Here is a 140,493-nt window from a genome sequence, read left to right as displayed (position 1 = left end):
AATCACTTGTTTTTATACATGTAAAAAAAAAACTTCCTACTCATGTTTGAAATCCTTGCTTTTTGAAGGACATTCTTCCATCTTGCTTCCTTCTAATCTAAGGTCATTTAAGGAATAACTGCTTTAAATGTTCGTTGATTACAGTGATGTAAATGCCTCTGGCACAGATGCTGCAGTGAACAAGACTTTCCACACATGAATATGGTTAAGCCAAAGGCCGCAACTTTTATGAACTACATTGCCTAATAAAACAGGGAAGAACCGCTAGCCAGCTGTTCTCCACAAACTACCCAGTAAAACAGGACCAGTGAGGTTCACCAAACACAGGACTGTGGAAGCCAAGCTAAATGTTTAAGAGAAGGCTAACCGCATCCTCCCTCCCACAAAAGTGACCAAGGCTGGTGGTCCCAAGCAAAGTATCTCCTTCTACCTTGTCTGTGCTGGGAAGAGAAGAATAAAGTAAGTAGTAGCTTTTTCCTTTGTGTAAGGTGCTAAATTTTCCCTGCTAACTGACACCTGGCTAGTATTTAAGGCATGAACAGTAATTCTGGCCACAGCCAACATGTAAAACCCACACTGGAAACTTGCTCTCCAGTTGTGTGTACGCACAAACAAGTTCTCTGGTCTTTCCACTAGCCGAATTTACCAGTAAAGCCACACCACATCTTCAGTGTGGTAAACACTTTTTCTCACTGTGGAAGGAAAGCGCTAGCCAGCTCAGAGCAGAAAACCCAGCAACAGTCAGGGTAAATAACAACAGTTAAAGAAAGAGAAGGGGTCAAAGAAATCTTCAGAACAAGAACCAATCTGTAAGAAGGGGGAACTGAAATTCACACAGAATAGGTCTAACTTCTACTGAGAGCATCATGCAAATTTGAGATTTCCTGCCCAAACACAGATGATCACTGGGAACTCCTGTTCCTTGCCTCCAAACCATCATGCTTGCTAGAAGAATGGAGAAAGCTGTCTTTCTCACAGTGTTGACTTGTTACCAGTCCTTATGAAGTTCAACCATGACAAGTGCAAGGTCCTACACCTGGGTCGGAGCAATCCCAGGCACAACTACAGATTGAGCAAAGAAGAGATTCAGAGCGGCCCTGTGGAGGACTTGGGGGTGCTGGTCGATGAGAAAATGAACATGAGCCAGCTGCAGTGTGCGCTCACAGCCCAGAAAGCCAACCGTATCCTGGGCCGCATCAAAAGGAGCGTGACCAGCAGGTCGAAAGACATGATCCTGCCCCTCTACTCTGCTCTTGTGAGACCTCACCTGGAGTACTGTGTGCAGTTCTGGTGCCCTCAACATAAAAAGGACATGGAACTGTTGGAACAAGTGCAGAGGAGGGCCACAAGGATGATCAGGGGACTGGAGCACCTCCCATGTGAAGGTAGGTTGAGGAAGTTGGGGCTGTTCAGCCTGGAGAAGAGAAGGCTGCATGGAGACCTCATAGCAGCCTTCCAGTACCTGAAGGGGGCCTATAGGGATGCTGGGGAGAGTCTCTTCGTCAGGGACTGTAGTGACAGGACAAGGGGTAATGGGTTAAAACTTAAACAGGGGAAGTTTAGATTGGATATAAGGAGGAAATTCTTTCCTGTTAGGGTGGTGAGGCACTGGAATGGGTTGCCCAGGGGGGTTGTGAGTGCTCCATCTGTGGCAGTGTTCAAGGCCAGGTTGGATGAAGCCTTGGGTGGGATGGTTTAGTGTGAGGTGTCCCTGCCCATGGCAGGGGGGTTGGAACTAGATGATCTTTAGGTCCTTTCCAACCCTAACTATTCTATGGGGACAGGCTGAGAGGGTTGGGGTTGTTCAGCCTGGAGAAGGCTCTGGGGAGACCTTAGAGCAGCTTCCAGTATCTAAAAGAGGCTTGCAAGAAATCTGGAGAGGGGCTTTTTATAAGAGCAAGTAGTGATCAGACAAGGGGGAATGGCCTTAAATTGAAAGAAGAGAAATTTAGATTACACGTTAGGATAAATTCTTCACTAAGAGAGTGGTGATACACTAGAACAGGTTGTCCAGAGAACCTGTGGATGTCCTATCCCTGGAAGTGTTCAAAGCCAGGTTGGATGAGGCTTTGAGCAACCTAGTGAAAGGTGTCCCTGCACATGGAACTAGATGATCTTTAAAGTCCCTTCTAACTCAAACCATTCTATGATTCCATAAAATGTGTTATCCCAGAGGTGCTGCCGCCATCACTGATGGGCTCAGCCTTGCCCAGCGGCAGGTCCTTCTTGGAGCCAGCTGACATTGGCTTCATCCGACAAAGGGAAGCTTCTAGCAGCTTCTCACAGAAGCCACCCTGTATTTCCCCCACTACCAAAACCCTGACACACAAATCCAATATGCTACCATATAACCCTTGTCTAAAAATTCTTTCAGCAAAGAAAGCTGTCACGTTAATGACACATGAAGTAAACTTGTGTTGCAATGTGTCCTATTTTCAATTTGCCTGGAGGTAACCATTAATATTCTTTTTCACACTGAACTTTATGCCAAGAGAAGTCCTGTGGAAGAACATCAGTAAATACCTTTATATAATGTATCAGTCTGTGAAGATATCATTTACTTGTGAACAATTCACAAGAAGACAAACTGAATTTTCTGAATAAATTAGTAATTGCACATGATTTTTGAGGCTTCCATAATAGCAAATATATCCCTTTCAGCATTTTTATGATCAGACTCTCCAACAATAATCATTTGCTACTGATCTCCAACAAGGAAGAGCACATACATGAGTTGAATGAATCTTGACATGGGAAACCCACTAAAGTCCCCTTTCTGCTAAGTCTAACTGACCTGCTCATCAGGTGACATAGGTGTCACCTGACATCTGTGATGTCAGCCTCAAAGGTAAGATTAGAGCTCAGGGTTTCCTACCTCAAAAAATACATTTATCTTAAACACTAAACTGCAGATGTTATAGTCATGACTGTTATACCTAAACATGCCATTCTGTGTTCACTGCAGCACATACCAACCATGCTTTCAGTATGTTCAAACCTAATTAGTTCCCCAGACCTCTAAGCTTTATTTTAGTGGTCTCTGAATAGCATAAAGAAATATTCTGGGTTGTGATCCACTTGGCGAAACCTGCATCCCTGTTCCAGGAGCTTTTCTTCCAGAAAGAGATCTCTCTAGATCTTGAATTATTTCAGTTATGCATCTACATAGCTCTTCAAGAAGCTGCCATACTGTATGTGAAAAAAACGTTACCTGTCTGATTGCACAAGGACTCAGATGTGAAGAGACAAGAGACTACTCTACCCCTTCACTGCTCAACTTCATTGTCAGTGCTGGAAGATACTGATGATCCAGTACAGTTGTGTGTTGTACTGAATGAAATTGTCTCATTATTTCTTGGTTCTCCCCTGTGACTGTGACAAGTTTTTGTTTCTTTCTTTATCCCTAGATCGCAATTTGCCATTTTTAAGGAATAGATATGATATATTGACTATACCTGTGTACGTCACCTAGTGAGCTGAGATCCTCATGCTTGACTACAGCTTTTAGATGCTGTGGATATACAGGCAGTACAGTCAGGTGTACACCTCAGTATGGAATTACTCAGCTGGATGCACACTTCCCTGTGAAACTTTCACAGGAGAGATAGGTTTGTACTGACTGCAGACACCAAAGCATGATTTTCTTGAGTAGGCAACTCTTCTAGTCCGAAATGAATTTGAAATGGCTGTAAAGTTGTCATTCAGTAGCCTCCTACTTAGCTATATGCAGCTGTTTAAGTCTATGTAAGATACAGGGCAAGAGAGAAAGAAGCCTCGTTACCCCCACAAACCATCCAGCCATTAATCAGTGGTGCTATTTCAGTGCAGCATGTCAGCAAATGAAGGCAAAGATGACTGAAGCATGAACCACCCCAGTATACTTTGCCAGAAGATGATCCCCGTTTGGATAACTGAATGTAATATGTCATAATCAGCTTTGAGATGTCTAATGTGCCCGACAGGCATTTGTGTCACTACCCAGTGTGGCAGAGGGCTCTGACTCACGTTCAGAGAGCAAACAGCTGCAGCAGTTCAGGATGTTATCATTCCCACACCCTCCGTTGTTTGCTACCACACCTTTGCCTGCAGTTACCACTACAGCAAGAGATTTGGCAGCCACAAACGTGCACCCACACCTCACCCACACCACAGCCTCATGCCTTCATGTGAGCTTACCTTCATCAGTGACTTAAGCCATGACACAAGCAGCAAGGCCAGACACAAATCCCTGCTGCCACGTCAGCTGCTGTGACATCCAGCAAACTGGGGAGCAGATGTCCTGGCTGGTCAGTTGGGCATCACAATCTGATTCAGCAGCTGGCCTGAGATAGCTCTAATAAACATACTCTTTTGGATATTATTGGTATTATTTAGCACAGTAACACAGCTGGAATGACAAAGGGCTAAAATTTCATACTTTTCCCGTCTATCTTTCTTACTGCACATGACAAACTAAAATCAGAACTAACTGCCAACAATCCATAAGTGAATATGACCAGCAGAGTTACAGATCTGGGATAACGGATTTTCAACACCCTGCGTTATATTGATTTTTCTTTTGATGTGGTATCAGAAATTATGACGCACAAAATGCTTTCAGTCACCACTAGCCTATGTCCTCCTAGACTAATTTCCTCCCAGGAAATTTTACATCTTTGAGAGCAGTTCCTTTACCACTGCCAAAACTATAGGTGTTTGAGGGATCTGAAGTAGGTTTATGGCATGATTATCTCAGGTCTATGTTTAGCTAAACTATAGAGATAATAGCAACCCAGTAAATAAAGAAAATAGTAAGGAAGAAATAGTTAGGAGAAGCACACCAGGCAAAAATAAAAATAACACCTGTAACAGTTTATATGTCTAGTTCTGTACTCATGTAGATCAGGATGAAATCTTGCAGTTAAGGTTTTGAGAATAAGGAATATTCAACTATTACTAATCAGGGATTACCTAATAGTAAGGGTATACCACCACATACCCTTTTTAGCATGTAATACTGGATCAGATCCTGTTGGTTTTGCTTCACTCAGGCAAAATTTGTGCTGGTTAATAACAGGCTAAAATTCATGTTCAGTTTGGCAATACGTTAAATAAATTAAGATCTTAGCTTATTGCATGGACATGATGAAATGCTATAAAAAATACACATCTAGAGTACTATGAGAATAGAGATTCAGACTTAGAACCAGATGAATCAAGGTTCAGACTTAAAATTAGGTGTGCTAGCTCTGTAATATTTCTCACCATGCAACACAATTTGTAATGTTTGGAGTAAATTTCTATGGTTAATGCAACTAAAGTACACATTTTTAGAAGAAAACACAGTATTTGAGTAGTGTTCCTTTTAAATGGACAAATGTACACTCACACCCGCAGCCACCCACGCTGATGTATGTATCTGTGACTGCTGAAGCACATCAAGTGAAGGGCCTGGATTTTAGATCCCCACTGGCAAAACCAAGCCTGTTGGATGCTATGCAATTCTGTCACTTCACTGTGGTGCTTCAGTGACAGCTGTAATCTTCTGGAAAAGAAAATTTGGTCTCATAAATGTCTGAGCTGTTTGGCCAAGTTCCTGCGATCCTTTGCCTACACAAAACTGCCTTCTCCTCAGGCTCTGTTATCCATTAAAATGTTACCAGAGATCTCCACTGATCTCACTTTGTCACGCAAAAACTTTTCCAGAATATTTTCTGCTAGATTTCAGCCCTAACCGGTCGGTGTTAGTATGTTTTTGTTTGTCCTGAATCATTCAGTGTCTGTCTCAAATGCAAAACAAGGACCCTTGAACCAGACTCTTGCCATGCACAGGCATAAGAAATTTTTGGGAGATCAAAGGAGAAAGTCTGGCTGGTCTGAAGGGTGATATCACTGCTAACCCTGTTTCATTTTCTGCCTAGTGAGAATGAAGACAAGAAAGCTTTATACAATATACAATGTAAACACAACAGAAGGCATGAGTCTGTCAGCCTATCACTGACATGAGACATGCATACCTGAATCCTGACATGGACATTTTGTGAGCAAAGGCAGTAATGAGGCTTTGAAAAGCACACATTTAAGAATGGTGAATGCTTTAGAGCTGTGCTCCTACAAGTTGTGATTTAAAAGGCTGGAGGCTTCAATCTGAGCCTCTAAAATTTAAAATGACAGAAACTTACAAAATTTTATTGCTCTGCATTTAACAAAATTTACATTTACAAGCTGTCAGTTTGAAACACTGAATAACTCATAGTTTAGAACACTGAACCTGATTGCACCTGAAGTTCGCTGCTTCCTACTTGGAGTCTTTTTCAGATACTTTAGATAATACTTCAATTCACACACTTTTGTTGTCTCTCTTAATTCAGATTTGGCCCCAAAAACATATTGGCTTTGCCGGAAGGTCAGGGAAAGACATGTATCTTGTTACCCTTAAAAATAAAATAATAAATAGGCATAATTAAAAGTTCCATTTCTGCTTGTTTAATGTGCTAATATGAGAACATTAAGGCCAATGTACCATCTACAGCTTGGTTGCTTCAGCTGTCTGGATTTTTATGTTAATTTACAGACTCAATTATGCAGACTCTTAAATCCATAGCATTGGTGGGTGGTAACGTAGACGGTTAATGAAGAAACATGGAGTAGGAAACTCCTTTAATACCTGTTTTATATGTATCTTGGGTAACATTTTTAGGAGAACAAGGATCAAAGATTGTAACTTTAAGAAATTCTCAAGACAGGAATAAATGTACATGGTTTTAAGGCACCCCTAGAAATTATGAGATGGCTAATATCCCCACGATTCTGTGGTCTGTTCTGAAACAAAAATATTAAGCCAAATGTTTGGCTCTTACAATAAAAACAGATTATCTAATGGTTTCCAGTGGGAAATATAAGAAAGACCATTCATAAAGACTCTGTAATAGTTATGAATTATAAAGACTTCCTCATTTTCAGTATGAACTGAGACCCCAATAGAAACTGCTAGATATTTATTCACATGCCCTCAAAGGGACTGCACGTGGACATTTTTAATCAACATTATTTGCAACACCTTAGTCAAGTTGTTCATTATTAATTTGACATGTTTTGAAGTCCTGACCAGAAAGTTTTCATCACTTACTCTAATTACGCCATTCTTATATGACTTTAATACTTTTAAAAGGATACAGTAATTTGCAATCTATACTTATTTTAATTAAGAAAGAAAACCGTGTTTAAGAAATCTAGGTCATAACATGGGGAGGGGGGAAAGGAAACATTAGATAAACTTTGGGTCATTATCTTTAACATGCCACTAGGCCTTCTCTGAGGAAAAAAAAAATAGATCATAAAGACATGATTTGACAGCTATTCTGCATTTCCAGAGACACCTCCTTTGTCCCCATTTTACCCTTCCCTTTACAGCTCCCCAAAAGGTTTTTATGTTTATTAGTGGGTATAAAAGAGGCACAGCACCCTCAGTTCACCTCTGTCTGTCCTCGCTGTCCAGATGTGTGTGCCAGTCAGCTCAGACTGTTAAGCTAGGGTAAAACTTCCTTGTCTTGCCACATTTGAATTATTTTCCTCAGCTTTTTTTCTTTTCATGAAGTTTCACCTCTCATGAAGTTTGCCATTCACCAAAACTTCATGGTGAGTCTGCGGACATTTGTCTGAGGTTACGGTGGTGGCAGCAAAGGCAAATAATATGCAGGAAACTGTTGACAAACCTTCATATTTGTGTCTACAAAGGATAAATTAACTCTACTGGTTTCTTCCTAGCGAATGGTAACCATCACTAGGAGAAAAGTGCCACTGGAGAGACCTCAGAGATGAGCAAAACCTGAGTTGTACCTTGATAGACACAAAAAAACCCTGCTCATCCTTCAAGAAGATCCAGCAGGCTCAGTTAAACTTAAACTTTGCTCTTTAGCTAGAAGCTAAAATGTTGAAATTTAGCGTGTTACATAAAACGGGCACCTGGCACTTTGAAGGCATGTGTTAAACTCTGCAGGCCCAGCTACACCTTTTTCTGTGCAAATTAAACCGGTTTTGTAAATAATAGCTGAAACTCTGGAACACAAGATGGCAGCGTCAGACACCGTGTACCAAGTCAGCGGGGGACTGCAGGCTGGTTCCGCTGGGTCTCTTGGCGGGGGAACAGAAGCAAACAGCACTGGGGGCTTCGTGCTTTCCTTGATACTCCCATGGAACTCTTGCTAGAAATCTAAGAGACCTTTCTGTTCCAAAAATACTTAGAAAATGTCCTGTAGAAGGAATACAGAAACGGTACTCCCTGCGAAGCAAGCATTGCTCCTATACAGATCTCTGAGATCTCCGGGTTTAAGATAGTGTTTTAAGACACAAAATAATTATGTCTTCAAAAGTTATAGCGGAAAATGGACCTTCTGGAACATTGTTTTTCTTCCCCTGGAGTTATCCTAGCAGAGAATGGAAACTTGGGGGGGGGGGGGGGGAGGGCGCGTGGCGGGGAATTGTGTTTGATCATGGTTTGGCAAGTTGTCATCCAAATTCGTGTATCACTAGTCTCTGTAGTGGCTAGAGTGATGCATATAGTAAAAACCTAATCTTTATCAAAGGCATACAGGAAAATGTATTTATTAGTTCTATTTAAGAATGGATTTGTCCTGTTGGTTGTTTTAGGAAGCTCACTGTAATCCGTGGGGGTGAGCATGTGAAGGTCAGAGTGGAGAAGTGTGAACGTGATCTAAAACATTGCAAAAGCTTCAGACCAAACCTGTCAGAAATTGAGCTATCTGCAGTCCAGACACCTGGCAGAGCCTCGGCGGGGAAATGCTCTTTAAAGACCCTTTAATCACACCAGTATGTCCAAACCCAGTGGAGGTCATTAACAATTATTGTTCTGCTGAGTTTGAGGGGTTCTTACTGGGGTGTCCTCGATGACTTTCAGAGAGCCTGAGCCCCGGCCCTGCTGCCTCAGAGGGACGTGGCTCTGTTCCCCTGCACGACGCAGCTCTGGACACCCAAACCTGCCAGGAGCAGCCAAGCAAAACTTCACTGGGTGTCCTTGGACGCTCAAGTCGAGCCCTTCTCCCTTTGACCTCAGACCGGGAAGATCACCTGGAGCGAGAGGAGGGAGGATAACAAGGCGTTTGAGGATCCAGGTGGTGCGGATACAGGTCCCAGAGCTCAGAGGTGCTGGTGGCCCTGCAGAAAGAAAAGGCCGGAGGGATAAAGCACCCGGGGAGGGGGATGGCAAAGACAAGGGGCTGGAGTCCCGTATGCAGGAAGAAAGCGAGGGTACAGGGGAAGGAGTCGGCTCCCAGACTCCCTGCCCATCCCTTCGCTGTCCCTTTTCCCCTGCGGTGTGCTTGGGTCCTCCTGAGGACCGGAGCATTTCGGACCAGTCCTCGCCCTGGTAGTCTGTACAAGGTGACTCGTAGTGCCCCCTCATTTGTAACGTGTGGTGGGCTGGTGTTCTCTTCCGTCGTCTTTACCTCGAACTAGAGGGCTGAGAAAGTAAGTTGTTTAGTTCTTGGGGAAACTGCAAATAACACCTCAAACATACCGTGAAACTTTAACTTGAAATAAACATCCTAATCAAAATACCTGCCAGGAACCGAGAAACCTCAGGCAGGCAATCCCTCTAGTCCTTATTTTAAATCACGTCGATAGAGAAATCCTTCTGCTTTCTCCGTTAGAAAGGCTAGGAGAGACACACGTCCTGCCTCCTAACTGCCCAAAGCGGGGTTCAGTGCCTTTTGCTCTTTACAGGGCCGTTTCACTGTGGTCACAGCAGGGCTGGGCCGGGCCGCGGTCGGTCCAAATTCAGCACTGGCCCGCCAGTGACAGTTCCCTCTCGCCTCCCCGAGCTAGGTCCGGTCCGGCCGCTCCCCCGCCTGCATCCCTGCAGCATCTTCCCTGCCGCGACACGGTATGCTTTCTCTCTGCCGCCAGCGGCAACTTTTTAGCAGGTGCCCAGGGAAGAAACAGCAAGGGAAAAAATGAAAATAAATTAAATTAAATTAAATTAAATTAAATTAAACAAAATTCTAACCGTAGCTGTCGGGTTTGAGTGCGTTTTAAGCATTTGAGATGAAGAGAAACGATATCCAAGGCAGCGGGGAAGGTCTGTGTGAGGAGATCATGAGTGCGTTTTGCAGAGGCTCTCAAGGAGCGCAGTAACGGGATGAGCGCGCTACGAATCCCCGCGTAATGCCGCGACACACTCGGACGTGTGACCCTCACCCTCACTGGTGGTCACCAGCCCAATCTGCCTTTCCCAGCGGAAACTTGCAGGTCTTCGCGTGAACCTGTGCTTGTCAGTCGCTCTCACTACGCCTTGGGCTGCGCCCTGCAGGGAGAGCAGCACGGCGGCAGGACCTTGTTTGCTGCCTGTCTGCCCTTCCTCCCAGCTCTGACTGGGATAGCCACAGTCAGTCATTCCTGCCGAAGGAAATGTTCCATGTAGCTCTTTAAACATTAGTACAGCAGAAATATCTGGGGGGGGGCTAAAAAGCAAGCGATGCCTGCCGGTCTGTGGAAACGGGGGATTTCTCGCCTTGCAGCACTTGGCAGGAACTTTGTGCCGTGGACGTTTCGGCGGCACTTCCGTCATGCGGGAGGTAAACCCAACCGCTGCGGCTTCGTTCCTTCATTCGCTCAAAATTTAAAAGGCATCACCGAGGGTAAATCCACACCCGGTTGCTTTGGCAAAGCGTGTCCCGGTGCGGAGGGGCCGGGGACAACGGGGCGCGTCTGCCCGTGCAGCGGGAGGGAGCCCCGAAGGCCGGGCCGGGTTGGACAAGTGGGGCTGGGGCTGGGACGGTCGGAAGGACTGGTCCTGTGTCTGTCGGATTCATTCAGAGACCTTCCATCGTGTGCACCGGATTTCCAGGGGAAACGCGGAGATAAACGCCCCAGGAAAAACGATGGATGCGATGGAAAGGCACTTTCAACAGCTGAACTTCCCCGCCACCCTTCTCTGTCTCTCCTGTACGGGGTAGTTCAAGGCCATGTGTCCCCACGTCGAGGGGGATCGGAACTTCTCGCCTGCGCTGAAAGCACGAATAAAGGCAGGGGTCCCTGGTCGCGCTGGCAATGAGGCAGCGGGCGGTTTACAGCCCGCAGGACGCCTCTGTCCACCGGCTCAGGCCGCTCTCCCGACCGGGAGAGGGGCTTTCTTCGAGTGTGGCCGCCCCGAGGCCGAGCACAGCGAGCCCGCAGGGCTCGCTTCTGTCCCCGACGGCTCGCCCCACGCGTGCCCGCGGACGCGGAGCTGCCAACTTGCGGTAGCAAACGGCGGCCTCGGGAAGAGCAAGGGCCCGGGGGGTGGTGGGCTGGGTGTCACCCCAGGTGCCCCGCTCTCCGGAGAGGGGCTTGCTGCAAATGTCATCAGGGCCTCGCCGCCGAGCCCGGCGCGTTTCAGCCACATATGGTGGGTGGATTTAGGTGTCAAAAGCCGGCGAATTAGAAATGGTAATTGTCCGTCATTATGGGTGAAACGCGATCTATCACAACAACTGGAACATGTCTGGGCACTAGCAAAAATAATTTGAATGATTAGCGATCATTATGGATGTCAAGCCGCGTCCATTAAGTTGTATGAAGAAATTATCCTTGACGTGCGAAATCAAACTACAAATACACAGGCCTGGCATTGAGGAGACCCTCCCCTCTGGGCCGCGGGAGGCCGGGAGCGGCCCGGGAGAGGCGCCGGAGCGACCGCGCTGCCGAGGCTGGGCTGGGGTGGCCCGGGGCGAGGGCTCTGCCCCGAGCCCGCGAGTCCTGCCCACGGCAGGGAGAGGGGCGAGGCGCTTGGGCGGTCGGAGAATGTGTCGCTGGTAGAGGGAGGCGAGGGACAGGGAGCCGGGCCGGATGCGGTTGTCCCGAGCAGCCAGCAGGCCCCTCGCGGAGGAGAGAAGTGGTGGGGAGTGGTTCTTCCGTAAGGGACAAGTCTGACCCTCCCGTATTGTCCCAGGCTTTGGCAGAAGGGGCCGTTCGGGGACCTGCTCCACCGTTGCTCCCGCGGGGGTGCAGAGCGCCCCGGCCCCGCCGCGCCCGCCTGGCGAACGGACCGTGCCATCGCCTTGAAAATGATGGTGTTCCCGGGGCGAGAGCAGCTCTCCAGCAATTCCCACTTTGGAAAGGTTGCGTATATTTTTTCTAAGATAAAATGTCGGGTTTTCCTCACAAAGTTTCCTCTTACGGTGAGGGCTTGTGGTACGGTTTCTTTTTTTTTTTTTTTCCTGCACCTTCGTTACTGATGCTTCTTCAGTGAAATTGTTCGCAAAAACGAAGCGGATATTTCGGTATCCTGCGGAGGTATTTTTAGTAAAGCTGTGCCATTGTGATACCCCGGGCCACAGCCTCACACGGACATCGAAGCACAGCTTCCCAGGGTCCGCGAATCCGCGGCGCAGACCGCAGGTTTTGAAGCAAAACGTAAAAGCTTTTCCCTGCAGGCGAGGAAAACCGATTGTTCCAGAGACTTTATTGGCTTGTTCCGATAAATTAGTAAAATTTCAGAAAACAAAAGGAGCCTTCAGAGTCATTTGACAAAACGACAGTCAGCACCCCTGCAGAGCGGTGTTTGCAACCAACGAATGAGTGCAGATGTGCTTTTCTTATTGCGCTCTCTGGCAAGGAGTTGTACGTCCGTAGGAGTTTCCCATTTGCGATTAATTTTTATTTTTAACTGAATAAAGGAACCGCGAATAGTTATTTTGTTTTATATATTTTTAATCAGCCAAATAAAAATCCCTTGTTGGCTGTGTTCATTTTGCAGTGCTGTGCCCCTATGCAGGATACAGCGGCCACTCTGCCACATCGATAAATCCGCTCACGGCACCCTAACTCCGCTCACGACACCTCCACGGGGGAAAACGGCTCCGCGGGTCCCAGGCGATGAATTTCCGGCTGTGCCCCCCGCCCGTCGCCCTTTGCCAGGGCACCCAGTGCCAAACAGGCTAAGCCCGGACCCGACCCGTCCCTCGTGTCCCTATTCGGAGCAGAAGAGCTGGCGCAAGCCCGAGCGCTGCCGGCAGCCGGCAGAACTGCCTCCCTCCCGTCCCAGCCAGCTCTGCTTTATGCCTACGGTTTGCAAATCTCTATTATTCCCTCACAAGCCAAAAATAATATTAGTCCTCTCCACGCGCATTTCATCCCTAATTATCACTCGAGTCCTTTGCGACACAAAGGCTTTCCCCGGCCGGTTTAAGCGCAACGCAGCGCAGATCCACGAGCAAAGTGCTTTACCCTTTCCCGGGAGAAAAGCCGGGGGTGGCTTTAACGGGGAACCGAGCCCTGTCACCGGCTCCGAACGGGGTCCTCAAGCCGCCTGAGCCGAAAGTCTGTGGCGGGCTCTGGAGCCCCGAGCAGCGTCCTTCAGAGCTATCCCGGCCGGCCGGCAGGACTTACTTTCCCCACAGAGCAATTTAGGAAACAAAGCAGCTACCAGCGACCTCCGAGCAACGTTCCCGTGTACCCCCCCGGTCCCTCCGCCCCTGCCGCCGGCTCCCCCGGGCTCTCGCCAGTGCCGTCCAGCCCCGGGAGGCAGAAAATGAGCCCCTCCTGTGCCTTTCCGCCCGGTTTATGGGTTTCTGGCCATTCTCTCTCGGAGTGGAAGCACTGTTTTGGTTGTCAGTCGGCCGTGCATGAAAAGGCTGCGTGTGGCCTTTTTGGCTCCCAGGCCTTCTTTTTTTTTTTTTTTTTATAAGAAAGGGGAAAAAAAAAAACCAAGGTTTGAAATACCTATGGGCACTATTACCTAGATTTGTATTTTTATTAACAGCTGTGTCCCTACTCTGGTGGGAGGGACATCAGTCACCAGTCCTGGTGGCACCCTTTTGCAGACAGCAGGTACTCCCTGCAGGTCGTCTTCCGCCGTGTCCAGCAGCCCCGCGGCCGCCCCTCTCCTGCGCTCCCCGAGCAGAGAGGAAGGAAGGAGAAGCCTTCCCCTGTTCACCAGCAGTTATGCCCCAGCGAAGGGTCCGTGCTGGCTGTCAGCAGCGTCTTTGAGGAGCCCGAGCGCTGGCCTGTTTTCTACCGAGTCAGATTTTAGGGAAAAAGCCCCTGTCGCACCTGAAAGCTCTGCAGCCACAGCTCCCCGCTGTTAGTTTTTTTAGCAATACTGGGAGCCAGCCGGTACAGAGCTGGGGAAACAGCCGGGGAAAGAGGTGTGGATTGCTCTTCAGCCGCTCCGAGGCAGAAGAGTCAAAACCCTCAGCCCGCGGCCGGGGCTGTCCCCTCTGGCCTACTGGAGCCGGTCGGGCTCCGGGCAGGCCGATGGCCTCGCTGCCGGGGTTGTGGCAGCATCCGTCGGCCTGCCCCGGGCACTGCGGCATCCCGCTCCAGGGCGGTCCCGGGAGTGAACTCGCCCTCCGGAGGGAGAGGGGTTTGCGTAAGGATTGCCGGGATTCTCTCCTCCTTTAAAGAAAATAACAATGAAAGAAATGAAATACTACTCATACAAACCATAAGTCACAAAAACGACAAGTCCCACCTGCGGGTGAGAGTCCACCCGCTCCCCGGTCCTTCGGCCAGACACCGGCACGGCCTCCGCGCGGGGGAACACCGCAGAGGGGTGCGCGGAGGCGAGCCGGGCCGGGGGTCTCTGGCATGAGCCTCTTCGCCTACCGGCGCCCCCGCTCGAGTCTGGCGTTGGGAGCGCGGCCCCGCCGCAGCTCTGTGCGGGGTGCCCGCGCTGATGGTGTGAGGCTTGGCTGGGACATGTTTCATTTGCTCCCTGGTGTACCTTGCCCCCCGGAAAATCATGTCATTCCCCGAGCAGAAGGAAGGGCCCGCTTTGGGAAGGCTTTCGGACAGGCTGGCAGCGGTGGCATCCCCGCTGGTGCGGCCGGGGCAGAAAGAAAGACCTGCCCTTTATTTTCCCCATCACCTCAGCAAGGGCATGGCCCCGGGCTGCTCGCTGGGGCCACCACTGCCACCGCCTTCAGGCTTCCCTTCAGGCCCCAGCTCTGGGGCTGCCCAGCTCCGGCAGATTCCCAGTGTTCCCCTATGCGCGGGGAGGACCATCCCAGCCGAGGGACGTCCCCGCTCCGGTTGGGTGCTGCAGACCCAGGGGAGCCGCCGGGTTCTCCGTGCCCCGGCCCGGGGGCCGCCCTCGCTCCGCGTCGGCCCCCCACTGACAGGAGAAGCGGAGCGGAAAACTGGTTGCCGAAGCCCCAGGCCTGCCGTGGAGAGGCCCTTAACCTCCGGGCCACCTTTGCCCCCTGCTCTCCGGAGCCCCTGGGAGGCCGGGCAGGTGCTGTGTGCCGGGGAGGGGAGGGGGGTTGCCTGCGCTCCGGCATCTTCTACCGCTTCTCCTCCCCTTCTCCCCGGGAAAGCGTTATGATTCCTACCTGACAAGTGTGTAGGGACGCACACACATCTCTAGCGGTTTCCTGTTTTATTACCCTGCGAGAGAGCGGGAGGTATCTAAATATAGGCAGCTTCCCTGTTGCAGAGTTCGTCTCCGCGCCTGTGCTAGTGTTTAATACACAAACATAAGCGCCTATGGAGACATATGCAAAGATATACACAATTTACATTACATTTCAACAACCGAATTGCTCGTAGCTGCGGCAGTTTCTCTCTCTCTCTCTCCCCCTTTCTACTTTCCTTTTTTAAGTTTTCCCTTTTTTAAGATTTGAGCTTGTCCATGTCCGGATGGAAAGTTATTCCCACGGCTTTTGTATAGATTTGGGTCTTGGGAGAGAGACAGAAATCGGAACATATCGTTAGGGGCATTATTTTCCACGTTGCATCCGTATGTGCCGATGAGCTGAATGCGTGTTCGGGGAGGGGAGTGAGTGAGCATGGGTGGAGAAGGGATTTTAGAGCCCAGGTTTTGCTGATGATTTAAACTTCGAAAATCCAGATTAATTCCTTTGGCCTCGGTACAGTTCCGCGCGGGTTGCGAGGGATTTCGTCATTGAGAAGAGACAAAAAGCCCCAGAGCGTTTGCTTTATATTTGAAATCGTAAAATTGTCAGTAAAAACAGCAATAGAAACGCCTCCAAATTCCGATAGAATCCCATTAAAATATCGATTGAATTTCCCCGATGTAAAATATTGCCGTTTCTCAAATATTGGATTTCGCCAACGGCAAATGAAGACACCCTCGATGCTTAAACATTCGATATTAAACACTCGATGTTAAACACAATCCTAAAATTCCAAGTAGCTTTACTCGGATCAACTTTTCCAGCGATTTCTATCTCGAGTAAAACGCATCATGGTTTTACCGGGTTCAAGGGAAGATAGTCCGAGGCTTTATTCTGCGCCTGTTCTCCTGTGTTACCCCCCGGGGAAGTTCTCATGACAGACGCTTTCTTTTCGTATCAGGCGGTTCCCTACAGCGCTGCATCCGACAGCGAGCACGAGGCAAAATAACAAAACACGGCGACCTACAGGGAAAAGAAGGCTTCGAAACAATCCTCTCTCTCGAACGAGGACCCCGATAGGAAGCATGACCAGCTTCGCCGAAAGCCACCCCACCGCCTTGCCTCCCCATCCCCACCGGGGGCTACACCTCCCCTGGCATGAGTTGTCCCGTCGAAGCTGGGGTGGGAGTCGGTGGCCGGTGTCTGTTGTGGGGTTGCAAACCTCACCGTGGGACACGGGGCTGCGGGCAGAGAAACTTCCCCAAGGACAAAAAAAGGAGCAAACTGAGCTGTCTGCGCGGCAGCAGAGACTCCTCTTCATCTCCCTAAGTGCTCCTGACATCCACACATTTAATTTTACCAGGAGAGAAAGAGGTGGGGAATGATGATATTAAATAGTTAAAGAAAGGGAAAACAAAAAAAAAAAAAAAGGAAAAGAGTCAGTCCTGCGCATCCGCCAAGGTCCTGGCTCTAGCGCACAGGACCTCTACTCCCGGAGTGCTCCTCTCGCCTACCCGCCGGCGGAACAAAACCAAACCTGAAGCGTCCCCGCGGTGCCAAGACGGCTGATGGCTTTAGGAGAGAGTTCTCGCCCCGAGCCACTCCACCCCCGAGGGCTAGAGTCGCCGTCACCCGTCTCCCCACCGCCAAGCGCAGCCAGGGGCATCTCAACCTCTGAGCAGGGGCAGCCCGAGCCTGGGGACGTTTCCCCTGCGGAGGAAGAGAAGCCGGCAGCGGTGGAGGATCGGGGGCGCCGGCAGCGCTGCCGCCTGTGAAAAGGCTCCGTCGTCGTGGAGAAACTACCGCAGCTACCACCGGGTCCCGTCCCCGAGCGCCGTTGCCCACAGCACAGACTGCCCGCCTCGTATGGCCGCGCTGGCCCCGGCGGGGACTGCCGGAGGACAGCGGAGGGCGGCAGGGTGCGCTGCCAGCACCGCGCCGTGGGCCCGGTCTCGCCGCGGGGGCTCGGTCCAAGGGGGAGGCTGCCCCAAGCGGCTATCGCTGTTGTGTCGGGATACAAACGGCCTCAGCCGTTTTCGCCGCAGACTGCGCAGCTCCATCTTTCTGACCCAGCCAGAGCCCCCGGCCTCCAGCAAAGAGAGAACCGCTCTCCGATCCGCACACCTTTACCCGAGCCGCCAGGGTATTTAAACAGACACGGCCCGTGGCAGCGGGCACTGCCCGTTCTGCGCAGCGAGGCCGCCCTCTCCGGGAAAACAGATCCGATGTCCCTTCGGCTCACTGTAACCCCCGCAGCCGCAAACTATACTCGCGGCTCTGCGGCTCCATCCCGGACATGCGTTAAGTAATTCCCCCAGACGCCCGGACCGACCCGGGAGCCGGCTCCTGCGCTGCCCGTGAGCACGGGCAAGGCGACCCTGGGGAGCCGCTGCCAGCCTGCGGGCCAGTGGGAAAGGAGGGATGTGCTCTATGCTACAGCTGAAGTCAGCTGCGGGGAAAAGGTCTCTGGGGAAATCCGTGCCCACTCTCAGAAACGACACAAGTGGCAGAGCCAAGTGTTAAACTAAAGTTTATAAATTAAAAAGGAAAAAAAAAAAAAACACCCCAGAAGTACAGCGGGTAGCTTACAAACATTCACAATTCATTTGAAGTAAATCTCGTTGAGTGCACAGTGCCATTGAAAGAGAAAGGGGGGGAAGAAGGGAAAAAAGTAGAAAGCAATGAGTTACCTTGAAAGAAAGTGAGTGTAATTACATTGCTGAGCAGATCTGAAATCCCCACCCCTGAAGGAGAGAGCTGCAGAAGAACTCTAAAAGGCACTGATGGTATTAGGATTTCTCATTACATCGATTTCTTAAAAAGCCTGACTAGAAATATTCACATTGAATATAAAAATAACGACAACTTTAATACAACTGGAAAGTGCGAAAAACCCATAACTCCTCCCTCCCCGAACACGGAAAGATCTCAGGAAAAAAAAAAGGAAAAGAAGAAGTCTGGCGTTTCAATGTAAATCTCACCCTTTTGTGACATATTTATCCTTTGCCAGGGCTCATGGAGTACAGGAATAACATGGGCAACAAGAGCAGGGGGGATCTGAAAGAGGCTTCCTTACATTCAGCACCATACAAGGCACAATCAGTTTGCAACGAGTTGGAAGACCAAGGACTCAAACGGACGTCAAAAATAATCTTCCTTACAATCCACCGAGGGAGTCCTTGACCTCCTCTTTTGAGCTGCGTTTGGTTTTGCGGGTTGGTTGCTTTTGTTTGAGTTTTTTTTTCTCCTCTACTTTTTTTCCTCCTCTCTCTTTGTCCCACACAAGATCGAGTCTCTACCAATCCGAAGTGAAATAAAACAAACAAGCAAAAAGTCTACACCAAATACACTGACAACATGGATACCATGAACTAGTCGTGCCGAATCGCGCAAGTCCTCGGCTGGCAGGGTGGGGACAGGGTGAGGATGAGGACGGGGTGGCCCGCAAGTCATACGTTGGAAGAGGAGAGAGTGAGGAACCATCCAAATAATATTAATAATAAAAATAACAATAAAATAATAATAAATACTGTCCGAGGCACCGAGAGCTGCAGCTGGGGCTCTGGATCTGGGAAGCTGGATGGATGGATGAACAGGCGGATGGAGGGATAGGAGGTGGCAGAGGGGAGATGGGTTTCCTGGCTGCCAGTGTGTGTGGCGGGGGTGCTGCGGGTTGTTTGCTTGCCCCTCACTGGGTGCCGGCGGCTGCAGCGCAGGTGGACAGCGCCCACCCGGGCAGGCAGTAGTAGGGGTAGTAGTAGGAGGGCTGGAAGGAGAGCAGCGAGGGCGGCCGCAGCACCTCGCCGGGGTGGTACTGTCTCTGGTCGTCGCGCACCAGCACCTTGACGGCCACCTTCTTGGCTGCGGGGGCAGCGGCCAGGAGGTCGGCGGCCATCTGCCGCCGCTTGGTCTTGTACCGCCGGTTCTGGAACCAGATCTTCACCTGCGTCTCGGTGAGCTTCAGCGAGGCGGCCAGGTCGGCCCGCTCGGGCCCCGACAGGTACCGCTGGTGATTGAAGCGCCGCTCCAGCTCGAAGACCTGCGCGTGGGAAAAGGCTGCGCGGGAGCGCTTCTTCCGCGGCTTCGGCGCTGCTGCCTCCTCCTCGCCTGGCAACAGATTCCCGCACTTGCCCGCTCCTTCCTCCTCCTCCGGGGGGCTGCGATCTGCAGGCAGGACGAGAGCGCGGCGGTCAGGGCAGGCGGGCACTGGGACACCCGCATCCCCACGCCTCGGCGGGACCGCACCCGCGCAGCCTGAGGCGACGGGGCGGGCGGGGGGCCAGGGCAGTGGGGGTTCCCCGCTCTTCGATAAGCGCCGGGCGCCCTCTCTGGCTGGGGGCTCGGCCTAGCGAAGGGCTCTCCCCGATCCGCCCTCCCTCGCCCCGCGGGGCACGTTTCGGGCGCTCTCTCCCCCGGCACAGCCCGGCGCACGAGCCCGCGGGCCCGGCGGAAACTGCCGATCATCTCCCGTTCTCAAATCCCCCTCATGCCCCTCCCGGACCCTCCCGCTCCCCTCGCGCGAGTGCGCTGCCGGGGCTGCGCCTACCCGAGACGGCGGCCGACATCTCGCTGTCACTGAGGCCGGCGGCGTCCCGCTCCGCCGCCTCCGGGGGTTGCGCCTCCTCTGCCACCGCCGGCCGCCCACCGCCTGTGACTTCGTCGGGGCGGGCGCTGGCGCCGGCGCTCTCCTCCTCGGAGCGCCGCTCGCCCTCGGGGTCCTCGCTGAGCGCAGAGTCCGAGTCCCAGCCCGCTGGCGTCCGCGGTGCCGGGACGCGGGGTGCGGGCGATGGCAGCGGCGGGCCCTCGGTGGCTCCGCACAGCCTCCAGCCACCGGCCGGCCCGGGTGGCGGCGGCCGCCCCGCGGCGTGGCGGGCGCGCTCCTCCTTCTTGTTGAGGATGGCCTGGATGGAGAAAGGCGTCAGGGCGTTGCCGCCGCGGACGGCCATGGCCCGGCAGCTGGCGGGCGGCCCCCGCGGGCTTGCAGCGGACCGCGCCGCGCCTTCAGCTGGGCGACCGCATCGCCGGCCGCGGCCGAGACGGTGCCGGGCCCTCCTCTGCCGCCGGGAGGGCGGGCGCCAGCGGGGGCAGCCTGTGTGCGCCGCTGCCGGCCCGCCCGCCCATAGGGCCGGGGCCGCCGGGGCCGCCGCTCCGCCGGGGCCGCCGCGGGTCCCTGCCGGCGCGGGGCTGCCTCCGCCCCGCTCTGTCCCGCCCCGCGCCCGCCCTCTCCTTTTTCTGCCGGCGGCGCTGTCATCGCTCACCGCGCCGACAGCGCCGGCCCCGCGCCTTCCCATTGGGCAGCCCCCGCGCGGCCCGCGCGACGATTGGCTCCCCGCAGCTGGGCGATGCGGCTCCGCGGGGCGCGCGGCGGGGCGCGCCGAGTTTTAACCCCTTGAGGCCCGCGGGGCTGCCCCGGTCCCGTACCCGGGCCCGCATCGCCGCGCGGAGGGAGCGCGTCTCTCCCGGGACCAGCGCTGCGTGCGCGGCGGGGGAAGCGCCCGCACCTCCGGCCGCCCGCCCTGCGGGTGTCAGCGCGCAGCGGCCTCGCCTGGTTTCCGAAAACGGGCTTTTCTGCACCCCGCTGGTTTAAAAACGGGGTCGGCCCTGTGTTAGGGACGGTCTCGGGTCCGTGAGTCTCTTAAAAACCTTTTTAAGAGGACAATTTATGGCAGCTTCAAGGAAAGCGGACTTTAATTTGCGAGAAGTTGTGCTTCCCCTGAAAGAGAACGGCCCTAAACAGTACGCTTTTGGAAACCATCACACGCGAGTGAATGATATCGACGCGGCCCGTTGCCAAACCGCCGGGGTCCCCAAGCACCTCGCCTCCCCTTGTTTCAGACACTATCGGCATCCTCGGAGCTAATAGGAAAATCCCGGCCAGGGTATCCAGCAGGTACACGGGAAATGAAACACCAGCTCTTTGCCACCGCGCGGTTTTGGTGCTGGGGTGACGCGGATGCACAACGAGCTGGAGAGTATCAGAACGCTGACCCTCAGCCCCCAAAACTCGGCTTTATTTTCTGGAACCCCATTCCCGGTGCCAACCTGCTGCTTCCCTGGCATGTGTCCACCACCAGCACATCCCTCCTTGTACCAGCAGAGTCTGGTCTCAGCAGACCGCGAAGCCACCACAATTGATTATCAACGAGTGCGGCACCAAATAAATGTTTTCGGTCATTATTCTTACCCGGAAAATAAATTAACGAAATAAATAATCTCGCTTTCATAGCACGGTTGTGTCGGGAAGCCGGAGAGCACCTTTGCGTGACCGAGCGAGAGCAGGCTTCGACCTTACGAACAAATCCAGCCCGTTTTAATAACCCCGCTTGGGCTTACTCGTTATCCCTTTTCCCCACCCAGGTATTTCCCGGGAAAGCCATCGCTTCTGCCACCCAAGACTTCGGTGCCACGATACACTCGGGAAATACCTTCAGTGTATTTCCTGTAAAAGGGGAATCTATTTTAAGAGGTGGAGAAAAGAGATATCTGGGGAAGCTGTGAGAAATCCGCTTGAGCGGAGATGTGCGGGAGGTGTAAGAAGGGTACCCTCTGCGTGCGTTTTAAGGGGTGCTAAAGAGCCGAGAGTTGAAATCTGGGGAATCGGAGGAATTGCGTGAACTTAGACGTGAGGAGAGGAAGGGCTCTAAGCTTCCAAGGGGAAAAGGCTGGAGGTGTGGGTGGTGGGAGCTGTGGTTTGGTCTCCGGGCAAGGATGAGGGTAGGACATCAGCGCAGGGCCGCTTCTGTGCTGGGGCTCTACTCAGGTGCGTAGACCGCCGAGCAGACGGCCCTTTGGGGCAGGGGATGCGGCGGAAGAGGTGCTCTCCCCTGCGCAGCCCCCGCCGAGCTCCGGCACAGGCAGCTTCCAGCCCGCGAAGTCCCCGATTTACAAGGTTTCGCTCCGAAGCCCTTGGAAATACCTGCGGTTACTTTACAATGGCTGTAATTCTTTGCTAATTTACTCAGCTCGCTCCCTGCCACCCCCTTTGCTTTTTCTTGCTCTCTCCCGCCTCCCGGGGCGATCTCTGCTCCCTCTTCCCGATCAGAAAACCACTGTTCAGGGAAGGAAATGCCTGGGGACGAGTCCGGGAGGAGAGCGAGCAGCAGCAGGGGTAAGGCGCAGGGGAGCAGAGAGAGAGGCCGGGCAGGGCCGGCGGCCCCGGGGCTGCGGCGGCCAGGGGCCAGCTGGGTGGTCCCGCCGCGCCCGCCCTCCAGCCCCTCCGGGGGAGAAGGACAGCGGGACGGAGCGGCGGAGGGACGGATGGGGGAGCAGCGGCCCGGCGTTGCTCCCCGCTGCCCGCAAGGAGCGGGGCTCGCAGCCGGCTCCCGGCCGCTCTCAGCTGGGTAAACACCCGAGGACAAGGGCCCCGGACCCTGCGTGCGGCGGGCGCGGCCACCCCTCCTGGGGTGGGGGGGCGGAAACGGGGCAGTGAAAGGCTCGGGGGGCACGGGAGGAGGCGGCAGGGCGGGCAGGGCAGCGCCTGACATTTTGCGGGCGGAGGCACAACTCCCACCTTTCCCGCACCCCTGACAAGGGCTCCGCTCCCGCCATTGCGCGGTTCGGAAGCAGCTGAACCCCTCATACCGCGCCGATCCGCCGTTGTACAGCCGTGTTCACACGGCAGAGCGGAGCACCCACCCCGCCGTGCCCCACAGCCGCAGCCCCTAGAGCCCCGCGGGGAGCCCTGCCGTCAGCCCCACAACCAGCTCCGCTCCCCGCGGGGAGCCCCGTCTGCGCCGGGCGGGCTGCCCCACCTAGAGGTGGCCCCGTCGCACTGCCCGGCCTCGGGGCGCCCGGCGGGTCCGCGGCCACATCGCGGGCCGGGGGAGCACAGCGGTGCCCAGGCACAGCCCCAGTGCCGCGTCCTCTCTGCAGTGACAAACCGTGGTGTGGGCTGGAAGAGAGGGGCCGGAGCCCGTGCGGCTGCAGAGCGAGTGAGGGGGCTTCTTGCAGTCACAGGAGGCGTTTTCTTTCCAGGTGGGGAGAAATTGGCTCACAGAAGCACTGCGTACAGTGCAAAGGGCGATGAAGCGGGGAAGGATGTGTCCTGCTCACGGGCATCTTATGAAAGTAGGAGATAAACGCGAAAGATGGCACACACGCGAAGGTGGCTGCAAAACCTTTAAAAAAGCATTTGTAAAGAGCACACAATTTTTGTACGCTGTATAATGTTATCTAAAAAGACCCAAACGGGCTCCTGGGTGGGAGCAGCTTGCACTGGGAAAAGGGAACGGTGCAGCCTTTCCTTCAGGATAGGATTAACTCAGTGTGGGAAATTACTCAGGGCAGAAGGCTCCATGTGCCAGCTCCCAGGAGCCGGGCCAGCTCAGCCCCACTTCTGTCCCCACTGTCTGTCCCCTGAGCCGTCCCTCCTCAGGCCCCGGGCTACCCCATGCTTTGCTCTCTTGGCAGCACTTCCCAAAGCCTACAGTGGGGGTGGTAGACAAGACCTCTGCCATACCCAGTTAGAGATGGTCTTTTTTTCCTGGACAGAATCTGTCTCACAGACTTGTTCCTAGTTTGCCTCCTGATATACACCGGGGGATGCAAATCATTGCAGTCTCCTGCTGTGTCTTCCAGGGGCTTAGGTGGAAGATGGCAAATGGTACAAACAATGCTTTCTTCCAGGAGGAATTTCAAACCCCTGTGACTGTTGGTGTTGGGGAAGATTTAGTTCATGGCTTTTACCTCGGCTTTGCTCCTCTGGCTGTGAGCAAGGCACACGAATATGTCCTGGACAACTTGCTGGTTTTGCAGGAAAATCTCAGGTCATCTGTTCTTGAGCAGGTTTTCACTCCGTTCCTTAGGTAATAACAATGTATTTCCAAGCAAATGTAACCACAGCTACACAGTAGGTGACAGTTACGCATCTCTAAAACAAGTTACTAGCAGGATTTCTCCCTGCATTTCACAAGGGACCTCGTGTAAGTAACTGCTGTAACAGTCAGCCTTCAAGCTGCTTTTTGCTGTTGACGTCAGGATCCTGCTTTGTTGCTGAGATGTCAACTCCAAGATTCTTCCAGACGTCAGTGGGAGGGGGACACACCACCTACAATTAAGAGAAAAATCGAACGACTTTTAGTACCCAACTGAATATTAAACTCGGAGAATGTGCAGATGTAATACTGACAATGAGAACTTCGATCATATTAACTTGACAGCCTCTTAGCAAATTAGTTCAGTAGGTTTTAATAGCTGGTTTGCACTCCCCTTCTCTGCTCATATTCCTTATTTGGGGAAAAGCCTGTGTCCTTTAAGGCTGTGAGGCTCAAACACAAACATTCCGATAGGAGTTTAGAACCAAACTGAGAGGAACACTTGAATCTTGCTGGTTGCATATATACAGTGACACAGTTTGGCCCAGTTTTATTGCTCAGAGATGCTATTTCCTGGAAAACCAGTCCAACCCACCGTCTTGTTTCTTGGTGGCTACATAAGAAGTGAAGGCTCAGCAAGCAGAGTACCAACCATGAAAACAAAACTGCAAACATCTGACTCACTGCATGGCAGTTTTTCTCCGGAATTATTCCTCCTTGAAAGACCTGAAAAGGAAAGGACATAAGGGCTCTGTAACCATCGCACTCCAGAGAAAGACTGAAGCTGTGCACTTGTTTCTGCTGCATGGTGCTAGGAGGCCATGAGCTGCATTCACACTGAGCCTTGTCCCACAACCACCTTCAGGCCAGACCACCTTTGAAATGGATTTTTCTTTCTGCTTCTTTCCTTATTTTCATGCCTGATTTCCTACTACCCCAGTAAATGGCAATACAGTCCTCATCTTCTGATGTTTTTATCTGTAACACAAAAATACAACCTGGACAAGATTAACTTGATTTACTAATGGAAAGCAAACCAGCATATCCAAATGGCCAGCTGCATTTTATAGTCATTAATTAAAGCTTTTGAATTCTTCTGTGAAAAAATTAGTGTAATGTTTAGCCCCTGTATTTAGCTTTTTATCTGTTACAAGCAATTTTTAAAGGAGGAGGCAGTCTATTTAATTTGCACTTTCTGATAGAAAAATGGAAGTAGAAACAGATTGAATGACTTATGCCAGGGTAATATATGTGTGAGTCATCTGTACAGTATCTGATCTATCAGCTTGTTCTGATTTCCTTATTATTTACTAGAACATTTAAATGAACATTCGCCGTATTACAGTAGGTGCATTTGCCTTATACAAGTCTCTGGGCTTTTAAGAACACTCGTAGCACAGATTAATCATTCCATGTTTATTTGGTACAACATCACATGAAGTCCAGGTTTCCTTTACCATTGCTCGTCAATCTATAAATAGGTAATAACCTTTCCTACTCTCTGTTTGAAATAGTTGAGCTCACTTTTCACGCGTGATGGACTAACTTGGTAATTAAATCAATGGCTACACTGGGGTAATATTTAAATATTTTTATTGCTTCTGACACTTAGGTAAATCAAGTAAGCCTGCCGGCCTCTCAGGATACTGGAGCTGTTTACATTTACAAAGTGACTTCACACGTTTGTCTAAGAGTCACATCTTTACTGATAGGAAGTCAACAGTCTTTTTATATTAATTCTTCTTCTCTGTCTTTATTACTCATACCAGGAGTAGGCACCCACCAAAAGCAATATCTGGGAGTGTTTGGGACTTCCCTGTTATAAACTTACACAGATCACCGATGATTACCCAAAAAATCCAGAATCTGAGATCAAGGACTCATTACTTTCACATCCTCCTCACACTTAATAGGAAGCTTAACCTGAGGAGGTGGGATGTGGCACTTCTGTACATGTCTTTGGTGATCTCCTGTGTGCAGTGTGGGCTGCTCGGAGAAGCAGATCTGACTCAGGAGCTCCAGTGCAGGACTCGGGTTCAGAGATGAGAATCGCGGTACATCCATCCTGTTTTGGCTATGTGATTGACTTCATGTGTTTGAGGAGAAATCAGAGGTGTGAGTTCAGCAGGTAATTGCACAGGGTGGTTGGATGTGTTCCTGAGAGCATCCATCTGTTGAGCCAAGAAGGAACAGGGGCAGCTCATGCTGAGCATCTCGCGCGTGGTAGCTCCATTCTCGGAAAGGACCCCTGCCTCTGTGGGAGCTTTTTGACACCTCTGATGGAAAACAAGGCCCCAGTTCCACATTCTGTGTGACAGGGGACTCCATGCTTGCAGCTGCCTCAATGAGATCCATGCCCCATAACAAGTGGTGGAGCAGCCAAGCCAAGCTGTTTGAGCATGGAGACCTTGGATCCAGCGTTGCATTTATGAAGTTAGGGCAATTAGCAGGTTCACTGTGTGAATTGTTTCCACTGGCAGTGATTTTGTATGCACAGTGACTGTACATTTCATCTGAACACAGCTTTTACATTGAATCATTAGTTCTTTTGGCTTGCTCAGAGAGAACACAAATACTTACATAAACTTCACAAATAAATTAGTGACTCTGCTTTGTTCAGCTCACATGCTAATTTAATTGGCTGCCTGAAAATTAGCAAACATGACACAAGTTGTCTGCAGATAAAGATGTTGTTCACATATTCTGTGTGCATCTTAAAGAACAGAGACCTTGAACATGTCAATTATAGACAACTGCAAAGATGCACCCTGTCTTGTCCTTATGGCACTCAGTCCTCTCTCAGGATTCCTGTCTTGATTAGTATTGTCTTTACCTAAATTTAGGTAAATAAATATATGAGGTAAATATTAGGTAATATATTAGGTAAATAAAATATGAGATAAAGGTTGTCTCCTTCTAAGCATTTTTATGGTGTCGAGGTGAGCAGAGCCTGAGTGTATTCTCAGAATACCCTATGACAGTGTCATAGAAGTAGCTCTCTCCACAATTTATTAGCCAGACACATTTAGCATTTACCTAACAGCAGAAATACATATTAAGGCAGGTAACAGATGACAAAGAATAAATATGTATAATATGACAAAAGCAGTTTGCACCTACTGCTGCTTGAACAGAGTGAAGAAGTCTCCAGTACTAAAGGTCTCCTGTGACTTAGTGGAACACTCTTGCAATGTGAGAGGGACCAGACATGAGGGTAGGCAGAACATCAGTTTCGAATCCCTTGGAAAATTGAGGAAGTCCTTTTATTTCTCCAGGAGGTTTTTTTGCAACAAAGGGATGCAGAAATCTGCCTGCAAGTGAAACGGGAAGGCAGAGGAGTGCTGGCTGGAAGGACATTCTGGTAATACTTTCAAGATGGCAAGTTGTGATTTCCTGCACTACGGATGAGGTTATTTTTGGCAAGAGGAATGAGAACTTTCTGCTCTCCCTGCTTTGGAAAGAGGGTAGTGTGTGGTGTGGCCTTCTGGTGCTTTATAGTATTGTCTGTATTTTATAGCAGTTGATTAAAACACCCACGTTTTTCTCTATGTACTCTCAGTGTTCCAGCCCCTTACAGGACCATGGCAGACTGCTGACTGTAGGGAGCTTTAAAACCCAGTCTTTAGCCAAAAATATTGCTATCAACTGTCCTTCTATATCTCTGGAGGACTTCTGGTGTGGCTGTATTTCTTCCACACAGATTACACTTTGTGCAACACCTCTGTGTCAAAGGAACTCCTTTTGAGAAGGGTTGTGCAGGGCAATGTGTTGTTTCTCATTAGATATGCTCCTTTATCAGGAAATACAGCTCTTAGTAAAACAAAGTGTTACGATTCATAGCTTTAAAATGCTGTGTGCAGTGTGGTCTTCTGCAGAATAGGCAACAAAGCCCTTTTAGTCTAGCATCCATGTACTACCCGATGACTGTCTGGTTGACTGGACACCCCAAACACAAATGGTATATATGCACATCAACCAGTCATACCCATGTTGATATTCATATCTCTGACTCTACACATAGTTATCATGGAGGGGATAAAAATTGTCCAAAGGCTACAGGACCTTCATACATCATTCAGAGTTTAATTTAGCTGCTTTAGTGGCTCCTTAAGAGCTAGCGATGAGAAACCTCTACAGCTGTAAGGTGTGTTGACCCTGAGAACTCTTGGCAGACTCTGGGAAGAGCAGCAGCATGCTGGAGACAAGAGTTGACACCCCTGCAGTCCATGGGGTCTATGGAACAGCGCCTACCATCAAACCCCAAAAGCCTTGCTCTTTGGTCTGCATATGGCCAGGAGCACTACTACAGCTCCTGGAGCTACTTTCTAATACATAGTGACTTCAGAAGCAGGCCTGGGCAGATCACGGAACTGCCTTGGTATAAGGTAACAGCTGCTTTTACAGAGGGAATATTGAATGTCAGAACACCTGGATAATGAGACAGTGAGATCCTTTCAGGGAGGACAATGCAAGACTACCAGCTGTGGAGCTGAAAAGTAGCCTGTCATCTCCAAATCAATGTCTTGACAGGAATCTGTGCATCGCTTCATTTCACTAGCCCTAGCTCTTTGGACATGGTATGTGGTAGTGGTATTTCTCATGAACATCACAGTCCCAAACTCTTGCGTTTAATAAACTCCTTTTCAAGAAGTGTTGGTTCTGAGCCTCGTGGTAAGACCAGCTCATGAAAATACTGGGATGTTATTGGCTGTAGCTAGCTTTGACGAGCATCCCTTACCATGTGCCCTAGCATCTGGGCCCCAGCCTGCACAAAGAAATCCCCTGAGCATTTTCTCCAAGATGCAAGGAGTGTTTGATGATTTCTTTCAAGAGGTGATTTATTTTCCCACCTGCTGGCTCAGCTGGTGTTGGATGTTGACTCTGTCCCAGTTCTTGCTTGCTAGGTCCTGGGAGCCTGATTCCAGTCACATCAGAGTTAATAAGAAACTAAATAGAGGAATAAGAATGTCTTATGAAAAGGGGATTGTAATTGCTCTGCTCAGTATTTTCACAAATTCTCCTATCATCTTTACTCTTACTGACTAGTAAGAGTAAACATGAAGGCCCCTTAGCCCGAGTCTGATGTGTTTGGATGTCAGTCTGTTCATCCACAAGAATTCTTGGTCATTTCAAGAAGTTTGAGAGGAGGCAAAAATAGAGCTGATGGAAAGAATTCCAAAGAAATAAAAGGAAGACAATGGCAGAGGGAGAGCTCAGGTCTGGTCTGATCCAGGAGTATGCAACAAAGTGATGAGTGAAAGAAAAAGGAAAGTGGGAGAGGAAAGGCAGGGAGAACCTGGAGCTGAGACGGACCTTGTGAGGGAACTGTAGTGCATGGGATGGGAACAAATGGGCACTGAGCAGTGAAAGACAGGTCAGATGAGAAGTGAGGGTGGAGGGATTGGTGCTGTTTAATATTTTCATCAATGACCTGGATGAGGGAACTGAGTGCACCCTCAGCAAGTTTGCTGATGACACAAAACTGGGAGGAGTGGCTGACACACCAGAGGACTGTGCTGCCATTCAGCGAGACCTGGACAGGCTGGAGAGTTGGGCGGGGAGAAACTTGATGAAATTTAACAAGGGCAAGTGTAGAGTCTTGCATCTGGGGAAGAACAACCCCATGTACCAGTACAGGTTGGGGGTTGACCTGCTGGAAAGTAGTGAAGGGGAAAGGGACCTGGGGGTCCTGGTGGATAGGAGGATGACCATGAGCCAGCAATGTGCTCTTGTGGCCAAGAAGGCAAATGGCATCTTAGGGTGCATTAGAAAGGGAGTGGTTAGTAGGTCAAGAGAGGTTCTCCTCCCCCTCTACTCAGCCTTGGTGAGGCCGCATCTGGAATATTGTGTCCAGTTCTGGGCCCCTCAATTCAAGAAGGACAGGGAATTGCTTGAAGGAGTCCAGCGCAGAGCCACAAAGATGATTAAGGGAGTGGAACATCTCCCTTATGAGGAGAGGCTGAGGGAGCTGGGTCTCTTTAGCTTGGAGAAGAGGAGACTGAGGGGTGACCTCATCAATGTTTACAAATATGTAAAGGGTAGGTGTCAGGATGATGGAGCTAGGCTTTTTTCAGTGATATCCAGTGATAGGACAAGGGGCAATGGGTGTAAACTGGAGCATAGGAAGTTCCACGTTAACATCAGGAAGAACTTCTTTACTGTAAGAGTGACAGAGCACTGGAACAGGTTGCCCAGGGGGGTTGTGGAGTCTCCTACACTGGAGATATTCAAGGCCCGCCTGGACAAGTTCCTGTGTGATGTACTGTAGGTTACCCTGCTCTTGCAGGGGGGTTGGACTAGATGATCTTTTTAGGTCCCTTCCAACCCTTGGGATTCTGTGATTCTGTGATTCTGTGATTTACACTGGAAAAGTGCTAGGGGCAGGGAGCTGGAAAATGAGAGAAACGAGGAGGTCTGGGGTTGGTCTGGGATCGTATAAACCTCCAAATCTAACTTATTACACTTGAGAAAAAATGTTAAATACATTGCTTCTCAAGCAGTTTGATGTATAAACAGAGACCCACGTTATGTGGAATTTAACATGCATATGTTGTATCTGTAAACATAACACTTGATGGTTTCAGACCTATGTGTGCTGTGCTATAGAGTAGGTACAGAGCTGAACAAAGGTATCCCTGCTGAAGCCGGGGGCATCCTGTCTGTGTTGATGGGTGCCGCACGTTGCCCAGGAGGAGCTGCTGGATGGGCAGGTGAGGATGCCCAGCAGCGGTGGCCCCAAGAGCAAGCATGCCTGCTTGCTCCTCTGCCGAGCCCCTTCGGGTCTGCTCTAACCTCGACCAGGCTCTGGGTCCATCCGTCTCCGGGGTCGTGCGTGTGCCTGTGTGGTGCGGCGCAGAGCTCACGCTGCGCTACCTGGCAGGCACCAGTTGCCATCTAGTGGCTGTTTTAGGACTATCTCTGTGTGGAAAACTCATTTTTCCAATCAAACTGCAGCCCAGCAGTTGCTTTTCTAGAGCAGGTTTGCACGATCTGCCCCAAAGCTTTCTGAGTGACCTGCATGCTGATAGGGCTGCTAATATGCTTGCATAGGGCTGATGCATGTAGTTGAGAATGGGCTTCCCTTTCTGTAGCACGCACAATTTGGCCTTGCTGTGCAGTCAGGCAAGTTACTCACCTGCCTTCTAGGTGCGCATTTTGCTGTGGGAGAAGTATGGGAAGGTCTCAAACCCACCTAAGTGGGACATCAGCCCTGCTGAGAAAAGGCTGGCTCCTTACCGGCAAAGCAGCCACGCTTCCAAGGAGTTCAGCCCCACTAGCATCTTCACCTCTCATTTGTAACAATTCTGGCCCCAACAGAGTATTGGAATAAGCTGAAAGTTTTCTCATTATATTTTAGTATATTCACCCTTGCCAGATCCCAACCAGACCAAGACACAATATTCCAGCTGCTGGGCGAACACAGAGCAAATATTGGTCCAATGGATACACTGCACTTTGGCTTTGCACCATCTCTCTCCCCTGGTTGATGAAAATTGAAGTGCTGGTGCAGATGGACTGTTTCAAGTCTGATGCCCTTGAGTGAAAACAAAAGTAATTTAACTTCTTTCCCTGTTTTAAAAGCTGCCAGTCCTTTCCCCAGTATTTCTAAAGTGATAAAAGCTAAGAAAATTTGGGAAAGGTGTGAAAAGAGGGAGAGGAGCACACACATGAGATCTGGGAAGGATGCCCTTTATTCACTGGTGTCTTTGGACAATCCCATTATCTCAAGAAATCAAATTGGCAAACCCCAAGAGAAGGATTGAATGAACTAAGTGAAATACAACCCCTCAACAAGATTTTGTTGTTTTCTTAAAAGGGAGACTGCTATGAAGGAATGAAAGAATTTTCCTTCTCTGTCTTATGGAGCACCTCAGCACAACACATCCCCACATCCAGTACTGTGGTAGCATTTGCTTCTCTTTGTGTTCACTTGTGAGGGATTATTCCACTTTGGATTATTGCCATTGTAGTATATAATCATAGCAGCAAATATCCAATTGTACTGAAGTACTCAGCACTTACACCCTGAGCCTATCACTGTTTTCAGAAGCAAAACTTCCCCGGTTCTGAAAATGCAATAAAATTGTCTGAGCGTCTGTGAGGGTATAATGGGAACTGGACAGGGTTTTGTTCGTGCCAGAAAAATGAAGCTAGCAACATGTAACAGTAAAGCTCTGTGAATGCGTTATATGGCACAGCTGCCTTTCTCCTTTCTTGGCTACACTTGAAGAGGCTCCTTGGTCTGTTAGCTCCAGGCTATGGCAAACTAATGTATACCTGCAAAGCTTGACAGCAGGGCAAGAATCTGAAGCCTTTGTATGAGAAAAAGTCAGAAAAACAGTCACAGATGTCTTAACAGTGGGGAAAGCAAGCACTGTTTAAATTATTTTATTCTTTCTTTTTTCCAATGCAGCACTTTCCTTGCTCTATGTGTTTATTTCAAAACAGGAGAAAACTTCGCTTTGTGTTCTTTTTAAATTGAGGCTTTCAAGTTCTTCCTTTCCTTCTTCTTTTTTCTTTTTCTTCTTCTTTTTTTTTTTCTTTTTCAGTGAGGAAAGCAAATCCGTGAGACACTGAAAGGTGAGAACAAAACCAGCTTTGAGTTTTGAATACAGAGAAGTAACGAAACTAGATTAAGTAAAATGCCATCTTCGAGGAGGTAGCTCGCTGCTGTAAACACACATGGTCATAGAGGAAACAAAAGGCATGAATTGCAACAGAATTTCAGGTTAGGAAAACTGTTTTAAAACTAAAAGCAACAAGGGAGAGGTGACATGGGGGTGGCCATTAATCCTACAGTACCTGTAGGATCTGGTTAGACATCACGTATTTGGAATGACCTGGAGCAACCTGCCTGCTGTGTCAGCCAGTCCTTACCTCCCGCAGGAGAGTGGCTATCATGCAGCTGACTTCCAGCAGTGCTGGTGCTGGACCTTCATAAAGAAATGAACCAACTCATTACAACCTCCAGCCCCCTCTTTGGCACTCCCATCACTCCTGCCATGTAGGGAACAGGGAAGGAGAAGGGTACAAGCTCTCAGTGCCTGCCCCGGGCTCAGCAGCCCCCAGTGCACATCCCTGGTGACTTCCCTCTTCCACTTTCATGTCCAGTCTCCGTGTCCCAGCCCTCTCTGGTACAGAAAACGAGCTGGCATCTCACTGGAATAGCACCCAGAAGTGCAGAAGTTTTTACTCAAAAATGGCTGTTTCTTGTGCTTGAGGGGTGAATAGAGTTCTAAGTTCAGAATCAGTTGAAATAAGCTTTATGATCAGTTGAATTTTATTTTTATATTACCTATTTACTTAGCCTGAAAGCTCCTAGCTGAATAGAGTTAAATAAGCACTATATTACTGAGCAGTTCTTAGCTCTTGTTTATATAAAAAGAGCAGAGTGAACCTATTATTGTCTGAAAGGAAAGTCACATTCCAGATCTCTGCTTGCTTTGGGCACCGCAGCAGGAATGACTAGTTAGCATTTTTAAATTTATATACTAGAACCGGTGCGGGAGCATCATGCATGTGATCATGGAGCAGTTTTCTCCTATGTATTCCTCTTTATTCATTCACCATAATATATGTTGACTTACATAAACCATTACATGCAATGTGTGACGTTACAATAAAATCTAGAAGAGACATCATTAGAGGGTTAAGTTGTCCAGCTGACAATCGGACTGATACCTTTGATATCCTCTGTTATTCTCAATCACATTCTCAGTACATGCACAGAGGCACAGTCAGTGCCTGTTGCTCTCCGGCTGGCTGATTAGCAAAGGGACCATGTTTAAAATACAGCTGAATTTTAGTCCATTCATGTGGTTTGCCAGTGAGGGAGGGCACAAATGACTCCAAAATATGTGGTAGAGCTTTTTATTCTTTAGCTCTATTCCCAGGAAAGAGCTGCACTTCTTGTGTGGCTTAGTTGGAGCCACATATAAATGCTGTCCCTCCACAAGGAAAAGCCCAAAGCAGAGCTCACCATGCATGCAGGAGGCATGTAATCTGCAAACCAAACTCATGACTGACAGAAAAGGTTGTATTTCCTCAGTGGAAAGCATATTTATTCTCAATGTATTTGGTGACATTAGAGATCACAAACTCTCAGACAGTTTGTTGCACTACCTTAGCTTGCTGATAAGGGATGCTGATGGTGGGGACACAGATGCACAACCACAGTACACCTGCGCCTCACATTCACAGTTAACTCTAAAGCAGAGTTTTGCCAGTGCCTGTGAACACTTGAGAACCAAAAGCTAAGCTAACAGCAGCTCAGGGTGAGTGACATTATGGTCAGCAGTCCCAGCAAAATACTTCCAATAATTTTTCAGTGCTTGTTTTTCATCTCTATTTCTAGTCTAAATTTGTGTCTCTTCAGCTTTCAAAAGCTGCATGAGTTCTCCTTGGGGCATAGTAGACAGCAAGAATCCCTGAGTAGTTGGTAATCCATGCTTCTTGCAAGAAGCCTCCTTGTTTTGTCACTAGGAAGAGATAAAGGTCACAAGTTAGCTCACTGTGCACTTACACACCAGTTACTTGATATAGAGCTACTACAAATGCGTGTGAGGGTTGCTGGAGCTCCTGCATGATGAACTCCAATGTACCCAAATCCATGGTAGAAGGCAGGGGTGATTCCACATTCCCTCTGTGCCGCATGGCAGGCAGTAGTATTTGCACAGCCTCATCAACAGAAAAGTGACCACATTAAAAACTCATCTGCAGTTCTGTTTTGTAGGGGAAATGTCAGGCTCCCTGGTCCAGCAGGGACTGTACAACTCAACACTGTAATGGAGGAAGACACTGGCCAAGGGGCAGAAGAAGAGGGGAAGTGAAAGGTGCCCTTGCAGTTGCAGCCCGATCACAAACCCCTACCCTTGGCTAATTAATTGCACAGTCAGTGCCAAAACCCTATTCCTGCCCTACTAAGTTACGGCCATTTCAAACCATATCTTCCTTCCCTGGTTGTTTGGCAAGAGCGTGATGTTCCTAGCTTTAAATACAGCTATCTAGGGACTCCTAGAGAGACATTTATGTTTATTATGTTTTTTCTTTCTTTTGGACTCTATTCACAAAGCCAGCAAGGATAAGAGCTACAAAGCTGCTATTTGGAAGAGGAAGGGGGGTTTAAATCAGAACTAGCCTTTCAAGGAATTTTGGTGAAACAACAGAATCTGGAAACAAAGACTAGAATGTAGATAGAATTCCCTTGGTGTTTGAACTTCCATGTTTTAGTAGAAAAAACCCACCCTGCTTGAAACAGGCCCAGGATTCTTGAGAAGCTGATGGAAGTAATGGAGTGTGACGTACATAGCTGGGACAAGGAATCTACTGGAAGGAGCAAGCACAGCATCTTTAACAAGTTGCCAAAACCTGCAGATGGCTGACACGGGCAATTTCCTCTGAACTGAAGCTACAAGCAAATGAAATGGATGGAAGGCTGTTGAAATCGTGGAGGTAACAGTCTTCTGAGCTGTTACGTTAAATGACCAAGCAGGCAATGTTGAGAACACCTAAGTTATCAAGAGCTGGGAGTAAGCATATGCCATATGAACGTGCAGTCACCTCTGTTAAGATGTTCACACTAAATCTTAAAACTGAAACGTCTCACATGGAATGACTTCAAACTTTACCAGTCAAATTAACTCTTCGCAATATAACAGGTACAGCTTCAAGGAAACCAAACACTGCTTTGGAAGGATGTGTGGAAGTCACTCTTTGGTATCCCAGCTTCAGGGCAGCAATTCTCTTCACACCAGTGACTCTCAACACCACAGAGGTTCTGCTAACTCTTCTAAAAGCAAGGAATGACAAAAGTTTGTGTTGGCAAACGGTCTTTTTCCATTGCAGAACCTGCTACCAATATCAGACTTTGATCACCTTTAATGTTGACACCTCAGCCTGTACTGGACTTGCATCACAGTGGATGGCTGTTGACTGTCAGGGTGACCAGGAGCTCTTGCTGCTCTTGGTTGCCAGGTTTTATGGTACAAACTTTTACTGGACAGATGAAGGCAGCTCAGGACAGTACACAGCCTCCTAGGGATTGGGGCCAGAGGTTGTTCTGTACATGATGCTCTCAGAAAACAAGTTGAAAGGAGAAACAGTGGACGTGTGCATTTGGGATGGATGTGGCAGACTCAGAACCATCACTGAAACCACCTGAGAGGTAGATGTGTTACTAGAGAAGCTGTTGGAACAGAAAACTGAGGTATTCAGAGATCTGCCAGCATCAGCAAAGACTTTGCCCCAGCTGCTGAGTGCACCTACTGACTTTGGATCAGGTTCTAGAGGGAAGAGTTCACAGCTTGCCAGATCCCATCCAAAATGAAAACTTCAAATGATTTTTCACTGACGACCCATTGGTTGGTTTAAAAGAAAACCCACAACAAAAACCCCATACCAAACAAAATGCATTAATGAGATTTGAAATCAAGATAGTAGATAACCCCAGAGTATTATAGGCTCAAGACAGTGAGGAACTGTAAATAACCTTTAAGTAGAATGCATAAGAATATACGAAGGGATACTGACAACTAGCCAACAGTCAGGTAGGTACAGTTCTTGTTCTGTAAAACTCAGCAGGGGGACTTGAACTCCATCTCCCACCAGGATAGCTCCAGTTCACTCAATATTTCAACATTCAGAGAAGTGAATCCGTTCCAAGAGAAGGAACCGAATTAAAACCAGCCCCTGTAACACAAATAAACCCCAGCCAGGTGGTTTCAAAATTTATTTGGGTGGCAGGGTAGCTGTATTCTTGCACGAATGGTTGCAATAAACTGTTTCAAGCAAATATCTCCATGAAAAATGGAGAAAAAAGGAAAATTAAAGCAAAAGATTCAAGTTATCCAACAACTGCATAAGAAGTGCAGAAACATTAGTGTTATCAATATATAGGTACATATTAGCAGCATGTTAGCAAGGTATGCACTAGTATGGCACCAGAGTTAAGGCAGAAACCAAAAGGAGTTAATTTTCAGAGCAAAGAGGTTTTCCTTAAGACTCAAGTTTGTTTAGGAAAAACATGTGTACACCTGCTTTTTTAGTGTAATAAGCTGGGTAGTTTGGTCCTTTCCTTACTGTTCATATAACCTAGAACACAAGCACCTGTAAACTTTTAAAGACACTAATCAGGTAAAGCTTACAGATATGACTCCATCCAAACACACCTGTAAAACCAAGGTCCACAGCAATACAACGAAAGGATAATAAAACAGGGCAACTCAGAAGGTTTTTTGGCAAACATTTTATAGTTTTTATATAAAAATCTCAGTAAGAAACCAAGCAGAATATGACGGAAACATCTGCCTTACAATTAAAAAAAAAAAAACTCACAAAAAAAAAGTAAAGAAAAAAAAAAGGAAAAAAAAAAAGTAATATCCCAACCCCCCAGAATCCTTTTTAATTATAAACCAGAATATCAACAGAACACTTAAAATAATCTCAGATTGTTTGGCAACTCATCACATCATAACAAGAGACACATTTGATCATAAGAAAAGTTTAACTTTATATACAATTTCACTTGAACATTTGCTCTTACCAGAGTTAATATACATTAAAAAAAGATTCTGGCAATAATACCAGGTTTTTCTTTTTAATACCTGTGTATAAAATGTAACATAAAATGCTGACGCTCTACAGTTAAGAAGTGACATTTGATTTCAATGGGTCCCTCTTTGTTGAAAAAGACAAATACTGAAAGAACAGGTGTTTAGCTGCAAAATAAAATTGTTTCATTTCAGGGTAGTGTTGGCTGACTGGATGAACCTAACCTAATACTATTCAATTTCCTGCAGTTGGCAGTAAATTCACAAGTGAAAATATAATCTAGTTCAGATTACATTTTAAATTTTAGACTTTGTCACAAGTGTGAACAGAAAGGAGCCCGGTCCCTTTCACTATGCTAAACTACACTTTAATGCATGCGAGAGAAATACTTTACCAACTGTCTGAGCAGATTTGAGAGAACTTCAGGTTCTAGACAGCCCTGGGGGAGTGGAGGGGAAGTTTCCTACCGACGTCTGCATAGAATGTAAAATATATAATTAAAAAAACCTAAGGTATATACTAAAGTTTACAGACCAATGTTTTCCATATAATAAATAAAATGTTCATCGTCGATTAGATTCATACACAGAGTAAAATACAACCTATTTTTACAAGTTTATGTACAAAGTGTATTAGTAGGCCCAGGGGTGCCTCATGGGTTGGAAACCTCTGCATTAGCATGTCACATTGGGAAACTCCAACTTTCCAAGTCAGTGATAAAATATATAACTACTTTGTTTTTCATTCAGATACAAAGTAAACTTATTTTTCATCTGAAATAAATGTACATAATATTTTGTATAAACAATAGTTTATAAAGCTGTTTAAAATGTAACTTAAAAGTACTGCATTGATTAAATTAGAGCTCTGAAACAAGCACGTGCAAATCCCTTTGCTTTAAAAAAAATAGAAGCACAGATGTTTTTTCTTTTGACTCTTCCATGAGCAGTACTAGCTGGTAAAGATTATCGTTTTGCTTTCTTCACTGGTGTCTCCTCCGTTTTCTGCTGGCTTTTTCTCCGTACCACTGTTGGGCTGTCTTCCCTTTTACGCTTGTTGGACTGTACCTTTAACCTGAAAAACATATTAATAATTATTTTAACAATGGTAGGACCTGTAAACCAGAAAGGGTGGTTAGGCACAATCGTGTTTGGAGGACAGAACTTAACTGGCCACCTCTGATGAATGATGAGTACATGTTACTTAAAAGTTTACTACTAAGACATTATATACCAGCAGAGACCACAGGGAGACCTTGCACATTCGCATCATACTTTAGCAAGATACTGGTACTAATTCTTTATGTTGGAGAGTGCTCTGGGTGTAGAAGGAGCTCTCCTCCTTCCTCCACTTTCTTTTGGAAAGACTTCTGGATTATAATGGAATATAATGAACTACATTATCTTGTAACCCTGTCTCATAAAGAAAATAGCAATAGTGGCTTAAGTCTTGCATACACAAGGGGGAGTAAAGGGCAAATATCACGTATATATTTAAGCATCCATACATCTCATCTCTATTTGAGCATCCCTATATAAGCCCACCACATTTCAGCTACAAACAGTTGTAAATGTGGCTTAAACTCTTGGCTATCCATAACCATGCAAAGTAACAGGAGGTTAACTGTGACAGTCGATCAGTGACTGCATGATACACATGTTCCTGAGGTTCAGTTTAAAGACACTGTCACACTTCAGAGTGGATGACAGCTAAATGTATTTGGCATATAACCCATTTTACAGGTAAACTACAAGATAAATAGCAACCTTGCATCACATTTATTACTCCCTTGGGATTTTACACTGTGATCTCAACTTTAAAAAGGGGAAAAGAGGGAAAGGGAAATGTTTTCAAAACTTGATATAAAGACTCTCAGAGTCTTTTTATCAGCTGATCATAGAAAGACCTTTGAAGCTAGAATCATGTCATCATATGTTGCTTTAACCTCAATTACAGCTGCTCTTCCTCCCATTCAGGAAAGAATCACAGCTCAAGTTAAAACGCTGCATAACAGCATTTTAAGATTCTCCCAAGAGGTTTCTGAGGATGAAAGAAGAAAAAAAAAAAAAAAAATCTAAGTCTTTTAAATGTTAAAGAAAGCAAGAAAAAGACGTAAACAGAAGAAAATCCTTTAAAAGCTGTTATGTATCCCAAAATAACAGAACAGGGCAAAACTATACCGCTGTTCAGATTTTTGAAGCAGTACATTACATATAAAGAAAGGATCAATGTAGTGGCTTCCAAAATAAGTAATATAAGAGGATTCAACTTTAATACTTACTGTGTCAACAGAGGAGATTTATTCATTTTTGAGTCACTTGGAGATCTTTTCTTTGCTGCTAGGTTCTGTCGGTTTTTCGGAGAAACTGAACTTGGACTGCTGCTTTTAGAAGTTGCACGTGTGGTTGGCTTGCTGGGCTGCTTTCTGTAATACAAAAGAATGATGAATGTATATACAACAAAATACTTTTACTAAGTCACTTTCTTCTTGCATTCCAAGTGCAGAAAATATAGATTGCACAGTATTTGTAACAAGTAAATCAAAGTTGCCAAAAGAAACAGTGAAAAGAAAAACCCAAACCATCTGCAATGCTTTGAGACAACAAACTGCAACACTGAACATGCATTTTCATACCAAATGTAGAATCAAAAGGCTACTTTACAGACAATATTTAACTAAATAAAAAACCTAGCTCCATACGGCAATAATTCTGGTACATAACTGTCCATATTAAAAAAAATAGCTTGCAGTGCCAATAGAAAAACAAAAGCAGCAAAGGCAGCAGCAGCAGCAAAGAGAACCTGCTTATCGAGTGTAAAGGACAAACTCATTAACTTCAGCATCCACCAGTTCAGAAATATGAAGAACTCGTTACTGGAGATCAGCTTCATAGTTAACAAACAGGTTACTTAAGTCAGAAAAACTGATAATCCAGTGATGCTGAAGATGCAGACCCTTCCACAGAATTATTCCCAAATGTTGCTTATAAAATGCAGACTGTTTGCAGCACCTTGAGATGCTTTGTTAGAAAAATAGTATTAGAAATCTGAGGTGAAATCCAAACAAATCTATAAATAAAAAAGTTGATGTTTCCACAAGCAATCAGAATGAAAACACTAATATCTAAACTTTTACGTGAGACTAAAGGAAGCCCCTTTGCCTTTACCAAAACAAGACTGTTGCTTACTAAGTGGCAGCAGTAAACCTTCACAGTTTTACTCAAACGAAGACTACTTGAGTACTTTCTGATTTAGCTCTGAAATCATGAATTCAAGAGCATACTGTGAATAGTGATTCAAATAAGCCCCACATCCAACATATATTACGATATCATTAGGTATGAAGTAAGCCTGGTGAATTTACACTGTGAAAAAAAAAAGCTTGGAGTCCTCTTCTGGAAAGCAGCAATATGAATTAGAACTTCTCAAAGCTGATACTGATCTACACTTCCACAACAAATATCCTAAAGAAAGGCAGAGTTACGCTAGGGGAGATGAACAACAGCTTCTCGTAAACAAAACTCTTGCTACCACACTAATCTTTTGCAGTACAAGGAGCATTCAGGTCACTGTACTAGAAATTAAAACCTCTAGTACTGTAGTTTCATGTTTTTAACTTGGATAATACTTGGAAAAACAAATGGAACTGGATAATTATATTTTCCACCTTGTCCCAACTCCAAAAATGAAATGGTGAATTACAGTCAAGTGAGAAGTCCCCTTTAACCTATCAGAACTAAGTGCCCTCAGGCTCAACTTCCAAGACATCACTAGGATTAAGACTGACAACAGGATCAATTCTTACCTACTAACATGTCCAAGTCTGTCTACTGAGACCCTAACAGTTTTTCCACCTACCCTTTTGGCTCCTCATACCTAGAAGAGCGGTACTAGAAATCTAATCAAAATTATTTGGGAAGCTCTCATCAACTTAAGGAAAACTAAGCAACAAACAAACCCCCTGAACACCCTTACAACAACTGAGAACAACATAGAAAAAGCTTGCTACTTTGGTCTCTACACACAGACAGTTACCTTTGAGCTTCTAATCTTGTGGCTGATCTTGTTGTGGCCCCGGAATGTGCTTCATCATCTTCCTCACCATCTTCTTCCTCTCCTTCCTCCTGCTCTTTAAGTTCATCTTCAGAAGATGTAAATTTCCGACGTTTTCTTTCAGGCTCCAGTGTTTCTGTCCATGTAAAATTTTACACATGTGCTATAATTTTCCAAAAGTCCTCCAAAAGGATATGGACGCTTAGTTTAGAAAAGATATTCTATTCACAAATCCCACTTTAAGTAAGTACTTTTCCATTTCCTTTATGCTTCAGCATTTTTAATTCACACTTGTTTGACTTAATCTTACTAACACATTCACCAGAGTTTACTTATGCAGCTCATAGCCAGAATTCATAGAAAATTCATGAGGCTTTATAGAAGCATCTGGGATGTAGCAATTCTGACATGAAATTACAGCAATTTACACATATTTACATAATATTTACACTAGATGTAACTGACTGATTTTTCCTCAAGAAAGGAAAATTGAGTAAAGCTTATCTTGTTGCTATTAGTAAACAGAAAGGCACAGTAATATTCTCTCATTCTGTTAGGAATAGCACAGTTTTTTTTTTTCCTTTACCAGATTCCTCTGATGGAACCAGAGAACGCCTGGGCTTTCTTCCCCTTTTACGCACAATCATTTCTGCTTTCTCAGCTTCCTCTTCCTGAAAAAATAAAATGAAACATGTAAGGCAAGAACAGCTTAATTTAAATAGAAGACAGACATTTTTCCTTACATGCTGCTTATAAAGTTATAAATTGAGTACACTTACATTTGTTGTTTCTTTCTTATTAGATATGTCTGTACCTAAAAAGGAAGGAAAGAACAAAACTTTGTATAAACATCACAGAACAGTTAATGTTTTTATCTAATTTAGAATATGGCTTTGTTGTATTTTGCTACATAACAAAGACTGGGACAATGATTAATTTTATGGTTTATTTTTTTAGTAGTAAGGCTTTATATGGCTGACATTTATTGCTTTATGGCATATGCTGTTTTGTTTTAATGGAAAAGCAGAAGTTACTTACCCGTTTTAACTACTGTGAGGCACTGGCATAGGTTGCCCAAAGAAGTGGCAAATGTTCCATCCCTGGCAGTGTTCAAGGCCCGATTGGACAGAGCCTTGAGCAACATGGTCTAGTGTGAGGTGTCCCTGCCCATGGCAGGGGGGTTGGAACTAGATGATCTTAAGGTCCTTTCCAACCCTAACCATTCTATGATTGTTATTAATTACAGAATCACAGAAAATTTTAGTTCCGAAGGAGCTCTTGGAGTTCATCTAGTCCAACCTCCTGTTCAAAGCATGGCTAAATTAATAGATGTGATCATACTGCTCAAGATCTTGTTCAACCCAATTCCGAAAGTTTCCAAGAACATGGTCCCTCCAGACAATCTATTCTAGTACTTAACTATGCCTGTAGTGAAGCACCAAGATGCTGTAGCTCAAAAGGACAATATTTAAATCCTGTTTAATACCTCCTATGCAAATTATCAAGTATGACTTTTGCTGCTGAAGTACTTCTTACTTCCAGTTCAGTGCTTCTTTAAGACTGGCCTGTGCATGTTAAAATACAGTTATAACCCCTATGATCCATGTTTCAAACTGATCTCTCTCCATAGTAGATGCTTCCCACTTCTACCTTTACTAACTCTCTGATAACAAAGGGATTATTTTTCAATGCTTTTGAACTTTGTCAAACTGAATTATGTGTAATACTGCAAGGATAAAAATCCTTAGCAATAGAAGGAGAAAAGCAACTTAAACGAAAACAAATTTTATACCTCTTTTCCCTGCCATAAGATTGGTGCCTATTTTTGTTTTCTGAAAGGTACACAAAAGATTACACCAACTCTAAACCCATCACCAATCAGACTGGTAGAATAAATAAAAGAATATCAATGTAATGGATCAAAAGTAGATTTCAAAGAACAGAAAAATATTTCTGAATTCACACATGGTTTTTGGAGTTCCCTTTTTAAGGCCATAGGGAAAAACTTACCTGAAAGCAAATGAAATAAAACACAGATATTTAACTATTCAATACAGAAATGCAATAAAACAGGACTGACAAATATATTAAGTATTTTACACCAACATTTAGTAGTTCCGTTGTGTTCAAAAGACATACTACAAAATTCTAGTGTTTTAGCAAAGTTGCAGCAAAAAGGTTTTTGATTGAAGAATACTCAATGTAACTAGAAGACACACCTTTCTTGATAGACACAACTCTCTCTTTAGTATGTGAAAATGTAGTACCTTTGTTTCAAAATAAATATAATAAAGATAAATAATAAAGATAAATATATAAAGATAAATAATAATAAGCTATAGTATCTAAAAATCTTACTGACTTTCAGTAGTAAAAGCAACCACTGATTAGTGCAAAACAATTGCAGTTTCAAGTCCAGTGTCAATGTTATAGGAGGATGCTGCTTTCTGAAGCCAGATGTCTCTTAACTACAGAAGTTGTACTGACTGAAAAGAAATTCTTTGCTTCCCGCTCTGCATGCAAGTCTGTCACCATAGCAAACAAGGGTTTGCTATGTGGAACATCCAGAAATTACCAGAATAAGTGAACTGCAGAGAGATCCCACTTTGTTTTCTTTTCAATGCCAGGGGTTTTCAACCCCTTTTCTCACATGAATATGAACGTATGATGAAAAGTTTAACAAGACATTTCATCCACTTTATACACTCTACTTAAAATTGCTGTGACATCAGCAGCCTTTTACCTGGAAAATTAAATGTTACGTAACATGCTAAATTAAGCTTTATGTACACAGTCAGGTGTCCATCCTTTTGAAGAAAAAACAAACCAGAATGCACTTTTACACCTTTCTCACATTCTTGTCTGTTCCCTTTGCAGTTGACAGAAACCAAGCATCACACAACCAGCTAACTCTCCCGAGAAAATTCTGAAGCATATGGATTAAAGCTGACATTTTAACAGAAAGTGGGAAATGGTCCATATGTGCAGTGCTGCCAGATTATTTTCTCTGTAGAAACCTGAACTTTTGGAAACTTGCAGAAGATTTGAAGACTTGTTTTTTTTCCAGATTTGTTGCATGAATGCATTTGTTTACAAGCCATTTTTTAACCTGCCTTTCAAGTCTGTCTGCTTCCTGAATGGATTTTCAAGTCTATTTTATGAATGGCTGCAATAAATACAGACACATTTAAATATTCAATCAGTGCAGTTCAGACTCCATGCACACAAAAAACTGACTATGCCACCTAAGATTCACCACAGTTTGACCTCTCACATATCACAGATGTCTGAACAGGAAGAGAAATAGAAAAGTATCTCACATTACTCGATAGCAGTTTGAAGCACTGAAAGTACATTTCTGCCTAAAGTTAAGTGATGATCTGAAGATCTTAGAGCAGCTGTGAAAGGGGAAAGAAATATCCCCTCAAACTACCACTAAGCTCTTCAGATACATAGCTGCAGATAAGCCAATTGAACTGAATTCTAAATTTTGAAGCAGTTAATGTATTAAGTGTGACTGATAGTTGCTGTATGAAAGCAAGCAAGCAGAAATGGGAACCAGCCTGATGCGGCACCTACCTTCTTCTGAAGCTCTGCCATATGCTTATCTGTATAAAATAATTATTTAGTATATTCTGAAATGCATTATTTAGCACTTAACAGCGCAGCTGCATCTTTGAAATTAGTTGTTATCAAGCTGCTCATTTTTACAATTAAAAACTCAGTAGGAATTAGGGACAAGTATTCACTGCTCTGTTTTTCCACATTGATAGTACTGACTGCCAGAGAAGATGTTTATGAAGGACGTGTATGATCTTCTATTTCTTTCACCTTTATTTTATTTGTTCAAGCAGATATCATTTGCTTACCAGTTTGAGGTGTTTTAACTCTGTTTGCCAAGATAGGAAACTGCACCTGAAATAAAAACAAAAAAAGTTTTGGGTTTGTTTTTTTTTAAATTAAAAAAAAAGAAAAAAAAGAAAAATCAGAAACCCCTAAGATTATATTGCCTAAACACAGAAACTTGCTCCCATTCACAGCAGGACATATCTGCATATCTAGAACCCATGATCATTCTAGTAAGCACACAGAAAGTTTGCACTGAGTTTCTTAACAGTAGCATGCATTTTTCCATTTATGATCAAAATTTGCAGTGGGTCAAATCAGCCCATAAACCAAAAAAACCCATAGCAGCTGCAGTAACCTAACTGACACTACAGTCGCTGCAATAAAAGAGAAGGTTCAGAGCAGTTTCAATCATCTACATGTCTGAAAACATAATTATCAGCAATACAAAAATAGTTTAGTGCTGTCACTTTATGTGACGCATACAGACACATACACATTTGCAGAGTTATGTATCACCAGAATATTGCATTTATACAGAATGCAGAAAGAGCTATGTATAATTGCATAACCTCCTATGATGACAGTCCAAAAAATCCAGTTGCTTTCATCACTGAACAACTACACCGGGATGTCTACACTTCCTTTGAAGTAGCAACATGTTCTCAAAGCAGCCTAGGGGAAACTGTCATGCAAAGATAATCTCACCTTACAGAACCACTGTCTCAGATGGAGGGCAGATATTGCTCCTCTTGGAGCCAGCCTGTAACTGACTGACACACCAATCAGTCATCACTGAGAAGTACAAGAGCTTAAGAGAAGTCTAACTAGAACAAGATGATTTTGTTCCAGTACTGAGGATGCCAACGTATATCTGTTTCTGAGGGGGACTTTATTCCATTCTTATTTGGAAGTAACAAAATACCAATCCCAACAAGCCTCCCCTTCCCTGAATAAAACAAAACAAAAACCCCAAACCTCACACCAATCCAAATTACATTTCATTAAATTAATATTGAGGGGAGAGGGATAGGAAGAAGAACTGATTAGGAAAGATTAGGAATTGTGAAACAAAGCTCCACCAGACCCGCAGAAGGGACAGGACTCAAAGGGCTGCCTGAAATGCTGCGGAGACAGAACAAGCAGAGATGAGAGAGAACTCCTGCTATCTATAGCCTAGGTGACTTCCCAAACTTCCAACAGCTATGCCTGGTGCCTCACTGGGCAGGCAGGCAGAAAATTCAAGTTCCATTACAGCTTCATTTTCAAAATCACCTCTTTTCTATGCAATAACATTGATTTTGACACAGAGGAATTCCCAACAGAGAAGCCTTCCACCAGAATAAATCAACTAGTCATACAACGCAAATATAGCTAATCCATTACTACCCTGTGCTGTAATCCAACTGGATTTCAGAAACAATCCCAACAGAGTACCTTCTTAGCAGTGAATGTACTTCACAGGGGTTAAGAAATTAAAGTATTGCTGAGCTTTAAAACAAAGAGGTATGTTTTATGAGCTCTTAAGCTACTATCACTCACATCTCTATCCTTTCAATGAGCTGTACTCATGCTAATATAGGTAATAAAACTGCATTACACAATACTTTATTTTACAGATATTAAGAGCTATTATATGACAGGTTCAGTACAGAAAAACATCTCAAGTTTTTGAAACAAAGTCACCCTTGCCCTTCAGGCCAAAATTAGTCTCAGCACAAATTAAAAGACAATATAATGGTCTATTTTACTTACAAAGTTCAATTATATTAGGAGATACTATTAATAGTCCTTGTTTGCTTAGACTGAACTCAGTTACCAAGTGTTCTGTAAGATACTTCTGAAATACTGTTAACTGTTAAACAAATAAACGTCTCTTGAATTACTGTGTTTAAATGCACTCGAACAAAATAAAGGCACTTACGTTCCCAGTGCTCATATCAGCTTTTGACTCCCCACCTGAGGGAACAAATATGAATTCAGAACTTGAATGTCATTATTTTCCTTGTTCTGACATACAGACATTATGAACTACTTACCACCAGGCTGTACAGCTTCAAGAGGGTATTTACGAGGCCTTCCCCTTTTCCGTTTCACTATCACAGGCTGATTTTCCTATTAAAGATATAGGACAAAAAATGTTCTAGTTACTGTAACTGTCATTTAGCATTTGAGCAATATAATACAAAGATTGCTGCTGACTTCATAATGGAATAATGGCAGAAGTAGTGATTGCCAGTTGAAAAATATAGATGAGGCAGGAAGAGACACTGCCTGTTACGAAATCCACTGATGGAGCTGAAAAGAAACAAAACAGCTCCCAGTTATACCAAATTCTCCATGGCTGGCCTCAGGCACAAAGCATGCCTGGGAAGACAGTGCCTTCTGCTTACTTTCCCCCAACTCTATTACTTGATCTCACAAATACTGCTAGCTTACTCTATATACCCACAACCACATCTTTTCAGTCTTAAAAGAACAGCAAACTTTATACCTTGTGAGACCCTTTAACAAAATAGCATATGGTAGAGGCTACATCTTATAACAGTTGAGCAAGTGCAATTAAACAGCCAGTATCCTAGCTATCCCAATATACAGGTTAGTGACATTCTCTATAAAAACAAGGCTTTAGGTAAAAAAGGCCCCTTACTTTCAAGTTTAAGCTTTGAAAGACAACTTTAAGCACTGAATATGATCAGATGTTCAGGTCACAAAATCCCAAGACTTTCTCTTGTTTGCAAGGAAAGAACATGAAGTCCCTCATTCAGCATTTACTGAAGTCTAGTGATGTCTCCTCCCACAACAGATCTTAGTAACCCAAGCTTTGAAGGAACAAATGTAACAATTTATTCTTTAAGTTTTCTTCCACTTCCAAATTAGAGGCAAAAACCCCCCAAATGACAATCCAACGTCCTTATGAGAACTGTGTCCATTTCTAGGGGTCATCAACAAATTTATCTGTAGGGTTCAGACATTTATTTACAGCCACCACAGTAGAATACCACAAGTATATGCTTAAGAGATAACATGAAGAACTTTAAATTTGTTGAGTGATAATATTTTTGTAAAGCCAGGTCATATCTGCTAGTGCCTAAACTGTCCACATCTTAACTATGGGGTATTCAGAAAACATGATTTAAATACAAGACAGCTCTATAGAATTGCTTTCTATACAATTTATAAGTACTATTAAATGTAGGAAGGGATTTAATTCTACTTCAGTAACCAGACACTGACATCTTACGGTCTATAAGTTTATGCTTTGTGACACAGAATTACATGAGTCTTTGGTACTTTACAGCACCAGACATAAATATTCACAGCTATGCTGGTCTAGTCAAAGTTTTAATATTGCTGTTAACAAAATGCAAAGTATTTATTTTCAGTGTAGACCTGCATTATCTCAGTTTGCTACCATGAACAAGAACTCACCTCTGGAGAATTCTCATTTGATTCTAGATCGTGCTTTTCCTTTTCAGATGTTTCCTGTTCATGGATAAATTCATCTTCACACATACAAAAAAAACAAGAAGAGAGAAATTGTACGCCTTTGGTTTATTATGCAAAGAGGTACAAGCCGCAATCTCTGCACTAAAAGCATTGTTTCATTCTGTAGTCTGAAATCCCCTAAAAACACCCATCAGAAATAAACATTGCACCAACAGTACACTGGTCTGCCAGAATGCTTCCCTAACACTAGATGAGTTACAGGTCTTCTAATTTAAGGCAAAACCAAAAAGCTCAAGAGCATGACCTGCCATGAAATGGTAAGATAAACACAGTCCACTATTCAATTTTCTCCCACATTCCACAAAACAGGAAGCTGATACATGCCCATTGCAGACTGAAGTTATATCAAAGCCAGTATTAACACTGTGGACACAACACATTTTATTATATATTTTAGTGAATTAATAAGTCAAATATAACAGCACAACTTGCTTGCTCTTTCCTGCTTAGTTTCTCTACAGAAACAAACAGGACTGATTTTGAAGGTGAATATGTTTGTATCTATATATATTTATTTGTATATATATATATATATACACAGACATAAACACACATACATATATGTAATATTATAAAATATATATAACATACATATATATCCATCCCCCTTCCCCCAGGTGGAAGGACATATTTGTGGTCAGTTAGGAAAAGTTCTTGTCGCATACCTGAATTTTGCCATTTCCCTATACATTACTTTATCTGCAATTAGCTTTCCTACCCAAGGCACATGCTGAATTAATAATGAAGTGGTGACAGCATAGCATAAACATCAAATCTGCTCTCACTGTTATAGGAACTGGGATTAATGCATTACTGGATAGCAGTACTAGAACAGAAAGCAGCTAGAGAATATCTGCAAGTACTTCCTGGGATCAAGTTCCTAATTTCTCACAGAACCATTCAAATGCAAAGAAATTATCATTCAGTATGGGTTCAGAAAATTGCCCAAAACAGTCAGTTTCATTACCTTTTTCTTCCGTAGTACTTTTAGGAGGTGTATGCATTACATCAATTTCTCTAGACACTTCTGCTGTATCATCTGAAATAACTTCCTAGATTATTTTGAAACATCAAAGAAAAGAGTGTCTTACTACAAATGCTCTGTCAGTTACTTACACTAAAAAAACCCCCAAAACCCGCAAACCAAACCACATCCCAATACATAAGTAATTATCTTATTCATCAAGATTGTGTGATGTCTCTCAAAAATTTTGATGCTGAGAAGCTTCATCAAAATTAGTGGGTTAGAAATATTCCATGTGTGCTCTTAAAAGAAACATCCACTTTGACCTGAATTCCTGTTTTGACTTAGAAGGATCAGTGCAAAGCCAGAATTCAGGTAAACTTCAATGCCCTCTTGCAGATCTCAGGTCAGTATGACTGCTGAACTGACTGAACTGATGCTGAACTGACTGGACAGCCGAGATCTAGCAATGGTCCACACAATCCTAAGCTCCTTAATAATGTGCAAATCTGTCCATCACACCTCAAAGGGATACAGCTGCTGTGCATAGCAAAACAGACCCCTGCCTTTTTTTAATTGTCTTGCCCTTGAAAAGTGTGTTAGTTCTATAATCGGTTATTTTGTATTCAAGAGACAATGCAAAAGTAGTTTATAGTTAATGAAAATATCTCCCAAAATAACCTGCTATAGAAATAAACCTTAAACTTCCATCTTATTTACACTACAATTGTGGAACATTAAGAAAATGTTCTTGAAACTACCTTTATGTTATCAGGTTCTGTTCTGGAACACTGACTTTCTTCATCGTTTTTTCTCACATCCTGAGCAATCAGCTGGTTGCCTGTAAAAAGAAACAACAGTTCAACTGTTAGAGAAGTGCCTTCTGCATTTGTCAGATTTTAATGCAACTTTCATATCAGCTCATTACCGTTATTCAAAAGATTCTGAAAAGTAGCATCTTATTTACAAGAACAGAAAGTTCTGCTAACCCCTCTCCGAAAAGCGAAGGCAAAACAATCACAAAAAAAATTCCATGTTTCTTGTACTTTATGGGTGGGTTTTCTGTTTGTTTTTAAATATAAGATCAAAATTGAAATGTGTCAGGTACCACATCAAGAAATAAAACATCAACCTTAACTTCAACTCACCCAAAGAAAGCAGCTAATGCTATGTGGGACACTATAATGAATACAGCATGGCTTCTAATTATTCACTTAAGCAAATCAAAATTCTTAGAATAAATCTATTACCAAAAAAAGATATTAATTATCCTTTTTTTTTTTTTTAATTATTCTTATCTTGAAAAGACAAAAGCAGTTGAGGGCAGAGCTTGAATAGGCATTACACAGTCAAGCGCATAACTATTATGTCAACAAAATGTCTCATTAGCAATGAGTTAACTTTACCTAACTTTAAGTTAAAAATATTTATGCCATTCAGTGGACTGACTTCCTTCTTACTTTTGGCTTCTAGACAGACAAAATGTTACATTAAAACTTAGTTCTTTCCAATCTAACAGACGGAAGCGTCCAGCCAGAATGGGGTAGATTTTCCTCTGATGATCAGGTCCCCTCAGCTTTATATTCCTTCATTGTGTTTTATTAAAAAATGGTAAAATCAGTAATGATTTCAATGATTAAATAAAAAAAGTTTGTTCACTTAAGAGCAAAAAAGCTACTGTAATATTCTTCTGTGCAGTATAAAACTTGTTATGGTATTTTTTGTCAAATATATTAATTCCAATATTAAAGTTGTTTTGGGAAGAACAATTGTTTTGGTGTTTGGAATTCCTGATATTCCATTACCTCCTCCAAAATATCATTTTATGGCCTAATCGCAACAGAACTTTGCTTTTCAACAGAAAAGCTTTACACAAATTGGTATAGGTCTGCATTACTCACATTTTTCTTCATCCATTGATCCTGAAGATTTACATTGTATTCCTCTAGATCTATGTTCTTCAGTTACCTGGGCATTCAAGTTTTCCACCTACATATAAAACACGATGAAATGTAACTCCTTACCTTCTTTTTTCCCCCACAAAGTTTCTAAACATAGAAGGGAGAAAGCTTTTTCGACTTACTACTTTCAAGCACAACACGCATTAGAATGAAAGTAGCAGTATTATGAAAGCAATTTATTCCTAGAGCTCAATCAATGCTACTACTATAGGATAACACCATGAAAGAACTTCTGACTTTTTATATTTTCAGAATTTCTAATTGATATTTTTAATGAGAAAAGTGAGTTTTAATTAAGCACCCTACTGTGAGCTTTAAAAGCAGTTTATCATCAATTCACACAAAATATTTTTGAATTTAAGACACCCTCCAATATGCAGAAACAGAAGTATCTCACTAGCATCAGTGTCCCATCAGCATTACAACACAGTAATAAATAAATTTCCTACCCAAATTTAAGAAAGCACACATTATCTTAACTTCTTCTCTGTGTTAAATGTCTTGTTTCTGCTCCATGAGAAACACTTCATGTTTGCAACTTTCCCAGTCATCCTTTTATACTTATAAGCTCCAAGTTCTTGTGAAATCACAGTAGACTGCTTTAAAATAACAGATTTATAGTCCTTATCAAAAGCCCCAAGGATAATCCCTATTTTTGTCCTCTATTCTCAAGGAGGACAATCAAGCTTCTCTTTTCCACCAGTAACAGCCTTGAAATAGTCACAGACTGTGGAACAACAATACAAGATTCATATACTGGCAAATTAGACATCAACCCACACAGCTGCACAGCCTCATATACATAAACTCTTAAAACACAAAAATAGTACTTTCCTTTTGAGAATATTTAATGTAAATAGAAGGAAATGTAAGTAAGGAAAAAAAAAATTAGAGAGGAAGTTTAAAACCCGAGAACTTACATGAAAAGTTTCTTTTTCTAAAGCAACATTCCTCTGCAGCAAATCTATTAAAAAATAATTACAAATATAATCAGAAAAGCTGAGCAAGAGCGAAGTGTCATAGTATCCTCTACTTCACCTCTTTGAAAGGATTCCAGAGTACCTGAAACTATATAAAACTTACTTTCAATGTTGGAAGTAAAAGGTAACCAATCTTCTTATTGACAATATTTAAACAAAACCAAAATAAAAATAAAGAACATGGATTTCTAAAATATAGGCTAACCGAGAATCACTTTATGGCTAGAAGACAAGCAGTCATGGGGCTGCCATCTATGAAATATATGGTAAATTCAACATTTCAAATGCAGTTCTAGCATTTGAATGAATCAGAATTTGATCCATCACAACACTAGATGGTGGATCATGGTATGAAGTAAAACACAATGAAATCTATGCCAGAATATTATGTTTCCAGACAACTGAAGTTTGTGTAATTTTAGTGCTGAGACCTGTAGCTGATATAGTGCACACAAGGTAATTGTTCAATTGCTAGACACTACTGTATTTTAACTGTGATGAAGTACAGCCTTTCTCTTCCATATACCAAAAACATGGAAAATAATTATGAATTATGGGAGCTGATGAATACCCTTCACTTCTGAAAGAATCTGACAAACTTTCAAAGCCACTTCAATACATAAAGAGGCACATAAAGAAGCTGCTCCATTGAGTGTTCTACAAACCCCTTAAAGTCTGATTCATAAAGGCTATGAATATTTTGATGAAAAAAGCTGTTAAAACATTCCAAGCACTTTTCAGCTACAGTAAGAACACAAGCCTGTAATTCAAGAAAACCACTCTACATAAAATTTTATATAATTTGCATCTCATTTCTTAAATCTACATGTTTTAGCAACAGTTTTTCCCCAGCTATACTGTTCAGTTGCACAACATCTTTCAATTTTTAAAGCAGTGTCAAATGAAGAGCTAGATCCTACCCACTCAAACAGCAATGATTTGTTTACATTCCAAGGAATCTTGGACTACTCAACTACTGTGTCTGCTGTTTATACTCATGACAGGACACACATTTGTCTTTTAAACAACTTCCTTTTACGTACGTTGAGCTATATGTATATATACATGTATATACATATAAAGAGAGATTATTGTGTGGTGGGGGAGAAAAAGAAAAAGCTCTGTACCAAGAGTTACAAAGCATTATTCTTCAGTGCATGCCATATCCAACATGATTTACACAACAAATGGATTTTTGTTAAACATTTTACATGGAACAAGATTATCACAGCTAGTTCAATCTGCACATTTTAAAGTACCGTCTGTCTGGGTGACTGAGTGATGTGGAGTGATGCGGTTTTTCAGGCACTTCAAAGAAATCTCACAGTACAGAAAAACTAGTTCAAGTTTTGGCTTTACATATTCTTTCTTGTGAGCAGAGCATGTCTCTTATCACTTACATGAATATAAACCACTATTAAACCAGGTATGCGAATCTGACCACCCCAAGAATAAAAAGGAATTCAGAGTCTTATACCAATGCTCATATCTCACCCCTATTTTTGTTTTCTAGTCAATAAACGGTTATTCTGGTATGCACATCTAAAAATTTAGAAGAAACTTAACACTGTGTCCTTTCATAGCATTTCAGCTGCAACTTTCCATAAGAGGAAACGCATCTTTAACCTCTTCGGACTCTATATGCAGCAGTATCCCTGTTACCTCCTGGAATTTGCTTTAGTTTTGCTAGCTACTTCATTAACTGAGGATTAACTCTCATCCGGTAGTGCTGTAAACAACTTTGTAATGCATCTGGAGCACAAAATCCATCAAAATGGAAACAAAGCAGGGGGAGTTGTTTCTGCTTTAATAGGAAAGCCAAATGATTGCAACACATTTTAAAATATGTGGTATGGGGAAATGGGGAATTTTTTTGTCTATTCAAAGACTAATTTCATACATGGAAAAGGAATTAGCACAGATCCAAGTTGACTAACAGAGATTTCTAGCTAGGTGATTACCTACTTAAAAGTGCTCTTCAATTTCAGTGGTCAGAAATATTTTAATCTTCTAGAAAGGCTGAAAGTAAAAAATAAAATACTTTCCCTAAAGTCTCTGTGGCTTTAGTCAGATAGTACTTACTCTTCATATATTCTCATAGGGCCTGTTACAACAGCCAAACTCAGGATGTTCTAAGGTTATAAAGAAGAAAGCCATTCTTTGGGGAAGTTTCTGTATCTTTCCTGGGCAAATGTTCTTCTGTATTTACTGATTTTAAACAGGATGTTAGCAGTCTACTTTTAAAAATCCTAAATGCTGTCTACCTTTCTTTCAGCATATCATATTGGAAGAAAAGGCTGACCCTCCCTTCCTATGAAGCAAATGCAAAGCCACATGAGCTCCTAGAAATACTTCAAGATTTCTGCAGGCTGTGCTTGAGTCCATCTACACACAGTATGTATCAAACCTACAACCCTCCCATCATAAGTAATAGTTAAGCAGGTATGAAAAGTAAGCTGCTATCAAGATAAAAATCACCTTTTTGAAACTCTTTAGTATGAAGATCCGCATATTCCTCTTCACTTCTTGGAATTTCAGGCTGTTGTGGCTAAATACAAAATCAAAAGAAACAAAAACATTGCTGACATCCAAAATAAGTATGCCTTACTCCTCTCATGTCATGATGAACATTGTCTTATCATGATTTATAATAGTCTTAAAAAGCTTTATTAAAAGAGCAGTAAAAATATTAATAAGGAACAACATCTGGGCTAAGCTAAATTACTGTGAACAGTACAGAGCCTAATCTTGACCTTATCGTTAACTCTGGTACCAGGGATCAGTTTAAAAAAAAGAGGTCTCAAGTGAAATCTCAGGAAGCCTACTCTGAGCAGTATTCTAGAAATGTTCACATATAAAGAAAAATATGTACCTGCAATGTATAACAAGGCACTATGAATCTTAAAACTCATGAGTTTTGGGTTTTTTTGGTGTGTTTTTCTTTTTTTTTTATTAAAGTTGCAGATCAGCTATATGCTACTAATGCATAGATAGTGCTGTATGGAGTGAAGTATACTTGGGTCAGATCTGGACATTGTACACTCAGCTACAGTGCCACACATGAACATGCCTATACTGACTCTAGGACCATCTTATGCTGGCAAACAGTACAGCTTTTTGCAGGTGGAACTCAAATCAATACATCCCACCACACTTGGATTTTCTTGAAGTGCATCCCAGGCATCAAAACCATGGTTTAGAACTACTCAGCTGGTCTGCCCGGAGCTGCAGCCAGGAGCTCTGTGCAGATCCACCCCTTCGACAGATGCTTGTGAGTCTGTGGCCCCTGTTCACCACCAAAATGCTTATTATCAGAGTTTGGCAAGATATGAATACACGGATCCTGTCCTGCATCTGAATGAAGAATTAATCCATCTAGAATCCTGGCTATCACAGATCACAGCACAGACACACACAGACAAGCTTATATTTGTTCTTACACAGGCTATAGGTGGTTATGAGCCCCAGTACCCTGGATTATCTAGGATGCCCTACTCCTCTGTTACAGCAGATAACAGGCTAAGAGTTATCTGGTAACAGCAGAGAACAGGAAAAAGTGTTCCTCATTACAGAGAATGAATGGGTGCGTCTGAAGACTGCGAGGAAATGACACAAGGGAATGAACAGCAGTGCACGTTTACTATTTCAAAGAACTAAATTAACAATTGCTAAGTGAAAGAACTAATGCATGTATGACTATTTTACAAGTACTATCACAAGCAACATGCATACAACATGACCAGTTCTAAAAAAAGCAAACTTGGATGTCATGGTCACAGAAGGAGCATGGCTGAAGGAAAGAATTGGTTCTACCACAGAATAACATGGACAGCCCACAATTTAAACGCCAGCTGCTTAGAAAAGCACAGCTGAATAATCTGAAAAGTGACTCTTCCAAAGTTTTGAAGTTCAAATGCCATTTTTGCTGCACAAAAATCAAAAGATATAGTAAGAAACACTAGCAAGACGTATAGTTATACAACAAACAGTATAGTCAAAGTTCTCAAAATATAAATACCTCGTCAGTTCTCAAGTTACTTTCAAATTCTAGTTCTTCTGCCAACTTTGGTAAAGCTGCATTATTGCCTAATGAAATACAAATATATTAAAATTATTAATTACATTATGCTGTATTTATCTCATCTACAGTAGGATGCTGTTTCTCAGTACCACCTTATGAACACAGCACATGAATTTAATCCTTTCGTGTAGACAACAGAAACAATAGCAAGTCTGTCTGTAGCAAAGCAGCTCAAAAAAACCCTAACTTGGCATCTGCAAGAACTCAAGTACTTCTATGTTCCCCTTAATTACAAAAGGATTGGCATTACAAAAGGAATAGGCTCTTTCAGGATTTACTGTGGCTTATTTATGAATTCTGACTTTGGCTTTTCCTTGCCTTTCTTTAAAAAAAAAAGAAAGCAAAAAAACCCCACCAGCAGATTTTCATAGCAAATTCCAAACAGCAAATCACCTCTGTATTAACGAATGCAGAGCTAAGAGTTAAGGAAAAATGTTATCCTTAGTACTGACAATTAGATCCAAATCCATAAGCTCTAGAACCATAACCACTGAAGTTATCCAATTTCTACAGAGACTAAAAGCTCATTAGCTCCTATTAGTGACAATGTAATCTGAGAAAATCTTAAACCCCCATCTATTTCATTCCCCATAGGAAGAGCTGTATGCTTATAACATCCGAAAAACAGGCCATGCAGACATCATCTTCATATGACTTCTACAGCATTTTTGGACACCTATTCCAGAAGCTTGTTTATACAGCTTTTCCTAAACAGAAAGAAATTGCTGTAACATGATAGTTCATCCATGATGCACGTGAAGTGATTAAATTGTGGTCCACAGAATACTATTACCACTGGCACTTAAAGAGGCTACATCAATGGACAACCAAGGACTGAGCAAAGCACCAAGACAGAAGTATCTTAGTGTAGCAGTTTACATTTTCATGGCTCATGTTTGTCTCCTGTATAAATACTGAATAACATTTTTCAAGTTTACTAGATTGGTATCTTTCCCTGACAAATTCCCAAGATCCCCAAAATCTGCAGAGTGAGCTTTTTCACCCCAAGTATCAATAAAACTAGAGAATGGAGTCAATCTCTGAGAAACTAGACCTAATTCACATTCTAAAATATTTTTTTAAATCAACAGCAAAAGACAAGACATGAGAAAGAAAAGGTTTTAAAAGTAGTCCTTGATGAGCATCATTCCACATCCTTCTGTGTAAAGAGAAAGGATCACATTTCTTTACTATTTTTCTACAGTTTAATTACTCCAAATTTATAATGAAGTCAATCTTCACTTCACTATGGCATCTAGAGAATGTATCAATTTTTATCAATACCAATAAATTTGGTACTTCAACTACTTTGGAGGGTCAAAGAGCAGACAGGCTGAAAAGAGCAGGATGTTCACTACACAGTATGTTAGGAACTAGCAACCATGCAAATTCATTTCAAATATTATCTACCAGAAAAATGGATCTGGAAATAAAACAGGATATCCTTCATGTCATACACTATCATAACTTCCATCATAACTATCGTAAGTTTTGTATTTAAAATAAACACCTGTCATTGCTTAAAAATACTAGTTTATTTAGGATGACTGATTCTTTTGTAACAAAAAGGAGGACTGTTTCAAGTATATTCACAACACAAAATTCAGCATATGGGAGTGGATTTGAATATGACCATAAAATAATAATCCATTGAAAATCTGCAGTTATGATTAAGGATGGCTATTCCTAATCTTCAAAATTATTAAGAAGCTGCCTTTTAAAAATGTTTAAAGTATGTCTAAATGAAACACATCCTCTTTCCTATAAGGGCATTTTTGAATTTCAAAACACATTAATAGCAAAACCCATCTGTAGCTCCACAATAACTACCCCTTGCAAGCCACTCCATATACATTGACTTAAAATGAGCTAATTTTAACGGCTTTTTTGTACTCTATTAATAATTAATTTGCATCATACCCCAGATAATTGTGTTCAGTCACTCCTATACTCCCAGAAGCACATGCTTAAATGTTATCAAATATCAAATATTATTTTGCAACCAAAAAAGAAATCCAGTTTATTTGAACAGTGTAAGTTATTTCTAACTACAATAACAGCACAACACATCTATTTATGACAGCTTGTAAACTGAAGAGTTAAACAAAGGAAGAAGAAATCCTCACCTGAATTAAGGGTTGTGTTACTTTTTTGAATAGTAACTTCAATTCCAGTATCATCTATTTTGACCAAGTTCGTTTTGTCATCACTGCTGTATAGCTCATCTACATGCAACGAAGGGAAGTCACTTTTCCCCCCCAATTCTGCTTCTATTGTCACTTCACCATGGTTGGTATTTACAGTCACTTCATTTGCAGAAACTAACGAAAGAGCTTGTGCCCTAGGCAGGGGAGTCCTTATTTCAGAAAAGTCACTTTCTAAAATAGAGTTAAATTTATAATTTACATTCCTTAGAGTTTCACTCTCTCGCTCTGCTTCTGAAATAGTACAAGAGAGTTCTGATGTAACATCCTCATGCAAAACATCTTCAGCTTGCTCATCATCCTCACCTGCCTCTGAGGAAGGACTTGGACTCACAGCAGTCTCTGTACTAATCTCAACGCAAAGGGCTTCATCTACACTCATGAGGTTCACCGAGTTTTCTTCTGTTTCTGTGATTTCACCATCTACTAAAGGCTGAGATGTTGCTGATTCTCCCCTCTCGTCACTCTCATTGGTCTCTTTCTCTCTACCAACCACAAGCAAAGAATTACTGCTTTTTTCTGGGCCTGTAGTTGATAGGATGCATTCAATCTGGTTAGCAGTATTAAAAATTTCTTCACTTTTGTCTTTTACTTCTGTACTCTCATCAGCAAGTTGACTTCCTTCTATGACTGTAAAGGTGAAGAGACTATCACATTCTTCCACTGTGCTCAGAGTGATCACTGCACCCTCCTCCTTATCTCCTATACTTGAAGCAGCTTGTTGATCTTCACTGTCAGTGGCAACCCTCAGCACAGGAGCTCCACATTCTCCCACAAAAATCACAGACCCTTTGCTCTTTGCATCAGCACTGAAAGTGGCTAGTCCAAACTGCTCATCTACAGTTGCAGTGGTCTCCACAATCTTACATTCCTCTGATGCATTTGGAGAGATAATGGCATCTTCATCTCTTTCTGCTACAATGAGCTGACTTTCAGCTTGTGGTGCTGCACTGATCAGGACTATCTCACATTCTTCTGTCATGCTTGTAGTGATCATAGCAGCTTCATACCTTCCTTCTGTTTCTGAAGCAGTGAGTTTGTTTCCATCTTGTATAGATACACTAGACATAGGAGCTTCAAAACACTCTGCTGTACTTGTAGAGATCATTACTGTTTCATTTTTTGACTCTGTGTCTGACACATGTTGAACTGCCTCTTCTGTGACCTCACCTGACATTAGGATTATGTGTTCTTCCACAACACTTGTGGAAATCATAGCACACTCATCTTTTTCTTCCTTACTGCTAGCAGTTGGGTGTCTTTCATCATCATCATCATCTCCTCCTGCACTGGATTCACTGGGCATGGGAACTTCATATATTTCCGTATCTATAGAAACTGCAACATTCTCATTTGTTTCTTCTGTTTTCATGGAGGGGAGCTGATCATCATATTCAACAGCTGCACTTGACATAGGAGCCTCAAATTCTTCCACAATACTGGTGGAAATCATAGTGCACTCATCCTTCTCCTGCTTATTGCTTAGAGTATGCACACACTCTTTAAACTCTGAAGCTGTACTGGGCATAGGCACCTCTGTGTCTCCAGTGTCTACTAAGATCATAGAGCTTTCCCCGCCTTCATTTGTTCTTGCAACAGCAAGTGGACCTTCCTCATCATCCATGGCTGAATGTAAGGGAGCATCACTTTCTTCTACTGTACTGGTAGAGATGACATCACCTTTTACTTTTTCTTCTCTATCGGTAGGAGTAAGAGAAGTCTCATCTTCTTTTGGAACTGCACTACTTATAGAGGTATCAAGTTCTCTGCTGTCAAATGAAGTCATGGCATTCTCATGTTTGTCTCTGGCACCAGAGTGACTCTTCTCTTGCACTGCCACAGCACTAGTCATGGGACCCTCACATTCCTCAGTGTTTAAGGGAATCAAGGTACCTCCGTTCTTTCCTGCATGTGCAGTCAAGGCACCCTCATCCGCAGCACTTGCACTGGTTACACTGCTTTCAACAATCCCTTTATCGTTTCTGCAGTTTGTGCCAGAATTAGCTTCTTTCTCTGCACTCATCATACTGTTGACAGTAAGCTTATTTGTATTTGTGCCAGCCACTCCTGACTCTGCTTCCATTTGCTCAGCAATGATGCAGATAACGGAACTTTCACCTTCCTCTGCACCTATACAAATTAGTGCATTTTCACTTTCCATTCCTGTACAAGTAGAAGCATGCTCATTTTCTTCATTTCCTCTTCCTGTACTGGTCACAATGCCCTCACCCTCTTCATCCTCTTCTTTTGAGCCTGTACTAGTCACAAAACCTTCATCATCACACAGACCTACGCTGACTGTAGCAGTATTGGCTTCTTCCTTTGCCCTTGTACTGTCCATTAGACTCTCACATTTTTCAGCTTCTAAAGAAACTGCAAACCCCTCATTGCTGTCTTCTAGCCCTGTGCATACAACTGAAATTTCAGCATCATCTTCTGGAGTTATGCCTGTGCTGGTCACTGCACTTTCACCATTTACCGTATCCTCAGATTTATCACCACTAGTTCCAGTCATGGCACTGTTGTTTGTGACCACGGCAATACATGCACCAGTTACAGTGCTTTCTCCTTGGGTGTCTGTACCAGTCACTGAGCAGATGACGAAGTTATGGCCTCTTTCTTCTGCACCTGTGCAAGTCACAGTACCTTCATTTTCTTTAACCTGGCTGGCTCTCACACTGCCCCTAAATTCACCTGAACTGTTACCACTTGTCGACCCTTCACCTGTTTCTGTCCCTGCACTAGTTACAGCTCCATCGCTCTCTACTTCACCCAAACAAGATACAGAACTTTCAAACTTGCCTGTATCTACACAAGCTGAGGTATTTCGCTTTTCTTCAGAGCCTGCACTAGTCACAGCATCATCTTTTTCTTCTGCACCAGCACTATTCACACTGTCTTCAATTTCTACTCCGCTTGCATTGACTGAATCCTTACAACTTTCTTCTGCATCAACCATGGTACAGTCACGATTTTCTTCTTCTGTACTTGTTAGGAAACTTTCACTCTCTGCTAATCCTTCGGTGACAACACTGCCACCACCTTCTTCAGCTGCTGCAACAGTACACTCACCAATATCTGCTCCCATGATGAAATTGCTGCCCTCATTTTTTACCCATATGCCTGTTGTGAAACCTTCATCAGCTTCTATGCTTGTGCAGATTACTGTCACCTCACTCTCTTCTTCTGAGCAAGTGGTTGTAGCATCACTGTCCTTTTCAGAATGTGATGCACCTTCAGCTCTTTCTTCCCCTGTACTACTGGCCATTACCGTGCTCTCAATGATCTTTTCCGTGCTAGTTCCTATCACAGTGGCCGGAGTTGTTTGTAGGCTGCTGTACAACAAACTAAGTTTGCTGCTTCCTGCACTGGTATCTACTGCGTTGCTTTCATTTCTATCTTCCATGCCAATCACACTATTCTCTTCTTGCCCAGTGGCTGTAAGAGAGCCTTTGACTGTTTCCTCAGGAACTCTTTCAGGCATTAACACAGAGGAAGATTGTATCACATCATCAATATCATGCATCTCGTCCTTTTCCACATTATCCATCACTGTCCTTCTGTCCTCCTTTGTGGAAGGATTTATATTAAAGCACTCTCTTTCTTTCATTTTTAGAAGTTCTTTTGTTGGTACGCTTCCACAATCTTCAGTTATGTCAGATATTAAGTTCTCATCTTTTATTTTCAACTCACTCCCCTGAGTGCTTTCTAACTTTGCTGCTCCACTGTAATCTTCCTGACTAGGTAGCCCAGCTGTACTGTGTTCCATTGCCTGTTCATCAGGTTGGGGCACCTTGTTATCTTTTTCTATACTGTTTGTCATAGTGGTGTGGTCACCATCTTTCATGAAAGAACTTGGCTCTGCATTATCTTGTTCCATGTGTACAATTGGTGCTGCATCATTCTTCAAAATTAAAGTATCTTCAAATAAAGTCCCATCTGAATTATAGCATTCTTTAGACATACTACTCAAGGAATCTCTAAAATCTGAGATATCCATATCCATAGACTTTGCACCAGCAGCATCTTCTCTGGGAGAATTAACTGCTAAAGGAACATCATCTAAATTGGAATTCATCACAGTTTTTAAATTCTTTGGTCTTCTGCTATCTTCTGAAGCTTGATCCTTACTGGGAACATTCTGTAAGACTCTACCACTTGTTTTGTATGCGATGCTTGTTTTATAAGCCCCTTGTTTATTGAGTCCTTGATCCATGGAAGTTTGCTTGGAAAAAGTGGCTAAGGCACCAACTTGCTTATTAGGGATATCTTCTTGTTTAACATTTTTTTCAGCTGCAGGCAGAAACTGCGATTCACAAGCTTCAGGATCTGCCAAGCTGTGATTTAATTCCTTATTTGAAAGGGAGAGAGATATTTTTTCTTTGGTTGCATTCTCGGCATCTGTGGCTTGGAATGAGTTTTTAATGTTTTTTCCTTCAATATTAGATGCTTCCTGTACTTTTGTTTGTTTCAAATCAAGTTCCATCAGCTCTTCCTCATGACCAGAATGCAAGTCATCACTATTCATACTTGACTTTTCAGGGGCTGGAGCATGGCTGCTTTCAGTTGTGCTTGCTGGTTGCTTTTCCTCTCCAAGTAAATCTTGGTTTGATATGGTGCTTTTTCTATTTTCACTGTGTATCTTCTTACTTTGTTTCTTTTCCATTGCCACTGTGATGCTCAATACTTTTTCAAGACCACTATCCATTTCTTTAGTACCTTTATCTTCCAATTTGATACTCTCTTCCTTCTTCTTTATTTCCTTGTTGCTGTGCTTTACGACTCTGTTTTTGTGACCTTCAGCAGAGAACCTTCTTTCTAGTTTGGAATTGCTTAAATCTTTATCACCTCTGTATTTCTCTTTCATAGATCCTTTTTCTCCAGAATGTAACTTAACCCTGTGACTGAAGTCTTTTTGTGATCCCTGATTTGACTGTGTGCCACTTACAAGCTCAAAATCAGCACTACTCTCTTCAAAAACTTTGTCTTCATTCTTGGATTTGTGTTGCTTATCTGAGTCATTCTCTTCCATTGTCTTATCTTTGTCTAGCTTCTGACCAGTCTCTTGCTTTGTTAAATTTTCCTGTAATTCTGTTTCAGATGCTTTGAATTGTTTACTATGACTCTTTGACTTAGACTTTAACAAAATCTTGTCTTCCACTAAGCTCTTAGATCTTCGTCTATCTTTATGAACACCATCATCTTGTTTCAAGTTACAATCAGAGTTAGTTGATTCTATTTCATGTTTATCTTCTGAGTAGCTTTCACTCCTTCTGTGTGATGCAGAAGCAAGTTGCTTTGAGGCACTTAGGGAATCCTTTTGTGGCCTAGAATCACTCAGGGACCTTTTAGACTTGTATTCTGCTCTTGATTTTTCTGTTGAGAGATGTCTGTCTTTTTTATTTTCCTTACGCAGCAATTCTTCAGCTTTTAAGGTTGACTCAGAAACATTTTTTCCCTCTTTTCCTGTTACTGATACTTTCCGTTCACTTCTGTGTTTACTTTTTCTTTCAGATTTGTCATCTGAGGCAACCTTTATTTGTTGATTATGTTTCTGACCACCATCCTCTCCTTTCAAGCTTTTCTCAAATGAATGGAGTTCAACATCTTCACTTGATTTGTGAACACTATCTCCTTTGTATTTGTGCTTTAAAGAAAGTTTATCTTCTAAAGCAGCTCTTTCCTTGTCATTTTTATCTCTGTAAGACTTGGCTTCTTTTTTGGCAGCATTTCTCATATGCTGAATTTCTATGTCACTATCCTTTTTGGGATGTTTTTCATTTTTAAATATGGATTTCTGCTTCTGTAGTTCTTCACTACTGACTTCTGCTCTATCCACTTGTCTTTTGGAATCCTTTTCACTGTCCTGCTGGACTCCTTCAGCCTGAAGAGAAGTGGAAGTTTTTCTTTTATGTTCTTTTTCTGCTTTAGAATCACTTTTGCTTTCCTCTGTTGAATGCACCGATTCTGAAAGTCTTCTAAGCTGTTTAGCGATTTCACTTTTCCCATGATTATGCTTTAATTCTTTCGAAGAATTTTTTTCACAAGTCTACAAAAGAGAAGTTTTTATATAAACAAATGTTACACAGTTCCTTCACTATGTGACCAAACAGAATTGTTAAAGGCAAGCTCTCTTCAAAAACAATACACCAGAGAGTACACTGTAATAAAAATTCACCTAAAATATGGTCAGCAAGAAAATGAAACTTGCCATTTTAATTTCAGCTATCTGCTATTGTGGGAGAAACCGAAGAAACAGAAGTTAATGTTAAGCAGTCCATTTGAACTTGAGTATCTTTTAATGTGATTTTTCTTTCTAAAATTATTTAAATGGACTTTTAAACGGACAATCACAATTTTGAGTTCTGCATACATTACTAGAAACAGCTACTATGCTGTCTCTTAAAAATTCAACACCACAACTCCCCATCCCCAAACTAAACTGAACAACACCCCCAAACCCACAAAAGATAAATCAAGACTTCCATTTGAATTTCCAACTATCACTGTTTTTTGTTGTTAATAATGTTGTTGGTAAAAATTCCTGCCATAAGAATTCTCTTTCCTTTACTGTTTGGACTACATTCAGTTTTTCTTTAACTTCTCAGTGAGGAGTTTAAATAGATCACGCTCCTTGAGTCTTTGTACATAGGACACACTTGGCTGTTTTTAAAAACCCAACATGCTTCACAGAATAGGGCTTAACTATAGCTCATGTTCCACTGCAACATATATCAGAACTGAATTCATAGATCGTGTATTCTAGCAGCTACTGGAATTCAGAAAACATTCTTACAGCAATGTCAGATCACTAACAACTGAAAGAACTGGCAGGAAAAGAATACTACATACGATCAAATGCAATTTAGTACTGAATTATGAACAAGTACTATTACAATTAAAAAGGAAGATCATAAGCTTTATATTTGAGAGACACATACCTCATTTGTTTTTTGCATTTCTTTAGAATCTTCTTCAGCTGTCTCATATTTCTTTCTGCAGCCATCTTCAGCACGCCTGAAAGAGGTATTCGCACAAATAAAAAAAAAAATCAGTATCAGCCCAACATTAGTTTGTAGACCTTCTACTTTTACAGCTGAAGGAGAGAGAAATGCACGCTAAAAGTCCTGAAACAGAGCATCATCACACAAATTCTGTCTAGCCAATTTGCCCAAGCTTTTTTCTCTTGGAAAATTATGTGGACCATGTCCTCTGGACATCAGTGCTTTAAAGCAGAGAATATTAGTATAACAATATTAGAACTACAGTTGTCCTTGTAAAATGGATATCTTGCCCCATATATACCCGTACGTAGACAGATACAGACACGTGCACCTACCTATCTAAAACATCAATTTGAAGACCAAGTCTTTAATAACCAAGCCTTTAATTTGTGCATCAAATAACTTACATATTAGATGCACAAATATCTAAAAGCTCTCCATTCTCATGCCTTTATTACCATTCTGTCTGCAAAAAGCTGCATAAAGTCTGCTACCACAATCTGAACTGCAATGTATTTAAAGCAGCTATAACTTGATTTTCTGCCTGAACCTCATACTTACTAGTAACACAATTATGTGAATATTTTAAGAGGAAAATGTTACAATGGGTAAGGCTAACTGCAAAGTTGAAGAGAACATTTTCAATCTGCAAAAATTAATATTGAAAAACTTAATTCCTTTTGAGCAAATGCAGGAATACCTTGAATCTCTCTTTCTTTTTCTGCTCAAGGCTACTTTTTTTTCTAAAAATTTCTGTTCCTTAAGCACATCCTTAATGCTGGTACCAGTAGCTTTTGACTCAAGACTTCTTGATGAAGGTTCTTCCAAGTTCAAGCCACTCTTTCCTAAAATAATAAGCAAATAGTGAAATATGCATGCTATTATATTAATGTTTAAACGTGACTGAAAGAAGTACAGAAAGTACTTATGTGTAGCAGAAAATGATAGTGTATACAGGTATTCACTTCAATTAAGCAATGTAATGATACATGAAAGGGTATATGGATATATGGAAAAGTGAAGATCTGAAATTTGTATTAATAATTCACACTATGCACTTTTCCTGTTACATCACTGTTGAGATGTTGTAGTTTTAAGGGAAATGACTAGAGACCTATTACCAAGATTTCAAGTTGATTTGTTTTTTTTTTCCAGAGAGAGGGAAAGCAGGGCAGCAGAGGCTAATGTTATACTTCTCATACCTTTAGCATTTTGATTTCCAGTTTTTAGGGATTTTGTTTTTTCTGCAGCCTTCTGTTTACGTTTTTCTTCAAGTCTCTCCCTGTTAACTTGTCGTCTTAAGAGTCTCTCTTCTTTTTCTTTGGCCTGGAGATATAAAACAAGGAAAATAATTAATTCAGCATTAGGTCAAAGGGTATTCTTCAACTATGAATGTAAGTCTAAAACCCACAAAACCCAGAATATTGAAGCTTGAGAGAAACAAAAAGAAAATATAGCCCTTAGAAATCATCATATGAAAGTTAATGGGATCCTTTAATACTTCTGAGAAGTAAAGTTAGTTGAGTTCCAGAGTTCAAATGCCGCTTCACACTGCAGACCAAGGTTATGAGGCCTTCTCGAAGAATATCTCTTATTTTTTATTCATACATAATGTATACAATATATAGTATACATTTATTATATATATAAAATGCATCTAACTATAAAAACATACATCTAGTCGAAAGAAAAAGATCTAAAATAACTGCTGCTCCCTCTTCTGCATGCTGGTCCTTCTTCCACAGAACACAGTAAATATGCTTAAACCTTTCTTTCCATTCACAATGGCTGCAGATGTGCCACAAACTACTGATTTCTTGGACAGCAAGAACTACATTTGTAAAGAGATGGTGTGATGAAATAGCCTCCAGCAGTCAACAAATCCGAACTACACAAAACCCCATTGAAGACAGACTCCATAGGGCTGTCTTTTTCCACCCAGAATTGCCATGGTATACATTAAATCTGCTGAAGAACTGTGAAGAACTGAAGAACATGTGCAACAGCTCTTACCCTCCCCACTAAATCACTCAGATAAGAATCCACTTATTAGCATGATTCTGTGAAGAAGGTGCATGTAACTAGTAAATCCCCTCTCAACACCCAAAACCTGCTCATCTTAGAGTAGGGGAAAAAAGATTGCATAGAGTGTCATTGCTTTCACCATCAGAAGCCTTCAAACTATATCCAGCAGTAACGGTAAAAGTCTGAAAGAGAGGCAGTTGTTAACACAAGAGGGGAAAAAACAACTTAAAAATGTAATGAGAAAAAGCAAAAGACTCTCCCTCACAAACCACCACCACGTAAGAAGTGGAATTTCTGTGCTGGAAAGTTCAAGGAGCCAGAATGCAAGGAGCAGGAACAAAATCCACACTTACAATGGACTGACGGCGTTGTTCTACAGTTCGTTCATCATCAGAATCACTGAAGTACTTGGAGTACAAGAAAGGCTTGCGAACATAAGCGTGACGAACAGGCTTGGCTTTCCCATCACTCAGCTCATTAGCGTGAGGCTTTGTCTTACTTTGACTGCTTTTTTCCTCTTCATCTGAAGAAAAGTTAGTGAAATGTAGAGATACAGTGACAAATTAGTTGTTTCAATGTAACTTTTGAGGAGGTAAAACTATTAAAAAAGTATTAACAATTACTTACTCTAAAACCGTACACAGTAAAAAAAAAAATAACCCCCTCAACAGCAAAATAGCACTAGATTATGAAAACTTGATGGGTATATTCACGTTTGTGCACACCATTCAGCCAAAAAATTGCAAGATACAAAACCCAGAATAAACTGGAATACAATGACTAGGCCTATCCTCTTGCTTGTAATCACACTGTCTTTCTACATACAGTACTTAGTAATTAACACCACATAAGAGGTCAGAATTGACTTTCTGCTATGTTTAAATAAAGCTTCTTCCCTACGTCAAAAAAATTGTACAATATTTCAGTAAGTACAAAAAAGACAGGCTTACTGAAATATATACACAAAACCATGTCTACACTCACATAAATATTATTCAAGTAAAAATAAATCTACTTCAATTTTATCAGAATGATTAGAAATGGAGCAAAACCACTTGCGCTCCACACTGTGCAAACTATTTGTATCCCTGAAACATACTTCAGGCTTGTTTTCACTTGACGAATATTTAGTTACAACTGAACACAATCTGACATATTTCAAACCAAAGCCAGAGAATATGTGAGTAATTGAGTGCTTCTAAATAATACTCTTCGGGCAAAAAAGATAAGCTCACATCATACTAGAGATAACCAATTCAGGTACTAAGGCACTTTGTACTATGAAGTGCAAAGTCTTATTAACTGCAAAAGCCACATATTTGTAGAAATCAAAGTCTAAGGTCTTTTCTACACAAGGAGAACAGAAAAAGGGAACTCAGTGAAAAGATTTTGTGTTTCTAAACTCTTAAAGCTAGATCCATTCCAGTTCCTTTCACTGTGGCCATGTAGAATCTGGAAATTCATGCAACCCTGAACTTCTAAACCTGACCTGATGTGCAAAGTCAGCTACAACCACTACCTTGGGGGCACAAAGCATTCCAAATATTATACCAAATTCATGGCAGAATGGATGGTAGAAAAAAAAACCAACAAAAACCCAACAGAGAAGAGTGACATATCCATCACCATTAAAAATATTTTTGTTGCCTTTGAAATATCCCAGTACAAATAAGATTTACAATGTTTAGAATATAACAAGCCATTTAAAAAACGGATCCAAGAAGTATGTCCACTACTTGTCTTTCATAACTGCACAAATATTATCCATTCCACACTCAAATTCTTTTGTCATAAATAAATACAAGAAAACATGCTGCAAACCCTCCAATTTATGATATGATACACTCAACAAAAGCATTGTGCATTCTTTCTTGCTACTTAACAATCTAAGTATTTTACCATCTGATGTGATCTCCCCCTCTTCAGTGCTGTCAGAAATTACAGTCTCCTCTTCACTCTCCTCTTCAAAGGAAGAAAGGTCACTGGTGTGGACGGAGCTGACAGTGATGTCACTGAGCACTTCCATATCTGAATCCACTGATGTATTTTCTTGCAAAGGAAAATATACAAAGAAAAGGCTGTAATGCAGCACACTGTATCCGAGAAACTTTTGCCACTGAAAACAAAGTCATCTTCAGAACAAGAAACAGGAGGAAAAAAAAAAAAAAAGTAACACCTTAATGAAATGTGTGTTAGCTTAGTAATGCTTACTCCAAACAAAAACTAAACCTGAGGTACAACGCAAACTTTAAATGCAGACTGGAGCCATTGAGGGAACTTGCCAGAGTAAGGCAAATGACCAATCGTACACTTGAGGAATCAAAACTCATCTGATTCCTAACTTGGGTACCTCAGTTGAAGCAGATGAATCAAGACACACCTGTGGCTAGCTAAACAAATTTGCCAGAACTAGCAGAGAACCTACGTTCCAAATATATTTCCAGTTCAAGTCCTGAATACACTTAACCCAACCTCTTTCCCCCCATTTTAAGGAAGAGCATTGCCCACACCATACCTTCCTTAGCTTCTTTACTGCTTTCACTTGTTTTATGTTTATTGCTATTTTTTTCTGGAACTAACTGTTTCACTGGTTCTGACTCTCTTGCTTGCTTTTCTTCTTTTGACTTTGTAGTATCTTCACTTTTCTTTAAATGGTCAGACTTCTTGTCGAGCTTTTCCTTCTTTTCTTTTCTTCTTTCAACTTTTTCACTGCCGTCTGGTTTCTTGTCACATTTATCTAATAATTTACTCTTCTGATCTTCACTTTCCTGTTGAATTTCTTTACTTGTATCTTTACTTGTAAAAGTCAAATTATTAGTATCCTTTGCTGAATTCTTTATTTCTTCACTTTGGCAGGGAAGCTCATTTAAATCTTCACACTTTGCAAATGTTTCAGTCCCTTCTACAGAAAGATCACAAACTGCTTTCTCTCTGTCTGTCACGTCCTCTGCATTTCTCTCCCTGTCAGTGCTACCATCCACACTCTGCTGAGATGAGAGTCTTTTTGAAACTTTGTCATTGCTTTTGGGATTTGAGTTCTCTGATGAAGCCCTGGCAGCGCTTGCTTCTTGGTTAAGAGAAGTTATTGTTTCCAAAATGGACATTGCATCACTAGCTACATTGCCACTAGGAGTTGTAGCAGAGACACCTTGAAAAGAAAATATTTTTAGTTCACCTTCTCCATTGTAATTCTGGTCAGACAGAATGTTAAGCAAGTGAAAAGAGGAAACAAAATTACTCTATTTTAAAAAGTAAAATCTTCTAAAAGGTTTGAATAATTCTGCATTTAGAAATTTCGTTTTAAAAAAAGGCAAAAAAAACCCCAAACCAAACAACCAAACAAGAAGCTGCATTCCTGAAACAATTATCTGATTACCAGAGATTTATTTTGCTCTGTGACATGCTGCTGTTCCTAAGATCAGCCAAAGAAAGCGGGAGTTGTCAATAGGAAAGCTGCTCTGAACACAAGCCCCGTTCAATTTTATCATCATCCCAAGTAGGATGATGATTCCAAAGAACCACCATACAGAATACTGCAGAGAGTCTCTATGTTATACCTCTGGTATCTCCATAAACAACATGGAAAATGGACTCAGCAGCAGCATACTGATTCTATAACAACAGGACTATCAGAAATACCTTCTCACTTTCCCATCCTCTTAGGAACAGCTCTGAAGACAGATGGGAAAGGGTTAACTGGACTAGCACTAAGAGCTGCAGCTGCCTTGTTAACCCACTTACTTTAAAGGAAGTGGGCCTCACAGGAAAAGGGCTGGGATTTAAATAAAGGGTCTGGTTACAAATAGATGGACTGCTGCGGAGTCTGTTAGGAAGGGAAAGAATGGACAATTACCCACAGGAGTGTTTAGAAGTCAATACCAGGCAACATAAATGAAAACCATACAGCAAAAGTGCCGTGTTTATAAACAAACTAAAGACTGGCTGATTTACAGGAGAACTTAGGCTTCTGAGAGGACCTTAGCCATTCAAATTTTACTGCACACAACTACTGCACTAAGACAGGTAAGTGTCTAATAGGTTATTTTTTTCCAGTCCACCAATGCATAAAAAAAAGAATCACGCTTCTCTTAAATCCATGTCTTATCTGATCCTATAATACTTAGAGGCCAACTTCTTTCCCTACATTAAACTGATCCCTTGTAATGTCAAGCAGAAGTGACAGACATGGTGGTAACATGGTGACATCTCTCTTCTCTTCTACCTTTACACATAGTGAAGTATGCTGCCTGGATACACCTTGTTAATACTGATGCTAACAATTTTGTGCCAGCGGAAAACCTATTCAATGTTTCTGCTCTTTCAAAAACCAAACTTTTGTTAAGACTGCTCAGAGAAACTGCAGAATACCTTGTACTGTAATAGAAGCATCTGTTTTCTCCTCACTCGGAGCTGTACTGGGGCCTGCCTCCTCTTTGTGATTCAATGTGGCTAAAAATTCGTGGACAGCTTTTTCCACCTGAGGTCTGAATGTGTGGTTGATCTTTGGGTCCACAACCTGAGAAATAATTCTGTCAATTCCAGATTCCAACATTCCAGACCTGGAACAAAGTTACATGAATACTTAATATGAAAAATTACTTTTCAAAAACATCTTAATGAAAAAGCTCATTTACATGTGATGCAAACACTCTTAAGAGCCTCCAATGAAGCATTAGCATTTTCTGAGCATCACTGCAGCTACATATTTAGTCAGCTGCCTGAATTTCAACAGCTCTCTCTACACCTCATGAACCAAGAAAAAAAATTCTAGAGAAACAATGCAAATCAGCCACATGAAATTAACACAACAAACAGCCTGTTATACCATTACTGGTTATAGCTACAAATCAAATATTATCTAACCATAAAAGGGAGAGTTGTAAAAAAAAAAAAAGGAACCTGATGCTATCAATCCCATAGCATAAAACAGACAAATTACAGAAGGCAAGAGGGACAACTAGTCAACTAATCATTACTACGTTAAGTGACTTTCAAGACAGGGGACACCTTAGACTTCAGCTGCTTTACAGAACCCCCTTAATCTTCAGTAAAATCAAATAAATGGTAATAGAAAGCTTTCTATGGTTCTCTTTAGACCCTTGTAATCCTTTGGGGGGCATGTACTGCCTCTTGTCCTCATTGCTTCTTTAAAAAGAACTAAATAAATTCCAAACAACAACTGCTACCTTTTCCCCAGACAAAACAGCTCCTCAGTACAAGTTATCAGTGGTTCCATTAGAGCACAGCACAGTAAGTTTGTTCCCAAATCCCTTGTTTGACCCAATTTAATGGCCAAACTCATGCTACTTTGAAGAAATTTTGTAATATTTATTACTCTAAGTTCTGAGATTAAAAACTAAAGGAACCCTCATGAAATGACATAACATCAGACAAGTGTTTGACATCATTTTGACATAACCGTGGTTCTGAAAAACCTCTTCTCTAACTAGATCTGCATCCTTTTACTTTTTTGTTCTGTGAATTCAGCTTTGTACCCCGCAGAGTTTAGTTTATCGAATGCTTTTAATCTTCATTAGCTTAAAGCAACAGTCAACAGACTTTAGCTAGGGTGTCACATCCCAGGTTTGAAACAAGCCAAAGTAGTATTTGCAGTCTGACTAATGCTGATGGTGAGCTGCTGACTGAAATAATACCACGTTTTAAACATAACAAAAAGAAAAGCTACTTCAGAAGTTCCTTTGAAGAAAACTGACACTTTACACTTGACCTAGAACCTCCATCACCTACTCCGGTACATAACAACATTCACTCAAAACATCACTTACTTGAGAACCTGCTGCCTAATGCTATTTCGCAGCTGGTTCTTGTTGAGATGAGGACTCCAGGTATGAGTCGCCAAATGATTGGAAACAAAGTTGTCAACACGCTGTCTCAAATTCTGGTAGGCTGGCTAGAAAGCAACAACAGAGAGGTTGGACAGGAGCGTGTGGATAAGCAGTTATCCTCCCGGAGGCCGGGCTTGAAAAGCCAGCAGCACCGTCGGACCCCCTCAACACACTGAAGGCGCAGCCGCTCCCGCTCCCTCGCGGCAATCGCAGCGTGTTGCATACGCGCGTATCGCTGAGAACACTCCACAAAACCCGCCGTGCCTGCACCGCCAACGAGCCGGCGCTCCCCTCCGAAAACAGCGGCTCCAGCTTTGCCCCCAGAGCCGTCGGGAAGAGTCCCGGGGCCACAGGCCGTGCCGGAGGCCCGCGCGGGCCCAGGCGGCCGCTCCGCACCCCGAGCGCAGAGCGCGCTGCCCCGCAACCCGCTGCCTTCCCTGGGCTGGGCCCCGACGCTCTCGGAGAGGCCCGACCCGCCTCCGGCGTGCCGGAACCCGGGGAGGGTCACCGGCGGGGAACCTGAACACCTCCCTTCCCGAGGCGCCGGCCGCCGGGCCCGCCCGCCCGCACCTTGGTGTCCACGTCGGCCAGACAGTCGCGACGGAACTGGTCGAAGAGCCCCTGGCTCTTGAGGTGGTTGACGATCATGGAGACCAGCTCGGGTTCGGCAGCGCCAGCCCCGACGGCGGCCCCAGCCCCCGGCGGCGGCGGCGGCTGCTGAGGGGGCGGCGGCGGGGGCGGCGGCGGCGGGGGCTGCGGCTGGGGGTTGCTGGCCATGGGGACGGCGAGGCGGCGCGGCCTGCGCGGGGCGCGGCTGCCGGCGGTCCCGGCCGGACCCCAGGACGGGGCTTGTTACCGAGCAGCGGCCGCGGCGGCGCTGACCCCGGAAGCGAAAGGGAACGGAGGGAGGAAGCGGCGCGCGACGGGAAGGGGAACAGGGCGGCCGGGAGCGGCGCCATCGGCACCAGACGAGTACTGGCGGAGGCCGCGCGCAAAGCCGCGGGCCCTTTAAGGGGACGGAGGGGGCGGAGCCGCCCGCGGCCCGCTCCAGAGCGGCCCCCGCTGAGGCGGCGCGGGGGGGTGCGGTGCGGGGGGAGCTAGCGGCCGCAGCGGCCCTGAGCCCTCGCCCGCCTCGCTGGCAGCCCCCCGCGCCGCGCGGCCGCGGATGGGCAGCGCAGGGCCGCCCGCGCCCGCTCCCACCGCTGCCCGGCGCCGCGCCGCTGCCGCGCTCCCCGGCGCTGCCCTCGCGGCTCCACCCTGCGGCCCGCCCCTTCCTGCGCTGGCCGCCATCATGGTGGGGGCAGCGCCGCGCGCTTCCTCCCTGAGGCCCGGGGCGGGGCCTGAGGCCGGGGGCGGGGCCTGCGAGGCGCTGACGGGGTGGTAAGGCCGGCGGGCGCGGAGGGGTTCGTTCCGTGCAGCCGGGTCCGTTACCGGCGGTTGACGGGCAGTTACCCGTCGGACCCGCCTTTCTCTGCCTGAGGGGACGCTGCTCGGCAGCCGCCCCCAGGAGTAACAAGAGGCTGTGATCTTTATATGGCATCCTGTGTCTTAGGCCCTCAGTCTCTCCGTGCCGTGAGGTGAGGCAGCTGGGAGGTGATGCTCGAAATACATGAGTTTAGGCACGTTTCCTTTAGATTTCTGTGCATTCCCACAGAATGCTGAGTTTCTAAGATATTTCCAGGCTGTCTATTGTTTGCCAGTTTGTACACCTTTCGCTTACCTTCCTGTTTTGGTCACAACTATTCAATATGCTTCCCTGAAGTCCTGTCAGTGGCTCTCACCGCTTTTGTCACTTCCCTGAGTGTCCTGTGGTTCCACAGTCTTTGTATTCGGGGGTAATTCCCAGGCTGACCTGTTAAAAACAGGATTCCAGGGGGAATAAACAAAATCTGTAAATAGAGAAGATAATCTCGTTGTACTCGGGACAGTAGCTGAGGGACCATCCTCCTTATGTGTGGTTTGGCCCTCCAACCTCTTCCTGCCTTGGTGGCTGAGCTCCAATCTTATCCTGGGTAAGGATAAAAGGACGTATGAGAATGTACTTAGGGTGACTGGCTTACAGCAAAAGAAAAGGGACTTGGCAGTAATAGTGGGTTGGCTATACAGATTTTGTATACAAATCGAGCTACAAATGTTAGGAATTTCCCTCTGGAATAATCTTTAAAAATCAGCTTGATTGTAAAGGCAAGACTGTCAGGATTGTTTCTTCAGACTTAAAAGCAGGTTAGAAGTGTAAAGCGTACAGCTAGTTCCCTACTATTTGGAGACATTGTGGCTTACTGTAATAGTGAACAAAAAGTTCAGACTTTATTATACGCAGGGTGCCATGGACCATCTGGAATATCTGTGGCCTATGGCACTGTGAAGAATACATACTAGATAGCAGGAATGAGGCTTGGGAACTTAAGGGCAATCAGAGATTTATGCCTAGTGGTCTGAAACTATTGCAACAAATAGTCCATACTCTGATTCAACAGCTGAATGTACAAGATTGTTCTGTATTATGTACCACCCCATGTTTCATGCAACTTACTGAGTGTTGAAGACTCATCAGATATTGATCAAATAAAATATCCTTATCCTAAATGCTGGCTAAAAATGGCTTTTTTGTTATCTTGGCCTAACTGTACATTGTCCTATGGGACGATGCTGTGAAGGAGACTGGAAGTCTCCTGAAAATAAGCAAAACATGAATTTGAATTAAGATGGATTAAGAAAGCAAAAGGAAGGTAAAAATTCTTCACTTTGTGTAGGAGTGAAGTACCAATCTGAACAAGTTTGGTTGTGATAAGAGATGCCCTTCCTCAGCGATGAACTCTGTTGCAAAGTAGTACACTCGCTAAAGATAAAGTAAGTGTTGCTGGCAGCATTAAGCTTACAAGGGTAACATTCCTCTTAAATTTCTGTAGTCTTTTACAAATGAAAGTACACAGAAAGGAGGGCTGTTTAAAATAAATTTCAGTTTTCTAGGAAAATAAAGACTTTTCACCAGGAATGACTGAAATGCCAGAACAGGTTCTTGGATGGTAAAAATGCTATAGCTACCCAAAATCAGCTAGAGATCTGTCCCGGATTGAATTGCTCACTTCTTGCTCTACATATGTGGTAACATGTCTGTGGCCTGCACCATCTGTGTTACCGCTGTTGCTTTTCTTTTGATGTGTAGCTTACACGTTTTTTATCATAGCACAATAAAACCCAGAACTGTTGGTGATGAATCGATTTGTCATATAAATGTGCATCTCCTCATGCATATTTCACATTTGCTTCTTCCTGTGCATAAACAGCATAAGCAGTGTATTTTATGATTATCTCTGTGTAAGTGAAGTCTCAGATTTTCTGATTCTTGCTGATACAGGACTTTTTTCCGAAAAAGGCAAAATTATTCTGCCTAGGAGCAACACCACTGGTCACAATCTAGTTCACCTGGTTTTGAAACAGCAGAGAAATGGTGCCAACACTGCTGAGGTTTTAGGCTTCATTAATAACAGCAAATGTGGCTTCAGGTGAGGTGTGGCATGAAATGATCTAGTTGCGAGACTAAAATGTAGTCAAGATATGGACTGTATCTTCAGCTGTGATATGATCAGAGTGATGTCCATATTCTTACATGGCAATAGTTGCGGTGGGTGAAATTCTCTTGGACTTCTAAGTCGGGGGAATATCATCTTAACGTCTTTTTTTTCAGGTAAATAAAGAACATTTGGGTAAACTCTTTGTTGTTTAATAAAGCATGCTTGGGGTGCTCTTCCTGGCTTTACAGCCATGTTTCTTTCCATGTTTAGCAGTGGTTTTATTTGTTCAAGCCTGTATAAAGATACGTATATTCTTTTTATTTGGCACTTCTAAAGAGATTCCTTGAGCAAAACTAAGCCTGCTGTGGGATCCTGATTCTCACACTGGAGCTGAGCAGTGAGATTGCTGTCAGTGATGCCTTAGTTCAATGGCAAAAGCATGTGGTGGCTCTTCCAAGTGACTAGTCAAATAGATAGACTGAAGTGCTTTTTAAAAATGCTAACGTTTTCATGTTCAGCAGCTAGTACTACTGGTTGTATTTGCTGGTTTTATTTAACCAGACTGTCTGGTTAAAGTTTGAAAACCACTTGTAAAGTCTCGTCTCATTTCAACAAACTGTATTTTTTAGTAAGTTTTCATTGATATGCAGGGAAGTGGACTTGTCTTTTTAATCTAGCTTTAATATGTAAAAGGGTTTAAAGTTACACTTCTGAGTGTAACTTTATCTGAAAGGTTAGGATTAATTTTCCAGTTTCAGAACTTGTGTGACACCCAGTTTGCACATGATGTTTTTAAAGGGCATTATTTTGAAGGAAGGTACAGCTATGCCTCTTTTTTGTTTTATGTCTCTGCCAAGGCCAAGGAATTAGTTCTTCGATCCCCAAGTTTTGTGAGAAAATGAGTAGAGCCTGCTCAGCAGATAGCATTTGAGAACAAAAGAAAATTACTGTCACAAATAACTTTAATACACAGACTTACTTGATTTTTTTTTTCCCCCTGAAACCAGAAAGGAATCTTCAAGGGCAAATGGAACCTTGACTTGCCCGTAAGAGGAAAGCCCATCCATGTGGCCATGGCTGCGACCTGTGGTACCGCTCTTTGTGCTGCACTCTTCCATGATAGTGAGGGAAGTGAGAGAAGCACTAAAGCTTTCTTGCCTCTTCAAAAGCAATCAATGGCTAATTGATGCAATATGGTTGGGATTGTTACTGGTGTCTGAGGGATTGGACATCTAATTCCTACTAACATGATTGATGATCTCAGCATATTTTTTCGTTTTTGAAATGTAGGTTCCTGCCTCCTGAAGAAATAACACTTTATTTCTCCATTCAGATGAAAAATGCTAGAATGAGTGACTGTGCTCTCTTTAATACACTTTTTACTTTGTTCATTCTTTTTGACTGGAAAATACATGTTTTTGCTATTTGTGTACAGGGAAACAGAAAAATCTTAATGGAGGCTTGCTCTCCAGAGAGAGCACATGAGATTAAACACTCTTTCTACACTCTTTCACTTTTGCCTAAATGTAATTTTAATGGTAAGGTAAAATGGTACAGCTTAAACATGAAAGCAAAGTGAGTAGATACATGAAAGCACAACACCATTTATATCAGCATTCTTTGCTGACTACAGCAAGGTGAAATCAAGGTGGAGGCATTGCTTAAATGGGATGCATGAAGCCTAAAGTAGAGGTGATGGACTGAATTTTGCTTTAATTTATACTTAGTACAGTTCCATTGAAGTCAGCAGGGAGACGGATCAAAGCAGGACCTTGCTGCTAAATAATAGGGTGCTCAGAATTGCTCATGCCATAATTTTTGCAACCTTAGTTGTAATCCTTAAGTAAAAATAAGAGTTTCTGTATCTAGTAACATAGGGATCTCTTGCTTAGGAAAATCAAATTTTGAAAGAAAAAAATTAACTTGGGGTTTTGACTTGCTCTTTTGTGTTGGGGGTGCCACACGTTCAGAGGAAGAGGAATGGTGAGTCACCTTTCGATAGCATTCTTTCAGGAGAGGTGGAGTGGAGGGAGGGAAGGAGATGGGTCATTTTGTTGCTGTTGACCTACTTTCTGTGCTTGGTTCCCCTTAGTGCTGGGCAATTAGGCCAATTCTAGCTGAAGTCATTGGTAAGGAGGGAGCATGCAGAGAAAGGACAGGTGTTAAGGAGGCGTAGGTAAAACACACCACCCTGCTGGGTGCTGCTGTGAGTGGAGGCTATGGGTCAGGTACAGCCAAAGTTGTTCCCCTGTTCCCAGTCTGTGCAGATCCCACTGGATACCCCAGCAGCATACCTGGCATCCTTGAATGGCTGTCCATCAATCTGGACTAGAGGAGTGTTGGCCACCTGTGGCTGGTCCCACTGTGAATTCAGGTGCTATGCCTGAATAGGAGCCTGGAGATTTTTGCCTACTCAGAAGACTACCCCAAACTATTGCACTTCAAGGCAACCCTTGGGACTTGTTGTGAAGAAGGTGGAACATGGAATTAAAAAAGATCTTCAGTGAAACAGCAGAAATAATAATGCTTGCTTAGAGTCTTTCCTCCTCACCTGTTGATTTGCAAAAGATGATAGGAATTTAATGTCTTTAAGATTCATGCTTTTCCACCAGATTTCATTAAAGTTGTCCAAGCATTTCAAGTTATAGGGTAGGGGCTGGAGAAAGACTGACAGACTTGTTTCCTGCAGGAAGAAAAAACCCAACCAACCAAGAAGCCTAGATCCACTATGATATATTGCACATGGAGATAGCCTGCTCTGAATATATCCAGAGACCAGATGCTTTCTGAGTAGGAACTGATGTAGGAGTCAGACAAGGGGAAGCAGTCCCAGACTGGTGCACTCATGCTGGGGAGTGTGAGAAATGCAAGGTTTTCTGTGTCATTGGTTTATCTGAAGGACAATCAGGGAAAAGTGTCAATACTATTACTAATGCTAACCCCAAAACATTCAAGCATCCCAAGTTTGATCCTACACCAGGCAAAAGAGCATTTTAAAAATTTATTCTCCGAGAGTAAGAAATCTGAATGGATTGTTGATTTTAGCTTTTATTTCCTCCTAGCAAGGTTTGAAACCATCCTGAAATGGAGAAGGATCATGTTTGCTCCAGCAATGGGATTAGTAAAAAACATTGAACATTTTTTGTGCTTAGTAAAAAGAAGCTATTTAGGCTGTAAAGGAGGACAACAACTTTTCAAGAACCTTTTTCCCCTGATTTTAAAGCATGTTGCCTGGAAGGACGACAGGCTGCTGAAGCGCAGCACTACTGTCACAGAGCCGCTGGATCCAGCCGGCTTGTCTGCAGCCCATTCTGAGCACAGAGGGCAAGACTGCTTTGTCTGCAGCCTCTTCTTTCTGCAGACGTTGCCTCAGGAATCACAAACCTGTCCTTTCTTTGTTTTACCCCGTGGTCTTTGTTGCTGTGTGTTAATGATCATCACCTGACTGGCTTTGTTAATGTCATACAGCTTGTTTTCTAAAAGTAATTATTAAAGAGTGCAACATTGCACTTCAGCGGATTTATTTTGTAGCTGGAAATATCTTAAAGCTATCTCCATTTACCGCAGGCTCTTTTAACCAGCTCTATGGTATGCTTTACATAAAGGCAGTTCTAATTTCTTTCCCATTATACACTGAATTAAAAGGCATATTCTTAACTTTTTATCAGTAAGGCGCTGGGAACATTTTGAGCAAAGCCCTCCTCTACTGTGTGTTGTGACAGTGGATCAATGGAAGGAAACCTGAACCCAAAGTACCTGCCGGCTCAGACTTCTCCAAAATGTCTTAGCAGCTCAAACTTCAGAAAAGGCAGGCTTAAAAAAACAATGAAAGGCTTAGAGAATGAAAATACAAACTGCGTGCCAGTTGCTGTCTGCTTGCTGTCCTCCGCAACCTAAGCTTTACATGCTCCTAAGCTTTATGTGCTCCTCTGCACTAAATGCCTCTTGAGCACTAACCCACTCTCCATCTCTGTCCTTCGCCACTGCAGTAACACCAGTGTTTTCAGCTGGTGCCAGCAGGCTTTTTGTAGAGGGACGGGAATGCTTCTGCATGCTGCAGGGGGACAAGGGGGTTTTTGGCCTGCTGAAAACGTGTATCAGGTTCAGAGGTTGGTAGCCGGGGTGCCTAGCCTGGGAAATGAGGAATACTCCTTGGACCTCAGACTGCTCTGCTGCCCTCAAGTGATGCATGCAGTGAAATGTTTTGCAGTGTTTATCACTGATAACACAATATTCCAGTCCTTCCAAGACTGCTGGCTTCAAAAGAAATGATCTAAAGTGGTTATGGCTTTGTCAGTCAGAATGTCGAGTATAGATGGAAATTTATTTCTTTGACTCTCCATAAGTCGAAGTCCTTTCCCAGGACTGTTAAATGTTTGTTGTGAGAAAACAGAAGTCTGAAGTCTGTCTCCCTCCACTGAGACATAACGAGCAATTGCCCTTCGGTTCCATTGTATTCCCTTCTCTTCCATTTCTTGTGCTCTTTCTCTCCTCCCCCCCCCCCCCCCCCCCCGATATTTTTAGCTCCAGTTTAGCTGCAGTTAGAACTTCCTTCTCACAATCTCATTTTATTGAAATACTGCTCTGTGTAATGGTGGTTCTGTTGGAGATGGTTATTTGCACTATCATATGAGCAAGCTAGGAAAATAGGGTATTAAATTAACAGGGATTTGGGATAATCTAAAAAGACTAATTTTATGGGGTTTTTTGATCATTTTGCTCATGGGCAGAAACTTAAGTTATGGATACTAAAATTATTCTGTATACTTATCTAGGCTTATTCTTCTATTCTTCAAACCAGCTCCCTATGGACATATTTGTATAAACAGAAGCATGCTAATTAAAATTGCCAGGGAGACACAATCTATTTAAAGCCTCAAAGCACAATTTTACTTTTAGGCTTCATATTGTGATAGTGTAAAAGAGCAAAGTTTCTCTTCAAGGTTTAAATATAACGAAGTGGAAATTTTTGTTCATTATGTGCTATTTGGCTGCATGCTGCTCTTATCTCCACTAACATGCACCTGATTTTCTTTTCTATCTTGCCTTTGTTCGTTGTTAAATCTCCAATGGCCTTTCATCTTTCTTAAAGGGCTGCAAAACTCATTAAAACTTTGCAATTATTTATTTCCTTCTGCTTTGTTGTTAACCCCCCTCTTGTAGTTCCCTCACTTTGACATAAAGTAACAAATTTTAAACACTACGGTTATACTATGGCCTGTACCAACAGTCTCTACATGTCTATTTATTGTAAGTCTATCTATTTCTGCTATCTATATCTGTATCTAACACCTAGTCTTATATCTAACCTAGTCTGTTTCTATCTAAAATCTTGATTTTCCAAACAGGGACGATATAATTCCATTTCTTCTGGTCTGTAACAATGGCCATTGTTTTTTTTTTTTTTCCAGGATGATATTTCCGTTATGGTCTTCTCCCAGAAGCTGAGTCAAAGTCTTGTCACTTTTGTAACTAAGAGGAGGAAAGCAGGTCCTCAGGGTCACAGGCATGGGTGGAAAAGCCTGTGACCACCAGGATATGCGTGCAGAGCTGATGACCTTTGAGGTGGAAATTGTCCTGCTGGCTCTGCCTCACTGTGAGTCTGAAAAGCAGCATCTTGACAGCAGCACAACTCTCCAGCCATGGTATGTTGCTGGTAGAGCTGGCCGCTGCCTACTCAAGGCTCACACCAAGCATCACACCAAGTACACACCGGACCAGCAGGAGCAAGCTTCCAGGGGTTGTCTTGATAAAGTGGGCAGAGACTCCCCCAAACTCATAACTCCAATGAAAACAGGGACTGTGGTGGATGTCCCTGAATTACGCAGGGAGGTGCCAGGCTTGGTTTCTGGGCGAGGTGGTTATCAAGTTTGTTAAACAGGACTTGTGCTTAGTGAACCCACGATGACTGTGCCTGATGATTGCAGTATTCAGTAAATGCCTCTCAATAGTACGTGATACAATCTTCTCCGTAACTTTTCCAGTAACTGAGGTTGGACTTACAGGGCTGTAGTTCCCTTGGTCTTCCCTTGTATTAAGAGAGGTGCTGCCTATGTGTGAAGTTCATGGCATTCCAAAGCCTAGTTCACTTCACTTTGGATTTGAGATGTGTATTTTAATGTAACTGATATAAGCTCAATCCAATTTACCTTAAATGCAGTCTAAGAGCATTCTGCTGAAAGAATTTGTTGATAAGCTCTACCTCAGTGCACTCCTAATTGAGGTGCTGGTCAAATCTGTTGCTATTGCTCCAGATTGTTTGTCACCAGCCACAACTTTTTGATCCTGTGGTTCCATGGTGTTCTGACTTGAGCACTGAAGCTGACTTAAAGAATTTAAGGAGTCTGTGCCAGCTCAGACTGCTCATTCCTACATTTGCATCACTGTTTTACCTGCCAGCACATAACTGCTACTGGGTCTTTGGTGTAGGCCAAATCACTGAACTGAGCCAACTTGAAAAATTTTATGTCTTCTCTGCAGAAAAGAAGCCTGGATCAGTTTATTGAATCAGTTTACAGAATGTGTCTGCACCAGGCAAAACTGCATTGTGCTGCAGGCACACAGGGCTGTGTCATACTATAGGAGCCTATGGCTGAGATGTGGGGGAAAGGGAAGGACTCCTTAGGACAGTTAGGAGTTTTGCATAGTTCCTTCAACATGGTTTAACGCAAAGGTTAGGTGCTAATGATCTGGTAATGGTCCACACAAGGAGGTCATTAGGGGCTGTACAAAAGTAATCTCTCTCCTGATGTTCTCTAAGTTTCTTTGTGTGCCTTTGGCTGTGTGCTAGGAGCCAGGTAAACTCATACGGCTGCAGTCCTGCGTCCTCTTGCAATTACCTTTGAGTACATCAGGGTGGATGTTCAGTTTTGTTAAAAACTACCACGTTTTGCCTTTAATTAAACCTAGACTGAAAAATACATTTCCAAAATCTGGGAAAAAAAAACCAAAACCACCCCCTCCCCCCCCAAAAAACCCACCACACTTAAATTTATATATGAGGGTTATATTTTTACATGTCTCTGGTAGTGTTTGCAATGTCTGTCTTGTTGAAACAGACTACTGTGTTGCAGAAAGAAAACAAATATTTCCTTTATTATTTATTCTCTCATGTCAGTATGGAAAGGAAATAGCATAACAAAATGATGCCTTGTCTCCCTGATAAAGTAAGAGGCTCTGCTCAGATATAGTCTGATTTCCTCTAGATTTATCCAAAAGTCATGAGGTTTGGTCTTTAAAAACATGTGAGCACTGGTTTGAAGCTTCTTCTGTTGTTGAGGCATTTTTAAGTTCCCCATTCTATGTGCATGCTCTGGTAGCTCCTGAAGGGTCATAATCTCTTAGAATACAAAGGGGGTCGGTCCCCTTCTCCTCCTTCTTGCCCCCTGTTCATTGGGAAATACAGTGAATTCCAGGCCTTGCATTTCGTGGTGTTACAACCATGCCAGGTGCATTTGCAGCCCTCTTTCTGGTGTGGTGAGGAGCCTCCACACTTGGCTGAGACAGCAGCAACATGCCCCTGCCTGTGATCCAGTGCTGTCTCCTGTCTCCACCAGTCATCTCCTATGGGGCCCTCAGGCTGCTGCAGAGTCGTATTGATCAGATATTCCTCCTCACTTGATCAATTGTCAGATGAAAGACTGGACATGAGCCAGCAATGTGTGCTTGCAGCCCAGACAGCCAAGTATCCTGGGCTGCATCAAAAGAGCATCAAGGGAGTTGGTTTTCCCCTTATCCCTTACTCTTGTGAGACCCCACCTGGAGAACTACATCAAGCTCTGGGGTCCCAGTACAAGACAGACACGGGCCTGTTAAGAGAAGGGCAATGGAAATGGTCAGAGGAACATCTCTTCTTTGAATAAAGGTTGAGCGTGTTGGGGGCCAGCCTGGGTAAGAGAAGGCTCTGGGGAGACCTTAGTACAGCCTTTCAGTATATAAAGGAGGCTTGTAAGAAAGACAGACTTTTTGCCAAGGCCTGTAGCATCAGGAAAAGGGACAATGGCTTTAAACTGAAAGACATGAGACTTAGATTAGACGTAAGGAAGAACTTTTTTACAATGAGGATGGTGAGATACTGGGACCAGTTGCTCAGAGAAGTTGTCGATTCCCCATCCCTGGAGGAGTTCAAGTTGGCCGGGGCTTTGAGCAACCTGTTCTAAGATGTCCCTGTCTGTGGCAGGAGGGTTGGAGTAGGGTGATCCTGAAAAGTCCCTGCCACCCCATACCATTCCATGGTTCTATGATGCTTAGATTCTCTATGATTCTATGATGAGCTCATCAGCTAAAGCCAAAAGAACTAGGGACCTGCTGCCTGAATATGTATCTTGATCTGTCAAGCTCTCTCTTTCTGCACATAAATTAGACAGCTTTGGGGCTTTATGAGTACACGTCTTGGTTTGGCTGGCAAGAAAAATGAAGAGCAAGGGTGGGATGAGGGCTCTGCTGAAAACAGCGCAGAATTCCCGCGGTTTCGGCACAACCTGAATTTCACTGCAAGTGCTTCTTTTTCTCGTCCTCGTTGCTACCCTCCATTTGGTCAGCAGGTGGCAATCTCTACTTTTCGTCTGATCTGAAAAGTTCTTGCACAACGCAAACTCTTTATTCAAAGAGCTGTTTCTGCATTGCTTCGGGTATTCTGACCGGGAGCTGGGTGAGATCTCATTCCAAATCTCTCTTAACATTTAAACGCTTACTTAGTCATCAAAGTATTTTTAAAAGCAGAACTTAGAAAGCCTATTGCTTTACAAGTCATGCTTGTTCCTTTCCCATCCCCAGCTCTCAGAAACTCCCACAACTCAAAACTGAGCCATATAAATGGAGCTGCGTGTATCAGATCTTTTACTATGAGCCATAGACGTTACTTAACATGCCAGTACTCAGACCTCATAAACTAGCATGTTCTAGGATCCCGGCCTAATATCACTTACTAATATTTCAAGTGAATCTTGCAAACAGATGATGGAATAAGAAAAAAATTAAAAATACAGGTATTTCCATGCCTGTTGTTAAGTGTTTGCCTTGCTTATTAAGTCTAAGCAATCTGATGTCCTTTCCTTGTGGAACAATTGGCCAAAAAGCATATCCAGAGTCAGCAAGTCCTTGGGCTCTCTGCTGTGTAACTGCCAGTGTTGCAAAGCAGTTCTGTCTAAGGCTGTTTCAGTATATTTCAGTATTGACATGCTCCCTCCCTGCTCCATTCTGAAACCTCTTTTGCATACCAAAATGTACAGCAGTGCATGTTTTCATATGAAAATGAATGGTGACTTTTTTGCCTAAGCTTTGTGGGAAATTTGAATTTCTCTTTAAAATTGGGAGAGGCATATGTATTTTCACAACAGGTATTTTGATTTTAGCCTTGCTGTCTGAGGTACACAAGCAGGCTAAAATGCCTTGTTGGTTACTTGCCTATTGGCAGTGGCAAGAAAAAAATGTTTCATTGTTTAACTGCCATTTGCTCTGGCCTATTAATACCTGTAATCTGCTATTTCAATACAGTCTGTATTGAGGAAATTTGTTGAGGATTAGTAGGAAATTAGGTAAGTTACAGCTAAGTTAAATAATTACGCTAAGGGCATGCAGTCCCCCAGAACAAATGAACCTGCACAGATTCATTATGTCTGTTGGTAAAAAAAAAAAGAGTATGAAACATTATTTTTGTTCACTTAAAGAAACACAGTGATGGTTGTGTGGAGTTTGTGTAGTCTGAGGAATAAACATAAAAAGTGCGGGTCATTACATCTTCAAGCATAACTTCTCAAAGAGAGCTGCTGTTTTTAAGAACCTCATCTACTTTGTTTATGACCTGCCTCATTGCTCCACCTGCGCCCAGGTGTATTTCTGTTCTGCTGCTCGTAATTTCTGATGGTACCTGTGCATCTGCTGACAGCTTGGGAAGCGCCGTCTGCTTTCACTGCAGGCTGGCAGCTGGAGGTTTCATGCTGGAGTGGAGTCACCCAGGTTTTGGGTGAAATAAGAGCATGCGGTTAGCTCCTGGCAGCCTGCAGACACACTGGGCACTGTGTTGTCCTTGAGTCCTCATAGCTGTGCTGGGAGCTGCCTTGCAATTTCCATATTGTCCCTTAGGCAGTTTTTCCAGGTGCTTCAATGCCATGGTGACGACTTCTGTCAAGACAGATAAGTAGGAACAGTTGCTGACTTAAAACCAGTGGGATATTCAGGCCTGAAAAAACTGCTGTTCTGAGGCAGCACTTGAACAACAGATGTTTTAAAATACACATTTTGGCTGGAGGGTTTCTGCAGTCTCTGTCCTCAGAGGTTTTCAAGACCCAGCTAGAAAAATCCCTGAGCAACCCAGTCTGATCTCACAGCTGACCCAGCTCTGATAAGGAGTTTGGACCAGAGCCCTTTGGAGGTCCCTTCCAGCCTGAGTGGTTGTGGTGTGCACATGGACTGCTGCAGTGCCTTAAGGCTCGAACCTGGTCAACCCCTGTTGTGCCTCTACAAGTCCTGGTCCTAAGAGTTATACCTCTGCACATACTATTAATTTCCAAGGAGTGCTTTGAACAACAGTTAAGCTTCAGTAGCAATGTGAGCTGTTATCTCAAGAGCTATCTCATAGTACTGTTGGGGAAAACATGGAAAAGGTGACCATGGCTGAAGCCCCAGGGAGGAGGCCTTCTTAAGGGCAGAGATTAGGATTTGGTAATGCAGCTGGAGAATGAACTGTTTTCTAACCCCAAATTACTTTCCTGTTTTTGTACTTGAGTGAAACTAGGACATCTCAAAGAAAAGATGAAGACTTTTTTTTCAGAGCCAAGAATAATCAGTAACTGGAAAGGACACTTATGGGACATATAAGAGGTGAGGTTAACATCTCTAGACCAGTGAGGCATACTGCACCTTTCAGTAGTTTGGGGTTGCCTAGACTTTTTCTAGTGGTTACCAGAAGTTTTTACAGCTTCTACAAACTTCTTTGGGTTTCTCCCCCCTCACAATATAGTCCTATTAACTTTTTACCTTGCTGTTAATCTGGTTTATGTATTTGGGAAACCCCAACTCCTAATCATGAGCTGACAACATTAGACAACATAATCTCTTTCAATTGGGAATGGCATTGTTTGAACTAAGAGGCTGATGTAGGTGGAAAACACAGTTCACTTGAACTAGCGCCTCTTGGTTATCAGTGAATGAGATCCAGACACCACAGAATCTAACAGAATTTGCATTCAGTTGAATTAACATCCCTTAAATTCAAGTCTTGCTCTATTTCTGCTTCGCCTGCAGGTATTTAATGCTGTAATGGTTTCCTCTAAGAATAAAAAGACAAAATATCCCTTTTCTTGTTGGAGTGATTTGCCTGTAGTGCAAAGCAGAACAACAGCAGAACAACCACAGAACAACTGCCCTTGTCTTTTACACATTTTTTCCTTTTATTCCCCCCCCCCCTTTTTTTTGTTTTCCTTTTGAATGTATTCCCTGGTGCAAGAATATTCCCTCAAAAAATTAAATAAAACAACAATAATCATCCAGTCATCTTTTTCCCGCATGTTCATGCAGTTATTCTGCCTAAGTAGTAGATCAGATTAAAAATCTAACAGCAGTATGTCACTTTCCAGGCCACGTCAGGGTCTACAAAGGTGTTTCAGGATGTTGTGAGTTCCAATTAAACGTGCAATTAAATGGCCACAGATTTTTTTCTGATGTTCAGACCTAAGAAAGGCAAAGCGGGGTACAACAACACAAGCTTGTGAAGAGTAGATTCTGCTGGACTTCTCTGATGTCACTCCTTGAAACAACAAACTTTAGGTATGGTCCCAAAGTGGAAGCTGCTGGAGTAGAGGCTGCCTGAGGGAACTGGAAAGCAGAGGACATGGGAACAGTCGTCAGTGCTGGGAAAGGAAGTATCAGAGAGAGAATCAAATATTGTTCATGGGGCTTTTTCTATTTTATGTCTTTGTTAGCACTTCCTTTGTAACACAGGGAAGCATGCTGGCTGGCTGGAGTTAGGAGGCACTGTTCATGCAGAAAAAGGCTAGGATATAAGATGGAAATAAGGACTGGAGTAAGAGGACTCGGGTGAAATTCGGTAGTTCAAAATGAAATATATAATTCTTCTGTACTCAATGTAGTTATCATGAGGAAAGACCTGAGGAAGAGAAAGATCTAGGCATACCACCTGAATGCATTCAGTCTTCTAATGTGATGAATCTGAGAGAAAAAAAGTATGTAGTGCATCAAAAGAGGTGCTTCCAGTGGAGACAGGAAATTCTTTAGAAGAATTAAAACCTGGAAGGGAATATGATTGTTCTGTGTAGCTACATGTCCCTAATACTTCTGTGACAGGTTGAAAATACTGCAGCAGTTTTCCTTTGGAAATGGTGCCATTGAGAACTTGAGCCCCATGGTTTTGCAAAGATCTTAATGGAGCCAGTTGCCTGTGAAAAGAGGATAGATTTGCGCCGTGACTTTCTAACTATTTTTTTGGAGCATGTTCAGGAAACTTTGCAAGATGAGCCTTGCAGAGTTTCATGAAAATTTCTGTCCCACAGGAGCAGAGCAGTTTGGCTGAGCATGAGGTTCATTAACTTTTGCGTGACCTTTTCGCAGTAGATACATGGCTGTTGCAGAAGCAGGTAATGAAATGCTGATAATTTTGCAAAACCCAGAAAACATTCCATAAACATGGCTAGAGGCAACAATGCGAAATCTGAAGAAATAGGTTTCCTGCTTCGAAGTTATAGTTAAAAAAATAAAGCTGAATCCAAAGACAAATCAAATTGTGGAAGATTATGAATATGATTTAAAGAGAACCAATGTTGATGGAGGTTTTGTTTTGTTCTTAGTGTAGAGACACAGTATTTTCATTAAATAGATGAATAATAAACGGATTAACCTGTCAGGGAAGAAAATGGCATACTGTGTTCAAATTCTGCAGCTATTCTGGGGAGGGTGACAAATGTGTGTGTAGAGATTAGGCTGGTTTTCTTTTAACCCTTTCTTCCCTCTCCAGAAAATGCCCTGCAAGTAGAGAAGGCAAGGCAGGAGCCTGCAGAAGAGTGGGGGTAACTGCATGTATGTGTTTTCTTTTAGTGGGAGAACTTGGTTGTAAATAGGAGGTGACATACTAAGTAACCTGGGATTCCAGGAGCAGAGGAACAGAGCATGCAGTGCTACATCTGGTTACATCCTCCCTGGGGAAAGCCTCACAGATCTCATCTTTTGGTATGGCTTGACAATGATATGTGTCTAGCAATGCACCCCAATGGTTAGTTTTGTCCAACTCTTAAAAATCTGAAGGAATGTCTGTTAGTTTGTGTGATCTATATGCAACAATACCATCAGCAAAGATGCATTTGCCATCTGAGTTCAGATGAACCAGAAGTCATTAAAATGCACCAAATGTGATACAAGATGTATTTCTCCAGTGCCACTGTTTTAAAGTAGCATGGTTATTACATGTTGAAGAAGTGAGACCTTCAGCCTATCTTTTGTTTGCAATGCAATTAGGAAAGGGTTGAAAAATTCTGGTCTGACTCATGAGTGTTTTTGTACACAGCTTCTTGGGAATTAAGGGAAAGAAATATATTTGTCATCCTCTAGTCCTATAGCAAGAAGTTTTGAAGAGCTATCTTTCATCAGTGAAATTCCATTAAAGGCATGGTAAGTACGTGTAAAGCCTTTGCAGGTTTCAGGTTGTCCCATAGAGTTCAGAGGTCTGCCCTAACATTTGGTAGAGAGATACACACGTCCTTGGGGGATGGATCTTTCTCTATAAATTCCACAGAATTATCATAACAGAAGCTTAGTGTTTCTACTACCGTAAAATGAAACTCTGACAGCCTGATTATAATCAATCAAATGACTATAATGAAAGTACTGATACTTCTGCATTTAGAAGTTAGTCTGAAATATATGGCCAATAAGCAGAGGTGGGTGGAGCCATTGTCCCTGACCTCTGTGGAGAATTGGGCTGAATCTCTTTGGATCAGCCTCCTCAACAGTGTTTTCAAGCATAAAATCTGTATTTAAGATGGTGGAGAGAGGAAAAGGGATTATGAAAATCATAGTGAACTATCCTAGCTTTCACATTAGTTTATTTGGTTTACTTTTCATGAGTGTTTCTGTGGAGAAAACAGCTAAGAAGCATTGCAGGTGTCATCTTTTGTGATCAGAGCATTTCTGGATTTTATCTGTGACTTGAGTTAATTTTAGAATGAGTTAATTTTAGAATGAGTTATTGGTTCTTTATAGTATTTTCCCTGACGTGGTACTCTCCTAGGAACATTTTGGGTTGAATTGGTTACAAAGTGTTAGCAGCCTTACAGAAGGGCGCTTGCAACTTCCGCTATCGCCTTCTCAAGTATTTTTCTTGTTATATTTTAAATTTCATTACCTTCTAATTCAGTTCTAAATTTTCATCTCCGAATATTGAAAACAAACTGAACCACATCCAGTCCCTGTGTAAATGCCCTCAGCCACAATTTAAGTGACTTGAATTTTCTTGAAGTACAGAAAGACAAGTCTATATAGATAAATTCAATAAATCTGGGCCTCTCTGCCCTTACAGGTGTATGTTAGTAGCCTGGATGTTAAGTGCAGTGCTTTAAGCTTTGTCAAGATGCTCTGTAGATCAGAACTAGTTCACACTCACACAACTCAAAGCTTTGCCAGTGAATTTCAGGGACTGTAAGGTAAATATAGGCCAAGTGTTTACTCTGAGCTATGTTTGTACCTTGTGTTAAGTCTTATTTTGGATTGCGGACTTTGGTCTAGCAGCAGTGTTGAAACACTGTTGTTGCATCCTCAGATCCCAGTCTCAGCTGGGAGGAAAGAGGTACCTAATATATATGATGCAGCTGTAGCTTTTAATATGCTAAAAAATTAGCTCTATACGGATTGCTGTTGCACATTCATAGATCTGTTTCTTTTTCCTTCTTTACACAGCCCCCTTTTCCCCTCTAATTCTGCATTGCAGCCAAAGGGAGTATTTAATGAAACTAAACTGAATTCTGACTGTATTTAGCCACTTGCCAGATTAGACCTCATGGCAAGGACATTGTCTCTAGTACAATGATAGATTCTTTCATCAGTGAAAGTTCAGCTTTCTTTTGAATGCCTTGGTTGTTCTATAAAAATAATGCCCAGTTACTACCACAATAAGATCCTTTAGTATCTTATTGTTGTTACTGAAGCCTTTCATTTCAAGCCCACATTGTTAAACTTCTTCCTTAAAAGTTAAGAAAACGATGTACAGGAGATGTAATATAGTGAGTGGTATAAGTGTATTTTATAAATGCTTTGTCGTGAGAGATGCTATTTGTGCATGGTAGTAGGTCATTAAGGTCTCTTCCAACCCCAACCATTCTATGATTCTATGATTTTTAGGATACACCTGGAGATGATCACAACCCCCTTAATATGCCAGAGCAGGGAAGTGGAATTGGACTGGAAGTAGATGAGTGAATGGAGAACAGAAACTTATCAAATGCTGTGAAGTCCTGAAGGACAGGAATTGGAGAAGGCGGACAAAAGCAATGGGTGACTGTAAAAAAATTCATCCTGGTTGGAAAAGGATTGTGGAGCTTCGCTATGTGTAAAGGGTGGGGGGAGGTTTTTACAGGTCTTGATTTATAGCAAAGAATGAGGGGAATTTTCTTTTTACCATCCCATTACTCATGTTAGGAATAGAGAAAGTGAAGTTCATTTTCCTTTTGGAAATTGTCTCTTCACAGCTGAGAATCCACCCTATGGCTCACTGCTTTTTTTCCATGCCCTCTGATTTTCGAGCTCCAGACTGCAGCCTAGTTGCCTGGCTGAAACTGGAATTAGTCCTCTAACCATAAATAATGTCACAGAGAATGAGGTTTAGCAATGTAGTAAACTTACACAGGCGGTGCCAGATGGCTTTTACAGTCCAGTTTGGCCCATGAGCGTTTGCTCGTGTGAGCGCATGTGTGTATTAAAATACCCCACAAAACCAACAACACCCTCCCCCCCCCAGACAAAATCTAGTAGCTTCTGGTAACTGGACCATCTGGTAGCTGCTCCATCCAGTATAATGTAATTTACTTTTTTGCTTTTCAAGCAGGTCTGTTTTTAAATGGCTTATTTTAATCACCAGAAACCACATATGTGCCAGTCAGTCGTCTAGTAGTTCCCAGCACTCTTCTCTCTATGCAGCCTCCTTCTGTCAGCTGGGGTTTTCCCCAAGATGCCACTCACATTGATATCAACTTTGTCTTTTCCCCTAGGCATCTTCCAGTTTTGCATATGTGGTATATTTTTTCCCAGCAGAAAGCAGTTTCTGTCTCTATCATTTCCTCTTTGTAAAGAAGAAGTCTGTTCTTCCTAAATACTCATATCTTTTAGCAACCATTGTTTGGCCTCGTTCTCTCTTAGAATGTAGTCTGATGCCACTAACCTCAATGAATGCTTAAAAAATTTATACAATGAAACCCAAGTTTCCTGTAGCCTTCCCCTGTGCAGCTGAACTGGTTACAGGGCTGTGCAAGTCCCCAAAGCAGGTGCATGAAAACCATGCCTAACTGCCTTAATCAGTGGGGAAAAACATTTCAGTAAGTAAATCAGGAGGAAGTCATAAATGGCTGTTGGCTAGAGAGTTTTTCCTGTATCACCCTTGAACAAGCTGAGCACCTGAGGCTCCAATAAGTGCCATTTTTTAACTGTCTGTGCCTTTACCTAATAGATTGAATGGGATTCAGGGTCATGAAGGGAACAACTACACTCAGTATGCTTTCCTATTATCAAACTGTTTTCTCTCTTCTTCACATGTCGTATGTGGGGTTAGTGTCCATGAGATAGTATTGTGACATGCTTCCTTCTGGTGGAAAATGCTTCCAAAATGGGGCTTCTACTCTAAGCACTTATGTTTGTCTTTTCCATGCACAGGTAGAGAACTCCCAAATAAGCTACCTGCTGTACGTGTGCAGATGCCTTAGCTCTTTCTCCTTTTCTTTAAAAACCACATCACATTCTGCTTATCCTTGAAAAAAAACCACACTGCTGTAGGAAACATCTCTAATATGGCACAGGGTAACAATATTTTCTTTTTCCTTTCTATCTAACAGTAATTTTTATTATCCAAGTACTGTGAAGAGCTTGTAAACAGGGCTGTACCTTTGGTGTGCTCTCACCCTGCAGTATCCCTGCAGTCACGGCACTGGGCTGCGTGATGCAGAGGTTGTAATGCGCAGTGTTGCTCCTAAGATTTGCTCTCTTGATTTAACAGCTCTGCATTACTAGCTCAACCAAAGGCATGTGCAGGCTGTATCTGCCACTCCAGTATAGCTTTCTCAAACTATATGATTTCTAAAAGTGAGCAGGATGGATGGTGGGTTGAAGTAGAAAAACAAGACAGTCTCTGTAGGATAGCAGGTAATAATAATCTGAATTTGATACTCTGCTAATATTTTACCCATTGTAATCTATCTAGTTTCATTTTAATATGTTAAATGAATTCTTTAGCTTAGCCAAGGGGTGAAACTGTGTGCCATTTTGACATCTATTCACATGAAATGCATTTCATAACACATATTTTTAATCTGCTTCCTCTCAAAAGCTAGCATGGCTATGTGTATTCTAGCATTGCAAGAAAAACTAAAATACATGGTTGCAGTTCCATATTTTATTTTAAACTGTACAATATCGTATCTTTTCATGTGAAGACAAAGTTCTTGTTGAATGAATGCATGATTAGATAATTATAACTTGAAAAGCATATCCTAGGATGGAACTGTATGAAGTCAGTTTTATAATGAGGATTCTCATCAACAATCTTCAGTCAGTAAAGTACCATGGCATTACTATGAAATAGAAATGCTTTGTTTTCTTACTACTCACAGCATTGTCCAAGACAGTCAACTGTGATCAAGAAATTGGATTGGCAACAAATTGTATCTATTACACTGTGCCACTATTAGGGCTGAAAATTGTAGCTGATTGATTTAGGGACAGGATTCATACATATTTTGATTTATGAAAAATAGTATAGTAGTAACTCTATAAGAAAAATACACATAGACTGGTGCATTTACTGGCATCTGGAAGAAATCTATGGGCACAGGTCCATTGCTTTGTACAGGTGTGAGCTCTTTTCTAGCAACTGCACATGTACATCCCTTTAATCAGAATTTAGTCCTACGTTCAGAAGAGAAAACCAGTGGTGTGAGAAGCCACCAGTTTAAAAATGTGCTTGTACTGTTTTTGTGGGATCTGTAAGCAAACTACCAGTGGTGTGTGGCCTTAAGGTAATGTCAATAGCAGTTTCAACAGATGAAACCAAACCTCCAACATCCACTTTAATAGGGACAATGATGAGATTTTCATTATTTCTTTTTGCAAAACATGGTTGCATGCAGAAAAAAAGCAGTCAGCAGAGGATCTTAAACACACTCTTACATAAGCTTACAGATCTGAGATGAAATAAATGATCTTTAAGTAATAAATGATCTTAAAGTAATAAATATTGATTCACATAACACAGCTTTTCCCAGAACTCGGAGAAGAAAACAGTGTTTGGCTGATCTATCTGTTTCTTCCTTGGTGCTGATGGTTTTATTTACATACAGGCAATCCAGACAAAATGCAGCATAGTATAGTGGGATGTTATCTCTGAGAAATATATAGGAAGCATTAGAGTGACACCACTTGCCCAAGGGGGATAAGAAACTGTATGTGTTTCAGTTCTCCTTAGAAAACAGCAGAGTGTGAGCATGTATTACATACAGAATCTAACAGTGTAAGCCCTGAGGACTATATCTAGGACCTGTCAGTGTTCTCTGCGAGACTCTTTCACTTGCAGAGGCCTTGCAGGATAAAATCTTTTTTACCCTGCCTTATTTCACTTATATTTTCAAACACTTCGTAAGAGGTTATGCAATAGGCACCTGACTGCCAGTCAGATATGTAGATTTCAAACAAGCTCTTGCACAGTGGTATAGCAGTACGGAATGCTTTCTACCATCTCCAGCCATCCTGAGGACCCTAGGTCCTTCTCAGAAACATCAACCCATTCCCTGTGACTCCATTTTCCTGCAGGCAGTGGCAATCCCCTAAACCTGTATGGAAAGGCTTGGCACTGACCATCCCAGCAAGTTGTGGAAAACAACATATGCCCACACAACCTGTACCTTTTCTATTCCCCAAACCAACCTGCACATCCCCAGGATAAATCCAAGGCTTTGGACCTCATGCTTCAGACCTCTGATAGCTGGGGGTCAGTTTGCATATACTGTTGGCTAAATCTTTGCGATAAAGACTGTGCTCAAGGTTTCTATGTCTCTGGCATAACAGAACTTTCTACAGATAAAGGTCACATTTGACTGTGTTGGGAATAGAGATTTCTTGACAGCCTGTCTAAGATTAGACAGAACACCCACAGTAAATGAGGATAATCCCAAACCTACTATCTTCCTCCTCAAGCACAAGTCTTTGCACTTGTCTAAGTGGCATAATAACATTTAGAGATGATATATAAACTCCTACCAAAACTGAACATGTGTATGTGAGTACAGTCTTTCAGGGTGTGTGTGACTACCGTCTGTCATGTTACCCAGAATTGCTTCTGGTTGGACCTCAGCTAGAAAAGCTAGAGCAATACAGGAGGTATGCAAAGCAATATGGGCCCAGCCCAGCTGGAAGCAGTACTGAGGGTGTTAGCAAAGAACAGTGTCAGTAATAAACAGCATAAGAAGAGAGATACTGCAAGGAATTACCTGTACTTACCTTAGAAACTAGAAAAGACATTAAGAGAATAATGCATTGTCTAGCAAAGAATACAGAGAAAGTGAGGTGGAAAACTCACCTGCATTCCCCAGTGAGCTCTTGTTCCTTTCCCACAACAGATCAAATACCCACCATTTTGATAAATACTGAATGAAATAAGAACAGGGCCAGCAGAATACTCAGAGGTAAGAGTATGAGTGGGGTATGCAAGGCAAATGTGTGGGCAGGTTAATAAAGACTTAGCGGTGCAAAACAGCAGTGAATGTGACACCTGAAACTGCCTCTGTCAGTAATGACATTCGGTATGTATATTTTACTTTATTTTGCAAGCTCCTAATCCCCATTCTGCAGGTGTCCATCAGCATTGCAGTGTGCTGCTGGTGGCTGTATCTGTGCTTTTCTCCTGTACCTGTGGTAGATTCCTTCTCTTTCATCTCACACCTCCTACCCCTCAGATGCTTTGTGCATAACCCCATTTTCCCACTGAACCCCTGTGTTTGCACCGTATTTCCAAACTTGGCTTTCTTTCCCCAGGACCCTGTTCATGCTTCTCTACTGTCATGTTCCTCCCAGTCTGGCTGCCACTCTTCCACTGAGCTTCTGCTTTTCCCCACCCATGCTCTACAATGCCCATTGGCCCTCGTTCTCCTCTATGTCCCCAGACTGGAATTTCTCTGCTTTCCCTGTGCTCTCTCCTTGGGGTGTGCATCACTGCAGAACACGCAGAAATGCAGGGCATTGCTTATAGCAGCAAACGCATGAGAAGAACAATAAGCTGCTGAAAGAAGAAGTAGAAAGCACACATTACCTGCTGCCCAAGAGCTGCCCCGGTGCACGCTCTTGGCACGCCCCCAGGAGAGTGGTGATTTTAAACTATTGTGTATTTACAGCAGGGTTTCTATTGTAACATGGATTGCTAACCTGCTGTTAGCCTTCTTATAGAAGAGGTTTCAATTTCAGATGATAAAAACAGAGGGACAATTTATGATATTTCCATAATGAGGTATCATTCTGCTCCGTGTCCTGAGACAGTTTGAAAGAGGCAGGCTATCAATTGTCATCTGGGAAAATCCTACAGATCCTGGTTCAGGGGTTTGTGTAACCATTTTACGTAGTCCTCTGAGATTTTTTCACTGCTGAATCCCTCCTTGCAGCTTCAAGAACACTGCGCTTTGCCCAGTTTGCTCCTTTCTGTATTTTTTTTCATGAGCACAAAGAAATGAAAAGCACCCCAACCCAACAACAAAATCCGGAGCAAAAGAAATGTGAAAGGAAATTTCCTTTATCCTTTTGTGTATAAAAATGCTGTGCTTTAGAAATGTCTTAGTTTGAATCGTGCAAGAACGAGTTGTTCTACCCCAGCAGTCACATCCCCATTTCATCCATTCTGTGGATGGCTAGAACAAGGGGATCTGAAATCAAGCATTTCTTCCACTGAATTACGAAGAATGTCGGTTCTGAGCCAGCAAGCTATAAAAATGAGCAAAATGATATAAAAACCTATTAGAGGTAGCAAGAGATAATGATGATAATATCCATAATGTACTGTTTCTGCCACTTCAGTCTGAATTAGAGACTATTGTTGAGAATGATCTGCCTCACCAGGTTCCTGTCTGTCCTGCTTCGCGCCTGGCTGCAAAGACTTGCCTGGCTCAGTGTACCGTTCACTGACCAGACACGGTAAATCAGAACTGCTCTAGTGAACCCTCGATGGCACATGCTGTAGGTAGATGGTACAAACCTATTTTTTTCCATATAGCATCTGCCAGACAAAGGTTCAAAGAGATGAACCGATAGCAGGGCCAGTCCAGGTGCAGGCCTGCAGGGCTCTCTTCTATTTGCATCCCCAGAAGAGAGAATGTTCTCTTAAAGCTGTAATGGCAGCATATGCACCTATTTTGCTTCTTTCCTTAAGCTCTAAAACCAGTTGCCTTCCTACCTGATTGTTTCTTAGTATTTTCTAAGGGGCTCAGCTCCACAGAAGCTGGGCTTCTCTTTTTCTCCTGAGCAAACCTATGTGTGTATGGGCCATGCACACAATGTTTATTGCAAGGTTTATCAGCAAGGTTTTACATCTGTTGATGTGTTAAGCATAGCAACACTGTATGTGTGTAACAGGTATGTGTGCCGGATGTCCAGTGCAGCAAAGACAGTGGATATAAGAGCAAAGCCATAAAGTGTTGAGCTTTCTGTGCAGTCCAAATGTGTCATCAGACCCCAAATAATCAGGGAAAGGGCAGGAATAAGGGAGAGAATTTCCTACTGTTGCCCATTTTCCCTCAAAAAGCAAACTTTGGTAGTAACTGAAAACCAAAGATCTTCAAGCTCATTTATTCTTTTGGCTAACCTGGTATGAAACTCCTATAGCTGTTAGACAAAAGGGTGCTAGGGCATTGTTTTGGTGGTACAGACATGGAGGTTATATGAGATAAAGAGCTCAGCGACGGCACTGTACCTGTGAACTGGGCTGGATGAGGGGGCTGCAAAAGTATTTCTGTTCTCTAGGAGTCCACAGAAGCATAGAATGGTCTGGGTTGGAAAGGACCTTAAGATCACCAAGTTCCAACCCCCCTGCCATGGGCAGGGACACCTCACACTAGACCATGTCACCCAAGGCTCTGTCAAGCCTGGCCTTGAACACTGCCAGGGATGGAGCATTTACCACTTGAAGGTCCTGACTTGCTTTACTAAGATAAATTGGGATTACAGAAGACAGTTCTAGGAGACTATTTTTTATTTGCTGAGAATAATTGGTATTCAGCCCATATTTCATTGTTTGTTGTATGTCAGACATTCATTACTTTTATCTTATAAACCAAAACACATTAGCTAAATTCCTGTTTTCCAATAGAATAGCTATTCTAGTACCTTTTGAAGCATTTTATTTAGCAAGCATTTGAAAGTGAAATTAATGGTTTTTGATAGTTTGCATCTCCTCTCTCACCTACCCTATGTTATGCAGATAGCTCCATGTCTAAGCTCATAAATCCTGCAGAAACTTGAGACAATTCAAAAGAAACCTGTAACAACTGGGAATGTGTACTTGGTTAATAGAGCAGTCTTCATGTAGTCTACCTTTTTGTGACGCTCACTAAAGGAAGTAGCATGAAAATACCGATCATTTTATGTAGGATCCACAAAACATTTGGGGTAGCACAGTGTTAAAGACTTAATCGTGGCAAGCAAAGCACTAGTAGAAGTACCTCAACACTGTGATATTAAATGCTACCATGTTAATGTTACGTATGTGCAGGCAGAATGTGTTTAGTTCTAGTTCTGACATAATTTCATATAACATTTCTGAAAAGTAACACCAGTTAAGACCTTGTTTTCAGAAGACAGTAAAACAGAATGGGAAAGAAGCTTCTTTTCATCTCTGATTTGGCCAATTCTAGTTGAAAAAAGAAGAAAAAAGATTGACAAAATATGACCAGCTTTCTTCTTATTTATGCAAAGTTCTCTTTAAGTGACATGTCAATGAATATTTCTTTGCAACATGGTTATTTCAAATCAAGCACCAGATTTGTTATCATCATTAAAACCCATTAGCATGGGTTCAATCTAAAAGACAGTGAGAGAGTGTGTGTCGAAGGTTTATTCTGGTGTCATTTATTTCATAAGTAGCATTAAAAGTGTCATTAATGTATGTATAATTAAATCCTGGATCCATCTCCTCTAATTGCCTGTCTAAAATGGTCCTCACCTAAGCTATGAATTGGGGCTGTGTTTATATTACAATGTATTGTACTACAATGCCCTCAATGGTCTTCATCCTCAGATGAAGCTGTAACCCAACCGCATTTTTGGGTGAAATTGGAGGTTTTGCTGTTCCTCTGCATGCCCTGCCTGTTTCTGCAGGAAAACTTGAGCCTGTGGGCTGGGTGGGGAGCCCCAAGAGCCCCAGTACTTCTCTGGGCTCATTACAGAGTGAGCTGGACTACAGGATTGCAGTGTCCTGCAGTACAGACATACCCCAATCCCTAACAGAAAGAGACACCTCCAGACAGCGAGCTGTCTGATCCTAAGTTCGATGTCTGAGATCCATGGGATAAATTGCTCCCTGCTAGTGTCTCTCTGCGTTGACAATATCCCCTTGAACAGGCACTTAACTTTCAGGCAGCTGAAATTAGACAAGGTGAAACCCACCCCAACTGACTTAACTGTGTTTTTCAGTGGCCTAGTGAAAGCATAAAAGAGACAAGTGTGAAATATGTGACTCTGCTGAGATTTTGCCATTGATTTTTATTACTAGTGGCTCACCTCTTAGTACCCTGGAGCTGGATGCTGGGGTCCTGCTCTGAGAAATGGGTTGTGTAAGTATCAGGGATTTGAGTATGTTTCCCTGACAGCCTCCCTAAATGATCCAAAGGGTACGCTGTCTGCTCTGATTGGGGTACCTATTGCCAGTGTGCATGACCTTGTGGGGCTAAACCATGGAGAGAGACAAGGGACCTCACTGTGCCAGTCCTGCTGGGAATTAAGCATGAGCTCAGTGCTGAGCTCTTCATTTCTGATCATAGTTTTTCACCTAGAAGCAAAATACTAATGCCTTGGGGACTTCACTGTTTGTTAGCAGTTTGAATGCCTCAGGACTAGATAAAAGCTTTGAAAATCTGTGTTTTGAGTGTATACAGCTCTTGAGGGTTGAAGCCCTCAGATGCTTACAGAGAAGCTTCTCCATGGACAGTTATTCTCAGTCTCGTGTTTCTGCTGCACCCCTATGTAACACCTAATGTTACTATCTTCTCTCAAATCAGACCTGTAGAAACTTGTTGGAGTCCTTACAATAACCTCTTTATATCTTTTGTCACCTGAAAATGAGTACTGACATTGCTTTTTACTACTTGCAATCTGAGGCAATAAATCAAGTGCACTGTCACACACACAAATCCTCTTGGTTTTGTCACTGTCTGGCTTTTAATTCAGCTCAGACTGGATACTATTTCTGGTTTTAGACTAAGCAGAGCAATTAGATGCTTGCCACATTGCTAATATTTTAAGGCTGAAAAATATCAATCACTGTTACTCTGTATAAATGTTATCTGGTATGGCCAATGCAAAAATGGCAACCTTCTAGGGTGGGGAGTAGCTCTAAGGCAGAAAATACCATGTTTTATCACAGGAAAGGCAAGCTACTGAAGGACATGCAGCACACATCAGCATCTAAAACTACTATTGGTTAAAGAGGATGATCGGATAAAACATGGATGTTAGAAATGCCCTCAGTTGCTATCCCACTGGCTAAAGGCACTTCAAAAATCAAATCACAGTACCTATGATGTGTCAGGACTGCTGGTACTTTGTTTCTCTGTACTCTTCTCCTAATGCCCAGAAAAGATGGTGAGATAATGCCACGGTGTCTTCAGGTATTCTGGACAACATCCTGCGGGACTGGGAGCCCGTGCTGTTTCCTTCAGCATGGCACTGAACAGTTGCAGTTTTCAACACGTAATATCCTATGGAAGGGAAGCAGCAACTGAAATAAAATGCAGCCTATATACACATGTTTTCTTTGTCTAATTGAATCACAGACCGCATGTGGCAGTGTATCTGTTACAGGCTGGGGGCGCCTTTCATGTGTTCTTTTCTATCAAACTTCTTTGGAACAAGATTAGTATTTCTAGCTGCTCTTATTTTATTTTTGAAGAAATGAATCCTTTCAACATGATTTCTGATAGAATCACATTGCTTAATTTCCCATGTTTGAAGTGACCTTTCTATGCTTCTCTCTAAATGAAATTACTGCAAATTCAGTATTCATAAGCATCAAGGCAGAGACCCAGTTCTAGAAAGTCATGAGGTTACTTTCTTCGAACGTCTTTTGAAATCCTCAAACTTAGCTTAAATATACCAATATCTTAAGATAGTGTTAGCAACATGGTTCTAGAAAAGTAGAGTGTAGGCTCATTTGGGAAGATTGGGGAAGCTATCCATTACGGAAGTAATGTGACTAAGGTGACAACCTTTTCCTCCACCATGGAGGGTGCTTGATTAAAGCTTCTGGAAGCTCTGCACACTGTATAATCAACAAGCATGCAAATCCTTGGCTGCAAAAAATCTTAGCTTGCTGGTGTGTATATAGGTTTTGCAATGACCCCCTTTTTCTGCTGAAAATAGTTCTAGAGGTCAATGCTTGCTTGCTCTGTGTCTGTGAAGTAAATCCAAACAGCGATTTCAGATGATGAATTATCATACCTTTCACCTAGGTATAGATGTATTAATATTCTTTAGGTTTATTGATATTCTTAGGGAGCAGTATTCTTCAGTTTCAAACAAATGTATTCAAAACGGCTTGTTCCATACAGTACACGGATGAAGAAAAGGAAATCTTACAAGTTTCGGGATTTAGCTCAGGAGTTTCATTCAGGTGAACAGCCACAGTCTTTGGATAAGGAACACGCAAGTTTGTCTGCTTTTCATTTGTTTTCCTGTCTTAGGAAATCTTGGGCATGTGAGGTTTTGACTCAGACTAGTGTGCTGTTTCCAGTGTTCTGACTAGATGTGATAAATGGAGAGAAACCGAGTTCCAGTTCCCTAACTTCTTAGAAATTAAAGCTGTATTTGAATGACACATCTACAGCATATATGTAATGCATATATGTCCATATAGATATATGAAGCTTGTGTGAAGCTTTATGTGGAAAGTTTTGATGAAAAGTGAAAGTCCTTTAGATTTTTGTCCAGCTCAGCAAGAAAACGTCTTTATGCATTTTTGCAATTATGAAGTTAAGGCTGTCTCATACATGATTATTTGTTTAGGCTACATCTGTGGGCAGTCTGAATTGCTGAGGTTTTTGTTCATGTGCTATGAGGTTTTATTCACTTTCTAAGAAGAAAAGAAGTCCCTACATCTCTGGCTAACTTGGATTACCCATCCACCCAGATTACCCACCTGGGTGAGCGATCTAACCCTGAGTTAGGTGAAAAAGGGGCACCATGGCATTAGCAATCATTTCTGAAGTCCAGTGTGGTGATTTTCCTGTCTAGAAGGTCTGGGTCAATTTTGCAAATGTTTGGCAATAAATGAATGCAGTTGTTGATGAACTCAGCACTAGCTCGATGTTTTGCTTAGCTCTGTTACACACGTTTAAGTGAAGGTAATAGGATCTTTGCAATTTGTAACAAAAACATCTGATTTTTTTAATTTGTTGCTTAACGTGATGGGTTTATGAGAACTGTTACTCTTCTTGTAACATACACAAAGCCAGTAATATTATAATACAAAAAGAATTAAGTCTGGTTTTGTGTGTGCCAGAGAAGTGACTGCTCATTTTTAATAAGCCATCTGTTTCATTTAGGAATTGGCTGTTTATAAATTTCCTTCAGTCGGTAAAATATTGGCTTCCTCTAGTGATATTTAGAAACCCCCCCAGAATCCAACTCAAAAACTGTATTCTCTTTCCACTGTGAAAAAAACCCCAACAGATGAAGAAAAATTACAGTGTGAGGCATGGTATTAGAGATCTGTGGCCAGGTGAAGCTGCGGAAGGTAGGAGGAGATGGGTGAGGAAGGGAGGGCAGCGCCTGTCCAGCTCCGCAGACAAACCGTCCCTTGGACCATGCTGGTGGGAAGCTGTTATGGTTGGGAAGAGTAACAGAAAGGGAATATAAATAATTAGGGTGATGGGCTGTATTTCTCATGGTACTTCAAGGGGAGATCCAGGGCATGGTATGTCCACAGGTCGGGGTTTAAAACAAATTGATGTGATTTAATTGCTGTAAAAGTTTCTTGTTATTGTAGAAACACAGCAAAAGATCCCATTTCAGTGGTTAACAGGCGAGTTTCAGTGAGAGTTTTGCTGGTTACAGTATACTGATAGGGTGTTTGGGAGGCTCTGGGTTTGTGAAGTTTGCAACACAAATGAGAGAGCATATGCAAGACAGACAGGAATATTATTTAAAGGTCAGGACTGGAAGGGCTATGAAGCACAGAGGGGCTGCAAACAAGATCCAGTGGCTGGACGTGAAGTGTCATGATGTGAGAAGCTGCAAACAGATTGAACTCCTTATCAAAGGGAAAGTTGAGAGATGGCTCGAAGGAAGGATGCTTAATGCATAGCAAAATGCAGAGCGGTTCTTCAGCAAGGCTCTTTACTGAGGATTTTTCAGTCTTGCTGAGAAAAGCATAACAAGATGGCTGCAAATTGAAGTTAGATAAAATGAATCCTGAAAAAAAGATGCAGTTTCTTAGCAGGGAGAAAAGGAATAATTTACCAAGGAATGTGGTAAATTCAGCATCTCTTTATGTGTTTGTGGCAAAAGTAAAGCACATCTTTTAGGAGGTTATTTAATCAAGCACTCAGGAGAAGTTATACAACTTGCTTGTTCAATGGGTTATGCTGGGTAGTTGTGATTATTTTTTCTTGGCTTTGGAACCAGTGAATATATAAAGTTCCCCATTTATTTTCTTCCACAGAAAGCGAACAAAAACCCCTGCATTGTCCCAGCATATTCATTGCTACTGCTGTTCTGCATTAAGAAATGCCTATAACCAAATCTCATTATTTAGAGTTTCTGACAGTTGCCTACAGTAGTCAGACTTTATTCCCTTTCACTACAGATTTGCCTGGAAATATTTTGTCTGGGGCTGGGTGAGGGTGGCAATTATTTGCTCTTGGAAGTTAAAATCATTCTCAGTGGTTGTTTTGTGTACGCTTTCTACATGCTCAGGGTCTGCCTGATGGCCAGTTCTGGGCCCCTGGCTGCACTCAGAAGCATTGCCTCTGGCCCGTAGCGTGGCACGGAGCCTGCCTGCACATCAGTGCGTGCCCATGCTGGGAATCAGCAGGGTTTGTGCTGTGGTTCAGCTGCTTTCTCCCACCATTTGTAGCACAAAGGGTGCTGGTATTGCCTGCCTTTCCCTTGCAAGTCAATGCACTGCTCTTGCAGGGGCACAGAAGAATGTGACCAGCCTGGGGTGACTGGCAGGGCATGACAGCTTAGTCTCTCGCTTACTGAGATGCTTGAGGCCAAATACTGCACAAAGAAAAATGAGTAGAATATTCCAGCTTTGCCATATAGGAATGATCTGCTTGTCTGTTCTGGCCACCATGAAGTCACAAGAAATTCATAGCCTTTTAAGATGTGTAGCGTCTGTGTAACAGAATATATAATTCCAGTCCTCCTATGAAACTACCTAAGATGCAGCAAAACTCAGAGAAAGTAGATTAATCTGTTAACTGTGAACTGAAGTAATTTCAACAAAATCCTGTTGGTTTCATTCTCGTATTAGGATTTTCCCCAAAGAAATGGGTATTTTATTATGATGTTTGTCTTTACTTTAAAGAATTGCAGTTTTAATGTACCCAATTACTTTTGCTATTAAAAAAGTCAGAAAGCAACCTGATTAAGATGTTAGAAATTCTGAGTTTGCTATCCAAATAATTTCACTTGGTTAGCAGAAATATTTGGATCCAAATTTTACTGGCAGCCAGTGCATTTGTAATCGGGTTAAAAATAAGCAGGGAATTGGTTTGAGAAAAAATAAGAGCAAAATAATTTACCCATGTCCCTGTGCATTTTGTGCCTTAATATGTTCTGATTTGAAGGGTTTACTTATTTATTAAGGAAGCTTTTGATAAAACTCGTATGTTAGCTGATCCCTTTGCTGCTGGGAAAAGTGGGAAACCAAGTTCAAAATTCCCCTACTGCAATGCTTCTTTGGAAAGCAAGAAGTCAGGCAGTACCAAATATAAGATTTCGAATGGTACTTTAATTTAGAGGTCCTATTGTTATGGATACATTAATTTAAATACTTTCTACAATTCAACTGATTTCTTTGTTGGATGTAAATCTTAATAAATCATGTCTGTTTGTGTAGCTCATTAAATGAGATACACAATGTGGCCAACTGAATGTTCTCCTAGGAGCACTGGATGGAATCTTGGCCCCATGGAAGTCAATGGGAGTTGTGCCACTGGCTTCAGCAGATCCAGGTTTTTCACATCAGTTTTGAATGTGCGTGAGTAGTGTGCTTGATTTTCAACCTTAATGTTTGGTTTTGCACTTACATTGGAAAAGAACATTTTAAATCCTATCAGGAAGGAAGCCAATGCATGTTCTTAAACCTTTGGTATTATTTCCTTTGGAAGAGCTAGACAGAGAATAATATATATATATATATATTTTATCTGATGGCAATATGCTGTACTGAAATGAAAATCATTTCAACCTGAATTCAATTATATGTTTTCATATGTGTGTGTTTGTGAGTGTGTGTATACTGCTGACGTTATTTCCTACTGACTTAAGATATGGGTGACAGGCACGATAGGACTTTTCTTTGTAAACCTTTGCACATTAGGAATTAAAGGCTGGTAAAAAAAATCTCTCACTCCTTCAGTTGCTTTGTGGTGTCTGGAAATTTACAGCAGATGGCCACAGTTCCCCTCTCATTTACACCATCCTGACTTCACCCATTTAGGTCACTGTAAATCCTGAATACCCAGCTATGGAAGCGGGATCAGGACCAGCCTTTTGGCAACTGGCTCTGGCTATAAAAACAAGCACTCAGTACAAAGGAGCAGTTTGTGGCTCTAATAAAACCTGTGGGATTTTTGCTGCTTACTTCACTGGAATCAGGATGTCACCAAAATATACTGGGGTTCTCCTATAATAGCCTCTGTTCACTTTCTGGTAATGAGCAATGGATGGAATACCCCAGAGAAACTGAAAAAAGACTTCACTTGCCAGTTACGGAGCAATCTGATGTACTTGGTGTCTGCAACCTTTGCAAAAGTGGGCTTTGTTTGTGTGATTTTTCACTGCTACTGCAACTTCTGTGAGAGAGGAGCGGTGAAATCTATGCCCAGTGTACCACAGGCAAAGCCCTGATCTGACAAAATAGAATAGCAGATTTCATTTCCATTTTGTGTAAGATATTTAGCATCTCTGCTAAGCTGTAATATAGCACTGTGCTGAAATCCATAAATGCATAACTTTCCTAAACTGCAAATTTATTTATACTGAATTTGCTAGGTTTCAATAAAATTGCTGTGGAAGCTTTGTGGCACCAGAACTCTACGTAAATGCAATTTGCAGGTTTGTCACTTTTTCAGCTGTATTTTCCATCCTTCTCATCTTTGTGTCGTGGAGAGATACTGACTTTGTGGAATCGCTGCAGAAAATTATAAATGGTGTATGAAATGAGAAATCCCTGCTCAGAGCACAGAACTTAATCTATGCTGTTTGCTGTGAAAGTCAGCTCAACTGCAACCAGAAAACCCCACCAAATCCAGAGGCTAGGGACTAACAAAACCAAAGCCCCCTCTAAGTAGGTTTCTTTCCACTTCGTACCTGGGATAAGCCAGGGCATGGTACTGAGGTACTGTGGGCTGCAGAAGGTCGTGGGGGTGGCAGGCATTCATAGCTGAGATGCTCTGCACAGGCTGCAGGCTGAGGAGATGGTGAGAAGCTTCTTTGCTTGTGCTTAAATGGGAAGGGGGGATACTGGGGAAGCAGCTGTGCTGCAGAAGAGGGAATGGGCTTAATTCAGCCTCATGTATGCCCGTGTACTCAAGTCAGGTAGTTTTGCAGTTGACTGCAGTGGGAGCAGGACTGTACTTTGACTGTGGTAGCTATTTCCATGCTATAAGTCCATTCCTGCAGTTTACTGTGGCATAGCTTTGCCCAGGTGTGGGAAAACCTGATTTTGGAAGAATGCCGCTGCATGGCCGCTAATGAAACAATATTATAACCCCCTCCCAGGATTTAGTGAGTCGAATACTCAGTGTCTTTGTGCATGTAATGGTCACAGCAAGTGTGTGGGACTGCGAGTCAGCACAACAGCTTATCTCACCTTGTCAGGCCAGCAGTGACATTGCAGCATGCACAGAACCACAGTGACTGCTGTCATGCTGCAGGATCCAGCCCTTCGGAGAATTAGGTGCTGGAAGAGCACATAATAATCCTGAAAGGATGCAGTGATTTCCCTCATCACCCGTTACAGATTTTTTTCTGACTCCTGCATAAAAGCTGCATCTTTGGGCTGGGGTCAGGGAGGTCACTGCTCGTCAGTTGTGTCTTTCTACAAAGAAGGTATTTTTTGCAGTTGTTGACTAAAACTCTGTTTTCCATGAAAATCGCTTTGGCAGAAAGGTAAATTATCCCTGCCTATGAATAGGAATAATCAGTCATTTTGTGGTACAAGCAGCTTGCAAATAGCTTCAATGGTTCCTAAGAAACAAACATCTCTGCCAAGCATTTGCAGTGGAGAATGCAATATACAGGTAACAGCAAGCCTTGGCTAACAGCACTATTTATTTCCCTTGTCCTCTCAACCCCGCTGTGGACTCACTGTCCATTGCGGCTAGCTGCCAAGGATGGTAAGGGAAACCTCAGCTCTTGTAATCCCAGGGTCAAACCTGTGCAAGAAGAGAGAGCAGCAATGTCCTGATCTGAGGCAGAAGTGGTCAGATTCTAATCCTGACTTTGGTAATTAACTTCTCCAGGAAGCTGTCTATGCTGATGCCCCCAGTAGTTTACTGCAGGCTGCCTGTGACTGCAGGCTCCTTCTTCTAGCTGCTGTGCATAACGGTGCAGCCCTGAGTCCTCCAGGATGAAGTGTTTAAATGTGCACAGAGAGTGAGCTTGGAAAGACCAGGATTTATTTACAGGACAGTTGGCCTGCAGTCTAGCACACAGAGCTACTGCTTATATCCTACGTAAAATAGATGACTTGGCACTTGGGAAGTGCTACATGTATTGCTAAAGAGGTGTTTCTTGGCTCATCCATCTCTTGCAAGGTGCAGTGGAATTGTGGCAGCTATATAGAGGGTTTGGGGAAAAATAGAGACACATGAGTAATGGAGTAGTAAAACTTGGTTCAGCTCCTCGGCACTTGCAAACTCACAGCCAAGTCCTGCAGCCTTAACTTGGGAAAAAAATATCTGGAGCAATCAAAGGGAGTTTCATCTTTGAAACGCTCTCAACTGCCTGCTTGTCCTAGGGTAGGTGTTTAGCAGTGAAGTTATCTCTGGCTGTACAGGCTGTGACTAGGGGCAAGTATCTCCTCTTAGCATCACAGCTGATACAAAATTAATCAGAAACTTAAACAATTCTAACACCTCGAAAAATCTGCTATATTATTAGGAACAGCTTCTAAGACATTGAAAAAAACCCCATAATCAACTGCTAAAGCACATCTTGGGGAACTGAAGGGGTTTATAAATAATCATTAGAATAAACTGTTCCCTGCCATGAGGCACATCTCTTATTATGTCTGCTGTGTCCCTTCTGGCTTTTTCAGTGCATCATCAAGCATGGATTAAGGTCAAATAAATTTAGGATGAGTGAACACAACAATCTTGACTAAGTTTCCAAAGGACTTAATCTTGTGAGGGAACAAGTGCTATGTATGCAATTCCACCAAAATACTCAGGTTTCAGCACTACTTCAGTAGAAAACAATATTGACAATATCACTATGTGAATAAATACACATATGTTTAGAATAACGTGTATAATGATGTAAATATAATGAGGAATAACTACTGCAGGAGTGAATATGCTTTCTTCCCATTTTTAAAGTAGTTTACTGATCATATGATGTTCATGTCTGAAATTGTTATCGTTTGTATCAGGGCTGAGGACACTAGATTTGAGCAAGCAAGCATTATGTTGCATACTCTTATGTTTATTGACTATTCCTTCAAAAGAAGTTAGACTCCTAAAGCAAACTATCTGTGTGTGTTTGTTTCCAGTATTATGCTGTTTGTTTCCAGTATTATGCTGTTTGTTTCCAGTATTATGCTGTTCATGCCTCCTTTACAACCATTCTAGTGCCAGTACTAACTTCTGGTTTAAACAGATCTTCCTGATGCTTATCCTTAGATGTATTTCCAGAAAGCAGCCAGCTCTCAGTCACTGGATTGCTAAGGCCAGACATTTTCACCTCCTACTCTAAAAGAGACTCTCTTCTGTCCAGATGGGATGATGTGGAGATGGAGGAGAAAGCCTATGGGAGGTGCCTTCACAAGCACCAGAGCTGAAGGAGGGAGGGCTGTAGGTCTCTTTTAGTTCCATCTCTCTGCATTGAAAGAGGATAAGCCAGACAGTTGTGGGTAGAGGAGAATGCTGATCAAACCTAAACAATGAGACTTCATCAGAAGACATAACTCAGTGCAAGGAATGCTGGTGGGAGCATCTGCAAACCTGGGCAGGGAGAAATAAAGCCTCAGAGAGGGAAAGAGTGAAGAATGAAAGTGAATGAAGAAAGAACGTGAGCAGGGAGAGGTGTCTGCTGCAAGCAGAAAGAAAACCCTATTGCAGTATGTGCAATAAAGAAGAATGCAGTCTCCCCAAAGAGCAAGCCTTCAAACAGCTCCCTCGGCTTCCTTAGCATGGGCAGAGGGACACTTCCCTACAGCGGCAAGCTCTCTGTGCTGAGATGAAATCACAGGCTCCCCCAAGGAAGCCTGTTATTACTTGCAGCCTGTCTCTATTCTTTTGCTGAATGTATTCTCCATCCTGTGCTGTTTTTCAGCCTCACTTCTGAGCTTTATCTACCAGACTTTTGTTGACCTCCTATGTATTTTGCCTTATTCTCTGGTTTCTCAACTTATTTATTGATGTACCAGCTTTTCTGAGAACAGAGCCTCTATGTCTTTTGTAGCTCTGCACACCAGTCTTACATTTTACAATGGGTACCGCATTGAACAGTTGTTAACCGGAGCTGCTGTTGTCGGGCAAGTTACAGTAATTTTTTCTTTGGCTTCTAGTAGCCAGAGTGATTAAAGTATGTATCTAAAATCTATCCCATGCTATGGATGAAGACCAATAATATTTCCAGTGTTTGGTTGGACCTCTTCTGTTACATTGGCAAAATCTTCTTTGTCATTCCGAGCACAGAAAGGGAACTGATTGCACTAAAAGCAGAAAAGGATTTATAGTATATTCTTCTTATAAATAAAGCCACGCTGCTTTGCCAAATTATGTGAGACATAGCATGTTGCATTGTTCCATTCCTTTCATAATCTATGGTGCCATATGGACTTAAAAAAATAGGACTATTACATGGATTTCTGCAGTGTAATTGGCGTTGACACTTATATTGATCGAATAAATGAAATAACATGCACAGTTCTGACAATCTTTGCAGATTTGTAAGATTACAGCAGTGATGATTCTATGTCAGCAAAAAAGTCTATAGGAATTTAAAATGAAGCCACGGCCAGTTCATTAATACACATATGTTTGAAATTGCAGCCCTAACAATTGAGTTCTCTGCACTGAACACTATAATATATATTGTCATGAGCTATATGCCCTCAGATCATTTCCGTGAATTACAAGAAAATTATGGAGTGGAGAACATTTTATTATTGTACTTTTCATCCGGAGATGCAGCCTTTCAGTGATGAAAATTGAAAACACTGAAAATTAAAATGTAAATGCATTTATCAAAAGAAGAGGAAAAAATTGAATCCTGAACTTTAACTGCTTTTACATTTTACTTCTTCAAAAAGCAATTTTGATATTTACATCTCAAAAGCACAAGTAGTCAGGCTCTGTAATATCCATTTGGATTCCTTCTAATAAGTGACCGGCTATTTGTTGATGGGGGCCTAAAAATTTGTTTTAGTAAAACAGCATTGAAACCTCTGTGTGTGTGTATTTGTCTGTGTGTGTTCTGAGACAAACAAAATAAATATACATTGATTTAGTGTTTCTCTCCTTTCTGTTAAACATGTTCTTTGTGTTTTTTACAGGTCAGCACCATATTACCTTGGATGTGAATTGCTCATATCTTTGTAAGGAAGGAAGAAAGAAAAGACAAGGAAACAGTGATATACACTAGAAGCGTCTGCACAATGAAATTTAGTGGTTAATAAATGGGATAAAATGCATAATTTAAGTTTCATTGCTGCTGTTTTTTTTTTCCCTTTAGCTTTAGAAAACAAAACAAAACAAAAGAGTCTTGTGTTTTGGTTGGCATCCTGACTTAACTGATGAGATGTTAGCAGCCCCGGAGAAGACGAAGAGCATCCGTATGCTGATGAAGACTGTAAGTTCAAATTCCTATAGAGGAAGAGTGTTGGATGAAGCACGGAAGCAGGTAGGCTACATGGCAAACAGACAACATATCCCTCTGGTTCTGCTGTTGTAAGGAAATAAGAGGTTGATTGTGTTATCTGAATTGAAACTATGCCTGTTTGTGCCATCTGGAGAAAAGCCAATGTCATTGCAGCCTTCAAAAAAGGCAAGGAGGACCAGTCAGCCTCACTTCAGTTCCTGGAAAGGAGATAGGTCCACTCATCCTGGATGTTATCTCTGTGTCAAGAAAAAGAAGGTTATCAGGAGTAATCAACATGCATTCACAAAGGGGAAATCATGCCTGACCAATCTGATAGCCATGTATGATGGAATGACTGGCTGGGTAGATGACAGGAGAACAGTGGATGTTGTCTACTTTGACTTCAGCAAGGCTTTTGACACTGTCTCCCATAAATCCTCATAGGTAAGCTGAGGAAGTGTGCATTAGATGAGTGGACACTTAGATTGAGAATTGGCTGAATGGCAGAGCTCAGAGGGTTGTGATCAGTGGTGCAGAGTCCTGTTGAAGGTGGGTAACTAGTGGTGTTCCCAGGTCAGTACTGCGTCAGGTCTTGCTCAACTTTACTGGCTGATGACCCGGATGAAGGGACAGAGAGTACCCTCAGCACATTTTCTGGTGATGCAAAGCTGGGAGGAGTGGCTGAGACACCAGAAGGCTGTGCTGCCATTCAGTGAGACCTGCACAGCCTGGAGAGCTGCGTGGAGAGGAACTTAATGGAGTTCAACAAAGGTGAGTGCAGGGTCCTGCGCCTGGAAATGAATAAAGCCATGCACCAGTACAGGTCAGGAGTTGACCTGCTGGAAAACAGCTCTGTGGAGAAGGACCTGGGTGTCCTGGTGGACAAGCTAACCATGAGACAGCAACATGCCCTTGTAGCCAAGAAGGCCAGTGGTACGCTGGAGCTCATTTGGAAGTGTGTGGCCAACAGGCAAGGGGAGCTTATCCTTCCCTGTACTCTGCCCTGGCGAGGCTGAAGTTCTGGGCTCCCCATTTGAAGAAAGATGAGGAACTACTGGAGAGGGTCCACGAGAGGGCTACAAAGACGATTAGGGGACTGCAAAGCTGGGAGGAGTGGCTGAGACACCAGAAGGCTGTGCTGCCATTCAGTGAGACCTGCACAGCCTGGAGAGCTGCGTGGAGAGGAACCTAATGGAGTTCATCTCTGCCCTGGTGAGGCCGCACCTGGAGTATATGTCCAGTTCTGGGCTCCCCAGCTGACGAAAGACAAGGAACTACTGGAGAGGGTCCAGCAGAGGGCTGTGAAGATAAGGAAAGTCCTCTTAGGAGAAAAGTCTGAGAGCGCTGGGCCTGTTTATCTTGGAGAAGAGATGACTGAGAGGGGATCTTATTTGTGCATACCGGTATCTCAAGAGTGGGTGTCAAGAGGATGGCGCCAGACTCTTTTCAGTGGTGCCTTGTGACAGGATGAGAGGCAGTGGCCACAAACTGAAGCACAGGAAGTTCCATCTGAATATGAGGATGAACTTCTTTACTTTGAGGGTTACAAAGCACTGGAACAGGCAGCCCTGAGAAGGTGTGTAATCTCCTTCTCTGGAGCTATTCAAAACCCTCCTGAACCTGATCCTGTGCAGACTGCTCTAGGTGAATCTGCTTTGGTGGTGGTGGGGTTTCACTGGATGACCTCTGGAAGTCCATTCTCACCCCAGCGATTCTGTGATGCTGTGATTCTGTGTGACCTTGACCACACGGGGTTGCCAGTGTGTTCAGACAGGTCTGCAAGCTATTGTGTCCTGCTTGTTCCAGCTCTGTGCCTGGAACCTCCTGCCCCAGAAGGGAAGGAAGGGGACCATCACAGGGAAGTAGGAACATGTCCCTGGTTACAACCTCTGACTGCTATTTCAACAGAAATACCTGCACGTGGTTTTACAGAGATTCCTCAATCGGACAGTTTTTACAAGATTGGAGATATTTTGCCCAGTCTTTTATAGCAGCTGGTGGTTCCTCCTGCCATTGGTACTGTAAATTACCCTCTGTCAGGGTGGCGAAGGACAAGTGCCAGCTTTGACTGACTCTCCCACCGCACTGATGGGAAGGGGAAGGCAGCCTCAGTGGGGAACAGCATTGTGAGAGAATTTGTGTATGTTTCCGTAGTTTTCTCCTCAGAGTGTCCTTGGTTAGGCTTTTAATACAGGCCTATTAATTTCAGATCCTCTGTCTTTCCTCTGCTTTGCTTGGAAGAATTCAAACTCACCATCCAAAACAGAGTAGGTGTTTCTGAAGCTTTGGCTTAACTATGTCTGTCTGTTTTAGTGTCCCCTCTTGTGTTTGGAAGACAATTTTTGTGTTTCCTTCATATTGTTAAATGACTTCCAAATTCCAAGGTGATAAGCGAGTCTAAGAAACTCACACAGCAAAATGGCTGTCACAGAGACATTGCCACCAAGCAAAAGTTATTGCCTTTTATGATATCAGATACTGAAATGGTTGAGAAATTTCTGGGTTCATATTTCAAAGAAAATAGCTGTCAAGTAAAGGGATTATAAAAATAATATCTATTTCTGCTAAAAATGCTCACAGCATTTTTTTCTGATTAAAAGAAAATCTGGTTTCATTATCTTCTTTAAAATAAGTTACCCAAGTTCTAGTTTTGTTCTAGTTTGGTTTTTATTTTTTTGTAGAAAAAACTTTTATTGTTAGTTCTATTTATGCATCTGATATTTCTTTTTACTTTGAAAGGAAAATTACTTCAATGCTTCAGATACTTCAGACAGTGGAATATCTTAGGCTATCAAAACAGAACACAACAGTCACGATCAGAAACATTTTGCTTTAGCATGTATGCAATTATTTCTGTAAAATCGTTGCTATTCTTAGGATTTAACAGGCATGTTTGGTTAATTTATTTACATCTTTCCAACGCTTTATGCATTTCTTGTTCCAGTTTCATCTTTGTTATTTCTGTTCCCCTGTCTTTCTTGAATGTGTGATTAATGTTTCTTTAAGCAACAAAACAATACATTCCAGATCACGAGTTATGCAAAGTCATAGCATTTTTTGAGAAATAAAATGAGTCAATATAACATCAGTATTCATAGCAAGTTTCCTCTCCATGCAAGAGGTCTTGTAGGCAAAAGTTATCCATAGACTAAAATAACAACTGCCCAAAGAGGAAAGAAATATGGAACAAGCAATAGGTGTTTATGGAAAATTCCAGTTACTACCTGGGTCTGGATAGAGTTGATAAAGAGGACAAAAGAAGTAATGGCATGGATTTAATGGATCAAGTTTCATTTCTGCAGTTCATCTATTCATTAATGGCCCATGAAAAGCGAAGACCAAGAGATTTGGACCAAAGAGCTGCCAGAGACTAAACCAAGCATTACATCTTGAAAGATTGCATCATTGATGCTTTAAATTAAAACTTTATTGCCATTGTAAAACGTCTGTGAGATACCCAGGGAAAATAAAATATATGGTTTTCAGAGAGTGGTCATTATTTTTTCGGCTAAAGGAGTGTCCTTTCCCCTTAGGAGTGGTGTGAAATGCAGCCCTCCACAGGCCGTCCTCAGCTGAGGTTCCTGGCCGAAGACTATTCTACATTTTCCATTCACATCTGGTTCTTTTTCCCTTTTGGAAGAGATGAATCAAGGTTGGGTCACATCTGCAGGCCCTACTTTAACAGTAAAATACCCCCTGCTTCCCCCCCCCCCATATTTTTAGTGAAGTGAGATAGTAATTTTCCAACCGATCTAGGACAAAGATCTTTCTCCTGCATATAGCACAGTGATGCTGTGGGAGACAACCCCTCTGCCTCAGGCTGCTCTGCACCTACCTGCTCTATGCCTGAAAGATAAATACTCTGAGATCCAAAAAACAGCATGACCCACAGAGGTTTTGGTCAACAGTTTCTGAGCTGCAGTCCACTAATGGGACTCTCAGTGGCTCAGTGACTGGAGGTGGGAGGATACAGGCAGGTATTTGTGGAGGCCACTGACTACTGTTCAACAGGCCAATATTCTTTGTGTGAAACACAAGGCTGTATTTTAACGAAGTCTCAGGGGTTTGGAGCCTCATATGTGACTCAGGAGCATTTCAGGCACAGCTTCAAAGTATAGATATGCAAGGAAAATACCTTAGTAATTGCTGGGCGCAGTGGCACAGCTTAGCTCCAAAGAACTACTTTATGCTGGATAAAATTGCCCTCACAGGCACTAAACCACAAGTGAATAACAGAAATACTCTCAGCTGTAAAATCTGGTCACTGGTAATATCCAGGCAGCTTGAGAAACAGCCACTTCTCTGTCGACAGTGGAGAAAGTACTATCTGTAGCTCTTCTGCTCAGGAACTAATGGGACTGCTTTCCAGGACACAGCAGAAGGATCTCCTACAAAAATGGCATAGATGCCTAAAACTGGCAAAACAGAAGTGCATATACTGAAAACTGTAATTTTTAAGTCATTTTCTCAGCTCTTACTTACATATTGAGGAATCTAAACTCCACAGCTGCCTGATACGTTTTTTGTTTATTTGTCTGCTTTACAATGAAAGCTGGATCACTTGTGAAGAGTCTTAGAGACTCCCTCTCAGCTTCATGCCTTGCTGGGGATGGTTAAAACCCAAATCTCTCACCTCTCCATATGAAAGGCCCAACCACTACGATTCTGGTACAGGAACTGGAGTGGAGCATCCAGGGGCAGAGAGCATCTGTTGTGCCTCTGACTGAAGCTGTTACACTCAAAGAAAAACCTTCATAATTCAGTAGATCAAAGAGGGACCAAGAGGAAATACGACTGTATCACCTCGCAGTTTGTACAGTCACCTGGCAGAAGGAAATCTGCATACCATCCCTGCTCCTACACATATCTTCATGCTTTTATATGGAAAAATCACTGGATAACATAAAAAAAAAAACCCTGACCCTATGTTCTTTGTATCCACTTTTTGTTTAATTGGATTGTGTGCAAGTGCTCTGTGTAGGAGGAAACCTTATCAGAAGTAGGAAGCTTTTCTTGCTAAATGAAAAGATGGAAATGTGATCAGTAAGCTGCTGTATCTGTCTTATGAGCTAAGCTCCAAGCTGACCTGATGATCCCTCAAAACAAAGAGCTGCTTATAAAATATGTCTTAATTGCAGAGAAAGTATGAAATCAAAACCAGTTGTTGCTGGTGATGATAGCTTCCATGGATCCCTGCTGCTGTCTACAGAGAAAGAAAGTGCAGGCAGCCTAAGAGACTAGCTGGGAGCCTGTGCACAGCACGGACTCTTCACAAGGATAAAACCTCATAATGTCCCTTCTCCCTATGCCTGTGTTGTTCTGTGTCTAGCTGAGGCCTGACTGCACAGGCATCCTGGCTTATAAAGCTGAGAAACCCAGGTGTCAGTGCCTTGATGGTTTTGTGCAAAGGTTTTATTCAGGCTCCTAAAGGCTCTGCTTCCTAAATTTGAGCCTTCTGTGCTTTCTGATGTGCATTTACAGCTGGACAATTCCCAGTGTTGGGGCGCAGTATGGGGAACTCTTCATGAGGTTAGAAAATGAATCCAAAACTTAACAAACCATTGTTTATCTCGCTATATGCATCTTCAGAGAGCCAAGAGCAACCTATGCAGTGCCACTGTTCTGTGGATTAATTCACAGCTGGTGGAAACACATTGTTCTTAAAAGCAAAAGTGCTACCATTCGAATGTCCAGTCATGAGTCCTGCTGCCCTCTATTACCCAATGCCTGTAGGAGACACAAAACCTTTGAGGATGTAGCTGCCAATGCAGCTTCAGTGAGCACTGTACCCTTTATGCCTGGTTAACAAATTAACTTAAAGGAGCATTCACTCATTGGCAGGCACTTTTTTTCCCCCATTTATATCAGATGGATGAATGTCATGGCAGCCAAGGACAGATGAAACTTTGAAATATTACAGAAGCAGAAGCCTCTCACTAAGATAATGGAAAACTGATTTCTGCAAACACATCTCTGAGGAGGAAATAGGCCAGAGATCATCATGAGAGCTTGTTTTAGCTGTAAGATTTTTGTAAAGATGCAAGCAAAAGAAAAGAAAACCCACCACCAAAACACCCAGTAAACCGATCAAACTTAGCTCGGTCCTAAACCTTCCGGCTTCCTTAGGACAATGCTGTTTGAAATTGCCACATCATTCAATTTTAAGTGATTTGCATACCAAATGCAAAAAAAAAAAAAAAAGATTAACTGGAAACTTCCCCCCTCCCCCCGTCTGAGACATATGGTGAGACAGCAACAGAAATGATGGATGTAGTGGATGATTGCTTGCTGAACCACTGTGAGAAACTATGCTAGGAATAATTCATGTCAAGATATGGTCTTAACTAAAAGACATATTAAAACCAACATCTTGACAGGTTTAATATCTTACATGATACACATAATCCACGATTTCTAAGGCATGTGATTATCTCAAAACATGGTATTTCAGTAGAACTTCAATTTTATGAAAAGGTCTCAAGAGATGCTTGATCTAATGCTAAATCAACCTTTCACAAAATAAAGGAAACTTGAAGTTATGCTGAGGTATGGTATGGGCTCATCTTTATCTAATAGTGCTTCAAATCAGCAGTGATTCCCTGCAGGAAGTGGAATAACAATGATATAAAATAGGTGAAAGTGACCCAATAAACATGATAATAAGGCATTTTGGATGAAAATACGTTTCATATAAACAAAGGATTTATTGCTTTGCCATGCTGAGAAGCCACTGATGCCAAAAAAAATGTGCTATGGCTGCTAATACAGCAGGCATATATTTCCTATCTATTTCTGCCACCTGTATTTTATCAAAGGGGAAATTTTACAATACTTGAAGGAAGTGACAAAAGATTAAGCTGGATGTTTAGCGACTATGAAAATCAGATGATGCTAGTGGGTAGAATGGTGGCCTTGTTCATCACTGTAATTAGCTTTCATGTGAAGAGAATCAAGTAAATTAGAAAAAGGCCTCATGGTTGTTGTGAGAGATACAAGATCTGTAACCGTGGTTTGTAAGTTGGCCACTTACTTGAACCTCACCATGAGCAGAGATCCTGGGTGACTGACAGAGAACTGAGCTGGGACATAGGGACAGGCTGAGTTAGAGCTGCTACTGACCCAGCATGGAATCCTGGGCACACCAGTTTTCCCATGTCATCTCTTGTTAGTCTCATAAGTTTAAGAAGCTGTCCTTGACCAAAGAAGTCGTTATATATTTTGCACAGTCTCTAGCCAATGAAATAAGCTAATAATAAATAAAGGATATAAAATATATTCTATTCCATACTGGTTTTCATTAAAGGACAGCATCCCTGAGAACTGAAATAAAGAGAGTTTGGATAATCATGTAGAAAGGGTCAAGCAATGAATCTGTATTTAATACAAGAGATGATCAGTACAGGTATCTCTAAGGGCAGGTATAAAGAAAATTCTCTCTCTCTTATTTTCTAAGATGTGCATTGCTTGATTTTGAAATTAAATCACATCAAGTTTAGCAAACACCAGAGGAAAAAGATCTTACACATTCTGTAGTGACATGGAGCTTAACAGATGCTGACCAGATGGAAACAGCCATTTTTTTTTCAAATGATCTAGTATTGTCAATTGAAAAGTATGTAGTTTTGTGGATTTATTGTGTTCCCCTCTGAAAAAGCTGCTGGTTCTAACCAGTGCTGTTTTTATTTTTCCATAAATTAGGCAAAGGCTGCGATTTGCCTAGCGATGAAAGTGTAACATATAGTTCCCCATACTATGAAAGCCATAACATAAGCCTTGCAGTAATATTCAAAATGCTCAGTCTTGTCTTATTGCTATTGTTTATCAGGATACAGGTCTTGAAATAACAGAGTTCAGATAATAAAATGGCAAATAAAAATTATTTCTTATCTGTCTTTCTATTCAGCAAGTAAAATCCCAGCTTCCTCTGTCTTATACAAAAGGGTGATGTTTTCTGCCAATGGCCATCTTGTCAGCAGCTTCTTGTTAATACCTACTACAATCCTTTTTTTGATGCCTTCCGACACCCCATAACTTAAGGAACATATATTTCTATGCACAAGCAGTAGATATAGCAACAGAAGTGAACACAGTTTTAGTGGCTTTGAGGAAGACAGTTTGACGGCCAACAGCCACAGCTTTTGAAGAGTCTGACTTATCTGTAAATCAGCCCTTAAACTTAGCCAATTGGTGGAAAATTATGCCAGATTCCCAAAGAGTAATAGGCAAGGAATAATGGAGAGGCAACAGACAACTCAGAAAAATAAATAAATCAGTATTTGAAGTTAAATAGTAGCAGACTAAGTACAGACTGTTAAAGAAACCTATAGTTTTATCAGAGTCTTTAGCTTGCTCACTGTCATACGAAGGAATAGTTAAATATTTGGCATTATAAACCTTGGTAAATGACTCTCTGCACTCATACAAGAGATGAAAATTAATTCCAATTCTCAGAGGGAACTTAGACATTCAGAAATTGAATGTTGGAATCTGCCTTTGTAAGGATTTATCAATGTACTGTAACATTTGAGAAGCTAATCCAGTCAAACTACTTTTTTGATGTTTCCCTTGGAACCTATTACCCAAGAATCCTGGTGTGCTGCGGAGCCTAGTGCTTGAGAAAAGGCGAAATACAGAGTGCCCATGTTCTCAGCTGGTAGGTGTGTGGCAGCATCTTGGCTTCTTCCAAGTCCACAGAATAAATTGCTTTACATTATCCAAGTGTCTGACCCTAATTAGCCACAGAGCAACTTGGGGAGACAATCAGGTTATGGGCAGAGGCAACACAGAAAAAGGCAAAAGAACTGTGGAGCGTAATGAAGAAAACGTTTGTTAGTTGAAACTCTGCCACTGGGAGGGGGAACCTGACTGGCAAACACACTTTGGTTCATGGGTTGGGGCAATATGTAAAGCTAGGATTAGTCAAAAGTTTGCTTCATCTTTGAATTTCACCTTTGAAATGCTTCAGGTTATTACTTCTTCCATGTGAAATAAATGGAGGGGTATCTGGATCAGTAATTTTTCTATTCCAATGTGTAGATTTTGATAACCTTTATTTATTTATTTTTTCTCCTCCTGCACTGTGCAAAATGACATGCAGGAGGAGATAATTAGATCCCAGCGGTGAATTTTAATTCCTCTCAGGCTACCTTGCTGAGCACATGAGCAAACTTCTTATAAAGCAAAGGCTAATAACCCAGACCAAAAAAGGAAGCTCAGTCCTTCCAGCTGGAACAGGGAGGCTGATACCTTTTTGTTTAGGTGCTTAGTAAGTTGAGACTGTCCATTCTTCCACAGGCACTTAGTGTTTCAAGCAGATTCAACATGTCAATGAATTTATAGGTGAGCTGAATCCAAGCTCAAATGAAATGGAAAACAGAAGCTCAGGCAGCAACATCTAAGCAGTGAGAAAGCAGCTTCCCATTTTCTCCTGTGAGCTTAGAAGCCAGGAACAAACAGAAAGAGGTGAAGAAGTAATAAAAAGTGGTGCGAGAGTAATGAGTTCCCTGTCTGGTGCACTCAGCAGTAGCTTGTAGCTGGAAGATTTCTATGAGTGCAGTGGATGTATTTCTCTGAAATTAGAAAGGTATAAAAACAACCCTTTGGTTTTCTAGCAGTCCCACAGGATGGGATACAGAGCTGAGGTACATCAATAAAAATTGAATTAGATTTACAACCCTGCCCTATTACCTAATTATAGCATGCTTGGAGATATATGGTAATTTATCAATAAAGAGAGACCTATTGAACATGTTAGTCATAGGCTTCACACTGAAGACTGTTTTCATTAATCAAGCAGCTAGAGAGTTACTTTCACCACTTTACTTTTAAAGGAAGGTAAGTTAAGTTTCTTCTATAAAGCCAGTCTCAGTGCCCAACCAGAATACACGAGTTGAGAAAAAAACATTCTTTGTTTATATGCAGACCACGTTTGCAACTTGTGTTACTCTAGTGATTCCAGCGAGTTTACAGCAGACTGGAAGTTAGCTCTGCATGTTATATTCCATTTCATCTATTTGTAATGTGAGCAACACCAATCCTACATATCAAAAGCATTCTGTAGTTTGCAAATAGAACCCCCAGATGCTTAGGGAAGAAAGAGTAAAGATTGCCCAGGCAGCTTTACATAATTATGTGACTATATGTAAAAGAGTGCTAGGTGGAAAATAAGATGCCACCACATATTTATATGCATCAACAGGCAAGAGGATTTTTTTGGTGTTAAACTTCATTGTGTCTTTTTCTGAATGCCCCATTTTTCCATCAGTTTTCTGCTGAAATACTATTGTATTCTTTTGAAGACTTATTTTTCCTGTGAACTGAGGATTGAGAGTACAGCTCATCCAGACACACTGTAGTTGCACATTCTCTCTCTGTCATGTGGCACAGACTGCGATCATGGGCTGGTGCTCCCTTCCCCTATTTATTTTGCCCATAAAATCCCCCACTAGGCAGCCTTTCTTGTCAGCATGCTGTAGGCTGGCCACTACGCACCTGGACACTGCCTCTGGTCCCTCTGCCATGATGCTCCTCCAGAACCATCATTCTACTTTTGACAGTGGCAGTCTCAGAGCTTACGGTCTGTGCCAGGGCCGGAGAACAAGCATGCTATGCCAGCACTGAAAGGTGGTAGTGCATCTGCTGCAAAAAGTGAGTGTAGGGATGATAGTGAAGAGAGTAAATTGTTTGGGACACAAAATTTACAATTGTAATGAGGATTTGTCTGTTGACTGTTGTATCATCCATCAGCTATTTCTGGCTTTAGGCAATGGCCATGCTGTTAGCCTGTTAACAACTTCAGTCTGCTGCATTCTACTTTAGTTCATTGCTTTATTTTTGCTTCAGTAAGTTTCATCACCTAAAAAAGTGAAGTTAAAAATGGATGTGAAGCTTTTATTTGTGGGTGCTTCATACATGGGGATTCATCGACAAAAGTGTAAAATGTCAACATCTAATTTGTTTTCCTCTTGATGTGTAAGGCTCAGCTACATAAATGGACCATTTTTTCCCCTCTTTAGAGTATCACTTGTTTTTCTAAGTCTGAAAAAACATCTCTTCTCAACTACTTACTCTACGAGGCATTACACACCATGTCCTTCAGGTCTAGACTTGTCAAATGTCTCCAGAGCCCAAAATCTTGAGATCATCTTGGTTTCTGATTTTTATTTCAATTTACCTGCCTTCTGTGAAAGTAAATCACCACCTTTTCAATTGCTTATGGTCATGGCATGGTCTTTCTCTGAAGCTGACAAACTTTCTTCCTCATCAGTTCCCATGTATGTCCCAGGCTTGGGCTCAGCATTCACCCAGAACTCATCAGGAGAACCAGTGAGGAGACCAGTCTCCTGTCCAGAGAGACCAAACCCCTGGTACCCTTTTGGATTTCAAGAGCAGTGGGGAGTGGGGATGAGTTCTCCATCTCAGGGTTGGAGATGAAGAAACCCATCTCCACCCTCATCTTTAAAGCTACAGAAATTAATTGAACATTATTTAGGTCAGAAACGGAAGAGCTGCACCAGAATGGTCAGAGGAGCTCACACAAAACAAAGGAATCCTGTATACCTGTTTGCCTTTCAAAGGCTTTTAAAAATACATTTTATCTGAAACAACCTGTAGAACAGGCCCAGAATCAGCCTGGCAGCAAGGGCTGAAATGGAAAGCCATTTTAGTTTGCTTTGTTCTTTTATTTTGCAACAGGACCTCTTTAAGGTGGGCATCTGAATAACGTTTTGATTTCAGCTTGATTCATTTCTATTCGTTCATCATCATCTGCTGGAGGAAAATAGTTGGGCAACAGAGTATAAATTTCTGTCTTGAAGATGGCGTTTGCTGGGGCCAAGCCAACAGCACTATGAGGCATGTCTCTATAGTTGCACAGACAGTCTTACACTCATGAGTTCCTGTTCTTTGCCTTCAACATTTATAGCTGAAATAATTCTTGCAATAGCTCTAACAGATCATTCTGCTTCTCCATTAGCTGTAATGGTATGATTCTTCAATGAGAAAACCCTGTGTATTTTGCAAGCTCTTAAATTCCTGCCTGTGGAAAGTTGGGCTGTTATCCACTTGTAGTGCTTTCGACTTCTGGAAATGGAAAATATCTTACCCAGTGATGTGACAATGGTGCTGAATATTGTTTAACATTTTATTTCCACCTGGAGAACTGTAAACACTTACCAATAATGGCTAACGCATAATGCCAGAGACCCCTAAACACCGAGACCTTCCATACGGCCCACAAGACTAAAAGTAATAAGAATGAAATGAAAACACTCCAGATTGTTTCTCCATTTAGGATACTTCATGCACCTTAGTTTTAATGCTCTAAGACTTTCTGGATATGTCTTATTTCCATTTTTTTTTAATGTATTAAGCACATTGTTTCTTCCTAATAGACATTAACTGAAACAGCTACTGCAAAATGTACACATTTGTATGCATGTACTTCTATCCATGGCCTCTAGTTTCATCTTTCAGAATGGACGTGGAGATGAATGGCAAGTACAGGACCTTAAGCGAAACAAGGTGGTGTCTTTAGGAGTCTAACTATGAAAGTAGAGTCTTAAATTTGGACACTCTTTTCTTGAAAGACCTACAATTATTTTGAAGTTTGTCACTGGCATGTAAATTTATCTGTGAAGTTTTACAGTTTGCTTTCATTTCTATGTAATCTCCACATTTACAAACATTGATCAAAGGAAATCCAGTCTTGTGAAAACAAAAATGTTATTTTTTGTCTTGCTCCAAGAGTTTCTGTATTGCTAATTGCTAGACCTATGAATCAAAGCTGATTGATAGAGAACATTGGCTGTAAGATGTTTCCTCATTTAACCCTTTTACTGTGGAAAGTGGTGAGTTATCTTCCTCTGGAAAGCTAATTGAAAATGGAGTGTCCTGGTCTTTTCAGCATGGAATAACTCACTTCTGTGCTTTGATTGCTTCCTGTCCCCTATATTGTTCTAATTGAATAAAATGCAATTAATGGAAATTAGATCAGCACTTGAGAATTGGCTGAATGTCAGCGCTCAGAGGGTTGTGATCAGCGGTGCAGAGTCCCATTGGAGGCCTGTGGCTAGTGGTGTTCCCGAGGTCAGTATGGGTCTAGGTCTGGTCTTGTTCAGCTTTACTGGCTGATGACCCGGATGAAGGGACAGAGAGTACCCTCAGCACATTTTCTGATGACGCAAAGCTGGGAGGAGTGGCTGAGACACCAGAAGGCTGTGCTGCCATTCAGTGAGACCTGCACAGCCTGGAGAGCTGCGTGGAGAGGAACTTAATGGAGTTCAACAAAGGTGAGTGCAGGGTCCTGCGCCTGGAAATGAATAAAGCCATGCACCAGTACAGGTCAGGAGTTGACCTGCTGGAAAACAGCTCTGTGGAGAAGGACCTGGGTGTCCTGGTGGACAAGCTAACCATGAGACAGCAACATGCCCTTGTAGCCAAGAAGGCCAGTGGTACGCTGGAGCTCATTTGGAAGTGTGTGGCCAACAGGCAAGGGGAGCTTAATCTTCCCCGTACTCTGCCCTGGTGAGGCTGAAGTTCTGGGCTCCCCATTTGAAGAAAGATGAGGAACTACTGGAGAGGGTCCATGAAAGGGCTACAAAGACGATTAGGGGACTGCAGCATCTCTTTTATGAGGAAAGTCTGAGAGAGCTGGGCCTGTTTAGCCTGGAGAGTAGATGACTGAGAGGGGATGTTATCAGTGTGTACAAATACCTTAATGGCCACTGTCAAGAGGAGGGTGCCAGACTCTTTTCAGTGATGCCCAGTGACAGGGTAAGGGGTAACAGGCACAAACTGAAACACAGGAAGTTCCATTTGAATATGAGGAAGAACTTCTTCACTGTGAGGGTGGCAGAGCTCTGGAACAGGCTGCCCAGAGAGTTTCTGGAGACACCTACTCTTGAGATACTCAAAATCCACCTGGACATGATCCTGTGGAAACTGTTACAGGTGAACCTGCTTTGGTGTGGAGGCAGGTTGGACCAGATGATCTCTGAAGTCCATTCCAACCCCAGCCGTTCTGTGATGCTGTGGTTCAAGGGGACAGCACACCAATCCCACCCACAGATGCCAGAACCTTTTGTCTTATCTCTGACAGCAGCAATGTCAGACATCCAGAGAAAAATTTAACTGTCTGCTTTCAGGAAGCACCTTGGTGTGCTTTCACAGAGCATTTTATCAGCCTGCAGCAAGTTTCTGTTCAGAAACTTTGTGAAGCAGAGCAGGCATCTCTGTGATCACTGAACCTCACCAGATTCTTCTGTGAGTGTATTGAAATGCATTTTGCACTCATATGAACTTCTAGGAACTGCCACATCCTGCGGCAAGTCAGACTGCAGATAAAATGATTTAATTTTCATATTGAAATGCCCATTTGTTTTTCTTTTGGGATTTAATTCCTCTTATTGTTTTGGTTTTCATTCTATCTTGGATTAGGATTCTTTTAATTAAAGGTTTTCTGTATAAGAGAAATCCAGTGCATGCCCAGCTGTATTTATGGGATTATACTATTTTATTTGAATGAAAAATAGGTAGTCTTGTGATTACAGATAATTTGCTGTAATGTTCTTATTTTATAGCAATCAATGGGAATAAAGACGGAATAAAATAACAGGCACAAAAATCCTGTGTTATAATCTATATAATGGAGCAAGTGGAAGAGAATTAATGGCTGACTTTGCCATAAATTTGCTGTTTCCTGATTCTTAAGCATTATTGTTTGTAACCTGAATGTTACCTTAATGTGAGTTTCTATATTCTAGTAGCTTATATTACTCAAAACTTTATGCGGCAGATTTTACAAGTGCTTAATGCCTCAGTCAGCAGTAACACAGAAAAATCTCAAATAGGACAAAGTTTATACTAAGTTTTTATGTGCAGCACTCAGAAGTCCAGAGCAGTTCCATGCTGTGTCAGACTTGGTCTAAAAGTGAAGCTCACTACCTCACCCAGCAAAGCTTTCTTTAAGCTGCTGAGATTTCCTGATTTCTAAAGCAGCCTTCTGTGATTTTCTCTTAAAAGTTAGAAGAGTAAAATAGAAGCGTAGCAATCGTAAAATAACAAAATGAAATTTAACATAAAGTTTATTTTTTAAGTCAAATCATTGGAGAACTTGTATTTTTTCAGACTGGTTTTGCCTGTACTGTAGAGCTGACATGTGAGTGCATGGGTTAAAGCCTCTATAATGAGAATTCTTAGCATGCCTCAGATGTCAGCTGATAGTAACAAATACACAGCTCCAGTTCACAATCTAGATAATTTTTTTTGGCACAGGGCAGGGAGTGAATTTGAATTTCAACACATGCCAGGGAGAAAATGCCCATCAGGATACTAGAACGACACAGTGCCTGCTGAGATTAAATGATTCAGTGAGGACCTGTAAACTGTGATTCAAAGAGACACGAGATTATCTGTGTAATCACTTACATTTAAAGAAATAGAAGGACCATTTTTTTTTTGGCAGCTTTAGCTTCCTCCACAAAATATATGTATTGTCCTGTCTGTGTCTGTAACTCTTCTTATGGCAGAAATGCATACCTGTCACTGCCACAATGCAGCAGGGAGTAGGTCCTGGTGTTTTTACACTGATGTCATATTCATCCACCTGCTTTGTCCTGAAAACCTGTAATCTTGCAGTGACTGACAGCATCAGAAACCTTGGGGAATTGTATCGTTACTGAGAAAAGAATTCGATCTTTGTCCAGTTCATTTGCTCTATTTATTTGTCAAGCAATGGACTGGTCTGGACTGCACAGCAGAGCTACATTCACCCAAAATGTGGAAGGGGAAAGTGCACTAGGCCGCACACACCCTGTCACACTGCCCATGCAGGACCAGACTTGTTTTCTCAGGACAGCCATTCTCACACAGTTTTTAGCAACAAGACCTGAGGCATTAGGCATGCAAAGATCACCTGTAACCTATGAGTTACAGTTCTTGGCTCCCAAAATGAAGTAAACTGAACTTATGCTTCCTGGGACAGGGGAAGTCCTGACTCAAATTCCTGCTTTTGAAGCAGGCTTTGGTGTCTCATGTGCCAGAAGAGTGATACCAGCTACTCTCCATGGGTATTCCTCCTGTTGGAGCGCTTTGGCTAATTTCAATGCAGGTCAATTCTAAGTTAAATACTATATTGGTCTAACTGAGCCTATACCCCTCTGGTAAGTGCACTCAGCTGAGATCTAGGAAGCTGAGGTCTCAGTCCTTGCTAAATGTTTAATGCTGTGTGCACAATGAATAGCTCCCACGGGAGGGATCCCCAGCACAGAAGAGACAAAAATCAAATCATCCAGAAGAGTGGTTTGAACCTGGCTCTTTGACATTGCCAGGCTGCTCTAATTGGATTATTGGATCCTGTGAGCTGGAAACTCCCTTGCTTTTTTTAATGTTTTGCAAATGGGGTAGAAACATTTAGCTCCAGGTTTATGGATTGCAATAGGAGAAGCCTCCTCACCTATCACTCGCTTGTAGCTGATGGTCAGCATTGGGCTGTTTGCCTCTATGTTTTCCGTCTGACTCCCTGTTTGGTAGGTTGCTCTGAAAATGCCTGTTTTACCCCACAGCAGTGCCTGTAGCTCAGAGCTGAAGGCCCCTGGGCAGCACGTTGCATACCAAGCAGGGAGAGCTTGGGGAACACTGCTTCAGCCTTTGCTCAGGAAAACCCCAAGGAATTTGACAAAGTAAGTACTGAGCAAAGAGCAAGTACAGGCTTCAGACTTACCAGAGTCTGGAAACCAGCATGAATCAACAAGAAGATGAAATGAAAAAAAGCTTTCTTACTGTGCTGAAGAGGACATATGGGAGATATCTCCTCTGGAACACTGCACTGAGTAACTCATGGCCATTTATTTGGCTGTTCGGATTAATTAATATTTAAAATAATTTAAAAGATGCCTATCCTGGAAACTGTGCATCTTTTCACCTTGCATTACCCAGCTGTTCCTATTTCATACAGTTTGATTAGTATCACACGGCAACCTGGATGCATAAAAATGGGTTCCTTTGAAATGAAGCTAAACTGGAAGGTGCTCTCCAGAAGCACACCATGACCATTCTCATGCTAGAGCCAAACCTACAAGCTCAGCCTAGAGCTTGTTAAAGTCAACTACAGAGATGTGCACTGTGCAGCACGGAGTAATTTGCCCTGCAGATCCACTTCTGTTGTGACCACAAAACCATTTCAGACTTCTTTCTTCCTACAGCCACCTCACCAAGAAGCATCTCGTGCTTCTCTGAGCACTGTTAATTGGCATGGCTTTGCTGAGGAAGCTGGGACCCTTGCCTCTTTATATGGCCATCGCTCAGAAGAGTGGCGATCATTCTTCCAGTCACCTATGGCTATTGAGACTATACATTTTCCTCCCTTGTTCCCTTTCCTTATATACAACACACGGTAACAACCATTTCTGCAAAAGGGTCTCCTGCGGTAACAATTTTGTTTGTGGTGAGAATTGTGTCACCTCTTCAAAACTGAAGCTCTGCAGCTGACTTACTGCCTTGCAGTAGCTACCTCTGGCTGACTTCCTCCTGTGTGAGCTTGCATGTCTTCCTCTTTGTGTTCAGTTTCGATGCTATTCAGTCAGACCTTTATTTCTTAACTGCTCTCTTTCATGAAGAAAGGGATGAGATAAGAAGGAGGAACTGATCAGCTTCCTTGATACACTTCTTAATTGTGCGGACCCAAATCAAATCTCTTCCATTTTTTCTTTTATCAACTGCAGGTATTGAATGAATAAAATTTAATCTTGAAGTGCTGAAACAAATGATTAGAGTGTTATTTAGCTATCAGGCACTCTTAAGGGTCACGGGATAATTAACGCATAATGTGACTGCAAGTAGCATTTTGAATTATTCTATTGATATCTTTTATTCTTTTCATATTGCAAAAACTAAAAAGAACTTCACCCCCTTCTTTTTTGTTGTAGAGTAGCTACATGCACAGAGTGCCTTTGTGAAACCAGGGAATTTTATGATCAATCCTAAAACAATAGGTCATTGACGTAACTAAAGACTGTGAATGCAAGATTACATCTGGGTGGTATTAGCAGAGTTTATATTAAATTAGAAGAATATGAATATTTAGAACAATGTAAAGTAGAATGCTTTAACCAGACCTTTGTGCTATACATGCACAATTCTGTAATTCAATCATTTGATTCAGCAATGAAAAGCGGGTTAAAAAAAATAAAGAATGAAGCTTTTCTTCACTTGCTACTGACTTAAAATTATAAAATAGCAAATATTATATTATTATAGATCTTTCAAGAGACTGCATCAGTTTTGGAATGATTGCTGACTGTTACATTTGGGCTGAATTCAAGAGGGCACAGTATTTTAGAACCTGATTATCTCTCCTAACTTGCTCTTTATCTCAGTGGGTAGAATAGAGGTAATAATTAGAGAATTAAGCTTTGCTCACTCAGTCATGAAGTGCACAAATTCACTTGCTGTTTCATATTTATTTTCCAGCTGGAGGAGTTTAATTTATTTTGCTTTCTGCTGTGCCCACACCTGACCGACCAAAGCAGCTTCACTAGGGTCCCACTGCTCTCTGCTATTTAACCCCTGTATCTCTTCCTGTTGCTTTGCAAAGCAAACAGCTTTCCTCTGAGGCCTATGCCAGAGCTCTTTAGATATACCTGCCAGTGACTGCCATCCCTGTTGACCCCCAAATCTGATAGCATGTCCATAGAATGCATTCACATCCCCTCCAAAGGGATGAGAAACATGAAGTATTACTGATGGCAGGGGCTAGTCTGCATTCAGCAACTGTAAATCTTATTCATATGCATTTACCACCACAGTTTCTCATCGTCAGATTCATAGGTCACAGTCATTTTGCTTTAAAAATACAACAGCATTGTTTCCAATGGGCAGAAATAAAAATACATCCCTGAGTGATACTGATGAACAACAATAATGTGTTCCCTTTTATTATTATTTTCTATCTGAATCCATATGTTGTCTGTGGTCCCTGTAGGCAAAATGCTGTCTGTGAGAAAGTCCCTGCTGGCTGCCACGATGTAATGTTATCTTGTGAATGGTTCCTTAAATATCTGCAAGGTCAGAGAGATTAAATATTCTCCTGGGAAACTCAGGAAAAGTAGAATGTCAGCATCACCTTTCGCCCAAGTGAAAAGTTAAATGACATTTCCAGTGGTATTGATTAGAGCATCTTCGAGTGTCAAGACAGAATGGTGATTTCAATATCTGCAACGAAAAGCAAAGGTTGAAGCAGGAGGCTGTGGGAGCAGACAGTATTTAATTTCAGAAGAGATTCAAGACTGGGAATCAGGAAATCTCTTTCCTAGGAGTACCTGGGCCTCATCATTGGGCAGCTGGGTTTTTCTCTCCATCCGTTTGTGCAGGTGAAACTGTGGACTGAGGGCATGGGCGATGCCACCACCCTTTCTCCGTCTGAGATACCTTATTCCCTTACTTGTGTCCCAGGCTGTTGTGCTGGGGTAGAGCAGTTCATCTAGGAGGCTCCTGTGCTGCATTGTCAGAAAGAACATCCAAGCTGTCTGTGGAAGTCACTACTTTTAAGATGCCTTCATCTCATTTCAGTTCATAATGTAAGACAAGTCACTCCCAGCCCCAGAAAGCTGGATCTCTGGCTGTCAACACAAGTGAACTGCTATTGCATTAGAGAGCTGACTTCTGAATATTCTGTATGATAGCCACTTCCACTGACTCAGGAGGATGTCTGCAAGGACTGTTTAGCATATAATTTGTTTAACATCATGTATTTCATACAACCAGTGTCCCTGCAACACGTCTTGCATTAAACAGAGCAGCAGAGTGAAAAATGACCAAAGGAGGTACGAATGAGAAAAAAGAGAATGGAGAATGGCAGTTTTTGTCTGAGGTAAACTGATGTTCAGCTGCACTGAAGCCCCTGGAGGTATCCTGAGTCCTGCTGCAAATTCCCCAGGAAAGAATCCATTGTACCATTTATTTTTTTTCCTGAGGAGATCAGAAAAGTGCTGAAATAAGGAGTTACAGACAGACTGTTTTAACTTGCAGAGCTGCAGAGGAGGTTTTGGCACCAGACATGGTGGGGGTTTTGCCGACTCACAGTGAAGATGACAGTGCTAGGAAAGGAGAACTAGAGAAAAATAAGCAGAGACAAGAGGTGCTGAAAGGAGCCTGGGGAATGCATGATTTTAAAAGCGTTTTGAGTGTGCCCCTATCCTATAATTACTACAAATGTATCTATTATTTTTGAAATACATTTTATACTGCAATTCTGAGGCAGTAAAATTGAAACAAGTACATTTAACAATACAAAGAAATCATCTTCATATCCTAACTTGTTATAACTCAATTTGACTTCATTATTAATGAAGTAATAAAAGAATCTTAATTAATGTTCTGATTTTTCATATCTTTGCATAATTGCTAGATGATCTTCTGTGCACTGAGCATTTTTCAGTTGCAAGATTATCTCCAGGTTCCGCTTCTAGGCTTTCACTTGATCTTTTGTCGTCCTTCTTGACCTTAGTCTTCATACTCAAATGGTCATTTAGATTCTTCTGATTGCAGCCTAAGAAAGAGAAGGGAGGGGAGGTTTATCTTTAGCTTGGCCCTTCTGTAAACCCATATTGTTCCTTTGCTATTACAGAAAGAAACTGGGCTTGTAAAAGTCCGCATTACATTGATTGCCTACTGGGGTTCAGGGACATAATGGGTTTTATTTGATTTCACTTACACCAATGTAAATTAGAGGGAGCTGCATTAAAGCTATCAAAGGACACAGCTGCATTATACTGGTGTAAGTGAAATAATAAAACCCCTTGCCTCTCCCACAGCACTAACTTTTTCTCCATTGCTCTACCCTCCTCTCTGTTGTAGCTAGAACACAGCAAGATTTGTTGCACAAAAATAGCTTTTCACATTCTTGTATGAATATCCAACAAAATTTAGTCTAGCAAACTATCAGGATGATTACTTAAATTTTATGCAGGGATCACTGCAGCAGAGGGATGTGTTCTTGCCAAAAGCAAAAGCTTGGGAATGAGCAGAGAAGGGAACTGACAGGCTGGCAAGATGCCATTTTTTGTCTTCCTTGATTTTCCAGGACTTCAGTAGTGAAGCAAGTTGAGCTTTTTTGGAAACCCAGATATCCTATTTATGACATGCAAGACACTGCCCTGAGAAAAGTTGCTTGCAAGGGCTCTGACTTCCCAGGGTGGGTATTGGCAGGTAGCAGAGCTGCACAAGGGTGGCTGCCTGGCCTTGGTGAGTGCAATGGGAGACAGTGTTTTTCAGCATTATTTTACTGATGGCATTAAAACAGAAATGGGTCTCATCTAAGTCTCTGGACCTGCCCTCTTAGCTCTGAGTAGTTCTGAAACCTGAATGTGGTTCTAATGGCTGAATTAAGGTTTTTTGCGTCTGCACGCTGGGCAAGTTCTCTGGGGTAGGGTCGCAGAGAGCAGATACTGAAGGGAGTGACAGAAGGCTGTTCCAGAGGGTTTGCTTACACACTTAGGGTCTGTGTGTCCTATTAGTCCTATAATATAAATAATGATTCTGCATCTTTTGCTTTAGAAAATTCTGCATGGAGCCTATATTGATTTCAGTACTGCAGAATCAGTAGCTAAGGAAATAGGGGAATGTGAGCCCATGCCAATGACTTACATCATTTTCTAATACTTGTAACAATGTGGAAACGCAAGGTAGGGTCGGATTGGCTTTTTTGGTTTTTTTTTTTTTTTGGTTGACTTTTGGAAGGCACCCAGCTTGAGTCATCCCTTCTAAATTCAGCTATCAAAAATCCCTGTATCTAGCCTAAGTCAGTCACCTCATCAATGGAGAGGGAAACGCGTTCCCAGGCAGCAATTAATCCCATTCTAAAATAGGGGCCTGAGATAAGTGATCTGAATACCTCTCCAGAGGGATCTATCTGACAAGACAGAGCACAGACAAGAAGTGTAGACAAAAGGCTTAATTTCAGACCTCTGAAGTTAGGGAAGGCAAATCCATTCAGGGTCGTTGATGATCAAAGATATTTAACAGGCGTGGAAAATACAGATGGACCTGGATGCCAGTCTATGTAAGAACAGCTGCAGATTACAGTGGAAGCTGGTGAGCACTGAAGAACCAACATCATGTTGGAGTAGTTTACTGTCCTTGGATGACCTGGATACCATAGTGGTCATTAGAGAAGACAACTGGAGAGCTTTTTGATGCAAAAGAAAGTGGACAGGCAAAAAAGTAGAGGTGGAAAGGGAGACATATTGAAAGAGCCTAAAACACAGATGCTTAGTAGCTCCTTGCTATCAGGTGTTGTGAGGGCCAAGAGTGTCTCACAAACAGACTACACTAATTCCTGGAGATTCACACACCACTTGTATGAAACTAACTGTACTGGATGTCCACTGCCAGTGTCCAGCTCAAGAAGGACCTGAAAAATGTAAATTTGTGAAAAAAACTTCAAAGATTTTTCTTTCCTAACAGATTCTACCCTGTCCACAGACTGTGGTTACAAACACGATACCAAAGCACCCATAAGACTCTTCTCATGTCCCTAGTATAGCTTCTTAGGTCCCAGTGGATCATCTATACCAGCAAAGTGCTTGGCTCGAAAGTCTCCCTCTGCAAGGAGGCTGCAGATGAAATTGGACAGCAATGTGTCATGATATTGTCATAAAACAGTAGCAGCTCACAGAAACAAGATACAAAGAAAAGGATTTTGATGGCTTATAAAAATATGTCCTCTGAAAAACTTTTTGTGTGGAATCACAGAACATGTTCGAGTTTTCTTCGTTTGCAAATTATTGCTGTTTGTTGCAAAACACCTGTACAGCTAAAAGAAAAAGATCCACAGACTCTTCTGATGCTTTATAGTGACAATAAAGGAAATCAATCCAATCTCAAAGATTTTATATCACACAGCATGTACTGTGAATTTCTTGATATCTGTTTATAGTCATCAGGGTTTCCTAGCATTGCTTTTGCTTGTTGCTCTGTTTACATGGCACATTAGAGGTTCTTTTAGCAATAGGCAGTGGTGTTTTGTGCTGAAAAGTGTATTTTCTCTACTACCAGAAACAGAATTCCCCTTTTGGTAAATATCAATGCTTGAGCAGTGAAACTTTAATTGGATTATTCCTCTATTTTTCACTACCTGGTGTTTCTTTTTTCACTAAAAGAATCTTCATTTGTGCTTGGAGAAAACTGACCTATTTTAAAATCCAGTCTTCTTCCTCACATAACACCTATTTCCTATGAATAGCAGTATTTATTGATTATTCTTCTTTAACTGAAGCTTATTAATTAGAGTGGTGTTTGTGAAGTAGTTTGGTGAATATGCTGCCCTTAAGCAAGATTAGTGTGATCTACAAGTTGTTTTCTCCTATAGTTTTAATCAAAATTAATTTTATATAACCATTTCTTACAGTTCTCCACATACTCCAAGACTGACCACATGGTTTCATCCAGACCTACTTGCTTTTCCCATGCTGTGAAATGACAAACCAGGAAAGATTAAAAGCAAGGTATTGATGAGTAACTTTTTTTCTTCTGAGTTACTTTTCAACTAGATTTTGTTCACTGACCAGCCACACATAGAGACACCTCATGGGGGGCAGCAAGTGACTGTCAGCAAGTTGCCAGAAAGAAGGCTGATGAAAACAGCTGGAGCAGGCAGAATGACTGAATAACCTTGCAGTTTATGTGCTGCATCTATTTTCTACCTCTTCTAAAACATAAAACTGCAGTTTGAAAACTGTCTGTAAAGATGTAGACCTTTGAAGCACATATGCTTAAATCTGTAAAGGTAGTTAGATTCCTAAGACTGGGCCACAATGGACATTTAACTCTTACTGAGATCAATTATTTTCTGATAGGATTCTGGCCCAACGAAATATTTAGCCACCTAACTCTTACATACTTTTAGATGTTGAAGCTTATCTGCATTCCAAAGCATTGAAATGGTTTTAAAAGTGCAGTTCCATTGTGGTTCTAAGAAACTGAACCATGGGTGATGAGAGATCTGATAGGGAGCATAGGGCAGTGCTGGGAAGAGATGTGCCTGTGGCCTGCCTTGCACCAGCACTGGTGATGCTCTGACCAGTGCCCGCTTGTGCGTGTACATGTGTGTATGCATGTGCAGGGGCTGGATTAGTTTTATGCTGGCTGAGAGAGCTGAACTGTCTCCCTGGTAGGCCAAAAAGCTGCTCAGGGACTCAGATAAACACTAGAGGAAGGTAAAAACAGAACTTTGGAGTATTCAGAGGACTGTGGCAATTTAAACTACTGTGAATTGTAGCCTTAAAAGTAAGGCAAGTATTGGATCTTGGGCTTGGGTTTACAATTAGTGTCATATTTTTTTCATGTAGCTTTGCATCTTTGGGGCTGGGCTGTTGCCCAGGACCACATGTGGCTGTCTGCTCTGTGATGTGTTGTGCCTGGGTATCTTCACTTCCTGCATGAATAGCCCTGCGTGTCTAGCTCAGGTACAGGCATCTGCTCTGCAGATATCTGCATTTTGTCAAATGAATCCCGAGATCTGGCTCTGTGATAGGTGGCTAAAGTCATCACTTGGATCTCCTCCACAAACACCAGTCATGTACTGCAGTAAGTATAATGCAGATTTCAGGATAAAAGACCCTGACAAGGAGAATAATATGTGCAGGACTTGGCTTTCATTTGTACTAAGCCTTACATTGCACAGATGTTAATAAAGGTGCCTTATGAATCTATTAAATGCATATTAATCACCATTTAAAATAGCTTGACATGGCCTGAATGATATATGGTGGCTTTAATGTAAATGAGTGAGGAAGGTGCCGCTCTGGCATGCCCTCTTTTAAGAACAACAACCTGTTCCACATGGCAGCCTGCCGTGTTGAATCTGATTATAGCATATCTCCACACCTTCTGCTTAATCCAAAGTATGATTCAGAGCACTAGGAAACTGGCACATTTGCTCCCTGTCTTGGATGAGTAAGTCAAAGAATGACCATTATCTGTGAATATGGGATAAGTGGAAGGAAATGGAGTGAGGCTGAGCAGCACTCAGACACTTATCTTCCACCTGTAGCTGTGGTGAGAATCAAAATCAGGTAATGACAAGAAACAGCTGCTGGAGACCTTGCACTGTACCGTGTTAAGAGTTGTTGGCTTAGACATGTCTGGGGAACAAAAGCTAGAATATGTATACAGTGCTGAAAGGGGAAAGATATCTTTTCCCCTCTTTCCCAAATTTGGACAGGCTTTCTGGTTTCTAAAAATAAGAAAACCAGGATAAAATAGGAATGCAATCTGTAACTGAAGCCTGTAAGTAGAAAATGGCTAGCCCTAAACTGTAGTTGTGCAGACAAAGGCTTATTTATTGCCACTGACTACATTAAAAATCTGCAGTGCACACAGAAGCCAAACTTCAGATCTTGTCATGCTTAATAAAATATTGAATTAAGCAGAAGTGAAACTACCTGCCATATCTAAAAGATAGTCTCAATGCCCTTTCAATGCTTTATTTTAAGACCAAGTACAAAAGGTTTTCACCTTACGTAATTAACTTTTTATCATTAAGATTCAGAAAAATTGAATTGTGTTGGACACAGGTCATCATAATGAGAATTTAATGGATCTGTATTACTATGCAAGTTAAGCTTTGAATATGTGCTAAATGCATTACATTACCATTGACCTATGCAAATTTCCATCTCTGTGACTCTTTTTCTTCACTGCTGCTGCATTAAGACCCCCTCTCTCTCCTCATCTCCTTAAACAATGATTTCCTCATTTTCATATTAATTGCATCAGTTAACTGAGATAATGCTCCCACTGAAATGAGCAATAGGATGAATCACTGAAATGGTGCAGTTATTCTTTTTGCTTAACCAATTTCACAGGACCTTCACAAAGAACTGCCTTAATTTGACTTTATATAATTGCTTATCATTAGGCACAGCAGCCCCATGAAGTACCTTTATTTATTTAAGTCTCATCTCTGATTGATGGAAAATTAGTCACTCGCATATCTGAGGAGCACAGATTGTTCTGCTACCAGGCAACTTCGTTGTAGAATACCCTGGAGAACTTCAAAACAAGCAACTGCTAATGCATGCTGAATATAAAATACGGGCAAACAAAGTGCAACAGTTAATGACATCCAGGAGTTCCTGTAGAACAACCATGATGTCACAGGACTGCTTTACCTGCTCCTCACTAAATTTCCTCTGTGACAGGGTAGAGGCAGACAGATGTTGTTCCAAGAGAGATTATACATCTGGCTGTAGCCACAGATAGACTCTGCCTGTTTTTAACACTGACAATGCCTGTCTGTCACACAGTGTGAGCACTGAACGTTATAACATCCCTCCTTTTAAAATTAGTTAAGTGCCCTACATGGTTTGGAATTCACTCAGAAAGCTTTAATCCACTTCTCATTTCTAATATCCTTAAAGTATTTATTCAGGACAGCTCAAAGGGAACGTTCACGCTTTTCTTCTTTGTAAGGAAAAGGGCGTGTGTGGGGAATTAAAATTTCTAAGGCAAATTATGCTGTTATCATCAACTGACATACTCAGAAGGGATCTAGAAAGGATGCCACCTCCAGCATAAAAGGAGCCATAGCATATTATCCTCTCATGGGATTTGAGTTGAAGGATTGCCTCCAGGTCTCCTCGAAGCACACAGTGTACTTTTGTCCCTGTGGATGAGACTACCTGTCACTGAACTAGATATCAACAGTCATGAAATCCATATAGTCATAATATTGTTCTTTCCAGACATCAATACTATGATTCATTTTTCCCCTTATATTTGCTCCTACTTTAATTCTGCATGCCAGTCTGCCATCTCCCTCTCCAGCCTGTTAACTCTTTGTGTCTTGCCAGGCTGCTGTGTGACTCCTGAGCAGCACAGCACCCGAACAGCCCTTCCGATTGATGCCTCAAATCATCTTCAGCCAGCAGCGCTTGAGTGGGAAAAAAAGGACCTAATGAGCTGAAAGAAACAGCAAAGAATTACACTGATTATTTCTTCAATGTGTTGCTCTTGGAGCTGTATCAAATACAAACTGAAGACAATATTGCCTTGGGGGCTTGCAGTCAGAAGCATTAACCTTGGAGTAAAAGCTGTTTC

At 42.5% G+C, this 140,493-nt stretch overlaps 2 protein-coding genes and 2 long non-coding RNA genes across 5 annotated transcripts; 2 read left to right on the top strand and 2 right to left on the bottom strand.

The window, feature by feature from the left end:
* Window positions 1-17,902: 17,902 nt before the first annotated feature.
* Window positions 17,903-20,399, bottom strand: NKX3-2 (NK3 homeobox 2). Its single transcript, XM_065665299.1, has 2 exons — window positions 19,879-20,399; window positions 17,903-19,496 (listed from the first exon to the last, which is right to left on the bottom strand). The coding sequence occupies exons 1-2, from the start codon at window positions 20,276-20,278 to the stop codon at window positions 19,021-19,023; spliced, it is 876 nt and encodes a 291-aa protein (XP_065521371.1). The 5' UTR covers window positions 20,279-20,399; the 3' UTR covers window positions 17,903-19,020.
* A 17,228-nt stretch (window positions 20,400-37,627) lies between these two features.
* Window positions 37,628-75,191, bottom strand: BOD1L1 (biorientation of chromosomes in cell division 1 like 1). 2 transcript variants are annotated; one of them, XM_065659192.1, is made up of 25 exons: window positions 74,738-75,191; window positions 74,108-74,232; window positions 72,690-72,880; window positions 70,837-71,469; window positions 70,221-70,370; window positions 68,675-68,844; window positions 67,499-67,622; window positions 66,997-67,141; window positions 66,234-66,309; window positions 62,095-65,341; window positions 57,026-57,093; window positions 55,486-55,555; window positions 52,948-52,991; window positions 51,968-52,055; window positions 50,828-50,907; window positions 50,070-50,154; window positions 49,025-49,098; window positions 47,632-47,707; window positions 47,517-47,551; window positions 45,616-45,661; window positions 42,526-42,560; window positions 42,333-42,417; window positions 41,729-41,882; window positions 39,975-40,118; window positions 37,628-38,767 (listed from the first exon to the last, which is right to left on the bottom strand). In XM_065659192.1, exons 1-25 carry the CDS (start codon window positions 74,942-74,944, stop codon window positions 38,659-38,661), a joined length of 6,261 nt encoding a protein of 2,086 aa, XP_065515264.1. In that variant the 5' UTR covers window positions 74,945-75,191; the 3' UTR covers window positions 37,628-38,658. The 2 variants fall into 2 exon arrangements, with proteins under 2 accessions (XP_065515264.1, XP_065515256.1); XM_065659184.1 differs by having other exon boundaries at window positions 59,215-65,341; window positions 74,738-75,187.
* Window positions 75,192-75,526: 335 nt separating this feature from the next.
* Window positions 75,527-113,213, top strand: LOC136007409 (uncharacterized). The gene is made up of 3 exons (XR_010609687.1): window positions 75,527-75,744; window positions 83,094-83,327; window positions 113,093-113,213. It is a non-coding gene; the product is annotated as an uncharacterized LOC136007409 (long non-coding RNA).
* On the top strand, window positions 90,203-93,189 carry LOC136007410 (uncharacterized). Its single transcript, XR_010609688.1, has 3 exons — window positions 90,203-90,275; window positions 90,733-90,864; window positions 93,028-93,189. It is a non-coding gene; the product is annotated as an uncharacterized LOC136007410 (long non-coding RNA).
* Window positions 113,214-140,493: the final 27,280 nt, after the last annotated feature.

Source organism: Lathamus discolor, chromosome 1 (assembly GCF_037157495.1).
Source record: "Lathamus discolor isolate bLatDis1 chromosome 1, bLatDis1.hap1, whole genome shotgun sequence".
NCBI lineage: Eukaryota > Metazoa > Chordata > Aves > Psittaciformes > Psittacidae > Lathamus > Lathamus discolor.
This window is presented reverse-complemented; position numbering and strand designations above follow the sequence as displayed.

Coding starts and splice junctions, on each gene's coding strand:
- NKX3-2 (XM_065665299.1), bottom strand. CDS start 20,278: ATGGCCGTCCGCGGCGGCAACGCCCTGACGCCTTTCTCCATCCAGGCC. Junction 19,497..19,878: donor GATGTCGGCCGCCGTCTCGG/GTAGGCGCAGCC, acceptor TCCTGCCTGCAG/ATCGCAGCCCCCCGGAGGAG.
- BOD1L1 (XM_065659184.1), bottom strand. CDS start 74,944: ATGGCCAGCAACCCCCAGCCGCAGCCCCCGCCGCCGCCGCCCCCGCCG. Junction 67,623..68,674: donor AACAACGCCGTCAGTCCATT/GTAAGTGTGGAT, acceptor TTATATCTCCAG/GCCAAAGAAAAAGAAGAGAG. Junction 41,883..42,332: donor GGTTCCATCAGAGGAATCTG/GTAAAGGAAAAA, acceptor TTACATGGACAG/AAACACTGGAGCCTGAAAGA.